The 102964-nt window shown below is 42.1% G+C and overlaps 2 protein-coding genes and 1 non-coding gene across 4 annotated transcripts; all 3 read right to left on the bottom strand.

Annotated features, from left to right (window-relative positions):
* Positions 1-11777: 11777 nt before the first annotated feature.
* On the bottom strand, positions 11778-53091 carry LOC137335865 (cytotoxic granule associated RNA binding protein TIA1-like). 2 transcript variants are annotated; one of them, XM_068001358.1, is made up of 13 exons: positions 52764-53091; positions 38799-38895; positions 37913-38008; positions 36170-36259; positions 35417-35471; positions 32834-32921; positions 25102-25177; positions 23596-23704; positions 21772-21867; positions 20540-20624; positions 17018-17141; positions 15983-16134; positions 11778-15180 (listed from the first exon to the last, which is right to left on the bottom strand). In XM_068001358.1, the coding sequence occupies exons 1-13, from the start codon at positions 52796-52798 to the stop codon at positions 15057-15059; spliced, it is 1227 nt and encodes a 408-aa protein (XP_067857459.1). In that variant the 5' UTR covers positions 52799-53091; the 3' UTR covers positions 11778-15056. The 2 variants fall into 2 exon arrangements, with proteins under 2 accessions (XP_067857459.1, XP_067857460.1); XM_068001359.1 differs by lacking the exon at positions 36170-36259 and having other exon boundaries at positions 52764-53088.
* A 1657-nt stretch (positions 53092-54748) lies between these two features.
* trnag-ccc (transfer RNA glycine (anticodon CCC)) lies at positions 54749-54819 on the bottom strand. The gene has a single exon. It is a non-coding gene; the product is annotated as a tRNA-Gly (tRNA).
* A 12982-nt stretch (positions 54820-67801) lies between these two features.
* Positions 67802-89481, bottom strand: LOC137336046 (low molecular weight neuronal intermediate filament-like). Its single transcript, XM_068001548.1, has 6 exons — positions 88792-89481; positions 85768-86085; positions 82208-82332; positions 81245-81428; positions 68883-69399; positions 67802-67908 (listed from the first exon to the last, which is right to left on the bottom strand). Exons 1-6 carry the CDS (start codon positions 89479-89481, stop codon positions 67802-67804), a joined length of 1941 nt encoding a protein of 646 aa, XP_067857649.1.
* Between the last annotated feature and the right edge of the window lie 13483 nt (positions 89482-102964).

Here is a 102964-nt window from a genome sequence, read left to right as displayed (position 1 = left end):
AGCAGCAGTGGGAGATTTGCTTCACTATTTCTTTCCATGGCGGGTCGTGTAAAATAAGACAGAAAATCACACTAAAATAACATTGCATTGCCTTTACCTCAAAAAAACTACTGACTTTACCTCACAAGCACTTTGAAAAAGGGGGGGATAGGCCTGAGGATGAGCCCCCATTTGAACTCTTAATTTTATTGTAATGGAATGGGAAGATGGCAGTCATTTGAAAGAACAAACAATGGGAGCTGTGGCATGTACAAGCCTTCATTATTGAACAGCCAGAATATCATCTAATTTTATAAAGAAAATAATCAGGTGAATGGCACTTGCTCAAGGTTGATTTAATTGAGGGAAATTTGCGCAGTTTGCCCCGCTCTATAATTCCACCCCACGGCTGAATCCAATGGCATGACCAAGTCGAGATGTCGAGAGCTTGAAAGGGCTGCAGCGGATGGCCTTCAGTATCTGAGGCACCCATACTGAAGACCTGAGCTTTTCACAAAGCCTGGCTGCTGTCCCTTCTTCGCCAGAGAATCATCGAGCACAGAAGGAGGCCATTCAGCTCATTGTGGTTGTGTCGCTCATTGAAAGAGCTATCCAATTAGGCCCACGCCCCTGCTCTTTCCCCGAAACCCTGCAAATTTTTCCTTTTTAAAGTATATATCCAGCCTAGTCCGCCTCATTCACCACGGCATTCCTCATAGACTGAGGAGATGGGTGTCTCTATCGTCCAGGATACAAATCCACCTGCTGTCCTCATCTCGTGCAGTCTGCGAGTGGATGCAGTTGCCCAGAGATTAGCCACAGCTATGCACAAGCTATTACTTGGAGCCATAGGTGAGAGTTGTGTAAGCAGAGAAGACCAAAGATTGGAGACCAACCGAGGGATATGGCATGTACAATATAGATCATATCAGTGAACATTTTTTTTTGAACTGAATTTTGTACAAAGAGTTTGCTACATGAGCGTAACTGAAATTGAGTATGTTACAACACGGAAATAGGTATTCAGCCAACCTCGTCTATGCTGGCATTTACTTTCCACATGAGTAAATAGTTCAGATTACATTTACCCACCCTGTTCCCCTATCCCTTCATCCATGTATCCAGTCTAATCTTGAAGGTTAACATAATTTCTGCCTTAATCACTAACGCTGGACATGAATTCCGCAACCTCACACATCTCTGTGTAAAGTTCCTTGTTCCAAATCTCTTACATTTAATCTTGTATCAATGACCCCTCATTCTAGATCCTCATCTACTGGAATGTGGAGATGCCGGTGATGGACTGGGTGGACAAATGTAAGGAATCTGACAACACCAGGTTATAGTCCAACAAATTTATTTTAAAATCACAAGCTTTCGGAGATTATCCCCTTCGTCAGGGGATGCACCTAATTACATTCACCTGACGAAGGGGATAATCTCCAAAAGCTTGTGATTTTAAAATAAATTTGTTGGACTATAACCTGGTGTTGTAAGATTCCTTACATCTACTGGAAGCAGTCTGCTTCTATCTACCCCTCCCATCCTTTCATAATTTAAAAAAAATTCTATACGTTGCCCGTAATCTGCATTGTTTGAACGAAAACATAGGAACAGGAGGAGGCCACTCAGCTCCTTGAGCCTGATCTATCATTCAATTGGACCATGGCTGATCTGCACCTCGGAGGCGGAGCCCGCTCGAGGGGCCGAATGGCCTACTTCTGCTCCTCTCTCTTACGGTCTATGGTCTACCTCAACTCCATTTACCCACCGTTGCTTGATATCCAACACCCTTACATAACAAAAATCTAGCCATCTCAGTCTTGAACATGTCAATTGCCTGCCTGCGCTGCCTGAAAGGATGGTGGAAGCAGATTCAATAGTAACTTTTAAAAGGGAATGGAGTAAATACTTGAAAAGGAAAAACTTGCAGGGTTATGGGGAAAAAGAGGTGAGTGAGACTAATTGGACAGCTCTTTCAAAGAGCCAGCAGAGGCACGATGGGCCGAATGGTCTCCTGTGCTGTAAGATTCCAGGATTCTGTAATTTCACAGAAGGTGTATTCACAGTTTTGTATGAAAACATGCTTCCTGATTTCACTACTAAATTGCATAGCTCTAATCTAATTAAGATTATGCCCTCTCTGGATTCCCCACTACAGGAAATAGTTTCTCTATCTACTCCATCAAATCCTGTTATCAATTTAAGTACCTCGATTAGATAACCCCTCAACCTTCTAAATTCAAGGTAATACAACCCAAGTTTATGCAACCTGTCCTCGTAATTTAATCCTTTTAAACTCTGGCACCATTCTGATAAATCTGCACTGTACCCTTCCATGGCCAGTATGTCTTTCCTGAGGTTTGGTGCCCAAAATTGAATGCAGTACTCCGGATGGGGTGAGTGCAAAAAATGGCCCAACTTTTCAAGTCTTTCTTTGTATATTATCTCTTCGTACCAGGCAGTGAATCTGCATTGTACCCTCTCTAAAGCCTTAATATCCTTCGTATTGTAAGGAATCTTACAACACCAGGTTATAGTCCAACAGTTTTATTTGAAAATCACAAGCTTTCGGAGGCTTTCTCCTTCGTCAGGTGAGCGAGTGTGGGATTCCATGGAAGGTTACCGCATTTATAGTCAGAGAACAATACCTGGTGATTACAGAAAATCTTTCCAACTGCCCGTTGTCAAGGCAATCAAAGTGTTCAGACAGAGTGATGTTACCTGCAGGACCACCGAATACACAAACGGCCAGAACAAAAGACAAACAGAGAGAGAGAGAAACATCCAAAAGGAAGAGAAAGACAGAGAATGACCCGTTGTGTTAAAAACAGATAACTTTTTTTCGCTGGTGGGGTTACGTGTATCGTGACATGAACCCAAGATCCCGGTTGAGGCCGTCCTCATGGGTGCGGAACTTGGCTATCAATTTCTGCTCGACGATTTTGCCTTGTCGTGTGTCTCGAAGGCCGCCTTGGAGAACATTTACCCGAAGATCGGTGGCTGAATGTCCTTGACTGCTAAAGTGTTCCCCGACTGGGAGGGAACCCTCCTGTCTGGCGATTGTTGCGCGGTGTCCGTTCATCCGTTGTCGCAGCGTCTGCATGGTCTCGCCAATGTACCATGCTCCGGGGCATCCTTTCCTGCAACGTATGAGGTAGACAACGTTGGCCGAGTCACAGGAGTATGAACCATGTACCTGGTGGGTGGTGTCCTCTCGTGTGATGGTGGTATCTGTGTCGATGATCTGGCATGTCTTGCAGAGGTTGCCGTGGCAGGGTTGTGTGGTGTGATATCCTTCGTATGGCATGGCATCCAATACTGCACAGAGTACTGTAAGTAAAGTTTCATATAGGCTCATCGTTTACCTCTTGGCTTTTGGGCTCAGCACATATGCACCTAACGCAGTTCATTCAAACATGCAATGTAAGTATTAAGGTTCACAGCCTGAGGGGCACCTCTCCTGAATGTTCTGAGCTAAAATAAAACTGTGCATTTACTTAAGTTTTATTACATCTCTCCAAAACATCCAAAAAATGCTTTACATACAATGCATTATTTTAAGCAGAAGGACTGTTGCTGGGGACAAACACAGCAGTCCTTTTATACACAGCAAGATCCCCTCAACAGCAGTGAGATGGATGATTAGTTAATCTGCTTTTGGTCAGGTTTAATTAAGGGAGGGAGGGGCACCAGGAAAACTCCTTTTCTTTTTCCTATTGTGTGATTAACATCCATCTCAACCAGCAACAGGCAAGCCGAGCCTCCGTTTAACATCTCAAAGGGCAACAGTTCCAACACTGCAAATACTCCCCTAGTACTGCACAGAACTGTTAGTCGAGATTACGTGCTCAAATGCTGGAGTGGGGTGTGAAGTTATAAATTCTGACACAGAGGCAAAACTGTGACCAACTGGGCCAAACGAACACAAAAGTGAAATCAGTCGGTTTCTCACACTCTCTGGTACACTGTCCTTTCTCCAAAAGGAATTCAAATGCAGAATCAATAACATACTGAACTAGGAATGCTGGAATATGCAACCTACCTACTGATTCCCAATACAATTTCTCTATCCTTTACCAGTGTCCGCAGCAAATTTAAGGGTCGTCAATTTGGCTCTAGCATTTGTTGTCAGTGAAAATATTACAAAAATTCCTAACAACTGTCACAATCTAACATGATGTGGAGATGCCGGAGATGGACTGGGGTTGACAATTGTAAACAATTTTACAACACCAAGTTATAGTCCAACAAATTTATTTTAAATTCCACAAGCTTTCGGAGGCTTCCTCCTTCGTCAGGTGATTTTCCACACCGTTCACCTGACGAAGGAGGAAGCCTCCGAAAGCTTGTGGAATTTAAAATAAATTTGTTGGACTATAACTTGGTGTTGTAAAATTGTTTACAACAATCTAACATGTTCAGGAGGTGGTTCTTCCCTTCACTTACATAACTCTTTCCCCCTCAGACTTGTAGGATCTAAGATCTCAAGCTCAAAAACCACTTCAGTTGTGCTAACTTTAAAAGAAAATGTTTCCAGGTTTCCCCCCTTTTTCTGACGATTACGGTACCGCGGGAAGCTGCAGTAACGTATCTTACCGATGGCTTTCAGACACAATGTATAAGCTGCCACATTCTTCAGAATGTGATTCAGTTGAGGATCACAATCAAGCCTAATACCGTCCTCCCCAGACATCCCACCCACCCACAGAGCTTTTGATGAGCAGTTAACGCAAGTGTGTGGTTCGGCTCAAAGCAAACGGGTTATCATGCAAGCAGGATTTGACCAAGGTTTCTTTTAAGTTTTTTTGCTGCTTATTTGCCCAAACTGTAAAAACTTCCAGGGCAAGGTAGGTACGCTGTTGAAGAATAATAATAGAGATTGTCTAAGGATATGAAAAGGGTTAAAATGGAGGAGCTAAAAATTTGCATCACCACTTCCTGGAAACATTCACCCGAAAAGACACAAGGAATCATAGGAGGTTCCACTTAATGACTGAGGTCAATAGAAAGGAGATACCAGGCAGGCTAAAAATCAAAAAGGGTTAAGTATTTAATAAAAGATGCCAAGTGAAAGTAGGAACAAAATGGGGGAACATAAGAACGTAACAAACAGGAGCAGGAGTAGGCCAATCGGCCCCTCGAGCCTGCTCCGCAGGGAGAGGGAGTGAGACCCCACTGGACTGGAAATAAGTCAACACAGTACCCATTTCTAAAAAGACAAAACAAATCCAGCTATACGACCCTGGTTAGACCGCACCTGGAGTACGGTGAGCACCGCACCTTCGGAAGGACATATTGGCCTTGGAGGGTGCGCAGCGTCGGTTTACTAGAATGATACCCGGACTTCAAGGGTTAAGTTACGAGGAGAGATTACACAAATTGGAGTTGTATTCTCTGGAGTTTAGAAGGTTAAGGGGTGATCTGATCGAAGTTTATAAGATATTAAGGGGAACAGATAGGGTCGATAGAGAGAAACTATTTCCGCTGGTTGGGGATTCTAGGAGTAGGGGGCACAGTCTAAAAATTAGAGCCAGACCTTTCAGGAGCGAGATTAGAAAACATTTCTACACACAAAGGGTGATAGAAGTTTGGAACTCTCTTCCGCAAACGGCAATTGATACTAGCTCAATTGCTAAATTTAAATCTGAGATAGATAGCTTTTTGGCAACCAAAGGTATTAAGGGATATGGGCCAAAGGCAGGTATATGGAGTTAGATCACAGATCAGCCATGATCTTATCAAATGGCGGAGCAGGCACAAGGGGCTGAATGGCCTACGCCTGTTCCTATGTTCTTATAAGTACAGATCCATTCATCTTGCATTGATAATTCACAAAAAAAGTTATCAAGTGTTTGCAACAAATTTGAAGATTACCTTTATAAGAATTATTCAGTAAGATACAGCCAACATAGTCCAAAAGGAGATACTGACCACGAGGAAATGACATCCAAAATATATGTCAGAAAGGTTTTGAGTACGTGTCTAGACGTCCAGAAACCCTTCAACAACTTGCATTTATATAGCGCCTTTAAAGTAGCAAAACACTTCACAAGACATTATCAGACAAAATTTGACATAGAGCCATCTCAGACAGAAGGAGATTTTAGGACAGGTGACCAAAAGCTTGGTCAATGAGGTAGGTTTTAAAGGACTGTCTTAAAGAAGGAGATATAGAGAGGCAGGGAGGTTTGGGGAGGAAATTCCAGAGTTTAGGGCCCAGGCAGCTGAAGGCATGGCCACCCATGGAGGGGCAAAGGAAATATGAAACCTCAAGAAGTTTCACTTGGAGGTGGATAAGAAGTTGGTTCAAAAAGGAAACCATGGGAACTGGTATGGCCTTCTGGACAGAGTAGTGCAGGCAAAATTCTCTGCACTCATTCCAGAGGCAGTTGGATGGTGCTGAGATGATGTGATTGTTTGGGGAGGTTAGGTTTCGATCAAAGAATGAACTAGATGAGATGAATGGGCTCATCTATACTTGTCTATGATTTATTAAGTTTACAGCAAAACAACCCAATACCAACCACAGGACTTTGCTAAAAGTTTGAATTAAAAATTAAACAATTGGAAGTGCATTTAAATTTACCTCTGTAAATTCCATATTGTTAACAAAGACACCTACTTCCAATAAGTTCCTTGCTCTCAATCACCCACTGTAAAATGCAACTTCGACCTGGTTATCCTACCAAGTCAGACACTTGAAACTAGAATTTGAGTTTATCATGTAGATCCACAAGATTTCACCTTCACTTCAGGCACATATACCCTTCATCTTCAGGGATCTGAACTTCAGCAAGCGTCAAAGTACCAAGAATGGCAAGAATTTGAGATAAATTTCCCATCTTAAACAATAAAAATTTCAAAAGTACTTAGAATCATAGAAAGGTTACAGCACAGAAGGAAGCTATTCGGCCCATCGAGTCTGAGCCGGCTCTATGCAAGAGCAATCCAGCTAGTCCCACTCCCCCACTCTGTCCCCATAGCCCTGCACATTTTTTCCTTTCAAGAACTTATCCAGTTCCCTTTTGAAGGTTATGATTGAATCTGCCTCCACCATCCCCTCGGGCAGTGCATTCCAGATCCTAACCACTCGCTGTGTAAAAAAGTTTTCTTCATGTCACCTTTGATTCTTTTGCCAATCACATTAAATCTATGTCCTCTGGTTCTTGACCCTTCTGCCAATGAGAACAGTTTCTCTCAATCTCATACTACAATCAAGGAGAGTCAACATGGTTTTATGAAGGGGAAATCATGTCTGACAAATTTATTAGAGTTCTTTGAGGAAGTAACGGGCAAGGTGGATAAAGGGGAACCAATGGATGCAATATATTTGGATTTCCAAAAGGCATTCGATAAGGTGCCACAGAAAAGATTACTGCACAAGATAAGAGCTCATGGTGTTGGGGGTAATATACTGGCATGGATAGAGGATTGGCTAACTAACAGAAAACAAAGAGTCGGGATAAAAGGGTCATTTTCAAAATGGCAATCTGTAACTAGTGGGGTGCCGCAGGGATCAGTGCTGGTGCCTCAACTATTTACAATATATATCAAGGACTTGGATGAAGGAACAGAGTGTCTTGTGACCAAATTTGCTGATGATACAAAGATAGGTGGAAAAGCAAGTTGCGATGAGGACACAAAGTGTCTGCAAAGGGATATTGACAGGTTAAGCGAATGGGCAGAAATTTGGCAGATGGAAAATAATGTGGGAAAATGTGAAGTCATCCACTTTGGGAGGAAAAATAAAAGAGCAAAATATTATTTGAATGGAGAAATACTACAAAATGCTGCGGTACAGAGGGATCTGGGTGTCCTCGTACATGAAACACAACAAGTCAACATACAGGTGCAGCAGGTAATCCGGAAGGCAAATGGAATATTGGCCTTTATTTCCAGGGGGATGGAGTATAAAAACAGGGAAGTTATGCTACAAATGTACAGGGTGCTGGTGAGACCACACCTGGAGTACTGCGTACAGTTCTGGTGCCCTTATTTAAGGAAGGACATACTTGCATTGGAGGCAGTTCAGAGAAGGTTCACTCGGTTGATTCCAGGTATGGAAGGGTTGTCTTTTGAGGAAAGATTGAGCAGGTTGGGTCTATACTCATTGGAGTTTAGATGAGAGGAGATCTTATTGAAACATACAAGATTCTGAGGGGACTCGCTAGGGTAGAGGCTGAGAGGATGAGACCCCCTCATGGGGGAATCTAAAACTAGGGGTCATAGTCTCAGAATAAGAAGTCACCGACTTAAGATGGAAATGAGGAGGTATTTCTTCTCCCAGAGGGTTGTGAATCTTTGGAATTCTTTACCCCAAAAAGCTGTGGAGGCCAAGTCATTGAATACATTCAAGGCTGAGTTAGACAAATTTTTGATCAGCAAGGGAGTCAAAGGATATGAGGAAAGGGCGGGAAAGTGGAGTTGAGGTAAAAATCAGATCAGCCATGATCTCATTAAATGGCGGAGCAGGCTCAAGGGGCCAAATGGCCTACTCCTATCTCTTATGGTCTTATCTACTCTGTCTGGACCCTTCATGATTTTGAATACCTCTATCAAATCTCATGATCTTCTCTGTTCCAAGGAGAACAATCCCAGCTTCTCCAGTCTATCTACATAATTTAAGTCCCCCATCCTTGGAATCATTCTAGTAAATCTCCTCTGCACCCTCTCTAAAGCCTTTGCATCCTTCCTAAAGTGCAGTGCCCAGAACTGGACACAATACTCCAGTTGTGGCTGAACCAGTGTTTTGTAAAGGTTCATGATTTCTTTGCTTTTGTACTCTATGCCTCTATTTATAAAGCCCAGGACCTGGTATTTTTTTAAACCACTTTCTCAACATGTCTTGCCACTTTCAATGATTTGTGCACACACAGTCCCAGATCACTCTATTCCTCTACCCCTTTTAGAATTGTGCCCTCTAGTTTATATTGCCTCCCCTCCTTTTTCCTACCAAAATGCGTCACCTCGCATTTTTCCGCGTTAAACTTCATCTGCCACGTGTCCGCCTATGCCACCAGCCTGTCTATGTCTTCTTGAAATTTATCACTATCCGTCTCACTGTTCACTACCCTTCCAAGTTTTGTGTCATCTGCAAATTTTGAAATTGTGCCCTGTACTCCCAAGTCATTAATATATATCAAGAAAAGCAGTGGTCCTAGCACTGACCCCTGGGGAACACCACTACACTACAGTGCGAAAAACCGTTCACCACTGTTTCCTGTCATTTAGCCAATTCTATATCTATGTTGCTATTGCCCTCTTTATGCCATGGGCCACAATCTTAATAGCAAGCCTACCATGTGGCACTTTATCAAACGCTTTTTGAAAATCTATATACACCACATCAACTGCATTACCCTCATCTACCCTCTCTGTTACCGCATCAAAAAACTCTTTCAAGTTGGTTAAACACGATTTCCCTTTAACAAATCCGTGCTGGCTTCCTCCAATCAATCCACACTTATCCAAGTGTGACTTTTGAACAAGGGTGTAATATTTGCAATTCTCTGGTCCTCCAGCACCACATCCATAGCTAAGGATGTCTGGAAGATTATGGCCAGCACCTCTGCACAATTTCCCCCCTTATTTCCCTCAGCATCCGAGGGTGCATCCCATCTGGGCCAGGTGACTTATCTATTTTAAGTACAGCCAGCCTTTCCAGTACCTCTTCTTTCTCAATTTTTAGTCCATCTAGTATCTTAACGATATCTTCCTTTACCGAGATTCTGGCAGCATCCTCTTCCTTAGTAAAGACCGACGCGAAGTACTCATTCAGTACCTCAGCTATGCCCACTGCATCCATGAGTAGATCTCCCTTGTGGTCCCTAATCGGCTCCACCCCTCCTCTTAACAGTGAATGGGTAGTAACATGCATGTAGAAGACTTTTGGATTCCCTTTTATGTTGGCTGCCACTCTATTCTCATACTCTCTTTTTGCCCCTCTTATTTCCTTTTTCACTTCCCCCCTGAACTTTCTATATTCTCCTTGGTTGGCACTTGTGTTATCAACCTGACATCTGTCATACACCCCTTTTTTCACTTCATCTTACTCTATCTCTTGTCATCCAGGGAGCTCTGGCTTTCGCTGCCCTACCTTTCTCCCTCGTGGGAATGTACCTTGTCTGTACCCGAATTATCTCCTCTTTAAAGGCCGCCCACTGTTCAATTATAGTTCTGCCTGCCAATCTTTGATTCTAATTTACCCGGGCCAGATCGGTTCTCAACCCACTGAAATTGGCCCTCCTCCAATTGAGTATTTTTACTTTGAGTGGTCCACGTCCTTTTCCGTACCTATTCTAAACTTAATGATACTATGATCGTTGCTCCCTAAATGCTCGCCCACTGACACTTGCTCCACTTGGCCCGTCTCATTCCATAGAACCAAGTCCAGCAACGTCTCCTTCCTCAGGCCGGAAACATACTGGTCGAGAAAGTTATTCTGAACACATTTCAAAAATTAATCCCCTTCTTTGCCCCTTTTATTGTTATCCCAGTCTATATTAGGATAGTTGAAATCCCCCATTATCACTACTCAATGGGTTTTGCACCTCTAATTTCCCTGCAAAATTGCTCCTCTATATCTTTCCGAGTAGCTGGTGGCCTATAGAATATACGCAATAGTGTAATGGCACCTCTATTGTTCCTTGCACACTAATTCTAAATAGATTCTGTCCTTGACTCCTCCAGGCCATCCTCTCTCTCCAGCACGACAATATTCTCCGTAATCAATACTACCAACCTCCACCACCAAACCCCCCCCCCCCCACCCCACCACCACCACCACACCTTCTTTCTTTCCCTATCTTTCCTGAACACCTTGTATCCAGGAATATTTAGCACCCAGTCCTGCCCTTTTTTGAGCCAGCTCTCTGTTATCGCCATGACATCATATTCCCATGTGGCTATTTGCACCTGCAGCTCACCAACCTTGTTTACAACGCTTCACGTGTTCACGTACATGCACCGCAAACCCGTCTTAGACTTTCTTGTACTCTCTCTTGGTCTGACCCCACCTAATACTTTCTTATTTCTTAGTTTAGGGCTATCCTTCTCTCCTGATCCTGTGTGGCCCTTGTTTCCACTTTCCAATGCTACATCCTGGTGCACATCCCCCTTACAAAAGATTGAAGTTATGAACCAAATGAATCAACTTTTCCGATTAATTACTGAGCCTTGTGAAACATTACTAGTTTATCTCTACCTATATATTGTAAATCAAGAAAATACCGTGGGCTAAGCAGTGAGCAATCTGCATTGCTCCCTCTCATCGTAAAAACTGCTGCACATCAATGTGTGCGTGAAGGTGAAAGTGGTGCATATGGTCTTTAAATGAGGAAGTGTGTTTACGTTATCACATAAAATGTTCAATACTGACCATCAACTACACTTTGCCACTGTGTTTTCTGGTTTCACATTGGAGTTGTATGCAACACTGTGGATTGAAACAGTAGGTAGCACATCATTGGATTGGGGACATTTTCTCTGTTAATGGCACTAGATGAATGCAAGCAGATGTTAAGAAGCTACAACAAAATCGTTGCCTTCAAAAGTATCCCAAACAAGCAATGTAAAAGACAGAATCTTGAGACAATTGAGTGAAATGCACCTCTCCCTTAACAAGGCTCAGTGTGAAATGAAAAAAAGTACATTTAAGCATTCATACAATTCTCATATCAAAGCAAGCAATGACCACTTTTGCCACATTCCTTAAGTACACTTTTTGGTAAGTTTAAAAAAGACAAAACTAAGCAGAAAGGTATCATACATAGCTGTGATTAAGTAGAATAAAGGAGTTCAGTATGATGGCCCAATGACCGTTTTATTTATTGACTGTTAATAACTGCTACAGTTATAATACCAACAAGGCCGTGCAGTTAACAAACCCGAATGCAAGTCAATTGGTCCTTCACAAACCTAGTTCATGTGATTTTTGCCTGGAATAGATTTCCCCTGAGGTGAAGTTTTTTTTTTAAAATGCTGATGCAGTTTAAACAGAAAATAGAAACTCTATCCCTTTTCTTTATGGCCTGTTTAGGCTGCATTTATTTCCCCTCTTCCCAACTTCTCCAGCTGAAAACCCACCCACCCACCCAAGTGTTGCTCACTCCACAGAAGCCTGTAACTACAGGTTAGTCTGCCACCCACTCCTATGACGACTTCAGGGAGACTGTTAGTTGGGAATATTCCACTCCCCCTCTCCCAGAATATAGCATTGAATCTGGGAAAAAGATCCACACAAAGGCAGTTTCATGCCACGACAAAGTATCATCTGCAACTTCTTATTGTACTCTCTCAACTGATGGGAGCATATGTACAAGCAGGAGACTTTTTGGGGGGAGCTGGAGCGAACACATGAAGTTGAAACAAATGCCACCCACCATTTTTGGAAAGACCTCTGTTCAATTTGTTTTTACTGCCTTACCATCCAATCAATTTTTACACAGATGGAGTCAAACTTAAAAGTTCCACATCAAAAAATTAACCAAATGAAAGCATAGCATTAATTGGAATTGACAGTTTCCAAGTGCCAGCCCTTGTAGGTTAACAAAAAGGGATACAGTCTCCAGTGATTTCTAGCTCAGGACTTAAAAACAAAATGATCCAGTAGTTCTGAAAGATTAATCTGCAGTGCATCAGTCCACTCCAAAAAAAAAACAATTTACTTGAACTCCTGGGACTGTGCCAACCATTTATGCATTTTGGTAACTAAATGCAGTATCTATTATGAAAGAAAACCTTGCCAAATAATCCAATGAAAAATATATTAACCCATTTTAAAATGGGTTAAATGTGCATATAGTGTATCTGGCAAGAATCTGCACACAAGTCATCTTAGAGTAAGTCACAGATGGCCCACATTCTATTTCGTTCAACCAGTACACAGGTGAGTTGTCAAGCTAACAGAATTTAAAAAAAGAAAAACATTTTCACATTTGATTTACTGCTGCAACCACAAGTATTGTACAGAAGAGGATCAGAATGACCAGATCCTGTGTGTACAGCACACTAACCATGCCTGCACCAACAGGCTTAATGACAAGTCAGTTGTCTCAATTTTGTCAATTAAAAATGTTCTAAATCAGTTGGATTGGCACAGCCCTAATTGACCCTTTGATCCAGAAGCCCAGGCAAACATGACAATCACATTAAGACGATATTGAAGAAAGCTTGTGAGGTTAGCAGTCTTCCCGATTTCCTGACTACGGAAAAGAATCTCAGCTGGAAGGACTTCCAAGATATTGTGTTGTCTGGGAGACAATTGGTGGGAAAACAGGAATTTTCCCCAATAATCCTGGGAAAGAGCATTTTAAAACCAATGTACAACTGATATGCAATAAAATACATTTACAGTACCCCTTATGCATATGCAGCCAATATTGCGAGCATAGATGATCATTTACACTAGAAAACTACTACATTCTGGACACCCTCTGAAGAGACACGTCAAGAGATCTTGTTTTTTAAAATTCTTTTTTTTGAGGTGCTCCAAATAGCGGCTTAGCCAAGAACAGACAAAACGTATCAACTGTGGCAGATGGGCTCGCTGCATGGTTCGGGCATCCCCTGCCCAGAGAACAGAACCATCTGGTTAAGAAGCCAGTGCTGCGACTGCCATATCACTGACAGTGTTTAAATTTTGTCCCCCCCTCTCTCCAAATTACCATTCGTGTCTGCAGGCTGTTACTTCGGTTTGAGATGCACAACGATCCCCAACAATAAACTGCAGCCTTCTTAAGACACTGCTGCGTCAACTTCCTGAAGTGTTTACGAGCCAACACTCAAGTCAGTAGTCAACTACGACAGTGAACTTGATTCCTACCATCAGCCTCTTGAAATCATCAAAAACACTCAAACAAAACACAAAGCCAAAAGTAGAGTTCGACCAAAAAAAAGAGTTGCCATGTGTTAATGGTGGAGGTTGCGTATATTTTAATAACCTTTACATGCAAATTGCATATTCTGGCAAAACAGATAATGTCCCCTTAAATCTGAGTGCATCAGGATTTGCTCTGCCCCCCACCCCCCCAAATAGATTTTGACACAAATAGTGCCAGTTTTATTTTGCCAGTAGTTACATTTATGTTTTATATAAAAAATGAAAATGTGTATTAATTTTAAAATGGAAACCCAACTTCAGATTTTGGGAGCAAGCAGATACCCTGAACGGCCTTACTATTAATAGTTATGCTTCACCTGCGCATCTGGAAATTTCAGTTTTTAAACTAGTTCCTGAGGATAATGCTCTGCAGTGCCTAGGACAACTCCACAGTTATTTGCACTGCTAAGATCAGGGAACTGCCCTCCCCAGAAGATGATGTGCTTCAGATGACACTGGGAGAGCAGCCACAATCCAAGTCAACGCTCAGAAGTGCTTTCTCTACAACATCACTAAGTGTTCACTTGGTTTCTTTAATGAAATGATTAAAATACTACTTCAAAATGACAAAAAGAACACAGAAATAAACATTTTACTATAGTATTTCACTGCTTTAAACTATGTGGTGTACATGCTGAGAGCTCAAGGGACTCTACATTTTTCCATGTTCTGAAGGAACAATGTTTTTTTGAACAACCTCCTACATTTACAAGTATGGCCTTGTACAATAGAAATGTGGAAACATAGGACTATTAAATTTTACAGTTTGAAATCAAATTTGTGGAATGCAAAACTAAACTGCCCAGTATCTGTATAGAAACACGGCATCTAATATTGTGCAATTCTTCTGCCTCATTTTATAAAAGTGGCAGCATTACTTAGAAATCCCTGCTTTTGGTTATTCTCTCCAATGGCCGTAGGAAATGAATTTTAATTTTTTCCCCCCGAAATATCTCAAAGAAAACTGGACACAAAAATTGGCAGACATCCAGCATCTTATACAGAAGCTTGGATGAGACGAATTTCCATGATTTCTAAAATGAATTGTTTTCCTTTTAAATTAAATACAATGCAGTTGACATCTTTCATTGATCTGGCTTTGAAAAAAAAAACATCTTTAAGTAAACAAAGGCTTGACGTGTCCGCTGTGGCAGGAAACCACTGGCTATAGGTAGGAAGAGAGAGTCCTTTCTGCTCACTGGGTTTGGTAGCCTGCCATGCCAAAACCTGCTTGGTTGGCTATCACACTGGGACTTTGACCTTGTGCAGGCTGAACTCCATAGTTAGCACCCATCCATGCGGCAGTGGACGGTGTCTGACTGCAAGAGAAAAACAAAGAGCAAAAAGAGCATTAGAGTGAGATGTAATACAAAATGAGTGGGTTTATGTATTGAATAAAAAAACCAGAAACAGGAGGGACAAGTCTTCCCCATCCCTCCCCCAAGACAGCTCAAAAGTGTGGATGTATATATATTGAAGTTTAAACCAAGAGCGCTCAATTTTTCAAAATGCTTATACCATCACCAGTTAATTGTAATGTAAGCTGTAGCAATCATTCAACCAGTTGTTTCAAGTGGACAAGTATGAAATCAAACAGGGCCTAGTTTTTTTCCAGAATGATCACTGTGCTTCCGTGCACATCTTATTAAAAAATGTTTCTCTTGCTGGTGCTGAGAGACATTGGTGCATTTTTGATGATGCAAAATTTAGGAGTGTGTTTGGGAGGGAGGCGTTAACTTGTATAATGAGAACACCAAACAGAATGGTAAATTCTTCACACTGGTCATTTAAGGCTCTGATTTGGTTTTGTTTCAAATCCTCGACTCTTTACATCATCTTTAGACTCTCCACATCAATGCATCAGTTGCCAGTGCCCCAGAGGCCACCACTGGAAGCATGAGAGCAGTCACAGCCAAAGCCAGGAACTCAGACACATACCCATCTCTGCAGTGGGGTAAATGCGACACTTGTACTCTGCCACCAACTCAGCATTAATTTTCCTCACAAAAAAAGCCAACTCCTAAAATCTACTCACTTTTAGTGCTGTTAATAGCAAGGGTTGATATAGCACCCTCCAATACATGTTAATAAATACAGAAAAAATAAAAAGTATCGCCTTACTCCATTCTGAATCCTTGTTGGTTCCAAGCTTGCCCATAAACTCCATATGGTGGCATTTGCCAGCCATTGGGCATATACTGGCCGAATTGTTGAGTATTTCCATACCACTGACCAAACTGACTCCAAGGCTGAGCATAGCCCATCTGATTTTGCTGAAAAACAAAAAAGGGAAGGGGGAGAAGTACGACGATGAACAAATTTAAGAAAAAATATTAAGAGCTTTACAAAACAGCTTATGTTTCTAATAAAATTCCTAGAGCATGCATTAGGCTACAGGACACTGTCAGATTTGCCCTGAGGCACCCTAGAACATGTTTTCCACAATTTCTACCCTGCCCCAATCTTAAATCATCAGGGTTAATTCCACAGTATACTATTCCCATTCAAGTTGCCTCTAACTGCACCCTACCAGACCGCTGAACCCAGGCTATGGGTAGCTCCATGGAAAGCGGTGCTCCATAGATCAGCGAATAAAAAAAAAACGATTTCAGTCCATGTGCTAAAACAAACACTATTACAGTAATTATGCTACTCAAATCTCGTGCATGATTAAAATAAACAAAGTAATGCTTCATCTTCCTTTCCCCATTTTCCCTACTTCAGTTCTATTTTCAACACTAAGTTTTACTTTCAGACTTATTTGCTCCCTGATCAGTTGAACACCAGCTCCAAATACAAAGTTGTCAGATGCTCAAGCCTCGAGGCATCGGACACTGATCTGACTGTATGACTGAAGCAACCAGTTCAATCTGTCAATGCTTTTTTGAATGAAGCACTGGCTGCTTGATAAGATAACTCAGAGCCCAGTGAAAGGGCGCTGCCCAAAACAAGTTCTTGTCAGTACCTTGAGTTAATAGAAAACATCACATTTTAAGAAAGCGTAACATTTAACTTGGTTGATTCTTGTCTCCCAAATTATAAACATATGCAAATAGAAACAGCATCATGAACTATTAGAGATGGTTACTCAATTTCTGCCAGATACTAATTTGCTCAAGACATTTGAAACAGTACAGAAATGTGATTTCAACTTACCTGTTGAAATTGGCCCATTCCGTCAGGTGTTTCTTTGCCCCAATAGCATTTCACAATGTGTCCTTCTATGGTGGTTCCATTGACTGAGACAATGGCATGTGCAGCACTTTCATGTGATGAAAAGCTAGAAGAACAAAAAAAAATTTCATATCGAGTAAGACTGACATTCCACCTTCCATGTTGCAACAATTACTGATTGTGTTTTACACCAAGGAGGCATGGTGTCAGTGACATGTCTCTAGAATACAGAGTATAAAACTACCAACAAGGGGCTGAAAGCAGATTTTGTATTTGCTTGACACATAACTGTCCAACACTGGGTGCCTGACCAGCTTTTACGATGCTTCAGAGAGATGTGATAGTGCACTTCACAAATATAAGTATTTCTTTTTAGCTTTCCCTCCTGCTTTTTGACAAATCATCCTGCTGCTAACCCTGAGTTAAATCATCACTCTCACTCATTCATTCCCGGTTCCATTTGGGTTTTCTCAAGAGCCAGCTTTAGGGCACCTAGAAAACCCACAGCTGTGGAGGGCCCCCGACGCAGAAAGGGTCCTCAAACTGCTGGTAAAAGCTGGATGGACATTCAGTGTTGGGCAGAGAAATGCCAAACAAACACTGTTATTTTTTAACCGTCAAACATGATAGAGACCAACTCCTCAAACTGCAAGTTACGTTGTTAAATCTGCTTCGATATCTGCACGTGCTGGTTATAAAGCAATGCCGACAATGAGTTGCTCAGACTGTGACACACAATATACTTAACTAAAACCTTGTCAGTGTAAAAAGCTCGGTTTAAAATTTATTATACTGGATCACTATGCGACGGTTACATATACGAGCTGTTTCGAGAATTGCTTGTTACTATTTATAGAATTTTATTTCTAAAATACTTCGACTAATGCATTAACTGTTAATGATGAGATTCCTATGTGGTATGCAAGGATGAGTGATTGTGTTTATCTGTTTTTGGTACGGGAGAGTCAGATTATTACTGTTTCTTATAATCACTAATACATTCAAGAAAAGATCTGAATGGTGAAGAGTGTTTCTGATCTAAACATGTTTCCACGTATGACATAAGCAAAACATGTATGTTTGGATGCAGTTATGCACAGTGAATATTCATTCTAAGGCATAAACTCTTTTTGTCACACTTGTATTTAATTTGCATGGAGGTAATTCACTGAAGTTGGGCTGGGGTTATAAATTAAACCCTCTGAACGCCATGAGACACCACAACCCCAGATGGCTAAAAATGGTCCCTTCTTCACACTCACACTGTGCAATTCACCATTTCCTGGAGGATCACACAATGAAATATGCAGAAAGTATTTTCCGGGAACTGAAAAGGAAATTGTGCAGCCAAAGCAATGACCGTCACTGGTGCAAAAATATAGAAAATTCAGCAACAGAAAACAAACCACTTACAGAAGGTGAATAGTTCTTGTACAATAGAGCTTGTACAAACAAACCAGCAATATGATTAGTAACCATTGCAACAATAGTCATACTTCCAAACTGCACTTTTTCTCCTTCCTGTAAATTTAGCCACTACAGCTGTAATATTAACATAATTTCATAATGGCCGTAACCCCTTTTCCATTGACCAATTTAACGGTCACAGGTAACTAAATCATCGCTGCATTACTTCATCACATCCTGCACCCCTAATGAGGTAAAATGTAGCGAAGGTTTTGCAATTATGTTATTGAAGTAAGCCTAGCTCTTCACAGCCAATGTCAAAAGCGTCCTTTCAGCACTGTCTGAAGCAAACTCATGATCCAGTGGTCTCAACATACTGGGTCCCATCCAGCATCTGTATCACATCCATTCTATAAAAAGGAATCTACATCAAACAGTCAACACATTCACAAAGTCTTGCAATTAACAGAGCAGTTCTCAGTGGAACAGGGAAGTCTGTTCCCATCACAGTGAGGTCCCAAAAAATAAATGTGTACCATTAGTAACACAGGGTCCATGCAGCTGAAGTGCTTTACGTGGTCATGAACTGCATAAATGCCACACCTGCGTACATCAATCGACACAAGAATTCCAACAGTGCATTGAAAAACAGAAGATCGGAGCTTTTGCATGTGAAAGTTTTATTTTATAGCTGTGAAGAAACCCCGAGCACTGTGCCATATGGGCATACGTGCAACACACGAGTGCGGAGGAGAATACAAAACTAAACTGGATTTGAATGTTCACTAATCATAGCTTATTAAAATGTTAATACTGCGAGAACGGTGCACCGAGATTTCAACATTTTTTTTTGGAAGTGATCAATCCACCAAAAACATTTTCCATTTTGTTAGCGAGACCATGGAGCAACCCTCTTATGACAGCTACTTCCTTCCAAGCTCAGTTTCATACAAGATTGAGGTCACATAAATAAAAAAAAAACATTAACAAAACATGCATTCAGTGCAGTGTCTAATGAATCAGTGAATATTTAAAGTGATTGGCAAAAGAACCAAAGACGAGAGGAGGACTAACACTTTATTTTTTTTAAACACAGCGAGCAGTTATGATCTGAAATACGCTGCCTGAAAAGGTGGTGGAAGCAGATTCAATCATGGCTTTCAAAAAGGAATTGGATAAATATTTGAAGGGAAAAAATTTGCAGGACTTCAGGGAAAGAGCACAGGAATGGGACTAACTGAATTGCTGTAACAAAGCTGGCATGGGCTTGATGGACTGAATGGCCTCCTTCTGTGCTGTAACCATTCTATGATTCTATGAACATATTTGGACAAGATGCAAATTTGTTTGACTGCATAACATTCCAGACCAATAAAAGCTTCCGCATTTGTTTTGAACATGGAAAAGAGGAGGGAGATGAGATTTGCTGGATTAGGGAGTCCCAGGCGGCCATTTTGTTTTTGTAAAAGCAATTTTTCTTTTTTCAAATAACAATTACATCAGTGTCCCATTTTAACTTTCATTAAAATTGTGTCTTTTCAAAGGCATTTCTATTCCTCAAATAGATCTGCAAAATAAATGTCACCCCAGAAGGTTGGAGTCAGTCCCCACTCTGTATTTCAGCACATAATTCAAGCTGACACTTGAATGCAGTACTGAGGGAGTGCCACATTGTCATAGGTGCCATCCTTCACCTTAGATGTTTCACACTCAGGCCCAGTTTGTCTGTTCAGGAGGACAATAAAGATGCCATGGCATTATTCAAATAAGACCAGGGAGTTCTGTGTCCTGGTCATTCTTCCCTCAACCAACATTAACTGGTCTCACTCAAAAATAAATCTCACTGTTTGTGGTTGCTTGCTATACTCATACTGACTGATATGGTTGCTGACACAGCAACAGTGACTCCACTTCAAAGTAATTCATTGCATATGAAGCACTCTGGGAGGGTGTGAGAGACATGGTAACATGCAATATGAAAGAAAATTTGTTATTTCTCTTTCTTACCAGCCATTCGATCTTAGTTATTTAGGAAAATTTCAAATCAACTTGGTGCTAACTATTCCAAATGCTAATTATTCAAAGCCTGAAACATACCGTACAAATGAATACCCTTTCTCAGGAAACACTCTGATCTCCATAATCTGTCCAAAGGGCGAAAAAGTCTGGCGCATAAGTTGCTCTAAGAGAAGAAAAACATTAATTTGAAATGTAATACTCAACCGAGATTTCTGCAATACATTAAGGGTTTAATGAAAGTAGTGTACATCAAATATACTTGCTATACTGACATGGACATAGGCCACCCCAATGTATATTGTAAAAGTTATGGTAGATACACAACAGTTTAAGTGTTTGCTGTTAAAACAGAACAGTAACATTATTTGGAACTTACTGTTGAATTTTGAAATTTTCACTCAAGCGGGAATTAAGGTTTACCGCTTTAGGGCGCAATGAAGGCAATTTTTTTTTAAGCAACCGATCATTTACATCAGTCATAGCAGAAAATTCAGATGAAGGATAGTGTAGTTTAAGGCAGATGATCTTCAAGATCTGGATAACAGTGGGTTAGAAAATAACCTTTCACCTCATGAGACTCCAGCTTGAATCACCAGCTCAGACTGATGGGATGCAAGTTTTCTATGTATGTTTTCTTTGAGAGTCCACCACTAAATGAGTTCGGGCAGTCCTCTATGGGCCATCTGGACATCAATTGATTTAGCAAAAGTCGGTGGAAGGTAACAATCACTGAAAAAGCAGTGGCTGATGACAGCATCCTTTTCTGTAGGGTTGCTATTTGAAAATTCAAACTTTATTCCAGGTGCTTCAATCAATTTCGTAAAACGTATTGTTACTGCTAGTAGAGGACAAGTATAAAGGTGATTAATAGCATTTCAAGGGAACGGGACCAATTAAGTGGGTGGATTGAGCAACAGGTGTATTTTAATGCTGATACATGTAAGGCAGTGCACAAAATAAATTTGCACGTGTACATATTGATGGGATGCACATTATATTGTGGAGCAATTTTCACTTTTGTTGGAGAATATAAATGACAACTTTTTTTTTGTTTTTAGGATGTAGACAATGCTAGCACGACTACAGTTATTGCCCATTTGTAGTTTTCTTAAGGTGGTGGTGATGGGCCTACTCATTGAACCACTGCAGTCCTTGTGGATGTGTGAAGTGCGAATCATTTGCCAACATGAAACATCTCATCAAGCAGTTTCCATGACACAGTTTTGCAGGTGATCTTTCTAAGTCACGCTACAGTTTCTCCCCACAACAGCTACACAGATAAAACTCAAATCTCAGATATTAAATATTACCTGTAAGTCCAACCGCTATGCCACCACAATAGACAGTACAGTTGCTGGGACTGGACTGATTGACAACTTCCTCATAGGACAGCTGTTTGGTATTTGCTGCAAAGGGAAAAATGCAAAGATCAAAATAAAGAGCTACAATCACAGATGGCTGAACGTTTCAAATTGATGTGTGTCTGTTTTTCTGACATTCACAAAATAAGCCTGCAAAGGAGGACACTTGGAATTTCACACATATTGCCATGATAATTTACTTAACCCAAGAAATGATGTGACCTATGATTCCCCAAAAAATATTGGTCACATTAAACAAAATTCATATCCAACATGGTTTGCTTCTTCCAAATCCAACATGTTGAAACTTTGGGATTGGATTATGCATCCTTCAGGGAGCACCTGAAAAGGTAGCATTGTAAGGATGGAGTTATGCTGCTGCTACTTTCACATCTTTGCTCAGCAATTTTAGCAGTATATAAGCACCAGCTTAATTCCAGAATCAGGTTCCAATCTGACTGAAGCTAAACAAAATTGGACCCTCTCAGCGACGCTGTCTCATACCACTTCAGCTTGAGACCACGTAGCATAGTTCCAGTGTAGTGTGAAGCCAGGTTTAAAACATGATACACCAGACTTATTACTAAATGTAAAAAAAAAGTTTCAGTTTGCCTCCCTCCCCGTAGGACCACACTCAATCACCAGCCAAAATGGTAGACCGTGACCTGTCTTCAGGTTTCTGCAGTACCATAACCAGTCATCGAGAAGCAACCTGATTCGACTTGGTTTCTGCTGTTAACCAAGCTGAGAAAGAGAATAGCGTGGAGAATTTTGAATGTGAACCACATTCTAATACCTGTCCTGTCATAAAGTATAAATAACACTTAAGTTGTCAATTTTCTCTCTGCACTTCGCGAAGGACTGACTCCTTACTGGGATACAGGTCCACAGGTGGCCTGTCTGGTATCTCATCCAAGTTGTGAGTATTTGTATGTGGGCCTTCAGGGTAAGTGTCAACTGCAAGGCTCACCACAACTGAGTCAGATCTCGTCCTCACCCACACATACTTCTAGCAGGGGTCATTGGATTGGAAACAGAAAGACTGGCCAATTTTCCCTTCCCTAACCTATGACCATTCAGGTCAAATTTTCTGCCACAAGCACCATCACAGATGAGATCAGCTAGCTTAGCACAAATAAGGGATTAAATCTCGAGGGCTCTTGGTCTAGATGGTTCAGTTACTTAATGGATAAGCTTGAAGGAAGGTCCACATTTATACAGTGCCTTATCAAATGTCTCAAACATCTTAAAGCTCTTCACATATAATGAATGCAATGACTGTTACTGGGCAAACGAGACAGCCATTTTGAGTACAGGATCCCGGAGACAGCAATGAGATAAATGACTTTAAATCCGATTTTTTGCTGGTGTTGTTTGAGGAAGGACATTCACCAAGCAGCAGGGAAATAATCTGCCTTTCATCAACTAGTGCCATGGGATTATTAAGAACCACCAGAATAAATAAGCAGGGCCTCAGTTTAATGTCACATCCGTAGGACAATACCTCTAACTATGCAGCACTGCACTAGAATGTCAATCTGGTTTAAGCACTCTAGTCCTGGAATGTGGTTTGAACCACAGCCTTCTGGATCAGATGAAAGAGTGCTACCAACTGAGCCAAGCTGCACCATCAGGGCAGTCCGACCATTTAATTTTTTTTTAAAAACACATCCTTGACTGTAAAACTCCTTTTAAACTTATACTTTCTAACCTTGTATGAAATACCACCATCTGCTGTTACTGTATCTGCAACATGGTGCTCACTGAACTTACGCTCTGATGTACTCTTTGGGGCAGGAGGCTTGCGGGTTGCCCAATTTGTTCTGATCTGCCTTCCTCCAAGCCACTGCCCGCCCATCTGTTGAATGGCATTTTCAGCATCCTAAGGTTTAAAGTAATAAAACGGAAACAAATCTTCAGTAACCAGATGAAATAACCGAAATGTTTACTAACAAACAATATAAATGATGTGGAGATGCCGGTGAAGGACTGGGGTGGACAAATGTAAGGAGTCTTACAACATCAGGTTACAGTCCAACAGCTTTATTTGAAATCACAAGCTTTCGGAGCTTTCCTCCTTCGTCAGGACGGCCTCAACCGGGATTTGGGTTCATGTCACGCTACATGTAACCCCACCAGCGAAAAAAAGTTATCTGTTTTTAATGCATCTGGTCATTGTCTCTCTCTGCCTTTCGGGTGTCTCTTTCTCTCTCTCTCTGTGTCTTTGTGTTCTGACCACTTGTGTATTCAGTAGTCTTGGATGTAATGTTTCTCTGTCTGAACACCATCCACTCCTTTGATTGCTTTGATTATATCTCTGCTGAGGTGTGATAACAGGCAGTTGGAAAGATTATCTGTAATCACCAGGCATTGTTCTCTGATTATATATGCTGTGCCTTTATAGAACCCTACACTCACCTGACGAAGGAGGAAAGCTCCGAAAGCTTGTGATTTCAAATAAAGCTGTTGGACTATAACCTGGTGTTGTAAGACTCCTTATGTTATACAATATAAAAAGGTAATGAGTTTTTAGCAATGGAAATCAGTAGACGGTCCCAGTAAAACTTCAACCACCTGACAAGGTCCTGCTTCTCTAATTCCTCCACTACATTTCCCTGCACTATGCACCAACCCCCAGCCAAGAGAATGGCCCACTTTGCTATCACAAGTCTCTTCCCATACAGGTCATCAGACCAAATCTAGTCTCCTTTCTTCCTGTACGGAAGGTGTTTTGCCACTGCTCTGCAGAGCCAGTAAGAACAAGGACCTTTATAGCAATTTACTGCAATAAAAGTCCCAATGTGATTCATAGGGGTGAAAAAATACATAATCGGACAGTGAACATTGGTGAGAGGGATACTGAAAGCAAGATCAAAGAGTTAGTTTTAAGGAGACGTTTGAAGGAAAGGAGAGAGGTGACAAGAGTTTAGGCCGAGCACGCCAGAGTTTTGGGCTAAAACTGCTGAAGGCTCTCCCATCGAAGGTCGATCCAGATGGGGTACTGAAGGAGGCCAGAGGTGGACTGTTGGAAGAAAGTTGTACAGATAGGGAGGGGCGAGGACCAATAATACACATATGCACATTCAAGATGCCATTGCAGGAAGAACGAACTAATTTTATGGTAGTTCGTATGCGTATGGGATTCAGACACACAGGTTTCTGTTGTTTCCGCAGAAAAACCGAACATTTGGAATTTGTGAAAGTGTTAACCAGCTGACAAAGTGAATGTTCTCATTTGCGTGTGGTAAATTTATCAAATATGGACACTCACTTACTTACCCACTTATTGTAGAAAGACACAAAGCCATACCCTTTGGATTTTCCAGTTGCCAAATCTTTGACCACTCTAGCATCACTGGAAACAAATAAATAAGACACGATGAATAAACACATTTCTTGCTGGAGTAAGCCTACCGTAGAGAATAAAAGACAGGAACCACACACACACTGCTTATTGTCAAGTCAACACGTCTCACCTTTGATAAAGGGACCACTTATTGCAAGAGCGCCATATTCTACAAAGCACCTTTCTCCCTCTCCACTACAAAATGTACTACGTCTTCATCTGCTAGTTTACTACATCTTGATCTGCTAATTCAGTTATAACAGCATTGTTAACTTTAATGTGGTAAACATGCAAACTGTAGCTGAGCTGGCTAATGTTCTTACAGAAGTTTTTTCTCTTTTTAAAAGCTATTCAAATAGTTTGTAAGTTCATTCATTTAAAAAAAAAGTTAAAACGTCTGCTAGGCATGGTCAAAGCAGCTATTCCTACTTGTATGAATCACCAGGCCAAATCAAAAAGAAAAAAAAACATTGTAGATTGCAAGATTAATTGAATGGCTTTCCTTAACCATGCACATTACTTAGTACTTGTTGCCAACAAGTTTTCTACCTATTCTTAAAAATACAGTATATGAAATAGAAAAAAAAACTAGAAAAATAAAAAATAGGAATTAAAAGGCATACATCGCCTGTTAACAATTCTTTTAGTTTCTCGGTAGGGTGAATTCGTTACCCCCTTTTTGGACTGTGGGCAGCTGTAAATTTTGAGAAATTGAGATTTTCAGAAACGGTTGCAATATTCAGAAAGTGAAAACACTAATAAGACACTGTACTTCCAAAAGTGTTAACAGAACTACGCAGACTAGCATAAATATACGAAAAGTGCATTATATACAGACAGGATCAGATCACTAAAGAATCGATCGAGAACTACTTTAAGCACAATAGAAAAAAAACAAAGTCAATTATATCTGTATACAAAGACAAAAGGAAATAAGAAATCTACAACTGAGTGAACGATTATCCACTGTGACAGTCCCTTGCAGTTAGCCATGGAAATCCTGTCCATTCTTCAGAGACATTCTGTAAAATAACCAGAGCCCTATTATTTGAAATTGATTCAGAACCCAACTATGGTGTATCTTCCTTCCCCCAATTATGTGGATTGTCTAGTATAAAATGTTTCTTAGGCAATTTGTTAACTCAAAAATAATTCTGAAAATATGCTTTTAAAAAAAGCTATTGCTAGGATGAATAAAGTGCTTTTTTTTTTACCTTCAGGTGTGAATGCTTTGGTAACATCTATGACATGCTTCTGTATAAAAATGCATTTGGAGTCCATGTTTAACGTGAGATTACCATGCAACCGCACGTGAAAATACCAACTCTGTGTGGATCAAGAGTAGAGGACACAAACTGTCTGTAAGGACGTGTGCTGTTTAACCTTGTACAAGTACTTTGTCTTCACTGCTCCAATCATTGGAAACCAGCTATTTGAAAGAGTCACCCTGAAGACAGCCAATACCTGGCTTGCTTTTGTTGGCCCACATAGATCGGATTTTAGTCAATATCCAAAGTAAAATTCTCAAGAGTACCTTCAGCACATACACTTTTTAAGAACATTGTGAAGCAGCTACCAAGTTGCATCAACATGTGCAATTCTGTAAGTTTTATTCACAAAATTCTTCAACTTGAGAAAAAAAATTATATAGATACAAAAAATATATTTTTTTTTTAAATCAATTCCCCAGGTTAGGTTTCCCATGCCCTGGCAAAAGAGGAGAGTGCCTGGTCGGCTCCCAGGTCTGCAAGACCCCTCAATACATCTCAAGAGGCACTTTTGCCAGTGAACCAGGGAGATTTCCATTCCAAATCAGAAAACATCTCACATCCGCTTGATATCCACCAACCATCTCGACAAGATTAGAAACTCGCCACCATGTTGGATATCATTGGCAGAAACCCACATATTCTGCTCTGCAGTGCCAAACCCACTCCAGTGCTCACAAATCTGATTTGAAACAGTAACTGAAGAAAACCACCCGAAGCTCTGAGCTGGCAGTCACAAATCAACATTTAAATAACCTCGTTTCACAACATAATGCCCCCTCCTTTTGTTATTATTGCAGAGATGCACAATAGGCAGAAGCTCAGTTTTCTGTTGAAAACAGGCTGTGCAAAACTCAAGACTGTATCCTAACCGGTTGCCCAGCACAAAAGCTTTATCCGTTAACGCCAAAAGCTGATGCTAAAAAGCCAAGAGGCTAAATCTAACCAACGTCAACTTTGCCAACAGGTTTTGTTGCTGCAAAAATATTTGCTGCTGGACCCCACATCCATGTAGGCCAACAAACAAAAAGAAAAAGCCATGACATCTGCTGTAATGCTGTTCACTATGTTAATATCATAATATCAATAAGAATCAATAACTTGTACCTTCTACATGGAACAGACAGGAAGCATTCTGCAAACACACTGATCATGGTGAAGGAAAAGGAGAGGAATGCATTAAAATTCCTAGAGCCCTTTGAGGATTGGAAGATTATTTCAACCATCAAATACACACACCCTTTGAGAGAACACCTTCAAAACATTCAGTATAAAGATACATAGATTATTTTTTCATTTTAGTGCAAAAATGCTTCTGCAGTCTTCCAAGGATAAAGCAGAATTAGTTTAATATTTAAAGTTAAGGTAAGTTTTGTGAGAAAGCTACAAGATTTCTTCCCCCCCCCCCCCCCCCCACCCACCCACCCAACAAATCTGCACAAGATGCTAATTTTTACAGCCCGACCAAGTTGCAACAGATTTCACTTCACCATTTAGATTGTTTGATATTCTGCTGCTTGGATATAGTGAACACAGAAGATCTCAAAGCTCTCCACTGATGCTGCTCTCTGCATCATGCAGATCCAATTCTACACACCACTCAGAAGGTGATATACCCCATGGAGATTTAAAAACTAAAATCAATTAAGTACCTGGACGAAATGCAACTCAACAGTGTACAAATGGCCCAGCCACAATCGTGGCCTTCGATGCAGTAACAAAACCTAAACCAAATAACAAAAACCTGAAACATGGCTTCAGTGGGCAATTGAATGCCATCCTTGAGGTAAATGAGCTTCAACAGACATGAATTATTAACAAGGATAGCATGCTATGAAGACCTGAATCCATTTAATACCAATTTTTAAAAAAAAATAGAACATTTGGACAGGATTTTCTTGTTAAGCTTGAAACTCCATTATAATGCATCTCTGCCAAAGCAGGAGAGACAGAACACTACAAAAAATAACGTAGATGCTATGTTGATCATGTACAGTCTTTAACCAAGAAAAAAGGGTCAGGCAGTTCAAAATCAGCATCAATTTTTAAAATGCTGACAACTGTACTGACCGTCTCACAAGGCGGCTCTAGTTTTCAAAGCTAAACATCAACAACACTGTTGTCAGTCACCATTTACCATAAACACGATCAGCGTTTGAGCTTTAACACAGGGGTGGGCCACAAATTCATGCCTGTGCCTGCACACAGGCCTGCCATTTTCCAGATTGGCACCAGCAAAGCACCAGGAAGGAGCTACCTACTCTCAGTCACAAATGATGCATGGTGCAGGAGAGATAGCCTTACCGATGCCACTCCCCTCCCAAAAGAAACCGGAAGACTAGAGGATGAGTCTATCGACATTCACTCTTGCACAACTTTGCACCCCACAGAAAATAAAAATTCATTTTGTATCCAGCTGGATGGTACTCATTCTCCGACTCCACCCTCCTTTTCTTCTTCCAAGTGCTACATTTCTTCCCTCAGCCAGAATGGTGGGATAGTCTCAGCTGCAAACTTTGCTGTCTACACATTCAATGCCGCACTCAGGAAACAGAGTACACATTCCTGAGGAGTGGTAATGCAGGTCCTTCCTGTCAGTTTTGCTCCCATCAAGATTGAGCCTTCTACCTGGTGGCATTGGACTGTCAAACCTCAATGTATGGGGATGGGAGACAGCAGTTATTTTAACTACAATTCATACTTTTGCCCACTGAACTATTCTGCTTCTAAAATTACGACGTTTCTCTGCACAAAAAATCTAGGGACAACTTGTTATGGCTACTTCCACAGCTGAAGTGCCCATTCTCAAAAAGAAAGTTGAGAAGCATTTGAAACTGAAAAAAATGTAGCAGCAATGCAATATCAGCGAATCTCACAAAGTGCCATTCTAGCCTGTCACCAACTGCACTTAAGGCAATGTTAAGTACATTACTAAAAAAAAATTTAAACAATGAAAAATTGCCCAAGAAACATGGAAATTATCGAGCCCTGATGAATACAGTCTATGCAAAATGCTGTTAAAACCTCAGTATCAATGAAAATGAACTGTATTGTACTTACCCGAACAGAAAACTTGAAAATAAAAGGCTTAGAAAAATACAGCAAAGTAACAGGTATAGAGTTACATTAAACAAGGAAAATAGCACTTCAAGGGGTACAAACAAATACAAGAAGAAACCCAAGGTAAAGAATTTGCTGACATGAATTAATGTTTCTGTTCAAAATCAGATTTTCCATGCAACGAGGGGCACTATAGTAGGTGGTGTTTCCGAGGCAATACTGTATCTTATACTGGACAGAGCACTCTCAAGCCAAGAGTGTTTCACATCAAATATTGACCCTAACTTAACATAAGAGCAGGAGAATTTATATCTTTTGAAATTGACTCGATTCCAATTTCTGAAAAGCAGCTAAGTTGCTACATCACACTGTTCATAACAGCTACCTGTGATTTTGCAAAATACAGTACACTCACACAGAAAACTATCTTTATTCATTTCAACACCTCATTAATGATCATCTAATAATTTGGCCACCTTGATTGGTCATAGCACGGCTAACCAACAGAATACAAAGAATGGCACATTGCCAACATGCAAAGGGATTATATTCAGGCTTGTCAAGAGCGAACTAACATCTTTCACAACCTCAGGATTTCCCAAAGCGTTTTATAGCCAATGAAGTACTTTTTGAAGTGCAGTCACTGTTGTAATGTAGAGAAATGCAGTAGCCAATTTGCACACAGCAAGGTCCCACAAACAGCAATGAGATAAATGATCAGATCATCTGTTTTAGTGATATTGGTTGATGGATAAATATTGGCCAGAACACCGGGACAACACCCCTGCTCTCCTTCAAAAAATCCCATGGGATCTTTTATGTCCACCTAAAAGGGTAGACGGGGCTGTGGTTAACTCTCATCCCAAAGACTGGTTAAATAGATCAGAATACAATTTAAAATGTGATTGCTAATTCCATATTGCAAGTTCTTTCTGCATGCTAGATCCAAAAGCAATTTACACTGTAAATTTCAGCCCACTGGGAATTACATGAAGACTACAACAACCCACTTTTTTTGGATCCTTAACATCCTTACGGTAAGAGCTCCTCTTCTGTGTTAGATTTAAACTCAGGTCCCAGATTTCCACTTTTGACATTCCAAAATATTCTAACTCAATGAACCATCTCATCTTCAGATGTAGAATTTTAAGTTACTCCTGGAGGAGTAAACCCACACATACCAGATGCCCCTGGCAACTGTATATTAACACAACCAAGTGTCCAACACAAATTCTTTGCCAAGTCTGAAGTGATAACACCTAGTTCAAACAACAGTATAATGTGTTGATTGCCAAGTTCCGAAGTTATATAAAAGTAGTACACACTGAGTGAAGAATCTAAGAGGGCAGGATTCTTACTTCACAAAAATATTCTAGGTTGAACTTTCCTTTTAGTACTGAAATGGTTAAAATATTACGCAAGTTATAGTTTAACTGGCAAAGAAAAATTTAAATTGTCTCAGGAATCTACTCAAACCACCTTCACCACCCCTCAAACAGCCCATTCATAGTCAATTGTTTTCAAGAAATTTGGTTTCTTCAAATTTCTATCCCATTGCTCTCCCTGTGGGTAATGTACTATTGTCCCAGTAAAACAGCAGACAGCTGGCTGCTGCAAAGCTTCTGCCAATGTTGTTTCTTCAGGCTTCTTGCTGGCGAGCACCTGGGGTGACTTTGCCTCCTTATGGAGAAGCAACTGGCCTGCAACATCTTTCTCCCCCGAAACAACAGAATGGCTCATGTCCACGATCAAAAGCTCACTGTGGGGGGGGGGGGGGGGGGGGGGGGGGGGGGGGAGGAGGGGAATGGAGAGCTGCTTGCCTATGCTTTCCGACTGGTGCTGGCTGCTGTAGTTTACTCAAGGTAAAAAAACGTTTGCAAAAATCAAGCAACTTCCAACTATCCATTAAAAAGGACATTGTAAAAAATAAATTGCTACAGATTACTGCAGAACTTAAACAAACAGAATTATAGGGGACTTCAATACAATTATGTTTAACTAATAAAACTTGAGTGAAGTTGCTCTTCAATAGATAACCATTAACAAAACTTTTTTTTAAAATCAAAAATTATGATTTAAGGCTTTTGAAGACACAGCTGGATTAACGTTGTGGCATAATGATCAGGATACTTCAAAAGGTTTAAAGTTATCAGTGTTTATTTTAGGAACAACTATTTAATCCAGAGCCAGCATTGAACAGCTGGTGACGACTGGATGAAGGAACAATAATTTAAACCATTGTTCTTTCACAAGAGACAGCACACTGTCCTCTCATTAACATACGGTATTTAAGAGGAATTTTAAGACAGCAGGACCTCAACTAGCGTGGATCACCTACATTTTCAGCCCAATTATTCTTATGTTGTAATGGAATTTTATAAAATATTCTGTGAACCTGAAAACCTATCAAAACTAACTGTGGTGCACGTAAACAGCAAGAGAGCTACAGAAACTATAATTTCCTAGAAACTATTTAAAGAAAGATCGCCTCCTTCCAAGAAGCAGAAAAAGATGCCATCTCCTTGTTAGAGTCCAAGAGAAAGTTCGATACACTTGTAAAAGGAACTTTAAACTCATTAATTCAAAACAACTACTCGAAGATAGCGTACCGCCTTCAAGTTTTCATAGAAACATGTATACTTTTGTTTTTGTGTCAGCAACTTTGCACCTATACCAATAGCATGTTAAGAAGTTGAAGGAAAAGCTTTCAAGAGCTCAAGCGGTTCCTTTCACTATTCTGTATTCCCACATGACAGAAGAATAGAATTTAGCTTAAAAAACAATTTTAGAGCAATATATATTTTGAAAATGCAGAACTCAAGGTTTTTTTTTTAAAAACAGTTCCCTTTAAGTGTCAGCCACTGTTTTCAGCCCCAGGGATTTATCGATTTTAGTTGTTGTTTTACCAACTTTAACTACAGAATGGTTTATTAATGAAGATTACACGTATGTTTTGAATTTAACTGCATAAATGTTCTTTAAAATGTACATACCAGCCATGTGATATTCTAATGAAGTACCTGTGCCTACTTAAGAGTGATGGTGTTTTTCAATTCACTGACATTTAACAGGAAGTTTTAAAGAAAACAAAACTCTGCCCTTTTCTGTCCTTTGCTTAAACCCTCAGTCTGTACTACTATGCACCAATCCACCTGAAACAACGGTACAATTACACCCAAACCGGATTTAAGAGGCTTCTGAACGGACAATGGTGGAGATGCCACTACACTGCAACTCAGACAGAAAACCTGAAATCAAGGATTAATGCATTAAACATTTAACTTTGTTTTAAAAAACAAGCCAAACAGCATAAAAATTCACACCAAGAAATACTTACGATATTCTTCCAAATGGTGCAAAAGCTGCTTTTATATCTTCTGTGGTGATTTCTGGACTCAAGTCGCCAACAAATACATGGAAATGATCTGTTGAAAATTTGAAACAATTTATTCCCAATTAAAAAAAAAACAGGGCAAGGCTAAAATTGTAAAACCTCAGGATAATTGCCCTGCAGATGATTTAACAGAATTTCAGTAGCAACAGAAATACACACTGACAAAAAACAGCACAGCAAAGTGCACTTGCATGCATAAATAGAGGCATACAGATGATAGAATATGTAAGTATTCAAACCTCTAAAGGTTCTTCCCTTGAAGGCCTGAACTGCAAAAATGATTTTTGTTAATTGCTGACAGTGGACCAATACCAGCTAAAAATTAATGATGCACAATGTGATTAGTCCATTTTGGGATCATTCTTGGCAAACACAACTTAAGAGGCAGATTTGAAAATAAATTAAATTCCTAATTAAGCTTTTGCACCAGATATTATATCATTGGTTCTGATTACGTGGTCAATGTAAATCGGAAGGAACATACTAATGGCCCTGTCTGCCAAAATTGTGAAAATGTACTTTTTTGATGCAGCTGGACACCACTGTAAGGAGGAAAGATGTTCCACACACTTGAAAATTACTTTGCAGACAGTAACAATCTACAAGGATACTTTTCAAAGAAGCTGCCTTCCTCCAAGTCTGGGATAGATGGGAGGATTCATGGCGATAAGGACCAGAGGATATAGATTTAAGGTGATTGGCAAAAGAACCAAAGGTGACATGAGGAAAAACTTTTTTTTTTAAAACACAGCAAGTGGTTAGGATCTGGAATGCACCGCCCAAGGGACAGATTCAAACGTGGCTTTCAAAAGGGAACTGGAATAGTACTTGAAAGGAAAACATTTGCAGGGCTATGGGGAAAGGGCAGTGGAGTGGGACTAGCTGGATTGCTCTTGCATAGAGCCAGTGTGGACTCGATGGGCCGAATGGCCTCCTTCCGTGCTGCAACCTTTCTATGATTCTAATGTACAGTACCTACAAGTCTATGGCTTGATTTCACAAAGTACACATACAAGGCAAGAATGTCACTGCAATGCACATATGAACTGCCAAATTGCACAGTTGCTAACTACAGATGGATACAATGGTCCTTACAAACACTTACTAAAATTATAATTTACAGATCTTGTCAAATTAAGGTTTTAGACCCAAGACTCATCAGCTCTAAATTAACCTTGCTTATTTTCACAAAGTGAAAATCTGTGTTTTCTTGGTGAATTGGGCATTTCCTGACTGGGAAAGGCCACCTTCTTGTGAACTACTAAGGGGTGGATTTGTTGAGATCCATAATGTAGTTGTGGGAGGAGGCACAGCACATCACATTAAGAAAAAATCCAATCCTTTTCAGAGAGACAGTTTAGATTTCAGATTTGTACACTAATGAAATGACACGCTCATGTAAAGAAAAGCTCAAACGGCATGAAATTACTTGATGTAACACAGACTTTGGCAAACATATACTATGCATCTCCACTGTTGTGTATTTCTAGCATTTTCTGTTTTTATTTCAGATTTCCAGAATCCAGAGTATTTTTGCTTTTGATATACTAAATGTTATTTATCTTGAAACTTGCAAAAATCTGTAATTCAGGTCAGAATTACTGAAGCTCCAGTATATCTCTCACTTGAGCTTCTATAACACTACACATAGCTAGCTAACAGAATATTATACACACAAATTGTATTGTGACCATTTCATGCCAATCAATGTTTTTTAAAAATTTGTTCATGGGATGTGGGCGTCGCTGGCAAGGCCAGCATTTATTACCCATCCTTAATTGCCCTCGAGAAGGTGGTGGTGAGCCGCCTTCTTGAACCGCTGCAGTCCGTGTGGTGAAGGTTCTCCCACAGTGCTGTTAGGTAAGGAGTTCCAGTATTTTGACCCAGAGATGATGAAGGAACGGCGATATATTTCCAAGTCAGGATGGTGTGTGACTTGGAGGGGGAATGTGCAGGTGGTGGTGTTCCCACGTGCCTGCTGCCCTTGTCCTAGGTGGTAGAGGTTGTGGGTTTGGGAGGTGCTGTCGAAGAAGCCTTGACGAGTTACTGCAGTGCGTCCTGTAGATGGTACACACTGCAGCCATGGTGCACTGGTGGTGAAGGGAGTGAATGTTTAGGGTGGTGGATGGGGTACCAATCAAGCGGGCTGCTTTGTCCTGGATGGTGTCGAGCTTCGAGTGTTGTTGGAGCTGCACTCATCCAGGCAAGTGGAGAGTATTCCATCACACTGCTAACTTGCACCTTGTAGATGGTGGAAAAGCTTTGGGGAGTCAGGAGGTGAGTCACTCGCCACAGAATACCCAGCCTCTGACCTTTTTAATACTGTCTTAAATTATAACGAGTATTCAACTTGCAGCTGCCTGGGCTTCTAAATCAGAACAACACAAAACTGTAAAAACGAATGGACAAATCACTGAAATAGTGATGGAAAGGCTGCACCCTCCAAATGCTTTGCAGAATGCTTGCTGCACTGACCATATGAAGTTGAGTTTCAAAAGGAGAGGGTGGTAGTCGTGCAATACTTACTACTTGTGTCTTTCTTCTGGCTACTTGGAGTTGTTGCCCAGTTCACTTTGACTTCCTGAAAATTATTTCATAGTGATTAGAATAAAATACATCAGCCAATTTTATTCAATACAGCATTATACACTCGCCAACAAAATTTTAGTCTGCACTCATGCTGTCCATATCTACTGTACTTAAGTTTTCTCACTCAAAGTGGTTAAATATTTATGGAGGGATTCTAAAATTGAGTTGCCACCCTCTTTCACATTTCATCTGTGAAATTTAGATTTCACTGAAACATGCCCACCTATAACTGGTGGATTTTATCCCCAATGTCTCTTTTGGAAATAATGTTTGGACAGTAATTTAGCAGAATATGTAGCTATCTGGAATGCATTGCAAAGCTAATGCAATTGGGGAGTTAAGATTAGTAAATCATAAACCAGAAGTGAAATAAAAAAATACAAAAAATGACAACCTATGTTTTGTTTTACAAAACTAGCAAGTTTTGTCAATAGGATTCAGATCTGTTATAATCTTTGTAAATAGGGGCTCATAGTGGCAATCACTGCAGCCAATTCTACTTGAACATTAATGGGAAGGCACCATTGTGTGACAGAAGATGGAGACACAGTAGAGGATATTGAGGATCTTGTACACAGAATACATGGGCAGCAATTCCATCAACAGGCTGATAAGGATGTGATAAACCACTAGCATACAAAAATTGTTTTTGTACATTGTACTTATCACAATTAGAAAGTTTTTCCTTACTGTTTTGTGGTGTGTAGCTGAATGCAATTGTGAGACTGAAGAAGCAGGATGTGGGACAAAGGACATTACAGCTAACTGTGACACCTCAACCTGAAGACATATAACATCATAGGACAGGTATTAAGGTATTTTCTGGTTTATTTATTACATAGGATGCATTATAAAGTGGCTTGTTAGATACTTTCACAATTTAGAGAAGTGCACAATACTTTTTATATTCACAGCTAGTTTTACTAGTTGCTGCAACTGCCAACAAGTCTCATCTTCCAAATCAAAGAAATGCAAGACCACAGTTCAGCATGACAAGTTAAATTTAGATTTGTACATTAAAACATCAATCTCACTAACTTTTTGCTAGTGATTAGAACACTAAACACATTTGTTGCTTCACTGGCATCAAAATGGAGCACTTCATACACCTTTTTGATTTGCATACAGATTTCATTGTGGGTTCTTGTGCAAGGCATCTCCTATTTCACATATAAAGTACAGGAATTGTACTACCATTGTTAATAGCACTGGATTTAGTCTATGTTGTGCAACAATACAGAGATTGGAGTCGGAGCATCGCAAAGCAACTAATGAAAGGTTTGTATTTTGGGCAGTATCATCACTTTCTTTTTCAGATATTATGATCCCATTTTGCATTTCCACTTTCGCCCCCAGATTTCCAGCATTTACACTTATCTTTTAACCACTGCAAAGTAACATTTTGCTTAAGGAAGCACCTTGTGACACCTTCAACAATCTGAACAGGTCGCTGAAGTTTTAAGTGATACATTTGACATTTAGTTTATTGAACAGATTGGCATAGTTGACAGTACTACATACAGCAAACCAAGTAAGGACCGGTCACAGGTGTTAAAGATGAAAAGCTGTTTATGAATAACGTTGGCCATATAACTATTTGAAATGCTAAAAATGAGGCCAGGCTAACTTCCAATCATGTTGTGACAAACTGTCCAGAAGTTTATTATCTTGTACTCAAGATCACCCACCAATGGCAGTGGTCACTGAATGACAGTCTTAATAATGGATTAATGATTCGGACTTGAATCTGCAACAAAATCAAGTTGCCCGTAGTTCTACAAGTAACTTCAGTTTTAATTTCAAATTTTACTCTTATTTTAACAGCGTCAATTTTAATTCATGGAAAATTTGTAGTCAAAAACGTGCTTTTGCTTTCTATATTTTCATTCAAGTCTTCCAGTCGTTTTTTTTTCAATGCACATGTTAAAGAATGTCAGAATTGTTACTTCACTTCTCACACACAAGATATGTTAATAAATTTGTGCTTGAATGACAAACTTCATTCATTATTTCAATTCCCAAAACTGGTTTCAAAAGTTTGGACCACTGTTTTAACCCTGATTAAAACTAGTTTTACTCTATTTTGAATTTTAATCCCAATTTTCATCCCTGTTGAACAAAATGCACTAATTTTCAATACAAACATCATGGACCCAGAAAGGCAATAGAGCAACATTTCTGCAGTGAATACATATTAACAGATGATTGAGGTGATGAGAGAAAGCGGTGATATAAAACTAGTCACTTAATGAAGAAACCTGACTGCAAAGATTGAAGTATGACACCACTTGTCAACTCATTTGTGACTGGAATACTAAAGAAGTGTCACCAGATAGTAATTTAAAAAACAGAAAAAAGGGGGGTGGGGGAGAAATTGCATGTACATATCCTGTTCCAATTACAACTCACCCGTTACACTAGATGATAGCTTACCTTACCCATAATTTTCCGCCCATTCATAGCTGCTAATGCTGCTGCTGCATGCCGGTGCTCATAGAACTCCACAAAGCAATATGGATCATTGCCAGTCTGTTAGAATAGGAAAACAGAACCAGATTGATTCTCTCAGGAGGGGGAACCAGAACAGAAAAGGTAAGAAAAATGCAACAGATCTCAAAAGCACTGTAATTTCAGAAGTTACAAAAGATCCATATTATTGGTCACATAAACTGAAAGCAACACACAACCACGGAGCCATGACAACTGAACGTCTAAAACTCTGACAGTTAGTTGAATTCATCTTTTCTCCACTGAATATGCTGATGTCTTGCAAGGTCATGATTGCACACACAAATAGCCATTATTCTTCTGCAAGCCTGGGCAACAAGTGTAGCTTTGACCACGAGGCACAACACAGCCGAGCTTGACTGTTTCTCACCCGACATCCACATTTCCTGCGGGGGTTGCTGGACAGGAGTGAGAACTTTGTCCAATTTCCCTCTCCCTAACTCATGAATGCTGAGACCTCTTTCCTATAGTAAAACTTAACTCATTGGAGTAACAATTGCTTTCTTAAAAAACCTTGACTTTTAAAAAAAAAATCAATATTGTGTGACAATACACATTCCGTTACTTGGCAATAAAAGTTAAGAAGTGATTCAGTTTTAATTTTGCATTGAAACTTAACAAGTGCTGAATATCAAACCAAATTTCTGGGAGTTTTTTTTTTAAAAAGTGAAAAATGACTTAAAAGAATCACTTCTTGTATCTCTTCTCATCAATAATATTTGGATTTTATCCTTCTGTGTCAAAGATGCATCCTTTCTATGAATAAATAGGACAGACGATTAAACGCCGTCTTGAAAAAAGGCCATCGTACCTCAACAATCATCTTACAGCTTTTGCATGGTCCGATCTGACTGAAAAGTTGAAGAATGAGGGCTTCCGTCACATCTCTGGAGAGATTCCCTACATATCTATGAAAACACAAATACAGAATAAGTAATCACACAAAAGTAATGAATTATCTACACACAGTAACAATTCAGAAAATCAAAAACTTTATCTGCAAATATTTCTTATTACGCCCCCTTGCACATCTTTCCCCATCCAAAAGCTAAGCCGGGTAAACTCGCCCTAGCTTAGATTCAAAATATATCCATGTGTTCCACACCAATACATTACCAAACAACCAAGTCAGTGTTACAAGATTGACATTTCTATTTTAAAAAATAACTTTTGACCGTTTCAAACCATTTTTCATTTAAAAACAAATTTCTTGGATCGAGACCATTGGAACCAGACAGGGAATGCCAATGATTTATGGAGACTTAGCTCTGTTTAAATATAATTAGTAAATAATGGACAGTGTTGGTTCAAGGAACAGTGTTTAATGTGAAAACCCAGAATTAAAATTCAACACCACTTCCAAAACAGATATTCTTTCTATAGTACAAACATGCTGACTTCTGAAGTTTCTTCGAACATCAGCATCCTCTCCTTAACATTTTGACAGACCAATATGATTAAGTAGGGATGTAAAGTTTAGTAGAAAGGAATAATTGGAATGCACTTAAAAATACAAAGAAACGAGAGGAGGAGGACTGGGAAAACTATAGCTTACAAAAGTTGAACGAATACAATCAAAGCAGCAAAAAATACTCATGTCAAATCGCAGAAATCAACTCAGGTAACAAATCGGGTTTCAATTAATTATGCAGTAGCCTAATGATAGAAGAAATATATAAAAGTTATAAACACAGAAACAGGCTATTCGGCCCAACCATTCCGTGTCAGTGTTTGCTCTCCAAACTAGTGAATAGTTCTAACAACATTTACTCACCTTATTCCCATATCCCTTCAACCCCTTTTTCTTCCTCCACCTGTCCAATCAAATCTTGAATGTTGACAGTTTCTGCTCAACCACTAACTCAGGAATGTAAGGAGTCGCACAACACCAGGTTATAGTCCAACAGCTTTACTTGAAGTCTGACTTCACCTGACGAAGGAGCAATGCTCCGAAAGCTTGTGATTTCAAATAAAGCTGTTGGACTATGACCTGGTGTTGTGCGACTCCTTACATTTGTCCACCCCAGTCCATCACCGGCATCTCCACATCATGACTAACTCAGGAAGTGAATTCTACATCCTTACAACTCTGTGTAAAGAGGTTTCTCCAGCCCACTTAAAAGTGATGGTGAGAAACAGAATTTGATAAAGAAATAGTGCTGTGTAAAAGTAACATTGCAACTGTCTTTAGAGGATGAGCGTTGACCTTTGTGAGGAATCAGATTTCCCAGAAAAGCTGAAGTAGCCAGTGCATAAATAATGCTTGACGTTTTTAATGAAAGGATTAGGTGTTGAAACAGACGAATCACAAGTTCAGGCAACTCGCATCCACAAGTTCTAAAGGTGCTTTAATTTATAAAACTTCAACCAATGGGAAATGTACTGCAGCTAGAACTATAAACCATCTGATTTTTCATGGATTTCACAAGCAGCTGCTAGATTTGCACACTCCAAACCTGTGGTGTAAATGGGGGACAGAGTTGCCGGAAGCCAGTGTAGGGCCGTTGTCTCCAAACCGGTCTGCAATATTGAAGCACTTTAAGAGGATGGGGGCATCAAAATTAGCACAGCTTTAATTTTTTAAAATTTACTATATATTAGGGAGAATCTCGATTACAATATGGAAAACAGAACTCCTATTTAAAAAAGTCTGGAGACATACCCGAAAACTATAGACCAGTCAAGTTTAATACAAGCAAAAAAAAACACCTTAGAGAGAGATCTAGAGGGGCATGGTTTGAGAGGTCACACATGGAAATGTACAAGTGAACAAAAGCTTGCAAGCTTGGATTCAAAAAGCAGAAATCATGCACCACTAATAAAGTAAATATATAAAAAAGTTAGTCTGAGACACAGACACATTTCTGAACAAAAAGAGAATTGCGGTACATGGTGAGAAGGTGGGTTTGAGTTCAACCAAAAGAGCCATATATCCTATTCCTAAAATATTTGGTTTTTAACCCATGATCTGTCCAGAATTAGAATGATATTTGGCACTGAAATCCATGCCTTGGAATTCTCTACCCCAGAGGGCTATGGATGCTCAGTCACTGAATATATTCAAGGCTGAGAGCAATAGATTTTTGGACTCTAAGGGAATCAAGGGATATGGAGATCAGGCAGGATAGTGGAGTTGAGGTCAAAGATCAGTCATGATCTCACTGAATGGCGGAGCAGGCTCGAGGGGCCTATGCCCTACTGCTGCTCCTATTTGTTATGTTCTTATGTTTACTGACCTTAAATCACCACTGAACAAACCAGAGGAATTTATAATACAGCATAAATGGGTCAACATATTAACAGCATAAACTTCTACCTACATATCTAATGCCCGCACATACTGGAAGAATTTAACTGAATAGCATAACATAGCAACATAAATTATGTGAATGAAAAAGACTTGACAAGAACCCACTGTCTAGACAGTACTGAACTCTATTAAGAGATTTTTTTATTTCATGTACAAAAATAGATGGTAGTCACTGTAGCTTTTTACTGTAAACAATGTCAACATAAATACAGGGTATAGTTGACCCTCTCATTGACTTTGAGATGTTAAATAGTGACAGTTTCAACTAAGTTCACATGAAAGTACACCCGCAGAAAACACATAAGAAACACGTATGAAGTCAATTTGGATGGAATTCCTCCAAAATTCTGAACATATCCTTATTGCATGCAGGCAATCTATACTGCATTGGGAAAATATTCAAACTTTGTATCCATCAGGATACAAAACAGCACTCTTCAAAAAGGGCAATAAAATAGCAATTTAAGAAAACCATCTATAATTTGCTAAGTACCAGCAAAGTGCAACAAATGTTGCCCAAATACTAACCTTTCACCCACTTCCGAAGGAAAAGTTGAAGACAGTATCCATAACCTCTTGAACCATTATTTCAAGATGTTTCAGATTTATGCAAGAAAAATTTTAAACATATAATCTAACTTTCCTCGAACAACAAACAGAACTAGTGCAATTATGACCACATCACCCCAGGGAGGTTATGGTATGCTTTTTTTTAGTTCCATGGTATGAATTTTTGAAGTGCTGCACCAGGCTACCCTGCCAATATTTCATTCAATTTAAAAATACATTTTAAGGGGGCCTCCTCCCACCCTACTTCATATAACCCCATCAGCATATCTTTCTCCCTCATGTACTTATCTAGCTTCCCCTTAAATGCATTTATGTTATTCACCTCAACTACTTAATGTGGCAGCAAGTTCCACATTCTAACCAATCTCTGGATAAAGAAGTTTCTACTGAATTCCTTACTGGATTTATTAGTGATTATCTTATATTTATGGCCCCTAGTTTTGGGCTCCCCCACAAGTGGAAACATCTTCTCTACTTCTACCTTATCAAACCCCTTCATAATTTTAAAGACCTCTATCAGGTCACCCCTCAACCTTCTCTTTTCTAGAGAAAAAAAAAAGTCCAGCCTGTTCATTCTTTCCTGATGGTTCTAACCTCCCAGTTCTGGTAATACTTGTAAATCTTTTTTGCACCTTCTGCAGTGCCTCCATATACTTCTTTGTAATATGTGCACAGTACTCTTAGCTCCACTGGAACAGTCCTGGATCTCAAGTAGCTTCCATTCCCTAGTATCATTCTGGAGAAGCTGCACTGTATGCTCTCTATCGCTTTAAAGTTTGGCAGTGGGGTGTCCACCACTATGCATAGTACTCTAACTGTTCTAACCAACATTTTGTACAAACGTATTACTTCTTTAATCTTGTACTCTCTTCCCTTATTATGAGCCTTGCTAATGTCACTCAAAAAGGCCACCAAGAAGTGTTTAAAATCAAACCAAGTCCACGTGCCTTTCAATTTCAACATCCATAATACTTTTAAAACCTCAGTTCAAAGAAATTAAATTCAATGTAGTGGTCTTGGGAGGGGGCAAAAAAAAAGGTTTTCTGGGCACGAATGCACATCCTACTAAAGCATGCTGGTAATCAATTTACTGCATCACCAGAACACCAATACAAACTGAACAGGTGAACACAAAAACTTACATAAAATGGTCAAAGAGTTTTTATTTGGCTTCAAATTTAAGATGTTTGCCATCCAATTACTTCAAAAAAAAACTGCCCGCACATGGTACAGAAAGATTTGTTAACAGGTGTAAACTGTACCTTTTGGGGCACTCAGTAATTTGTTCCCCTTCCAATTTCCTCCACTCTGCTCCTGAAGGTCCCAACTCTCACTGGAATATACTAACATACTAAAAGTTAGAGCTGCATCCTACAAATCAATAGTCTTGCTGTTTTCATCCAAGGTAAAGTAGACATAGTTAATGGTTCCATACCAAAATAGTGGGCTCACCAAACAAACAACTGCTACCCCAATTTATATATATATCTAAACTGAACAATGGAAACTTATAACCAAAAAGAAAGTTTCAGAAAAGTTAGCGGTAGTTATTTTGTTAAAAGCAACGATCTTGATGAGATTTCCTCTAAAGGGTCAATGTTTTGTGGAAGATACTCCATCTTGATATACATTTGAGGGTTTGAAGAAAAAGGTATTGGGTGTTATTCTGGGATTCTTGATTTTCAAGTTGATATTTTCAGATGGCTCTCATGGATTTAAATACTGCAACTATATTTCTCTGTTCTTGCTACCATAGATCAACCAAAGCTGGACAACAATAAAATAAACATAATGTAGTCTGAATAAGGTAGACAGGCACATGGGGTCTGCTTCAGAATCCAAAAGCTTTGTGAAAGCTACAGTAGGACTAAGTCATATATTCAGGCATACCAGGATTTGTAGAAGTACAGTTTATGTGGTTACACACGAAGACATATTTCTAAAACTTCCCCAGCCTAGTCCTTGGTTTTTGGGGGGGGGGGGGGGGGGAAAAGGAGGTGCAGGGGTAAAAAAAAGCCAAAACTATACTGAGGGTGAAAAATTAATTTTTAACCTAACTGCTGGGAAGGATGCAGTATTATGTACGTTTGCACAATTTCTGTGGGTTCTATTTAGAGTTGTACCTTGTATTTACCAAATAGAAAAACTTAACTACTTAAATTACTGTTAGGATAACTTCACTAGAGAACACAAACTACTTCGCTTCATCTTCAAGAAATGGAAAGGTTGAGTTTTGTTAAGTACCTATATGCAGTGCTAAGATAAATGTAACCAAATTAATATTTTTTCTGTTAATGTATGACAAGAGTGCAATGCCCCATATCAAATAATTTAAAGTCCCCACTTCCTTAAACAAAGCTCCCAAGGACTCCAGTTTTAACTTTTGCCTCTAATTCATGTTCAAATGTTGCCAAGATTGTCCCAAAGCTGTACTCACAAGTGAATCAGAGTGGTCCAAGGTGAAAAAAACGATATTACTCACTTTCCAGAAGCAACACAGCGCTGGCACCCTCTGGGGTACCAATGCCCAACCAGAATTAATATTCATGTCAAAAATTTGCCTTACAGTAAAAATTCACACTGGTCCATCACAGACATGTTAACACTTGTAGAAGAGGTTACCTGTGTTTTGCCTCCATGAATCAGTACCTTCATCCAGGTCTGCATTTTTATTTTTTAAAAAAGCTTTGAAATACTCTGCAACACAACCATTTATATATTCCAAAAATGTCAAGTTAAAAACATGATGCTAAGTTAAATTAAGTAAACCTACAAACCATCTCCATTTACTTGCTATCCAAATGCCATTTAAGGCAGTCACTGTACAATTCTTTATGATGTGATAAGGGGATTCCATTATTTTTTTTAAAAAGAGGGAAGAGATCAGAGAAATGTGTTGGAACACAGTGTCCAATGCCACGTGAAAAGTCCACTTCTTTAAAGTGCAGAGGGACAAAAAAAAGTACCATGTGAAAGAATGTAAACAGGGACATTTTCGAGTTAGCAAATCAATGTATAATAATTTTTCCACTGGAAAAGTGTTACTGATTCTTGCTACAATTTCTCCTTTGATAAATGTGGTCTTGTTCATGTTTCTTGGAGATCACATTAATAATGAATTATAGAAAAGATTATGCATGAATATCAAAAAGCCACACTCAAGTTTCACAGACTGCTTCAAAACTTCTCAAAAATTACCACTGTTTAACATAATAGGAAAGTAAAAAAAGACTACAACAATGCAGAATATGAATTGCTGTTGGTTGCAGATCCTACATGGTTCTTTTTTAGTTGCCTTACAACCAAGAGAGAATTTCTAGCAGCTTTGACAAAATTCAAGAACCTGGCCAAAAAAATGTCAGGAGTCTCAAATTATAACTAAGAATCAGAGTTAACTGAAAATCAGAAGCTGTTAGACTCTATGGATCAAAATATTTAGATTTCATATGATAAATGAGGCAAAATTGCCTCTTCACCATTCTATTCATGAAACACAGCAGTTAAAACAATTCTAAAACACTTGGCTCCTATTGCTTTGAGCAACAGTGAAAGACATTTAAAACTGTAGAAATTAAATTATGGTCAGTCTCGAGTAAAAACCATTGCACTCTTCAGCTCACTTAATTGCAGCATTACTGTCCAAGGACACATGCCATTGTTGAAACTCTAAACTACCACTTTTGCCACGTGTCAAAAGATCACTTACATTGGTATATAAGATGTGTCCCCATCTCAAAAACCTGAGCGCAAATATGACAGACATGCTGAGGTATGGTTCCATGGGAAGTGGCAGCTCTCCAGTACCTCACCCAAGTGATGATTCGTCACATGTAAAGCTTGAACAGAGTGTGCATGCAGGAATCTGATCCTGTTTGTAACCTGCCATGCACACCTGCACCTTCCATCTAGGTCACGAAACTCTGACTCATGCTTGTTCCCCTTTCCTCGAGGTTTATCATTGTGCTCCCAATGCTGAAATTAAGTGAGATCAACTACCTCTGCACAGCTGGGGATCGAATCAGAATTTTCTTGGTCTGGCAAGACTAAATAACACACCATTTGGTATATTTACTCAATGAACATTTGGGGAAAGCATATAGTAATTTTTTTAAAACACCATTACAAGTACAGGAGTCCCTTGAATAATCTCTAATGGGAGATGTGATCTGACTTTCACAGGAGATTAGCCATCATCATCATCATCTTGATTGTACAGTGTTATCACTGAACGAAGTACTTATTGATTCACGAGAACAAAACTAATCTTATGATTTATTTAGTCTTGAGCTCAAGCCAACAATATATTGTGACATTTTTCCTCCGATAAAATTGTTTTGCAGTGACCAGGAACTCATCATGTGAGGCAAGCAAGCATCCACATTTTATCACTACACAGCACACCATCAGGCTATTGCCAATTACAAATGTAAAGTAAATATCCAATTGACATTCAGTTGACGGAAGTAGTGAGAGCAAAGTTCAAGTGATTTCCAATAATCTAACCATCTGAAAGTCAGACCACTGCCTTGTTTACAACGCCACATCAGGCAACTTGTTGAAAAAAAATGCAGGTGATGACTTCAGTTCATCCTAACTTGTTTGGGCTGAAAAGTGGTAGCATCAGTCAAAATCCCATGCCACCAAAACAACTTCAAGCACTTATTGAAGTACTCGAGACATGACCATTTCAGCTTAACAATGTCAAGGATAAAGGCACCCCTCCAGACACCCAGTGCCAGTAAACGCCTCTTATGTATGACACAACGTTGAGAGAGTAGATCTCCTTCTACTCTGTCTGAAAAATGTGCATTACTCTCAAACCACAAAGAGCACTCGCTCCTGCACCAGTGTGACATTTTCATCACCCATTCTTATGGCCTTTAAGAAATTACCAGAGAGTTAATTTGTGTAAAACCAGAAAATACTGCAAGTATCAAGGGAAAGAACATATAAATTTCAGATGTGGACCCTTCATAGTTCGAACAAAGGACCACACCTGAAAAGTTAACTTGTTTATTCTCTCCACAAATGATAACGGACCTTCATTGTCACTGGGTCAAAATCCTGTAATTCTCTAACTAACGGCACCGTGGGAGCAACTTCACCACACCACCACCTCGAGGGCAACTAGGCATGAGCAACGAATGCTGGCCTTGCCCTCATCCGTGCTTTTGTTACCTCTAGACTTGACTATTCCAATGCTTTCCTGGCCGGCCTCCCACCTTCCACCCTCCAAAATCTTGAGCTCATGCAAACCTCTGCTGCCCGTAGCCTAACTTGCACCAAGTCCCATTCACCCATCATCCCGTGCTTGCTGACCTACATTGGCTCTCAGTCAGGGAACGCCTCAATTTTAAAATTCTCATTCTTGTTTTCAAATCCCTCTGTGGCCTCATTCCTCCCCATCTCTGTATCCTCATCCAACCCTACAAGATCTCTACGTTCCTCCAATTTTTAATCGCTCCACTTTTGGCGGCCGTGCATTCGACTGCATAGGCCCCAAGCGCTGGAATTCCCTCCCTAAATCACTCCGCCTCTCCTCCTTTAAGACGCTCCTTAAAACCTACCTCTTTGATCAAGCTTTTGATCACTGTTGTGTGTCGTGGGCCCACATGAATGAAGAATTAGGTTGAAATTAATCAAAACTCATTTCAGCAAGAATCTTCCAGCCAACACAGAAAATTTTAACTCCTCGGCCCCAATAGCAAAAGGACAGTGTGTTAAGCCAATGCCACACCCACTTACCCCCATTTCATTATATATATATATATCAATTTAATTTTGTCAATTTATTTTACTCAATTTTAGAGATAGTGTTATAGGTGTTGCTAATGCATGGACAAAGTACTTTACACTTAATCAACTGAGTAAGAAATGAAGCTTGAAAGGAACAATATGCTTTAGTAAAGAAAGCTTATTGTATCTTCTTCATAATTTTTTTCACCCAGAGGGTGGTGGGGGTCTGGAACTCACTGCCTGAAAGGGTGGTAGAGGCAGAAACCCTCAACTCATTTAAAAAGTACCTGGATGTGCACCTGAAGTGCCGTAACCTACAGGGCTACGGACCAAGTGCTGGAAAGTGGGATTAAGCTGGATAGCTCTCTCTCAGCCGGCACAGACACGATGGGCCAAATGGCCTCCTCCTGTGCAGTAACTTTCTATGATACGGGTATAGTTTTAAACTGTAAAGTGGCACTTTTTAAATAGTTGCACGGTAATAAACTCGACTTAACAGGGTTACACCACCGTTTCCACTGTCTCCCAATCACGTAGAGTAGCGTAGTAAGGTAACACCATTCACCCCCTCCACTGCTAAACTTCAAAGTACCTGAAAAAAGGGTGTCAGATTGCAGACAGGAACAGTCAATCTCAGTTCCCTTAGCACACCACAATGAAAATGACAATTCTGGTACAGGTACTAAGGGATTCCATTCCCCTATATTTTCTTCAACTTAAAATACTGTCAAATAAAAATGTAAACAGTTGCTGTTTGCAGCAGAGTTTCAACATTAGTGATTCCACTGTAAACTATGCCAAGTTAACACATGTTGATGCTTTCAGAATGCTACAATGTTACACTGCCTGCCATTTTTGATATGAGGTCTTTGTCCAAACTAAGATTACATTTTGTTTCATTTAATTTGCCCTTTAAACCACCAGAATTGGCACATATAATATTGTACATACATGGTCATGTTGACTACATGCTATGCAATACTAGTGGCAAAACTGTTCCAATTATAAAACCAACTGAATGTACTTATGATCTTTTCAGCGTACCAAGACGAGCGGCTTGAGAAATTGTACTTTATTCCACGGATTTACTTACGACACTTCTGTTCAAGACAATTAATATTTAACCTCAAAGTTATACTTTTTAGTGAAAAAGGTGCTACTAAATGCAAGTTTCAATAATCACAAGGGAACAAGACACTTAAAGCCGTATTTCAAATGGAAATCTCTCTTTCATGCCACCCACTTCTTGTTTGAAATTAATGCTATTTTTATTTTCTTATAAGAGGCTCTGGGGAAATTGCACTGTACAGAGAACCAGGATCTCTGTTCTCTGCTCTTCCAATTTACTTATGAGGCCACTGCTTCTAATCAAGTCTCACTGTAGGCTGGGGATCTGCAATTCTGATAAGGGGGGGGGGGCGGAGACAGGGAGGAAGGGCTTCTGCAACTTTAGTTTTAATTGGATACCCAACAATCAGGGCTCATGTGTCTAAAAATGTGGGTCCCCAATTTAGCCAAGCCTCTGGGGGTCAGTTCCTTTACATTAGAGTGCAAAAGCAATGGGAGTATCATACTTCTGCGGTGAAGACACACCTTCAATGTAAAAGTTCACTTTTTAAAAAAAATTTACAACTTTGAAAGCTGACAGTTCTATGTTCTTGAGCAACAGATTAAATTAAATCCCCATGACAAATCTGAACGATCAGTGAGAGAACCACTTCTTTACAAATAAAATTCTCCACATAATTGAAGTAAAGTTTTGAATTTGGAATAGTTTCACAAAGTTTGTCACAGAGTAAACCAATGCAGTGACATCCTAAACAACGTGTAATTGTTTATTCACTTAATTAATTTGGGTTTTTTGGACAAGGGACTTCATTACTGTATCACTTCAATTTCTGTTGGTCTGTTATAGTACCCCACAATGTACATTGTAGATGGTATCTATAAGAGGTTGAATAGTAGTTAACCAGTTCAGTCTTACCAATCACCCATGATGTAATTTCAATAGTTGGAGTAAAAAAAATTCCACTACTCTACCATGATTTCAGAACAGTAATTTTAGAAAATTGAAATAACCTGCAAAAAGGGATAAAACAAAAGCAAAGATGAAAAACACTGGCATTAACAAGCAGGCTAACCCCACACTATTAACTCTCAGCTGTCAAAATCACAGACTGCATTAGAGCTATGACAGAGAATCTGGGGCAAATAAACTAAAAAGAACTTGCAATTCTCCAGTGCCTTTCAGGACCTCAGGAAGTCCCAAAGCACTTTACAACCAATGAAGTACTTTTGAAGTGTAGTCACTGTTGTAATGTAGGCATATAATGTAACTATATTATTAAACAAGTACACATGAACAGTTTGGAATGGGCTGTGCAAGCTATCAGCTGGGGACAGAGTGCCCAAGATAAAAGTAATGAGTGTCGTAACAGATCCAGTTTGCAATCAGAAGTGCTTTATGGCTGAAGTAATGGAATACAGGTGCCAATGTGAAAGAACTACATGGAAGGCAAAAGCCAAACCAGTGGGGCTGTGTATGGAAAGAATTAAATGCAACAACTGGTAGACAGCGACAAGTGCTGGCAGAAGGGAAAGCATCCCAGTAAGGTTATCGAGCATTTATGGCCAACCCGGTTGTGACAACTGAGCAACTGTCCACATGATGCACAACTTTTTTTTAAAAAAAAAGTCTCAAGCATGCAATCTTCCTACAAAAGCTTTTCAAGTGTGACAGCTACAGTCAAAAAAGTGTTGTCACAAGGATTTTAGCAAATACTGAATAATGGCATGCATGCAAACTTTTCATACAAAATACACTTCAATGGTTGGAAATACTCAGCAATACAATTATAGATTTTGCTCACCTAAACTTGTGTATTATAGAATCATAGAAATTTATGGCACAGAAGGCAGCCATTTGGCCCATAGTGTCTGTGCTGGCTGAAAAAGAGCTATTCAGCCTAATCCCACTTTCCAGCACTTGGTCCGTAGCCTTGTAGGTTGCGGCACTTCAAGTGCATATCCAAGTACTTTTTGAACATGAGGGTTTTTGCCACTACCACACTTTCAGGCAGTGAGTTCCAGACCCCTACCACTCTAGCTAGGCCCCTCGTAATTTCATACACCTCAATTAAATCTCCCCTTTGTTCCAAAGAAAACAACCCCAGCCTATCCAATCTTTCCTCAGCTAAAATCTGGAAAACAATTTCAGTTAAAGACTAGGGTGAAGTTCTGGTGGTGGGAGCACTTTGCAGTGATTAATTAAGTGCATCACAGAACACTGAAGGGCCTTCACTGCAATTTTTGTGTACTGCTATGAATATGCTACATCTAAAAGACAATACAATAGCTGGCTCACAGTTTTGCCCTTTTGGCTATGATCATGCTATTTTCAACAGTTCAGCTCACTTCCCACAAAGGAATTGTAAGCTTAACAAGAGCCAAGAGAAATCACACTACTGAACTGAAACCATTCCTCATATATTCCAAGACCCCAAAGTGGCAAAATTCTCAAAACAAATCAGACCTACCCTCTGTTGGCTACCAGATACTTGCCAACAAGACTGATGTCACCAGGTCAGACACTCAAAATATTTAAATCTTGGGAAATTTCCACAATTTCAAGTTGTCATGTATAGAATATCACATAAGATCACCAATTAGGTACAGGTAAAAGTGCATTTTTGCCTTCTGTAGGGAGACTTGTGCACCGCATTCTGTATTTGTTACACAACCTGTAAAATAATTGTGTCTCCTATTCAGACGTTGCTGTATCTAAATGTTTGGATTACGAAAGGATAATTGTTATGCCCAGGACTACATTTTGTAATATACTAATTTCAGATTCTACCATTGGATCAAAGACAGCACATAATTATGTGACAAAAACCACACTGGCATCCAATACATGTATTAACACATGTGAATTTTGTTTATTTTTTATTTGGAAATGATTTGTTTTAATACCCAACTGTGGCCAGCCAATTGACATAGCAGAGACAGACAAACCACTAGATTCTCAACTAGATTCACAGTGAGCCATCATTTTAATCTCTCAATATTAAACAGGAAAGAGATCATACCTATTTCATTATGTACAACTATGTATGACTTCATATACTGTAGTTTTTCCAGACATGTCACCCTCAAAGAACAGAATTTAAGAGTATGTCAGATGATCAACAAAACACTGAGCAGGATAAGCACTTTTAAAAATCCCTCAAAATTAGCTATAGCTATCTTTCCACAATATCTAACCACAATAATTCTACCTTATTCCAAAAAATGATACAGAAAATGTTCAAATTGGCACATCACATTGACCATCCATTCACCAAGTCAATCTGCAAGCACATACAAAACCACTTAAAAACACTGAACACAAACTGCTGCTTTTTTTTCTCTTCAATGTGTTGTAACAAACTAAATTTTAATGCACTATGTTTTTTTTAAAATAAATGCGAATTAGTTTGATCCACTGGAACTCCACATCTGCAGGGGAGACAATGGGCACAGTCTTGTCTAAACTTAATGCCAAAGAATATGAAACAAGCAACACGGGTTTCTCTCACACACACACACACACACACACTTAGGGTGAGGTGGAAAGAAAATATCTCTGGACACTTGGACCTTTGAGTTAGGGTACAGAGATTGTTGAATCACTAAACAAGAGGATGCGACTTTAAGGATGTCAGTGGTAACACTCAAGGCTGAGCCAAGTTGAGTGTGTCTTTCGTTAAAAACAAATGACTCCTTCCACCTCAAGGGGAGGCTTTTCTTTTAGGGTATAATTTTTTATTTATTATTATTATTAATAATTATACACCTACGGCAACGAGAAAAATGCGGGCTTTCGGCCGCCGCCGCCGCCGCGCTGCTCTCTCCCGAGCACCGTCACGTCGCCAAAAACCGGCTGACTCGAGGCCTGAGGCCTTTTGAGGAGTTGGGAAGCAAAACAAAAATGAAAAGGCCCCGAGATATTAAAGGGTGAAGCAGAGACCCGGGCCTCGAACCTGGCCTAAAGAACTCCCCCCCCCCCCCCCCCCCGTCCCTCACCCACCCACCCACCAACCAACCAACCCACCCGACCAAGAGTACCAGAAAACCGGGAGGGTGGGCGAAGGCCTCGGCCTTTCCCAGCCGCGTACTCACAGGGTTCTCGGCTGCCCGTCGTCCTCCATCATCATGGTGAGAGCGTTGTGTGAAGCGCTCAGGACTCAATATGGAGGAGGGGGGGGTGGGGGGGGGGGGGGAGGAGGTTTTTTTTCCCCTAAAACGTTCTTCTTACAATTAAATCACACGCTCCTCACGGCGGTAGGGTGGGGGGGGGGGGAAAGGTTGTTTTTTTTTTCACTGAGGAGAGCGGCGGGGCCCCGAGCCGAGCAGCGGCGGCCGAACAAAGCCGGAGGGAGGGAGAGAGGAGAGGAGGAGGGGGGGAAATCACACAGAATAAACTCCACCGACACAGGGCGAGGAAATGGCGGCCCGGCCCACTGCGCGTGCGCCAGCCCTCCACACGGCGCAGCGCGCCACGGCCACCAGGCAGCAACTTTTAAACAACTTCCCACTTCACACTGATTGAACACAGTGACAGCGGAATTCAAACACATTGTTCCTTGTGTGGAATGAAAACTGAACGTGCTTTAGATTTCATTTTAGAAATATATATATACATATATATAAAGGAAGAAATATGCATATATTGGGGTAGTTTTCTTTCAAAGGGCCGGCACAGGCACGATGGGCCGAATGGGCGCCTCCTTCAGCTTTTCACTTCACACTGATTGAACACAGTGACAACGGAATTAAAATACATTATTCTTTATGCAATGAAAACTGAACGTGCTTTAGATTGCTTTAAATTTCATTTTAGAAATATATATATATAAAGGAAGAAATATGTATATATTGGGGTAGTTTTCTTTCAAAGGGCCGGCACAGGCACGATGGGCCGAATGGGCGCCTCCTTCAGCTTTTCACTTCACACTGATTGAACACAGTGACAGCGGAATTCAAACACATTATTCCTTATGTAATGAAAACTGAACGTGCTTTAGATTTCATTTTAGAAATATATACAGAAACAAGTAAATATAAAGGAAGAAATATGTCTATATTGGGATAGTTCTTTCAAAGGGCCGGCACAGGCACGATGGGCCGAATGGGCGCCTCCTTCAACTTTTTAAACAACTTTTCACTTCACACTGATTGAACAAAGTAACAACGGAATTCAAATAAATTATTCTTTATATAATGAAAACAGAACGTGCTTTAGATTTCATTTTAGAAATATATATATATATATAGAAACAAATAAATATAAAGGAAGAAATATGAAAATATTGGGATAGTTCTTTCATAGGCACGATGGGCCGAATGAGCGCCTCCTTCAACTTTCAAAACAACTTTTCACTTCACACTGATTGAACACAGTAACAACGGAATTAAAATACATTATTCTTTATGTAATGAAAACAGAACGTGCTTTAGATTGCTTTAAATTTCATTTTAGAAATATATATATAGAAACAAATAAATATAAAGAAAGAAATATGTATATATTGGGGTAGTTCTTTCAAAGGGCCGGCACAGGCACGATGGGCCGAATGGGCGCCTCCTTTGCTGTACCTACTGTGATGTATATATTTTATACATTTTAATATTTTCGGCACTTCATAATAATCCGTCGTCTATGGAATGCTTTTAGGATTTTTTTTTGAAAGACGGTATAAAATATCACAGTTCTTTTTTTAATCTAAATTATTTTTACAACCACCTGTTAACTTTCTTCCTCTTTCCACCACCCCCCCCCCCAATTTGGAGGGTTCTGTTTTGAAGATTGAAAGGCTTTTCAAATGTAAATTTACACAAATTTACTGAATGGGGTATCTGCCGGCATCTCTATTTACTGTGTAAAGTGTACTTTTACTTTAAAAAAAGCAATAAAATGCAATGATTTTATGATCAATAGAATTTTTTTGTAAAAACCGTAAACTCGGAGTAATTTGCAGAGGAGAAATAGTGAAAATACACTGGAAATAATTGCAATGCTTATAAAGGCCGCGAACTATAGCAATTTATAATAAAATGCGGCAATTATTTTGTGTAGTTGGATAATTGCAGTTTTATAAAATTACTGCGCCGCCCGGGAATCGAACCCGGGTCGCAAGAATGGGAATCTTGCATGATACCACTACACCAGCGGCGCGTACTATCAATAATAAATACGGATCCATAGGATGGCAAAAGGTGCCAAAGACTTCATTTTATTCTTTTTTTCAGTAAATTATTAACAGTATTTCGCGATCAGACGTGTGGAACCCGTCGCTTTGGTGGGCAAAGTTAAAAATATTTCTTCTTCTACTTTTCCCCATTCAGAAACGAGAAAATCTGAGGTCAATATAAAACGAGTAAAAAGCACGTCGCAAGTTCATCAGCATCTGTACAGAGAAAGGTTCGTGTCCCTGGTATAACCTCTGATCGGAACTAGCTGCTGGTGGATTGAATGACTTGCAAACTACTCAGCATAGTTTTAAATTAGGATGCCTTAAACTGGGGGACGGGTTCAAACTAGTAAAAGGTCATTTAAGGGCTGATAGAAAGAAATTCTTCTTCACACACAGAGTGACCAAAATGTAAACTGGACTTGGAGATAAAGCAGGAGAGGCAAAAACTCTGGAATCATATCAGGGGGACGGGGGACCTTAGGATCTTTCCAGGTGGATAAACTAAGATGGGCCGAATGGCTTTCATCGACTGTAGTCATCCTGTAATAGAAAACAGATTAATGTTTCGGGTAAAACCCTTCATGAGTGTCAGAACATGTTCAGAAGGGTTATACCTGGAATGTTAATCCGTCTCTCATCTTTACAGATGCTGATTAACTTTTTTTTATTTGGTCTCAGGATGTGGGCGATGCTGACAAGGTCACATTTATTGTCCATCCTTAGTTGTTCCTGAGAAGGTGGTGGTGGGTCTTCTCCTTGAATCCTTGCAGTTGTTGTGGTGATAGTGCTCCCACAGTGTGTTAGGGAGGGAATTCCAGGATTTTCACCCAGTGACAATGAAGGATCAATGATATATGTCCAAGTCAGGATGGTGTGTGACTTGGAGGGAAACTTGGAGATGATGGTGTTCCCATGACATTGTTATTCTTGTCCTTCTCAGTGGTAGAGGTCGCAGGGAAGGGAGGTGTTGTTGAAGTAACCTTTGTAGGTCACACATACTGCAATCACAATGTGCTGGTGGTGGAGGGGTGGATATTGGTTTTAGAGCTAGGTGCATTGATCAAGCAAACTACTCTGTCCTGGATGATGTTGAGCTTCTTAAGTGTTGTTGTGGTGCACCCATCCAGGCGAGTGGTAAGTATGTCAATACACTCTTGACTTGAGCCTTGTACGCGGTGGATAGACTTGAGGGGTCAGGAGGTGAGCCACACAGAGTACTCAATGTCTGCCCTGCTCCTGTAGCCATGGTGTTGATATTGCCGGTCCAATTCAGCTTCTGGTCAAAGATGACCACCAAAATATTGATGGTGGAGGAATTTGGCAATGGTGGTGCCAATGATGGTCAGGGGAGATGACTTGACATTCTCTTGTTTGAGATGGTCATGACTTGGCACTTGTGCATTGCGAATGTTACCTGCCACTTGTCATGTATTTCCACCATTTTCTGTTTTTGCTTCAAATTTCCAGCATTTGCAATTTTTTTTTCTTTTTAAGGAAACAGTTTATTAAATAAAATGACATTTCAGTGGGGTACTGGAAATACATAGAGAACAAAAGGATGTGCAAATAGCTAAGACAGTGAAGAGGTACGGGACAAACCATTCAAGGAAAAGGCTTTTCCATGCCGCTTAGCATATCTTACATAATTCTGTAAAATCCCCTCTTGTTCAGCTGTTTTCAAAGAGTTTCTCCAACCTTTCCTCACAACTCAATCCTCTAGGGAACAGACTTCTTTCCAATACTTCCGTACCTGTCTTTTAGTGACCAGAACTGAATGCAATATTCAATATGTGGCCTTTACAACAGCGACCACATCTCAAAAATGTACTTCAGTGGCTGTAAGTGCTTTGGGATGTCCTGAGGTTGTGAAAGGCACCATGTAAATGCAAGTCTTTCTTTCTTTACAGCCCTGTGCCTGGATTGTTTGAAGGAGAATGCTAAACTGGAATGCTGGCTGTTTGGGGAAGTTCTGACGCCCTGGCTTATGACACCATTGTGACAGCCATAAACACCAGGTGAACCAGGCAGTTACAGCGAGGCTCAGGCAGCCACCAGTATATTTATTGAGTATATTATAGGCATCTTGAAGCAGCTTTGACTGTTTGGACAGATCAGGGGGTGTATTCCAGTACAATCCCACCAGGGGCTCCAAGATTATCATTGTCTGCTGCATGTTCCACAACTTTGCCATCTAAAGATGAATAACTATGAAGCAGATAGAGATGCCAACCCATAGCTGGTAGCAGAGTAGGCCCTTGACACTAACCCTGAAGATGTCCTTGCTAAAATGCCTTTGTAGACAAAAAGAGTCCTCCCTATCTCTGTAAACCTCCTCCAGCCCAACAACCCTCCAAGCTCTCTGCGCTCCTCCAATTCTGGCCTCTTGCACATTCCTGATTTCTTTTGGCCACCATTGGCGGCCGTGCCTTCAGTTGTCCAGGCCCGAAGCTCTGGAATTCCCTCCCTAAACCTCTCAGCTTCTCAACCTCTCTCTCCTCCTTTAAGACGCTCCTTAAAACTTACCCCTTTGACCAAGCTTTTGGTCACCTGTCCTAATGCCTCCTTATGTGGCTCATTGCCAAATTTTGTTTGATAATGTTCCTGTGAATCGCCTTGGGACTTTGAGGAGAGATGACTGACATTGTTTAAAATGTATTTACTGTTCAGATACAACTTTCTTGTTCTGTTACTGATCAATTATTAGATGTCTTCGACTGGCTATTAATGGTGCGGAGAGGATTGTGCTGCACTGTTGACAAATACGCCTTTACAGTTCATAGAATTACATAGAATGTACGGCACAGAAACTGGCCATTGGCCCCAACTTGTCTGTGGAGGTGTTCAGGCTGCACAGGAGCCCCCATCCTCCCTACTTCATCTGACCCTATCAGCATATCCTTCTATTTCTTTCTCCCTCATGTGCTAATCTAGCCTCCCCTCAAGGTGTGTGTTGGAAATATCAGAACAGTCATGAAACTGAGCAAGAATAGTTGATGCTGATTGATGGAGACAGGTATAATGTCATCCAAATTTGGTCAACAGAGTAACCCGGATGATGATGCAAACAAAAATTAAACGCTAGTGGTTCATATTGTCATGGACACAGGATATTACTGCAGCCTGATATTAACTCTGCCAGCATTTCTTTCTTTATATCTCTGCAATTGCTTTATGGTGGGACTGAGAGCGCCGCTCACTTGCAAATTGCCGTTCAGAATTGTGCCACTCGACAAAACGTTATCACTGAGTTGTTTTTTTTGGCATATTATTCACATTACTGCTGCAGCATTGTGCTGCATCAAACGGCACCGTATCTCATTACAAAACCCCAGCCACCAGGCGGCACCTTCGGCCTTTACACCTGGATCGATGTTGCTGGGTCTCCGCACCGTGCACCTTCCGCAGACTGGGGCTCCGCAGTCGGAGCTGCCACCCAAACCTGGACAGCTCTTAGACTTTGAAATACATGGATTTTAAAATCCGCAACCTTTGCCCTGGTTTTTTTTTTTCGCATTTTACCAAAGCTTAACAGTTTCATGTAAAAGTAAAAATAGCTTGTAAGTTAGAATTTTTTCTGTTTCCTTCTTTACTAGTTTTATTTTAATTCCCTTGCTACTTTGCGTAGTGCCTTCACCATTTCAGGAATTTTTCAATTATGATTTTTAACAAAAATATGCATATTAAAGGACTGGATTGCATAAATTATATGAAGAATTTATTTTATGGTTACATGCCATTTTTAAATAAATATATTTTTTGTAGTTGATATTGCATTTTTGATTTTTTTTTATGCATATTCCTCTTTTATATTCCAATTTTCTATCAGTATTTATGGGATTGACTTAGGACGTGTTGTAATTTGCACAGCATTTTCTGAACTGAGGACCCATTCACTGTCCTGGGCCTTTTCTCATTACTCCAGTATGCTGCTGTTTCCTCGATGCCTCAGTGGATGTGCTTGGGTCTGGGTACTGCTGACCTAGGCGGAACTGAAAGGTCGTTTGTTTTCTTGTGTGCGGCTCAGGCAGCGTTGATCTATGCCCTCTGCGGCACTTCACCAATGATGGGCACTAAACTGCTTCAGGAGTGTGAAAGCAGCAATTTCAGTCGAAAGTCAGGGCTGGCCAGATTCCTGATGTTAAAGCTCGCTATTGACGCATACTGGTGGGGCCTGACACGGAAGAATGTTAGCATCAATAAACCTGAAGAATAGGGAGATTGACGTTCCGAGAATGATAAATGGAAAACACACCCCAGTATGGAAAATTGACGATTTAAGATTTTTTGACAGAACCACAGGGGTCTGTTCCCACGATGGAGCTGCACCAGGCGGAGGTGTGGGTTGATGACTGGGCTATAACCCGACATGGCCCATTTTGTGACCTGCCCTCCCATCCTGTGAAGCTTAAAGTGGGGAATTACTCTACATGTTCCTCACGAATCTCCTTCCTATTCAACATTGGCTTCTGAAAAGAGAAAAAGACAAGTTAACATTTTGGGTCCTGATGAAAGGCACCATGCAAAATGTTGACTTATCTTCTCTGTTCAACTGCTCCTGGGCCTGCTGTGAATTTCCAAAATGTTCTGCTTATATTTTGGATTTCCAGTGTTCATAGTTCCTCCTTTTTATCTCATCCCTTTCTCACCTCTCTCCAGCTAACACTATTGCTCTTTAACTTCCCTTGTGCCGAGTACCCCCTCTTCTCCAAGCTCCATTATACCTGAAACTATCACGCTGCAGTCTGTGCCATGCTGAAAGTGACCACATTTTCAGATGAAGGGAATTACCTTGGCAATAGGAGGCAACAAGGAGGGTCGATGAGGCTAGTGCATTTGACGTAGTCTATGTGGATTTTAGCAAGGCTTTTGACAAGGTCCCACATGGCAGACAGGTGGAAAAAATAAAAGCTCATGGGATCCAAGGGAAAGTGGCAAATTGGATCCAAAATTGGCTCAGTGGTAGGAAGCAAAGGGTAATTGTCGACGGGTGTTTTTGTGACTGGAAGGCTGTTTCCAGTGGGGTTCCACAGGGCTCAGTACTAGGTCCCTTGCCTTTTGTGGTCCATATTAATGATTTAGACTTAAATGTAGGGGGCATGATTAAGAAGTTTGCAGATGATACAAAAACTGGCCGTGTGGTTGATAGTGAGGAGGAAAGCTGTAGACCACAGGAAGATATCAATGGTCTGGTCAGGTGGGCAGAAAAGTGGCAAATGGAATTCAATCCAGAGAAGTGTGAGGTAATGCATTTGGGGAGGGCAAACAAGGCAAGGGAATATACAATAAATGGGAGGATACTGAGAGGTGTAGAGGAAGTGAGGGACCTTGGAGTGCATGTCCACAGATCCCTGAAGATAGGAGGACAGGTAGATAAGGTGGTTAAGGAGGCATACGGGATACTTTCCTTTATTAGCCGAGGCGCAGGGAGGTTATGCCGGAACTGTATCAAACACTAGTTAGGCCACAGCTTGAGTACTGCATACAGCTCTGATCACCACATTACAGGAAAGATATGATTGCACTAGAGAGGGTACAGAGGAGATTTACAAGGATGTTGTCAGGACTGGAGAATTTTAGCTATGAGGAAAGATTGGATGGGCTGGGGTTGTTTTCTTTGGAACAGAGGAGGCTGAGGGGCGATTTAATTGAGGTGTATAAAATTATGTGAGGCCTAGATAGAGTGGACAGAAAGGACCTATTTTCCTTGGCAGAGAGGTCAATAACCAGGGGGCATAGATTTAAAGTGATTGGTAGAAGGATTAGAGGGGAGCTGAGGAAAAACTTTTTCACCCAGAGGGTGGTGGGGGTCAGAAACCCTCATCGCATTTAAAAAGTACTTGGATGTGCACTTGAGGTGCTGTAACCACAGGGCTACGGACCAAGTGCTGGAAAGTGGGATTAGGCTGGGTGGCTCTTTCTCGACCAGCACAGACTCGATGGGCCGAATGGCCTCTTTATGTGCCGTAAATTTTTCTATGTTTCTACGTTTCTAATAGGCAAAACCTGACATGAACACACAGATGTGCAAAGGGAGGGAGTGGACTGTCCAAATGCAGAGTGGAGAGTCGTATCAGCTGGTGTTGGGGGGAAGGGACCATTCTCTGCCACACACAGGGTCAAGTCCTGCATAGTGTGAAGAGGATGTATGAGAAAGTAAATCAATCATTAAAAATAGTCGAGGATAGAAGAGAACGACAGGACCAAATGTTTGCCGCTGCAGATGTGTATAATTACCTTCCTGCACAGCTTTCCTTTCCACTGTGACCAAATTGCTGCAACTTTTAATTGAATACAGGCTGTGTGAGAACACTGAGTCTCAGCGTCTGGCGCTGCATTCTGTGCAAATTAGATTCCGTGCACCTGCAGTAAAAATAAATTGGAGCCTGTATGAATATTTTCCACTTTCTTCCCATATCCATAATTTCTGCTGCATCTGGATGTTCAGGGTCTGGCTCAGCCTCTGCTATTCCCATGAGATACTTTTCCAGCTGTCAAATCACTTCTTAGATCCTTTTGTCTGAACAGAACAAATCCAATTTCCACCTAATTATGTTTCATTATAAAATATATAATATACTTTATTCATTTCTCTCTCCCCCACCCCCTCCCACCTTTCTCGTCCTTGCCCGAAGGTACTGACCCACGCTGGGATACAGTGACAGAGGCAGTGGCCGCCTTCTGGTTCCCTCACCCAACGGGCCATTCTGCCCATGTGAGCCCAGCCACTGAGTGTCTGGGGGCTATTTAACCATGGGTGGCATTCACATTTTTTTTTAACTTGGAGAATTTCCCCTGGATTTATAGTGTTGAAGTCAATGGTCGAGAAAAGTGGGAAAATAGAAAATAGTCTGTGTAATTGTACTTTGTGAGGACTCCTCTCCCATCCTACACTTTAAGGTGAGACAGCATTGAGGATTTGCTGTTTGGTTATTAGGTTGATGCAGTCCTGTGTAAACACTATGCCCAGCATAAACGTGTGACATATCTCTGACCCCTTCGATGACAATGTCTCAGGACATTTCTGGGACCAATGTTGGTGCATCAGGGCTGCTTGTTGCTGTCGATGGAAAGTCTCCTGCTCCTTCACCAGTACATAAGGACACTTCATGGCCACCAGCCTGGTATACCCACAGAGACCATGGCTTATAGAGGAGCCACAGGCCTGAGAAGAAGCACTGGGACTACAAGAGCAGGATGGCATATACACAAATGCATGCACACATACATGTGGATGCACACACTCGCAAATACACACACACACACACACACACAGAGTAAAATCATCTCATCCATTCACTCAGGAGCACCTATTTCCATTATATTGCACTTAAATAAATCTTTTGCAGATATACCATAGAATCATAGAAGTTTACAACATGGAAACAGGCCCTTCGGCCCAACATGTCCATGTCGCCCAGTTTATACCACTAAGCTTGTCCCAATTGCCTGCACTTGGCCCATGTTAAAGGCACAGAGGACACTCAAATCTGCACAGTGATGCATACAGTGAAATAAATGTTTCCACATCGTTCTGTAAACATTGGGTGACATCAACACATGCTTATTTTGGTGAGATAATGCTGATAACAGTGTCCAAGCAGATGGGAGAGTTACCATTGCAGCCAATAAAAGTCACGCAGCACACTGTCACCATTTTGGCTATCTTCTCAGAGGCATAAATGAAGCAGTCTTCAAAATGCAGAGCACACCAATGCCTGATCAGTCACACCGAGAATGGCTGTGGCCCTCTTTGTACAGCAGATCAAGTTATGCAGAGATGTCATGAGCCAGGATTGTAACACATAATCCATATAGCCCAAGTATCGGCCATGATTCTGTGGGTAGCACTCTTACCTCTGAGTCGGAAAGTCATGGGTTCAACTCCCACTCCAGAGATTTGAGCACATAATCTGGGTTGATACTTCTGTGCTGTTGGAGGTGCCGTCTTTCAAATGAGATATTAAGCTGAGGCCATGACTACCCTCTCAGGTAGATGTAAAAGATCCCATGGCACTATTTGAAGAAGAGCAGGAGAGTTATCCTAACCTATGTTTATCCCTCAATAAAAACCACCAAAAAACCACTTTGCTGTGTGAAAATTGGCTGCTGTGTTTCCCTACTTTACAACAGTGACTACACTTCAAAAATTGCTTCATTCCAGGTGAAGGACTTTGGTACATCCTAAGGTGATGAAAAGCAGTATACAAATTCTATCCTAATATTTCACAGCAGGCTGCTATAAAGTCTTCTCTTCCCCTGGAAGTGTATAATACCTATTTTTTTCTTTTTACTGCTTATTAGTGTCAAGCTGCTGCACCGAGAAAATATATTGCATTCAATAAACCAGCTCAGGGAAATTGGTAATTGCATGCTGTGTAAATTGGCTCTGCCGGTTGTCATGACACCAAGAGTTCGGAACACAAGTCTTCCTCTGTGTTTCATCAGAAAGGACAAGCGATCGATGCAACGAATATCACTTCACTCAGCAGATTATTTTTGTCTGGTTTTCCACCCTCTCCTGAAGGAGCTAACTCTCGCTGAGTGTCGATGCTCGAGCACCAGTATCGACCCAGTACTTTGCCCAAGCAGCTGCTCTTCCTGTGTGAGCCAGGACAGTGAGTATCAGTAGGCTGTTCAATCACGGAATACGATACAGCTCGGGGTTGCCAACTCTGCTTGAAAACATTCCAGGAGCTTTCATCACATGATCTCCTGCCTCCAACAGTCCCGCCTCCCCCCACACACTGCCGCCTGACAGGCCCATCCTCACGGAGCACCGCTTTCCCACGGCCAATTGGAAAGCGATCAAACTCTGTTGCCCAATTGGATGATGTTTGGCTCTCTTTTTATCCCCATCTCTGATATTCTTCTCCTGGGTTGCTTCAATCTTCAATTCCTGGAGACTCCAGGACAATCCTGGAGGGTTGGCAACCCAAGATACAGCCGCGCTCTCTCACATTAAGCATATGTACAAACTTTTGAGCAAAAGTCGCCAGGATTCCCGATCCTGCAAAACCTTGATGGGACCACTCGTCCACATTCCATCCCCGGAGTAGGAGGAGGTTGGATCGTGGAGCAGTGCTGAAGTGCAGAGCCGAGAGTGGTGCTCATTCTCTATACCCATAAGGAAGAGCAAAGATAAAAGGTTATCCTTTCATAATTTCAAAGAACGCTCACTACCTCTCACATGTTATTAGAATTGGCTTCAGATAATGAAGAGGCTGAGCTTCGCTGGCAAGGTTTTCAATGTAATCTGAATCCTTCCATTGGATTACTGTCTAGAAGCTGGTTGTGAGGTATTGATTATTCTCTGTATAACACATTGACTAAAATCCATTAACCTCTGTGAAACACAGGTACAGCCACCTTCCAACCTTTTCCCCTTTCACCCCTCTGCTCTTGCTGGGGTACAGTTACAAAGGGGCGTCCAGCCCTCCGGTAATTGACCCAAGCACCAATTCTCCGTGCGTGGACCCAGACAGCAAGTATTGGCAGACTATTACACTACGAGTGGCATCACACCTGAACCCAAACCTGCCTTCGTCCGACATCAACTAATATTGCTCTGCAACCGGGGACCATTGGATAGTGACTAGGAGGGGGAGCACTGGCTGGTCGATTCCCTTCACTACAGCAGGGACTCTGAGGCCATTTGGGAGCTGACTCAGCACAGACTAGGGATCAAAGCTGGGGCCTTCCTGTTCTGTATCACCGATAATACTCTCGCACAGTGCCTTTCTCCCACACCAGGGAGCAGCTTCTATTAAGTGAACCAACCAAGTCAGGCATAAACAATTTGCATCGGCCAGGTCTGCCAGATAGTCGCGAGATATTTAATGTATTTTACCAGTCTGTCTTCTACACAGCAGTCTGTGAAGATGGTGCATCTGCAATGCAGGCGTCTATATTTAGCAACAAGCAGATTAGGAGCAGGAAGGCTGCAGCATTGGGGCAGAGATGGACACACGCACTTGCCTCATAAAACACACATACATGCTCACACACACTTGCATTTATATAGCACCTTTAACATAGTAAAACGTCCCAAGGCGCTTCACAGGAGCGATTATCAGACAAAATTTGACACCGAGCCACTTAAGGGATATTAGGACAGGTGACCAAAAGCTTGGTCAAAGAAGTAGGTTTTAAGGAGCATCTTAACGGAAGGGAGAGGGGTAGAGAGGTGGAGAGGTTTAGGGAGGGAATTCCAGAGCTTAGGACCTAGACAGCTGAAGGCACGGCCACCAACGGTGGAGCGATTAAAATCGGGAATGCGCAAAGGACAAGAATTGGAGGAGTGCAGAGATCTCGGAGAGTTGTAGGGCTGGAGGAGGTTAGAGAGATAGGGAGGGGCGAAGCCATGGAGGGATTTGAAAACAAGGATGAGAATTTTAAAATCAAGGCATTCCCAGACCGGGAGTCAATGTAGGTCAGTGAGCGCAGGGGTGATGGGTGAACGGGACTTGGTGCGAGTTAGGATACGGACAACATTTTTGGATGAGCTCAAGTTTATGGAGGGTGGAAGATGGGAGGCCGGCCAGAAGAGTATTGGAATAGTCCAGTCTGGAGATAACAAAGGCATGGATGAGGGTTTCAGCAGCAGATGGGCTGGGGCAGGGGCAGGGGCAGAGATGCATACATGCTCACACATACATTTACCTCGTAACACACATACACATGCTCACACACGCACTTACCTCATAACACACACATACATGCTCACACGCACTTACCTCAACACACACATACATGCTCACACACACACTTACCTCATAACACACACATACATGCTCACACGCACTTACCTCGTAACACACATACACATCCTCACACACACACTTACCTCGTAACACACACATACACATGCTCACACACGCACTTACCTCATAACACACACATACATGCTCACACACGCACTTACCTCATAACACACACATACATGCTCACACACGCACTTACCTCATAACACACACATACATGCTCACACACGCACTTACCTTATAACACACACATACATGCTCACACACGCACTTACCTCGTAACACACACATACATGCTCACACGCACTTACCTCGTAACACACACACACATACACACACGCACTCACAAGCAGTTCTTCACCATTACTTTCTGATTGTGGCTCCAAATCGATAAGACATCTCAGGAGTCAATGTAATATCTCCATATATTTAACCCTTTGATACGACCGGGTAGATGTTAACCAGGCCGGTGCCTCAAAATCACGGCCGGCTCTGCCGTGGGTTCGGTTGATCATCCAATCAGTCACCTATAAGTCAAAAGCAACCCGGGGTGTCTTTCTCTGTAAGAGAGTGTATGTGAAATACTCCGCCCATACTGGATGGCACGGTGTGATGTCCAGGAAGCTCAAATCCTAAATTTACCCAAATTTGGCAGAATTTTTGGGTTAATTGACCAATTGTTGCTCTATTGACCGTTTTGTGACTGGGTTAGGTTCATCCTGCTGGTACAGCTCTCTCCCGCCCTACACATCAGCATTATTCGTAGTCAGTGTTAGTTTCTTCTCACGCGATGAGAGGCAAGCAAAAAAAAACTAGCAAGGTGCATGTTTATAGCACTCTGCTTTTTTTATATAACTGGTTGGTCCAGTCTCTGGCAGGCCAGGCTGACCTGGGCTAGTGGGGAGAACCCCACTCCAGGTACCTTCAGGGCACGAGCCAATTCCCGGTGTCCTGGAGAGAATAATTCCTGTTGGTGAACTGGCGTTCATTCAGACTGGTTTTGCATGCCAGCTGATTGGTCCCTGAGAAACATCACAAGGCTTTTCACCTACAATGGATTACTATGATGTGCATTGATTGTTCAGCAGTTGTTATGTGGACAAATCCCACAGGCATCTAGTACACAGCAAAATCCCCAAAGCAGCTGTGTGGTTAAATGACTAGTCAATCTATTGTTGGTGGTGTTGGTTGGGCGAAGAATGTTGGCCAGGATACCAAGAGATCTCCTTTCCCTTCTTTCAATAGTGGTAGGATTTCTAATCACCACTACAGTCCACTCATGGCCTGACTGACACAAGTGTAGCTGACAACACTGGCATCAGGTCATTTATGCTGCAGGATTGCTTCCTGCCACGCTGGCTGTTAAAGGAATCCCACTGAGCTAGAAGGCGTTACTCATGCACCCGATTAGTGGGGTAATCAAAGCCTCTGTCAAACAAGCTCAATGATAGGCACTCCTACCATGTCCAAATAAAGATCCTCTTGCTGATCTGCAAAGCCAATCCGTTAATTGTTGACTCTGCTTGAAACAAATTGGTGTTGAGATGAGCCTTTTATTGTTACTGGCCCCAAACTAGAGAGCTACCTATTCCTGGCTCTTTCTAGAAATTCCCCTGCCTCAGTATCCTTACCTGTCTCTTTAATTGAGTTGACACATCCCTTTCCTGACTTGTATCAGAGAGCTGTCAGTGCTGAAGGCCTTTGCCCTATCACCATTGCTTTGTATCAAGCATGGCTGCACTCATAGACTAATACACATCTCTGAAACACAGCAGGGCCTTGGGACTTTTATTCCAGCTAATGTATCTGCCTGTAGTATCTTGCATTACTGGGCTTTCTGCCAGTCAACTCCCAATACTTGAAAGTTTCTTAACATATGCACAGAGATGCCAAAGGGCCCAATAGACCCGAAGATCTGACCACAGGGAAGAGTGAGAATTGAGAGCAGCCTCACCAGAATATGACCACGTCATTAAAAAAAAGTCAACAACCCCACAAAGCACCAGCACAAAACCCGACCAGAATACTCAACGGGACAATAAACGGTTGGAAAACCTGCAGAACGTATCTCATTTTTCATTAATTGGGCCTAACCAAGTGGAAAATCTACCCTATTTGGTATAAGCTGATAGTTCATTCACATCTGGTACATGCAGCTCACGTGGATCTTTATACCATGGTCCTGGGCTACACTTCAAATCAATCACTCTGAGATGGCCTCTATAAAGGCTTCCAAATATAGCATGTCTGCTGCTGTTTTATGTTCCTTGAGGGATGTCCACAGCCAGTCTTGGATCACGATGAGCACAGCTGTCGAGTCACAATGACAAATTTACTTGTGCAAGAAACTGCATGTGGAGAAAAAACCAGGAGAGTCTGTTTCAAGGTCAACAGGCATGAAGGGTGCTTGAGAGAAGCTGAAATAATTGCTTGTTTAAAATAAAATAGCTGATCACACCCGCCTTTGTGTCGGTGCTGATTATTTGCCTTGTGCTATGAGAGAAGCACAGCGTCAATTGTTATTAAATGCTCATTTATTGTTCATTGGAATCATCATAAACACACAGCAAGATGAATTAATGAAAGCTATAAATTACCATTGGCTTTGTATGCAGCTCAGCAATTGCCCACTCTTATCCGCACTGCTGGTTAATTTCAGTTTCACCAAGTCGCAACTAGATATTGGCTCAAAAGGCAAAGGAATGTTAAAAGTTCCACAAGCAGGACTCCAGAGATTAGAGCTTACCCCCGGGAACGTGGAGAATTACAGAGTGAGGGACCCCGAACCCACCACTCCCCCAACTTTTTGCACATGTCTTCACAACTGATAATGGAGAACCATTGGATGTGGCCTTAGGGCATGTGCTAATAAAAAAAGAGCTTGCAATTCTATAGCACCTTTCACATCCTCAAGATGTCCCAAAGTGCCTCCTTCAGAAATGTCGTCACTGTTGTAAAGTCACAAACACCATTAAACACAGCATTACAGCACATGCTCTTACCATTGGACAAGGCCTTATGATATGTACTAATGGACATGGAGAGTACATGTCATTACCATTGTACATGGACAGCATGTGTTATTACCGTTGTACATAGCCTATTGTATGTGCTATTACCGTTGTACATAGCCTATTGGTATGTGCTATTACCGTTGTACATAGCCTATTGGTATGTGCTATTACCGTTGTACATAGCCTATCGGTATGTGCTATTACTATTGTACACAGCCTAACGGTATGTGCTGTTACCATTGTACACGGCCTAACGGTATGTGCTGTTACCATTGTACACGGCCGTACGGTATGTGCTGTTACCATTGTACACGGCCGTACGGTATGTGCTGTTACCATTGTACACGGCCGTACGGTATGTGCTGTTACCATTGTACACGGCCGTACGGTATGTGCTGTTACCATTGTACACGGCCGTACGGTATGTGCTGTTACCATTGTACACGGCCGTACGGTATGTGCTGTTACCATTGTACACGGCCGTACGGTATGTGCTGTTACCATTGTACACGGCCGTACGGTATGTGCTGTTACCATTGTACACGGCCGTACGGTATGTGCTGTTACCATTGTACACGGCCGTACGGTATGTGCTGTTACCATTGTACACGGCCGTACGGTATGTGCTGTTACCATTGTACACGGCCGTACGGTATGTGCTGTTACCATTGTACACGGCCGTACGGTATGTGCTGTTACCATTGTACACGGCCGTACGGTATGTGCTGTTACCATTGTACACGGCCGTACGGTATGTGCTGTTACAATGCTCTTGGTCCAGGAATGGCTAGTAGTGTGTACATTTTGAAAAAAAGAGGTGGAGATCCCCTTTAAGTCTGGTAGTGAACATATCTTCTCAACTCCCCAGAGGTCTGGTAGGCAAAGGCACCACCCAATTGATGTTTGAGGCAAAGACATTATAAGGTCCCAGTTCAATTCTTAGTTTGTGCTGCGTTCGTTAATCTCAGCTGGGAGAGAAGGAAGGCTGCTACAATTATGCCTTCTTGGGCCAGGGTTCCTGCCCCTGATCGCTATTCACTGACCCACACTGCAAAGTTTGCATCTGTAAATGTCAAGTGAAAGCAGGATCAGGAACGGCTATAATGCCAAAGCTCACTGTCTCAGGGCATGCAGGTAGAATGGACATTTCAGAGAGGTCCAGGTCGGCTGACATTGTTTGTGGAACCATAACTCCGTCCCGAGGGGAGAAGACCGGAGGAAAAAAATCATTTTGGCAGACTGTTTCCACGTAGCTGTGTGACAATTCTCAATGAGACAACTTCCTAGAAATTGACATCTTTGGAGTCTTTGCACCCTGTGTTAGAGACTGCTATTGAAGTCTAGCACTGTGTGCTTGTATCTGAGAATGGATTTTATTCAAAGTCTAACCACATCACAGGCAAAACAAAACAAAGAAATGTGCCTGGAACTCAGTGCAGTCAAGTTGATATAAAATCAGATGAAAAACAATGAGTTATCTCGAACATGCATTAAAATGTTCTAACATTTTTGTATCAGAATAAATTTAACAGAATTTATTTTACTTAGTGAACATACTAATGGATCTCCCATGGGGCTTCTCATGAGAAATCGAAGGATTGCTTGATTCATAATGAGGGGAATATTATACTGTGTAATACACAATGTATCATTATATAACGAGGGGAATATTATACCATGTAATACACAGTGTATTATTATATAATGAGGGGAATATTATACTGTGTAATACACAATGTATTATTATATAATGAGGGGAATATTATACTGTGTAATACACAATGTATTATTATATAACGAGGGGAATATTATACTGTGTAATACACAATGTATTATTATATAACGAGGGGAATATTATACTGTGTAATACACAATGTATTGTTATATAACGAGGGGAATATTATACTGTGTAATACACAATGTATTATTATATAACGAGGGGAATATTATACTGTGTAATACACAATGTATTATTATATAATGAGGGGAATATTATACTGTGTAATACACAATGTATTATTATATAACGAGGGGAATATTATACTGTGTAATACACAATGTATTGTTATATAACGAGGGGAATATTATACTGTGTAATACACAATGTATTATTATATAACGAGGGGAATATTATACTGTGTAATACACAATGTATTATTATATAATGAGGGGAATATTATACTGTGTAATACACAATGTATTATTATATAACGAGGGGAATATTATACTGTGTAATACACAATGTATTGTTATATAAGGAGGGGAATATTATACTGTGTAATACACAATGTATTGTTATATAACGAGGGGAATATTATACTGTGTAATACACAATGTATTGTTATATAACGAGGGGAATATTATACTGTGTAATACACATTGTATTGTTATATAACGAGCGGGTGTTAACACCCAATGTATGTGGGGATGAGCCAGGGAGCCCTGAAGGGAGGAGGAGGAGGAGGCCTGAGGATGTGTGTTTGTTGCAGGGTTTTACAGCGGTCTCGGTCAAACAGGACTTATCTATTCTGACTGATAATTTCATCAAACTTCTTAATTTGATGCAGCAGAAGGGGTGACATCACAGTTAATCTGTTAAACAGCACACTGCTGATTGCTGCAGACTTGCAATCCACTCTAGACGAACCTTTTTGTATTCCAAAAGGGCGTTCTGTTCCATAAATAGTTCCCGCACCAGTTCGCCGGCAGGCTCTTTATAATGACAGGAACAGCAATGCTGAGACATCTGAAGGAGTGGGGTGAATCTGAGGTTAACGTCACTGTAAATCTTTTTTAAAAAATCATATGGAACAGGGTATCTCAATGTGATTTCTTACAAGGTTAAGAGGTACAATTGCATTGATGGGTGCACCAGATTTTTTTAAGAACTGTGAAACCTGAGTGAGGGACCAAGGCATGCAGTGCAGGAGGCCAGCAATGTGACCAGGTAGTAACAATTAGTCTATAGATTGTAGGAGGAAGGGAAGACTGAGGGAGGGTGAGGAGTTCCACACATCCTGGGAAAAAATGAGTTTGTGTACGAGATGTGGTGATGAGTAATGAGTAAAGCACAATTATTCAAATACACAGTCACGTATGCAAAACTCTGATCTAAACAAATCGTAATGAAATGCCATTTTATTTTTCTCAGTAATTACTGGCACAGCATTACCTCCAGGTAAACACATGTTTGATCCAGCTACAGTTCTGATCCAGGCATAAAACATGCCATGCACCAAACTCATTCTCATTCATCCAGTGATAGAATATTTCAGGTAAATCCATAAAATTCTAATTGGAAGTGACATTTTATCTGTGAAACGTTCAAACGTTAGGATTGTACTCTCTCTGCCATGTTTTCCTTCACTTTTCAGCAAGTTCAAAACAGTCACGGATACAAAAAGTTGACTTGTCCCAACTTGTCCCTCTCGTACTCTCCCATCGAACAATGTCTCAGCCCTGACTACCATGGCTGGCAGAATATTCCAAACATTTATTACACTTTGGGTGAAGGAGTTCTTTCTAATATCATAGCATCACACAGTACGGAAGGAGGCCATTCAGCCCATCGTGCCTGTGCCAGCCCTCTGAAAGAGCTATCCAATTAGTCCCACTCCCCTGCTCTTTCTCCATAGCCCTGCAAATTTTTCCTTTTCAAGTATTTATCCGATTCCCTTTTGAAAGTTATGATTGAATCTGCTTCCACCACCCTTTCAGGCAGAGCATTCCAGGTCATAATAATTCATTGCAAAATAAAATATTCTCCTCTTTGGTTCTTTTCCAATTATCTTAAATCTGTGACCTCTGATTACCGACCGTGTTCTGTTCTAAATTTACTTTTAACTTATTTAAATTTATGCGACTTAACCCTTCTCGCCATGTGCCTTTGGACGAGGGAGGGTTCCAACTTCTGATCGTGCCTGTGCCGGCTCTGAAAGAGCTACCAGTTAGTCCCACCCCCCTGCTCTTTCCCCATAGCCCTGCACATTTTTCCTTTTTAATTATATATCCAATTCCCTTTTGAAAGTCACTGTTGAATCTGCTTCTACCACCCTTTCAGGCAGCGCATTCCAGATCCATTGATTCCTGAAGGTGCATGAGTGCGGATATCAGCTAAAGACAAGATCAGACGCAGCTATGATACCCCTTTGCCAATACTCATAAGAACATAAGAAATAGGAGCAGGAGTCGGCCAATCGGCCCCTCGAGCCTGCTCCGCCATTCAATAAGATCATGGCTGATCTGATCCTAACCTCAAATCTAAATTCATGTCCAATTTCCTGCCCGCTCCCCATAATCCCTAATTCCCTTTACTTCTCGGAAACTGTCTATTTCTGTTTTAAATTTATTTAATGATGTAGCTTCCACAGCTTCCTGGGGCAGCAAATTCCACAGACCCACCACCCTCTGAGTGAAGAAGTTTCTCCTCATCTCAGTTTTGAAAGAGCAGCCCCTTATTCTAAGATTGTGCCCTCTAGTTCTAGTTTCACCCATCCTTGGGAACATCCTTACCGCATCCACCCGATCAAGCCCCTTCACAATCTTATATGTTTCAATAAGATCGCCTCTCATTCTTCTGAACTCCAATGAGTAGAGTCCCAATCTACTCAACCTCTCCTCATATGTCCACCCCCTCATCCCCGGGATTAACCGAGTGAACCTTCTTTGTACTGCCTCGAGAGCAAGTATGTCTTTTCTTAAGTATCATTTATGCTCACACATGAAGAGTAGCAGTTAGTCAAACTGACATTAGTCCAGAAAACCAATGCCGGATTTTTCCAAATCGAAAGTCTACTCTGCTTATACCAGACCAGCCGTTAACCTGGGTGCCTTTGGTCCATCCACAGTCAGCTGCTGGTTTTCCTTTTACTCAATTTTTCTACCATGCCTGTAGAAAGAACTTGCAGTTTTATGGCACTTCTCACAACCTCAGGAAGTCCCAAAGCACTTTATAGCCATTGAAGTACTTTTGAAATGTAGTCACTGTTGTAATGTAGGAAATATAGCAGCCAATTTGCACACAGCAAGATCCCACACACACAATAATGACCAGTTGATCTGTTTCTAGTCATGTTGGTGGAGAAATAAATATTGGCCATGGAGAACTCTGTTGCTGTTCTCTGAAACAGTGCTGTGGGATGTTTTACATCCATCTGATGGGATGGCAAACAGGGCCTCAGTTTTTAAAATTTGTTCATGGGATGTGGGCGTCGCTGGCGAGGCCGGCATTTATTGCCCATCCCTAATTGCCCTCGAGAAGGTGGTGGTGAGCCGCCTTCTTGAACCGCTGCAGTCCGTGTGGCGTTAGGTCGGGGGTTCCAGGATTTTGATCCAGCGATCCACCTCCCCTGATAGTGCAGCATTCTCTCAGCATTGCATTTAGAACCAGATTTTATATTCAAGTCTCTGGAGTGAGATTTGAACCTATAACCTTCTAGATTAAGAGGCAAGAGTGATACGCACTGAGCCACAGCGATACCGGTAAGGGAATTTCCAAGACTATTGAATAATTAAAATCACAAAACTTTAGTCAGCAATGTTATCGTACGAAAAATAAATATGTTCTTTTCAAATTCCTCAACATTATTTTAACAGAGGCGTTAAACAGGCCATTGTAAAATGATGGAGAGTGGAACTTGATATGTGCATTCAGCCTTCATATAAAAGCATCATTATCACAAAAGCACGGAAGTTATGCTCTACCTTTATAAATCACTGGTTAAGTCCCAGCTGGAGTATTGTGTCCAATTCTGGGCACCACACTTTAGGAAGGACGTCAAGGCCTTGGAGAGGATGCAGAGGAGATTTACCAAAACGGTACCCGGAACGAGGGACTTCAGTTACATGGAGAGACTGGAGAAGCTGGGATTGTTCTCCTTAGAACAGAGAAGATTAAGGGGAGATTTAATAGAGGTGTTCAAAATTATGACTGGTTTTCATAGGAGAAACTTTGGATACAAAACTGGCTTAGTGGCAGAAGGCAGAGGGTGATGGTCGAAGGTTGTTTTTGTGACTGGAAGCCTGTGGCCAGTGGGGTACCACAGGGATCTGTGCTGGGGCCCTTGCTGTTTGTGGTCTACATTAACGACTTGGATATGAATGTAAAAGGTATGATCAGTAAGTTCGCTGATGATACAAAAATTGGTAGGGTGGTAAATAGCGAGGAGGATAGCCTCAGTCTGCAGGACGATATAGATGGGTTGGTCAGATGGGCGGAACAGTGGCAAATGGAATTTAACCCGGAAAAGTGCGAGGTGATGCACTTTGGAGGGACTAACAAGGCAAGGGAATACACAATGAATGGGAGGACCCTAGGCAAGACAGAGGGTCAGAGGGATCTTGGTGTGCAAGTTCACAGATCCCTGAAGGCGGCGGAACAGGTAGATAAGGTGGTAAAGAAGGCATATGGGATACTTGCCTTTATTAGCCGAGGCATAGAATATAAGAGCAAGGAGGTTATGATGGAGCTGTATAAAACACTGGTTAGGCCACAGCTGGAGTACTGTGTGCAGTTCTGGTCGCCACACTACAGGAAGGATGTGATCGCTTTGGAGAGGGTGCAGAGGAGATTCACCAGGATGTTACCAGGGCTGGAGCGCTTCAGCTATGATGAGAGACTGGGAAGATTGGGTTTGTTTTCCTTGGAGCAGAGGAGGCTGAGGGGGGACATGATTGAGGTGTACAAAATTATGAGGGGCACAGATAGGATGGATACTAAGGAGCTTTTTCCCTTCGTTGAGGGTTCTATAACAAGGGGACATAGATTCAAGGTAAAAGGCGGGAGGTTTAGAGGGGATTTGAGAAAGAACTTTTTCACCCAGAGGGTGGTTGGAGTCTGGAACTCACTGCCTGAAAGGGTTGTGGAGGCAGGAACCCTCACAACATTCAAGAAGCATTTGGATGAGCACTTGAAATGCCATAGCATACAAGGCTATGGACCAAATGCTGGAATATGGGATTAGAGTAGACAGGGCTTGATGGCCGGCGCGGACACGATGGGCCGAAGGGCCTCTATCCGTGCTGTATAACTCTATGACTCTATGACTCTAAACTGCTTCCACTGGCAGGAGGGTCGGTAACCAGAGGACACAGATTTAAGATAATTGGCAAAAGAACCAGGGGGGAGATGAGGAGAATTTTTTTACGCAGCGAGTTGTTATGATCTGGAATTCACTGCCTGAAAGGGCGGTGGAAGCCGATTCAATAATAACTTTCAAAAGATGATTAGATAAACACTTGAAGGGGGAATTTTTTCAGGGCTATGGGGAAAGAGCAGGGGAGTGGGATAGCTCTTTCAAAGAGCCAGCACAGGCACAATTGGCTGAATGGCCTCCTTCTGTGTGTGTGATTCATTTATTCTGTAAATTTCCAGCCCTTGCTTGAATAATGTGTTGAAATTATTTTATTACAGTCCCTGATTCCTTCCAAACGTTGCCAGGACAAGCGCTTTGCAATCAGGACTGCAGGTCTCTGCTGGTTCAGCTCTGTAACTGGTCAGTCTGAGGCTCCACTGACGTGATTGTATGGTCTCACCCATAGATTACCCCTCATGCTCCTCGATGCTGCGAACCGCCAATTTTAAAGCATCGAACTGAAGAGTGATGTCAGTGAATATTATTAAAAAAATGCATCCTTGGGATGTGGGCATCGCTGGCAAGACCAGCATTTAAAGCCCACCCCGAGTTGACCTCTGAGGGTGGTGGTGGGCCTTCTTCCTGAACCTCTGCAGTGTAGCGGTTCGATACAACTGAGCTACTTGTTAGGCTGCTTCAGAGGGCAGTTAACAGTCAACCAGATTGGTGTGGGGACTGGAGTCACGTATAGATCAGACCAGGTAAGGACGGCAGGTTTCCTTCCGTAAAGTACATTAGTGAACCAGTTGGGTTTTTATGACAAACCAGCAGCTTCTTGGTCACTTTAACTGGGACCAGCTTTTTATTTCCAGAATTCTTTTTAAAGAATTCAATTTCTCAAACTGCCCTTGGTGTGATTTGAACTCACGTTCTCTGGATCACTGGTCCAGTAGCATAACTACCTCGATTATACTGCCTGCCCGAAGAAATATTTTACACTTTTATAAGCCCAACACTTGTATTAATCAGGCCCAGGTCAGGGATAGTGGATTGGAAACCGGATAAAATATAAACAGTGGAGGGTCGAGATTCAATTTGCAACAACAGAATCTGAATTGGATGATCAGGAGAATGTCTGAATTCAGTAGCATGGTCAATGCTGCAATGCTGCAATAATGTACTTTACAGAAGGAAACCTGCCATCCTTACCCAGTCTGATCTATACGTGACTCCAGTCCCCATACCAGTATGTTAGCATAATATAACTGGAGTGGGAGATCTGTGGAAATCGATTATGTGGAAAGTACAGCACAGGAACAGGCCATTCGGCCCAACTGGTCTATGCCAGTGTTCATGCTCCACACGAGCCTCCTCTCACCCATCTTCATCTCACCCTATCAGCATATCCTTCTATTCCTTTCTCCCTCATGTGTTTATCCAGCTTCCTAGTAAATGTATCTATACTATTCACCTCAACTACTCCTTGTGGGAGTGAGTTCCACATTCTCACCACTCTCTGGGTAAAGAAGTTTCTCCTGAATTCCCTATTGAATTTATTCGTGACTCTCTTGTATTTACAACCTCTAGTTCTGGTCTCCCGCACAAGTGGAAACATCTTCTCTACCTCTACCCGATCAAACCCTTTCCTAATTTTCGAGATATAACCTCTCAGTTCTGGTATTATCCTTGTAAATCTTGTTCGCACCATCACCAGTACAGCTATATTCTTTTTGTAATGTGGAGACCAGAATTAATAATGAATAATGCCATTGGACTTGTCAATTGATCCGATTATAATACTGTCTAATGTCATAATGTTGGAAAATCACCCCTCTCACTGACAGGAGCCCAGCCCCACATGATAATATTTGTAATGGAAGATTGGAACCCTGATTGTAAAACTCCACTGGGAGAGTTGTAAAAAGGAAGATGCCAGGAGTGTTGGAACAATGTTTTAGGGTTCAGTGACTCGCGAGCTTTGCTCTTGTACTTTATCAATCCAAAACCCTTTAGGAACATCGGAACAGGAGTAGGCCATTCAGCCCCTCGTGCCTGCTCCACCATTTGATAAGATCATGGCTGATCTGTGATCTAACTCCATATACCTGCCTTTGGCCCATATCCCTTAATACCTTTGGTTGCCAAAAACCTCTCTATCTCAGATTTAAATTTAGCAATTGAGCTAGTATCAATTGCCGTTTGCGGAAGAGAGTTCCAAACTTCTACCACCCTTTGTGTGTCGAAATGTTTTCTAATCTCACTCCTGAAAGATCTGGCTCTAATTTAATTTTTAGACATTTTAGAATTTAATTTTTCTAATGCACTTCCACACGTGATGCATTTTTAGGTGTCAGATGCATTGTTTGATTCGACTGCGCTTACTTTCAGGCGCTGTCAATGACATGTCCCAGAGCAATGGCTCGTTAGCTGGAGCTCTGTGTCTCTCAATACCCGAATTATACAGTGGAAGTGGTTGTGTAAAATGAAGTGCACCAAATTCAACTTTTGTTCTACAGGGTGCATTTGGAGGCAGCGGGAATGCAGAAGCACAAAACTGGTGCTTTATGTTTTTCGAATCTAGGGAATGCAGGCTAGCGATGCGAAAATCACACTGTAAAATTCAAGGCTCGTCTCGTCCTTGTCTAGACATAACGGAGACCCCGACAGCAAGCCCCACCGCTGGCCGTTTAGGTGTGGAGCTGTTCCCTACTTCCCGAGACAAACACATCAGCTGGCTCATATCTTCAGTCTGTATCACAATATAAATAGATATTAAAATCGAAACACATCGAGCTACCTTAGCATGAAACACACAACACCAGAGAACAAACCTTTGTGGATTGCTTTATTTGGCATCAGAAGATGGAATGTTTTTTTATTGCGATAGGATGAAACCATACAGTGATTTGAATGATTTTGTGTAGTTGGACTTTCCAATGTGCTAAACACTTGCAGGGTCAGATTGATTCCTGTTTACATGAAAATGTAATGATTATGATATCACTATAAGCACGCCGCAATTCCATGGAGCTGGATTTTATACTTGTTTTAAGGCATGTATTCCTCTGCAATAAATTCCACTGCTGTTCCTCACAAACAAGCTTTAAGTAGCATCATGCATCACAGTCTCAAGATTATTACAAGTTAATAACTGAGTTCCTCACTTCATTTTACAGCTCAGTGACGCCTTGGAATTTTACAGTTTTAGAAAGACATTATCCATCCCCCTTTTTCCACTGACCTTTTTTTTGGGTTGGGTTGGAAATCTTATTTCACCGTCACATCTACTTAATTTTATATTTCCCAGCATGGTGGAGATAAAAAAAGTAAAATCCCAAGTGCCAGAAATCTGAAACCACAGCAAAAAAAAATGCTGGTCATCTGAAAGAGAAATAACCAGCCAGCATTTTAAGCATGATTCCTGGTTAGAACTGGCACTGTAAAGAGAGACCTTGAGCAGCACGGACCAAAATGAAGGAGGGAAGGGAGAACAAGCCAGGGTCAAGAGTACAGGCAGACTACAGCTTCTGTACAGGCCGTTCATTTGTAACCTGGGATTTTGACCATAAATTAAGTATTTATATGCAACAGGGAAGTAAGGAATATGGCAAAAATATTTAACAATTGGTTTGACTGGTATAAGCCACATGCAATAACGCAACAACTGGATTGCATTGGTGCGTAGCAGACGGGTCGAATGATCTCACTATCTGGGGGCAGGAAATAACCACTCCCAATAAGCCTTCTATTTTCCTCTGATTTTTCTTTCTTTGTGCCTCCCTATATTTTGCAATTCTTCTGAAAAAAATATTTTTGAATGTATTTTTGTGCTCATCAAGGTGAAAGATGTCAATGCTGGGGAACAGAACATTTGTTTCATTTCAGTGACAACATCAAGTACTCTTTGTTCAGGTGTAGCACAGTCAGATGCAGAATTAGGCTCTCTCCACCATGCTCCAACAATATACCTCAGCGCAGTGCACCGGTGAGATTCCTCCATCTACACAGCAGCCATTCTGCGGTCTCCCTGAAGGAAATGACCATAAGAAAGCCACAGTGTGATGTGCCTTTGCCCACTAGGAAGTGAGCTGAGACCTACAGCCAGCAGACAAGCTGACGTTCATCCTATCAACATCCAGGGGCAGCAGGTAATCCGGAAGGCAAACGGAATATCGCCCTTTATTTCTAGGGGGATGGAGTATAAAAGCAGGGAAGTCATGCTACAACTGTACAGGGTGCCGGTGAGACCACACCTGGAGCACTGCATACAGTTCTGGTGCCCTTATTTGAGGCAGGACATACTTGCATTGGAGGCAGTTCAGAGAAGGTTCACTAGGTTGATTCTGGGTATGGAAGGGTTGTCTTATGAGGAAAGATTGAACAGGTTGGGTCTATGCTCATTGGAGTTTAGAAGAATGAGAGGAGATCTTATTGAAACATACAAGATTCTGAGGGGACTCGATAGGGTAGATGCTGAGAGGATGTTACCCCCTCATGGGGGAATCTAAAACTAGGGGGCATAGTCTCAGAATAAGGGGTCACCCATTTAAGACAGAAATGAGGAGGAATTTCTTCTCCCAGAGGGTCGTGAATCTTTGGAATTCTTTACCCCAAAAAGCTGTGGATGCTGAGTCATTGAATACATTCAAGGCTGAGTTAGACAACTTTTTGATCAGCGAGGGAGTCAAAGGATATGGGGAAAAGGCGGGAAAGTGGAGTTGAGGTAAAAATCAGATCAGCCATGATCTCATTAAATGGCGGAGCAGGCTCGAGTGGCCGAATGGCCTACTCCTGCTCCTATCTCTTATGGCCTATATGTTTTGGGCTGGATTTGAATCTAGGCCACACTGATGACAATGTCTGATTACACTTCTGTGAAGTGCCTTGGGATGTTTCCCTACATTAAAAGGTGCTGTGTAAAGGCAAGTTGTTGTTGTATTTGTACTAATCAAAAGGTCAACAAAGAGAGAGAACTCCCTCAAATGTAGAACAGCCTTTGGTTCTCTTTTCTGTGATTGGCAAACAGTCACATAAAATCACGTTATAAATACTGTCTGCAATAAAGAAATAAATAAATATCCAGGATACCGATAAATAGTTTCGTACTTATTAAAAATAACCTTCAAATATATTATAGTTAGCTGTAATTAATCAATCACAATCATTTTATATTCAATTGCTCAGGGACATCACTGAAGGTAACAAATTATAAATATATAATTATTTAAAACAAGAATACATCAGGTTAGTTTGTTAACCTGAGCAATTGAATATAAAATGATTGTGATTGATTAATTACAGCTAACTATAATATATTTGAAGATGTTGGACATATCTGGAATCTTCTGGGAGTGTTATGTTGTAATAATCCTGACTGTCTCCTGTAAGCAGTGTGAAGACTGTAAAATACCCTAAACTTTAGCTAGAAACTGTTTTCTATGTTTTTTCTTCGGGGGCGAGGGGATTGGGAATGGGAAGGAACAGCAGGTTGGATGATAAACAAAATTAATTCTTGCTCTGCATTTTTTCTGGTTTCTCCTCCTCCTCCCAAGACTTCACATCCCTTTTGGAGGCGACTGTTTTCTCCATGCCTTCCCCTCCTGTGGTTTTCCTGAAGCTGGTGGCAGAAAAGGTCTTTATCCCAGATGAGATGGTGGAGGGGTAGCAGTAGGTGGGGTTCAGGAACGCTGGGGTACTGCCACTTATTGTGTTCAGCCGAGTCTCCTCACTCTCCAGTAGTTTCCTTTTTAAAAAAAAAAATAACATTTAAAATTCAAAACTTTATATTTGAATAAAATACACTCCAATTTTTGTGTGGGGTTTCTGCTGTTTTTTGGGGATAAAATATGTTTTAACGCTTACTCAGTACTGGCACGATAGGTCGAATGGCCTCCTTCTGTGCTGTCTGATTCTATTTGTAATTCACACAGAGACCCAACAGCTCAGTGGAGAAGGGAGGATTTTCTTTGGGAGGGTGGTTATGAGGGGGGTTTCGATATATGAGTTTGCCAAACCAAACAAAACTACTTGAAAAAGTCTATTTTCCAAATATGAATTTCACAATAAGATTCAAATAAAAATATTATTACTTCCAATAATCTAACAATTTAAATGAAGCAAATGAAAAGAAAAAAAGTCTCATTCGACAAAAAGTCTAAAACACAAAGTCCACTGCCAGTCGATCAATAACTTTGCTACTATTTATTGCAACATCCCGGCGAACATTTAGAAACACAAACCTAACTAATCAGTTGCAGAACTGACCAGCTCTGGAAGCACATCTGTTGTTTCTGTGTTTCTATCAAAAGATCTAAGGCACATTTGTTCAAAAGAAGGAGTGCTCAGATTTCATAAAACCATTTGAGGGGTATGTGAACATCCCCCCGCTTCAGCTCAATCTGTTAACTAATAACGAGTTCCATCTGGTAAATGCTTGATGTTACACATAAGCACAACGCAAGAGTCAGCCGGCTTGGATGGTAAGTACATTGAGACATTATTACATTCAAAGCAAAGGTTTACCTGTAGGCAGCTATTTCGATGTCCAGTGCCATCTTGGCATTGAGCAAGTCTTGGTACTCTCTCAGGTGGCAAGACATTTCATTCTTTGTTGTTCTCAAAGCATTCTCAAACTGGTTGATGGTCTCCTGTTGAATTTAAAGGTGGGACAGTCAGGGCTACAGTTTAACAGTTTTAGTTTTCCATATGTGCTGAATGATGTGAATCGGTAAAACTTGAATGGAAAAGAATTGCACAGAACACCCAGCACTTCACTGAGCACACACCATTGATGCAGAGGATGGGGCTCAAGGAGAACAGGTGCCATTTCAATTCAAAATGGAAAGATTGGATAGCGTCTGAATCTTAACCAAGGCCAATGGGTAAAGAAAGGCCCTGCATTTATCATGTCTCTTCAGAATGTCTCAAGCACTTCACGTGCAGCAAATTGTGTGATGAGATGAGTGACTATCAGTCTATTGTGATCATTGAGAGGAATGTGTTGGCCAGGACAATGCCAAGCTCTTTGCCATGGGATCTTTAATATCTACCTCAACAGGCAGTCGGGGACTCGATTTAATGCCTCATCCAACAGATGACAACAACAGTACAGCAGTGAAATATCAGTCTCGATGATGTAATCAAGGCCTGGACTGAGACTTAAACCCACAACTCTCGAACCCAGAGTGGAGAGTGCTACCAACCGAGCCAAGCTGACACTGAACAATGCTCGATTTCAATTTAAACTCCATTTACAGTGGGAAATGGAGATTATATTTGTTTTAAAATGAGTGAGTGATCTCCAACCTTCCACTCCACCCCAGTGATGACCACACCCAGCTCAGGAGTAAATGCCAATTCGAACACACAGGCGTATGAGTAAAAACTGCGATCAGATGCCCAACCTCAATGCATTGGTACCCATTTCAGCCAAATTCCCTTTGGATTTGTAATGTAGGAGACATAAAAACTATTAGTTGCAAGAGAAAAAAAAGTGAAATGTGTACATGTGCACGCACATTGCATACACACATCTACCGTGTACAATGCAGGGGCAGATGTTTTGCTTGGGTGTCCCCAGATGTGTTAAAGGCATATGTGGAACTTGGTTTTGAAGAGAACTGAGAAATTGCACTGCAAGTTCTGTTGCCTGGAATGGAGCTCCTGAAGTGTGGAGACATTTGATTCACCACACAGTGGTTTACAGATTTTCTTAATAAAACCCCACTGCTTCGATTGAATTGAGTGGGAAACACACATTGTGCTTAATGGCGTACTCCAATTAGAATCTGGGGCCGATCCAACAGGAAGAATAATCATGAGCATCATCCCATGTTGAACTACATGAAGTGATTTGATTTACAAGTAAATGTGGTGAATGGAGCTTCAATAGAACGTGAACAAACTAAGGAAATTCAACATTTATCAACATAGAATCGGGTAGGTGTGATGCCCTCCAAGATCGAATAGCGTGACTGCACTCGCTGCTGGGCTCACGCATGAAGAACTGCTAGTTGAGCAAGGTTACAGAAGGTTGCAAGCACTTGTGGAGCCTTACCCGAGCAAGAGAGAAAAACCGGGAATACAACTTAAACATTTCACAAGATCCTTTCTCCCCCCAAGAGGACAATTGTATCATCAGGGCCGATTGATGTATTCTGGAATAGTGCGCAGGGTTTGCGTTTCTCTAACTGAAGACACCTACAAAGGTGCAGTTCATAGTATCATAGTAGGTACAGCACAGGAGGAGGCCATTCAGCCCATCGTGCCTGTGCCAGCTCTTTGAAAGAGCAATCCAATTTGTCCCACTCCCCTGCTCTTTCTCCATAGTAAATTTTTTCCCTTCAAGTATTTATCCAATTCCCTTTTTAAAGTTAAGATTGAACCTCCTTCCACCGCCCCTTCAGGCAGCGCATTCCAGATCATAACTACTTGCTGTGTAAAGAAAATGCTTCCTCATTGTCACCTCTGTCTCTTTTGCCAATCACATTAAATCTGTGTCCTCTGGTTACCGACCCATCTGCCACTGGAAACAGTTTCTCCTTATTTACTCTGTCAAAACCATTCATGATTTTGAACACCTTGATCAAATCTCCCCTGAACCTTCTCTGTTCCAAGGCGAACACCCCCAGCTTCTCCAGTTGCTCCACATAACTGAAGTCCCTCATCCCTGGTACCATTCTAGGAAATCTCTTCTGCACCCTCTCCAAGGCCTTGACATCCTTCCTAAAGTGTGGTGCCCAGAATTAAACACAATACTTCAGGTGCGGCCTGACCAGTGTTTAGCATAACTCCCTTGCTTTTGTACTCTAGGCCTCTATAATTAAAGCCTAGGATCCTGTATACTTTTTATTAGCTTTCTCAACCTGTCCTGCCACCTTCAAAGATTTGTGCGCATACACCCCCAGGTCTCTCTGTTCCTGCATCTCCTTTAAAATTGTACCATTTAGTTTATATTGCCTCTCCTCATTCTTCCTACCAAAGTGCATCACTTCACACTTCTCTGCGTTAAATTTCATCTGCCATGTGTCTGCCCGTTTCACCAGTCTGTCTCTGTCTTCCTGAAGTCTGTTACTATCCTCCACATTTCTGAGCATTTATATAAAGAGTCTTTAACACAGAAAAACGTCCCAAGGCAGGAGCATAATCAGATAAAAACTGACTCCCATCCAAAGAAGTAGACATTAGGGCAAAGTTTGGTCATAGAGGTGGGTTTTAAGGAGGAGGGAGAGGTGGAGAGACTGAGGGATTTAGGGAGGGAATTCCAGAGTGAGGGGCTTAGGCGGCTGAAGTGAAGGAGGATGCACAAGAGGGTACAGTCCCAGGAACATACAGTTTTGGTGTCCATACTTAAGAAAAGACATACTTGCTCTCGAGGCAGTACAAAGAAGGTTCACTCGGTTAATCCCGGGGATGAGGGGGCGGACGTATGAGGAGAGGTTGAGTAGATTGGGACTCTACTCATTGGAGTTCAGAAGAATGAGAGGCGATCTTATTGAAACATATAAGATTGTGAAGGGGCTTGATCGGGTGGATGCGGTAAGGATGTTCCCAAGGATGGGTGAAACGAGAACTAGGGGGCATAATCTTAGAATAAGGGGCTGCTCTTTCAAAATTGAGATGAGGAGAAACTTCTTCACTCAGAGGGTAGTAGGTCTGTGGAATTTGCTGCCCCAGGAAGCTGTGGAAGCTACATCATTAAATAAATTTAAAACAGAAATCGACAGTGTCCTAGAAGTAAAGGGAATTAGGGGTTACGGGGAGCGGGCAGGAAATTGGACATGAATTTAGATTTGAGGTTAGGATCAGATCAGCCATGATCTTATTGAATGGCGGAGCAGGCTCGAGGGGCCGATTGGCCTACCCCTGCTCCTATTTCTTATGTTCTTATGTTAACACAGGGTGGGGAAAGGAGCGATCGGGTTGGAAGAGGTTACAAGAGATGGGGGCATGAGGCGGTGAATTGAGTTAAATAGTAGGAAGAGAATTTTACATCTGAGGAGTTGAAGGAAGGGGAACCCGTGTAGGTCAGTGAGGGTAGGGGTGATGGGTGAGAGGGACTCGCTTCAGTAATCGGTGACTACCTGCAGGTTGTTGATCTCTGCATTGTGTCTCTCCTCCATGTCCTGCAGTTGTTTCCCCAGAGAGTCGTTGGTGCTTTTGATGGTTTCGATTTCAATGTTCTGAGCCTGCAGCTGGTGCCGATACTCCAAAACCTCCTCCCTGGCCGCTCGGGCCGCCTCATTACTGCGCGCTGCCTTCTCCGTGAAGTTGTTAAATTTGGATTTGTACCACTCTTCCGCAGTCTGCTGGTTCTTAGAGGCTATGATGTCGTACTGGGACCTAATCTCCTTTAGAGCCGCTGTCAGATCTGGCTTGCTCACATCTATCTCCACAGACACCTTGACGAAACAATTGGAGGAAAAATAAAGTAAACTTGAAGCATGAACCCACCAGGTCAATTTAGCAATGGTAAAGGGTCTGTTGGAAACATTTATTGCCTGGACTGTAGAATTTTGCTTGGAAAATGGAAAAAAACATGTCCCTGCTCTCCCCACAGTCTAATTGGTAACCATAATAATAGTAACAGTATTTTTACAGCACTAATTACAGACTCAAAGTACTTTAATGAATTACTTTGACTGTTAGGTTGACAGGCGAGCCAGTCATTCTGTACCAGCAAGGTCACACAAACAGCAATGAGATGAATCAATCATTTAGAAGAATGAGAGGTGATCTCATTGAAACTTATAAGATTCTGAGGGGGTTTGCCAGGGTCGATGCTGAGAGATTGTTTCTCCTGACTGGAGAGTCTAGAACTAGGGGTCATAGTCTCAGGATAAGGGGTCAGACATTTAGGACTGAGATGAGGAGGAATTTCTTCACTCAAAGGGTTGTGAATCTTTGGAATTCTCTACCCCAGAGGGCTGTGGATACTGAGTCATGGAATATATTCAAGGCTGAGATCAATAAATTTTCGAATCTAAGGGAATCAAGGAATATGGGGATCGGGCGGGAAAGTGGAGTTGAGGTTGAGGATCAGCCATGATCTTATTGAATGGCGGAGCAGGCTCGAGGGGCCGTATGGCCTACTCCTGCTCCTATTTCTTATGTTCCATCTGGTTTGTTTTTGTTATTGATGGAGAGAAGAATGTTGGCCAGGACACCAAGAGAAATATTTGCTCTTGAATCGGGCATGGGATTTTTATGCTCAACCTTTTCCACCAGAAGAGGCAGGGTCTTGATTTCATATCACATCTGAAGAACATTACAAGGTGGAGGCATTGCATGGTGTGGCCCTAAGCCCATAAGGATTAGACGGTCCCAGGTTTGACTCAGGGTCTGTGCTGATTTAGCTGGCCTCGGCCGAGACAGTTGGCTCCTGATTGTACTTTAATGACTCCCATTGGAAGCTGTGGGTGTGGGGAGATTGGGTCAAGACAGGAATGGCCTTGACTGTGGTGACCCACCATAGTCGAATAGCCCACTAGCACTCATACATGAGAATGGTCCCTTGGGTGAAACCTATGCAGGCTGGGAAACTCGACTCCAGGAAGGTCTAACACCTTCAGGAGAGGAGGAGAATTATAAAACAAAATGCATACAGTGCGAAGGCGCCCAGGAGCATTGCTGGCTGCCCCATTCAATCTGACCTGGTTGCAGTGGGGATGACCCATGGTAAATTGATGTCCTTTCATTTGACAGATCGGGTGATGAAGAACGGGTGGTGGAATCAATTCGAGAAGTGCCCCTTTGTTTCCAGCCCAGTCGGGTGGGACGATAATCTCCACACTGGGCCCTGTGAGTAAAATTAATTTCGGGAGCGCCAGTGCCCCGGTGGATATGAGCGAGAATTCGGCACTGAATTGGCCAGTCTCACTCAGGCAGGCGAGCGTGGCTGCCCCAGGAAGCAGGGGTGCCGCACTAGCGGAACGGGGGCTGTGCGTTTAGGGCAGGTGCATTGCCGGAATGCGAATACTTGATGGTGATATTGAGTGTAAGATGTCACCCACGCCCAGTTAGTCACTGATATCCCTCACCCCTGAGGAGAGAAAAACTCAGCATCAATGATAACTTAGAATGAATTCTCTGCCATTAAACCTGCAGGATCTGTAGCAAGTAGATGGGAGAGGGCGGGACACAGAGAGGTTGTGGGACCTTTGCGATTCACTCCACCAGGACCAGAAAACAACCGGGCGATGTTTGATGTTGTGTTTGAGATGGTGGCATCTTTCACCCCGTTTGCAAGCTGTTCCTGCTGCGTGTGCACAGATTATCATAGAATGCAGCACATTCGGCCCATCGTGCCTGTGCTGGCACTTTGAAAGAGCTGTCCGATGAGTCCCACTCCCCCCTGCCCTTTTCCCACAGCCCTGCAAATTTTTCCTTTTCAAGTATTTATCCAATTCCCTTTTGAAAGTTACGATTGAATCTGCTTCCACCGCCCTTTCAGACAGTGCGTTCCAGATCATATTTCGCAAACTAGTTACTGGTTAATTCTGAACGTGTCCTGATTTGTTACTTGTTAAAACAGTAATTCATTTAAGGTGACAGCATTTTGTTGAGCAGACTTTTTATATAAAATTTCGCCTAGTATAAAATATAAAACGGCGAGTGAACCAGCCTGAAATGTAAAAGTGAACCCATGAAAAATGATTTCATGCAATTCACAGTTAACGTTCTTAATATCAACGTTTTACTGAATTGCATCAAAATTGGAGAAAGATACAAGTTGTTAACGAAAAATAAAGCGGATCTCTCCCCTTATTGAGCACGATTGTGTTCGGCTGGACACTTTTTGATAGTGAAAAATATTGAAAATAAAAAAAAAATGCATATTTGATTTTAGAAACAGCAGCCTCTCCATCACTGGCCCGCCAGTGGTCCAGCGCTCCTGTGTTTTATTTTTAAATGACAGGATCTTCATAAATCAATGAATTGGTGCAGAAGCGGAGACTGCAGTGTCGCTGCATCCTATCAGGGCAATGGAGGAGGGATACAATCGCATTGTGGAACGAAATCAACATTTCTAACTAACTTTGGACACATCAACATTTTTAACTGCAGCTTTTTAAAAAAAATTAAGACTGGATGAATGTGTAAAGTACCTGGGACGCTTGCAGCACCGCTTGCAATTCCGCCAAGTCCTCTTCATGGATCTTCCTCATGAAGGAGATCTCATCCAGGAGGGACTCGATCTTCTTCTCCTGTTCCAGCCTGGCCAGGGTGGCGTCGTCCACCTCCTGCCTGTAAGTCTTGAGGGCGGACTCAGCCTCCTCTCTCTGCCGGAGCTCCTCCTCGTACTTGTCCTTGAGCTTGTGCAGGCAATGGGCGAGGTGCTCGCAGTCCAGCTGGACCTGGCTCTTCTCGTGGTTCAGCTCCTCCACCCTGGTCCTCAGGTCTCGGATCTCCTGCTCGTACACCTGGTTGAGGCGGGATGGCTCGGTCTGTTTCTGCCTGAGGAGGACCACCTCGGCCTCCAGGACCTTGTTCTGCTGCTCCAGGTGATGGACCTTCTCGATGTAAGTGATGAAACGGTCGTTGAGCCCCTGGAGCTGTTCCTTCTCGTTGGTCCTGATGATTTTGAACTCATTGTTGACGGCGGTGCACTGGGACAGGTCGAAGCGGTCCGGGGGAGAGGGGTAGCGGCTTGTCCTCTTGGAGGAGGAGGAGGAGGAAGGGGCGATGTTCTTGGACAGGGAGACCCTGATCCCGGAGCTCCTGGACGGGCTGCCGGAGCTCAACCGACCCAAAACCTTGCGGTACGAACCGGGGTAATAGTCGGTGGCGTAGCTCATCCTGGAGGCAGTGGGCTTCGACTCCTTCTGCAAAGCGCCGCCGCCTCCTTTTGTACCCAACACGTAAAGAGCCCGAGTCAATCTGCAGACCTGATCCCGCCCATTGCCCTCCCTCTCCCGGCAGCTCTTTACACAAGAACCGCACAAACTCACACCCCCTCCCTCCGCCTTCCCATTGAAACAAGCCGTGTCCGCATCAGCAAATCTGCCCAAGGATTGGAAATGGTCAATAAATGATGACACAGTGAGAAAGGAGAGAGGCTTTGAGCAAGTGACGGGACTGCATTTATAAACGAGCGCCTCCACTCCAAATATACTTTCACAAATATTAATTTTCATCTTTAACTCTAAAAAACACCACCAGCTCGTGTTGGTGCAGAATTAAAAGCTCCATCCTCCCCTCCCCCCCTCCCAAGGACAATAATTAAATCAAACGGGACAGTGTGAAAATCGTGCCTGCTTTTTTTTTTAAGGATTTATCATATTCCATTCAAGCCCAGATATTACTGTCGGGATATTAACGGGTATTTCAGTATTAAATTAATGCCTCAGTTAAATCTTCCTTCACTCCAATATCACCCTCAGCAAAGCCTGGGATTTAAAATCTTTGCTTTCTTTCCCCGCATTAAAAAAAAGGGGAAGGAGGCTGAATGTTTGCTTATTTTTAATGAAAAATTGAAAATTTTTTTCTCACTTTACGGAGACTTTTAAATTTGAAACTAAACATCGATTTATAGTTTGTGTGGAATTCTGGTTGAATCTCTCTCCCGTCCTGTACAGAATTGCGTGAAATATTGAAATAAGGATGAAAGCAGTAGAATTGAGGGGGTTCGGGTCAGTTGAGGAGTGGACACACCCTCCAGCCCATTTGATCTCCTCATTCGGATCACCAATCTCAGCCTCTCCCCATTGCAGCATCTCACTGCTCGTTAAACACACCACCAACTGCAGTGTGGAATCCAGCCTGACAGCTGACATTGCCCGGCTGGGATCTCAGTTATATGGGGAGACTGGAGAAGCTGGGATTGTTCTCCTTAGAACAGGGAAGGTCAAGGGGAGATTTGATAGATGTGTTCAAAATCATGAGGGTTTTTGAGAGAGTAAATAGGGAGAAACTGTTTCCAGTGGCAGGAGGGTCAGTAACCAGAGGACACAGATTTAAGGCAATTGGCAAAAGATCCAGAGGGGGAGAGGGATGAGGAGAATTTTTTTCACGCAGCGAGTTGTTCTGATCTGGAATGCGCTGCCTGAAAGGGCGGTGGAAGCAGATTCAATAATAACTTTCAAAAGGGAATTGGATAAATACTTGAAAAGGAAAAATTTGCAGGGCTGTGGGGAAAGAGCGGGGGAGTGGGACGAATTGGAGAGCTCTTTCAAAGAGCAGGCACTGGCACGATGGGCCGAATGGTCTCCTCCTGTGCTGTACGATTCTATGATTCTATGAATAACAGGTCACAGGGAAATTAAAACAGGAAAGAGAGAGAAATATGCAACAATTCATCCCAAGCTGGACAAACCCTAACCCTGTCAGTAAGCATCCAGATTAATTTAACTGCTGTAAATACCTCCATCGTATACATTTAATGAAACTAGCCCTCCGATTGATCAGCAAACACCTACACCTCTCAGGACGCTGCTGCATTCTCACAATAAAACTGAAACTCAAAGCATTGCTGCACACATTCATGACTCTCTTTTCCAATGGGAATAATGGATGATAGTTCTGGCCCTGGGCTGCCTGGGGAGGAGAGCCATTATCCCTGTGCTTTAACTAGCTTCCTGACTCTTATTCCAACAATAAATCAATAACCTGGAGATACTTTGCACGGGGCGGTTTAGGGAAATCGCTGGAACACTCCACATGGGGATGTGCTCTGATCGGGTCCTAATAAATACCAGGGCAGCCCTACATATACCAGGGACGCTTAGCAATATGAACAACTGCTGCAGCTTAAAGTCAAGACAAGCTCCCTCAGTTCCATTAAATTGATGTCTCAGTAAATATTGATGGCTGTTTAATTAAAATCAATATCGGACAAACAGAGGTTGTTTTTTTTGATCTGGCTGCAGCCAGTTGGGGATATGCTGAGAGTGAGAAAGACTGAGACGGATTCAAAACTTATTTAAAGACACACGCCAATCTCCCATGGCGTTGCTTGGGAGTCTGGATCCTGGGGCAGAGTTGTGACATTGGCCTGCTCAGATGGAGACGGGCCTGTCCCTTTAAGGCCACTGCTCAGGCACATCCTGAGATCAATTAGAGGTCAAATTAAGATTTTTCTGTAAATCCCGAGTTCCTGCCCTTGGAGCGTGGCCAAGTTATCAATGTGTAAAATACCAGCAGGAACTGACTGGCTTCTTTTTACTTTTTTAAAAAAAATACTTTTTTTAAAGATTATTTTGCATCTGCGACAAAGTATGATAGGTCTGAGATGTGAGAGATGTGGGCTCGAGGAAAGACTTTTATATCCATAAATGAGATCTGTTTGTTTTTAAGAGTGAAATATATTAAAAAAATCATTTTAGCCAATAATAAGTCAGTCTCACTCCAAATGATGAAGATCTAATTGGAAATTGCAGAGATTATTTTGAAAGATTTCACAATAAACTGGCCGAACCTCTGATTTATTTAGATGCAGCATTACCTCCTTGTTTTTGTACTCTGTGCCTCTATTGATAAAGCCCAGGATCCCACATGCTTTTTTAACAGCATTATCAACTTGTCCTGCCACCTTCAAAGATTTGTGTACGTGCACCCCCAGGTCGCTCTGTTCCTGCACCCCCTTTAAAATTGTACCATTTAGTTTGTATTACCTCTCTGCATTAAATTTCGTCTGCCATGTGTCTGCCCATTTCACCAGTCTGCCTTTGTCCTCCTGAAGTCTGTTACTATCCTCCTCACTGTTTACTACATTTCTGAGTTTCTTGTCATCTGCAAACTTTGAAATTATACCCTGTATACCCATGTCCAGGTCATTAATATATATCAAAAAGAGCAGTGGTCCTAATACCGACCCCTGGGGGACACCACTGTAAACTTCCCTCCAGCCTGATAAACAGATGTTCACCAGAAAATTATGACATTTTGAGTTGTCCACTTCATCCCAGCGATTCTGATGAAGGGACTTGCCGAGAATGTCCAAACCTGGTCTTTCTCTTTACCTGACCTGCTGTAGATTCCGAACCCTTCAAAGGAACATAGGAACAGGAGTAGGCCATTCAGCCCCTTGTGCCTGCTCCACCATTTGATAAGATCATGGCTGATTTAGATTCCTGGGACATTGGGACCGGTTCTGGGGAAGGTGGGACCTGTACAAGCGGGACGGGTTACACCCGAGCAGGACCGGGACCAATGTCCTCGCGGGGGTGTTTGCTAGTGCTGTTGGGGAAGGTTTAAACTAGAGTGGCAGGGGGATGGGAACCTGAGCGGGGAGTCAGAAGGGAATAAAGTTGAGAGCAGCAAGAGAGGGGAAGACCCAGGGGAAATCTACAATACAAATAGTACAAACAATTGTTCAAGAACAAGTGAAAGGGAAAAGCGTCGAGCAGCGGAAAGAAAGTGTACTTTAGGCACGACAGATAAAATAAAAACTAGAAGGCGCAAGGCGATTAACCCAGCATCAAAGCTGAGGCAGGGGGTTGGGAACCTGACCAGGGAGACAGAGGAAAGCGTGTCAGGAAGGGACAGAAGGTATGGAGTAAAAGGTAAAGTTTTAAAAAAGGAAAAAGCAGGAACTAAGTGTCACAAAACAGATTTGAAAGTTCTTTATCTGAATGCACGTAGCATTCGTAACAAAATGGACGAGTTAACGGCACAAATAACTATGCATGGGTATGATCTTGTGGCCATTACAGAAACCTGGCTTCAGGGTGACAATGACTGGGAATTAAATATGCCAGGGTATTTAACAATCAGGAAGGACAGGCAGGAAGGAAGGGGAGGTGGGTTTTTTAAAATTTTTTTTATTCGTTCACGGGATTTGGGCGTCGCTGGCGAGGCCAGCATTTATTGCCCATCCCTAATTGCCCTTGAGAAGGTGGTGGTGAGCCGCCTTCTTGAACCGCTGCAGTCCGTGTGGTGACGGTTCTCCCACAGTGCTGTTAGGAAGGGAGTTCCAGGATTTTGACCCAGCGACAATGAAGGAACGGCGATATATTTCCAAGTCGGGATGGTGTGTGACTTGGAGGGGAACGTGCAGGTGGTGTTGTTCCCATGCGCCTGCTGCCCTTGTCCTTCTAGGTGGTAGAGGTCGCGGGTTTGGGAGGTGCTGTCGAAGAAGCCTTGGCGAGTTGCTGCAGTGCATCATGTGGATGGTGCACACTGCAGCCACAGTGCGCCGGTGGTGAAGGGAGTGAATGTTTAGGGTGGTGGATGGGGTGCCAATCAAGCGGGCTGCTTTATCTTGGATGGTGTCGAGCTTCTTGAGTGTTGTTGGAGCTGCACTCATCCAGGCAAGTGGAGAGTATTCCATCATACTCCTGACTTGTGCCTTGTAGATGGTGGAAAGGCTTTGGGGAGTCAGGAGGTGAGTCACTCGCCGCAGAATACCCAGCCTCTGACCTGCTCTCGTAGCCACAGTATTTATATGGCTGGTCCAGTTAAGTTTCTGGTCAATGGTGACCCCCAGGATGTTGATGGTGGGGGATTCGGCGATGGTAATGCCGTTGAATGTCAAGGGGAGGTGGTTAGACTCTCTCTTGTTGGAGATGGTCATTGCCTGGCACTTATCTGGCGTGAATGTTACTTGCCACTTATCAGCCCAAGCCTGGATGTTGTCCAGGTCTTGCTGCATGCGGGCTCGGACTGCTTCATTATCTGAGGGGTTGCGAATGGAACTGAACACTGTGCAGTCATCAGCAAACATCCCCATTTCTGACCTTATGATGGAGGGAAGGTCATTGATGAAGCAGCTGAAGATGGTTGGGCCTAGGACACTGCCCTGAGGAACTCCTGCAGCAATTACCTGGGGCTGAGATGCTTGGCCTCCAACAACCACTACCATCTTCCTTTGTGCTAGGTATGACTCTAGCCACTGGAGAGTTTTCCCCCTGATTCCCATTGACTTCAATTTTACTAGGGCTCCTTGGTGCCACACTCGGTCAAATGCTGCTTTGATGTCAAGGGCAGTCACTCTCACCTCACCTCTGGAATTCAGCTCTTTTGTCCATGTTTGGACCAAGGCTGTAATGAGGTCTGGAGCCGAGTGGTCCTGGCGGAACCCAAACTGAGCATCGGTGAGCAGGTTATTGGTGAGTAAGTGCCGCTTGATAGCACTGTCGACGACACCTTCCATCACTTTGCTGATGATTGAGAGTAGACTGATGGGGCGGTAATTGGCCGGATTGGATTTGTCCTGCTTTTTGTGGACAGGACATACCTGGGCAATTTTCCACATTGTCGGGTGGATGCCAGTGTTGTAGCTGTACTGGAACAGCTTGGCTAGAGGCGCAGCTAGTTCTGGAGCACAAGTCTTCAGCACTACAGCTGGGATGTTGTCGGGGCCCATAGCCTTTGCTGTATCCAGTGCACTCAGCCGTTTCTTGATATCACGTGGAGTGAATCGAATTGGCCGAAGACTGGCTTCCGTGATGGTGGGGATATCGGGAGGATGCTGAGATGGATTCTCCACTCGGCACTTCTGGCTGAAGATGGTTGCAAATGCTTCAGCCTTGTCTTTTGCACTCACGTGCTGGACTCCGCCATCATTGAGAATGGGGATGTTTGCAGAGCCTCCTCCTCCCGTTAGTTGTTTAATTGTCCACCACCATTCACGACTGGATGTGGCAGGACTGCAGAGCTTTGATCTGATCCGTTGGTTGTGGAATCGCTTAGCTCTGTCTATAGCATGTTGCTTCCGCTGTTTTGCATGCATGTAGTCCTGAGTTGTAGCTTCACCAGGTTGGCACCTCATTTTTAGGTACGCCTGGTGCTGCTCCTGGCATGCTCTTCTACACTCCTCATTGAACCAGGGTTGATCCCCTGGCTTGTTGGTAATGGTAGAGTGAGGAATATGCCGGGCCATGAGGTTACAGATTGTGCTGGAATACAATTCTGCTGCTGCTGATGGCCCACAGCGCCTCATGGATGCCCAGTTTTGAGCTGCTAGATCTGTTCTGAATCTATCCCATTTAGCACGGTGGTAGTGCCACACAACACGTTGGATGGTGTCCTCAGTGCGAAGACGGGATTTCATCTCCACGAGGACTGCGTGGTGGTCACTCCTACCAATATTGTCATGGACAGATGCATTTGCGACAGGCAGATTGGTGAGGACGAGGTCAAGTTTTTCCCTCGTGTTGGTTCGCTCACCACCTGCCGCAGGCCCAGTCTGGCAGCTGTGTCCTTCAGGACTCGGCCAGTAGTGGTGCTACCGAGCCACTCTTGGTGATGGATATTGAAGTCCCCCACCCAGAGTACATTTTGTGCCCTTGCTACCCTCAGTGCTTCCTCCAAGTGGTGTTCAACATGGAGGAGGACTGATTCATCAGCTGAGGGAGGACGGTAGGTGGTAATCAGCAGGAGGTTTCCTTGCCCATGTTTGACCTGATGCCATGAGATTTCATGGGGTCCAGAGTCAATGTTGAGGACTCCCAGGGCCACTCCCTCCTGACTGTATATCACTGTACCGCCACCTCTGGTGGGTCTGTCCTGCCGGTGGGACAGGACATACCCAGGGATGGTGATGGAAGAGTCTGGGACGTTGGCTGAAAGGTATGATTCTGTGGGTATGGCTATGTCAGGCTGTTGCTTGACTCGTCTGTGGGACAGCTCTCCCAATTTTGGCACAAGTCCCCAGATGTTAGTAAGGAGGACTTTGCAGGGTCGACTGGGCTTGGTGTTTTTTTGCCGTTGTCGTGTCCGGTGCCTAGTGGTCCGATGCCGGGTGGTCCGTCCGGTTTTATTCTTATTATGACTTTTCGTTGCGAGATTTTACAACTGAGTGGCTTGCGAGGCCATTTCAGAATCAACCACATTGCTGTGGGTCTGGAGTCACATATAGGCCAGACCGGGTAAGGGCGGCAGGCTTCCTTCCCTAAAGGACATTAGTGAACCAGATGGGTTTTACGACAATCCGGTAGTTTCATGGCCATCATTACTGATACGAGTATTTTAATTCCAGATTTTTATTTAATTAATTGAATTTAAATTCGCCAGCTGCCGTAGCGGGATTTGAACTCATGACTCTGGATTTTAGTCCAGGCCTCTGGATTACTAGCCCAGTAACATAACCACTATGCTACCGGACCCGAGGGTGGCTCTGTTAATAAAGGAAGGAATCACTGTAATACAGAGAAACGATATTGGGACAAAGGATCAGGATAATGAAACAGTTTGGGTAGAGATAAGGAATAATAAGGGGAAAAAACATTAGCGGGTGTAGTATATAGGCCTCCTAATAGTTGCAACTCTGCTGGAAGAAGTATTAATCAGGAAATAGTCGGGGCATGTAATAAGGGAACAGCTATAATTATCGGGGATTTTAACTATCATATTAACTGGACAAATCAAATTGGGCAGGGCAGCCTTGAGGAAGAGTTTATTGAGTGTATTAGGGATGGATTTCTTGAGCAGTATGTAACTGAACCTACAAGGGGGAAAGCAACCTTGCACCTGGTCCTGTGTAATGAGCCAGGATTAATAATGTCCCAGTTAAGGATCCCCTTGGAATGAGTGACCATAACATGGTTACATTCCATATCCAATTAGAGGGTGAGAAGGTTGGTTCTCAAACAAGCGTACTGAGCTTGAATAAAGAAGACTATGATGGTATGAGAGCGGAATTGATTAAAGTGGACTGGGAAAATAGATTAAAGGGTAAGACGGTACATGAGCAGTGGTGTTCATTTAGGGAGTTATTTTACAACTTTCAAAACAAATATATTCCACTGAGGAAAAAAGGGTGTAAAAGAAATGACAGCCATCCATGGCTAAGTAAAGAAATTAAGGATAGTATCCGACTAAAAACAAGGACATATAAGGTAGCCAAACTTAGTGGGAGGATAGAAGATTGGGAAGTCTTCAAAAGACAGCAAAAAGTAACTAAAGGATTGATTAAGAAAGGGAAGCTAGATTATGAAAATAAATTCGCAAAAAATATAAAAACAGATAGCAAGAGTTTCTACAGTTATATAAAAAGAAAAAGGGTGGCTAAGGCAAACATAGGTCCCTTAGAGGATGAGACCGGGAAATTAATGGTGGGAAACATGGAGATGGCAAAAATGCTGAACAAATATTTTGTTTCAGTCTTTACGGTAGAGGACACTAAGAATATCCCAACACTGGACAAACAGGGGGCTCTAGGGGGGGAGGAGCTAAATACGATTAAAATCACTAAGGAATTGGTACTCAGTAAATTAATGGGACTCAAGGCGGATAAATCCCCTGGACCTGATGGCTTACATCCTAGGGTCTTGAGGGAAGTGGCAGTAGGGATTGTGGATGCTTTGGTAATAATTTTCCAAAATTCTCTGGACTCGGCAAAGGTCCCGGCAGATTGGAAAACTGCTAATGTAACGCCCTTATTTAAAAAGGGTAGTAGGCAGAAGGCTGGAAATTATAGACCAGTTAGCCGAACATCTGTGGTGGGTAAAATTTTGGAGTCTATTATTAAGGAGACAGTAGCGGAACATTTGGAGAAACATAATTTAATAGGACAAAGTCAGCATGGCTTTACGAAGGGGAAGTCATGTCTGACAAATTTGCTTGAGTTCTTTGAGGACATAACGTACAGGGTGGATAAAGGGGAACCAGTGGACGTGGTGTATTTAGACTTCCAGAAGGCATTTGACAAGGTGCCACATAAAAGATTATTGCTCAAGATAAAGAATCACTGGATTGGGGGTAATATTCTGGCATGGGTGGAGGATTGGTTATCTAACAGGAAGCAGAGAGTTGGGATAAATGGTTCATTCTCGGACTGGCAACCAGTAGCCAGTGGTGTTCCACAGGGGTCGGTGCTGGGTCCCCTGCTCTTTACAATCTATATTAACGATTTGGAGGAGGGGACCGAGTGTAACATATCAAAGTTTGCAGATGATACAAAGATGGGAGGGAAAGTAGAGAGCGAGGAGGACATAAAAAACCTACAAGGGGATACAGACAGGCTGGGTGAATGGGCGGAGATTTGGCAGATGCAATACAATATTGGAAAATGTGAGGTTATGCACTTTGGCAGGAAAAATCAGAGAGCAAGTTATTATCTTAATGGCGAGAAACTGGAAAGTACTGCAGTACAAAGGGATCTGGGGGTCCTAGTGCAAGAAAATCAAAAGTTTAGTATGCAGGTGCAGCAGGTGATCAAGAAGGCCAACGGAATGTTGGCTTTTATTGCTAGGGGGATAGAATATAAAAACAGGGAGGTATTGCTGCAGTTATATAGGGTATTGGTGAGACCGCACCTGGAATACTGCATACAGTTTTGGTGTCCACACTTAAGAAAAGACATACTTGCTCTCGAGGCAGTACAAAGAAGGTTCACTCGGTTAATCCCGGGGATGAGGGGGCGGACATATGAGGAGAGGTTGAGTAGATTGGGACTCTACTCATTGGAGTTTAGAAGAATGAGAGGCGATCTTATTGAAACATATAAGATTGTGAAGGGGCTTGATCGGGTGGATGCGGTAAGGATGTTCCCAAGGATGGATGAAACTAGAACTAGGGGGCATAATCTTAGAATAAGGGGCTGCTCTTTCAAAACTGAGATGAGGAGAAACTTCTTCACTCAGAGGGTGGTAGGTCTGTGGAATTTGCTGCCCCAGGAAGCTGTGGAAGCTACATCATTAAATAAATTTAAAACAGAAATAGACAGTTTCCTAGAAGTAAAGGGAATTAGGGGTTACGGGGAGCGGGCAGGAAATTGGACATGAATTTAGATTTGAGGTTAGGATCAGATCAGCCATGATCTTATTGAATGGCGGAGCAGGCTCGAGGGGCCGATTGGCCTACTCCTGCTCCTATTTCTTATGTTCTTATGTTCTGATCTGTGATCTAACTCCATGTACCTGCCTTTGGCCCATATCCCTTAATACCTTTGGTTGCCAAAAAGCTATCTTTCTCAGATTTAAATTTGGCAATTGAGTTAGTATCAATTGCCATTTGCGGAAGAGAGTTCCAAACTTCTACCACCCTTTGTGTGTAGAAATGTTTTCTAATCTCGCTCCTGAAAGGTCTGGCTCTAATTTTTAGACTGTGCCCCCTACTCCTAGAATCCCCAACCAGCGGAAATAGTTTCTCTCTATCCACCCTATCCGTTCCCCTTAATATCTTATAAACTTCGATCAGATCACCCCTTCACCTTCGAAACTCCAGAGAATACAACCCTAATTTGTGAAATCTCTCCTCGTAACAACTCTTAAAGTCCGGGTATCATTCCAATAAACCTACGCTGCACTCCCTCCAAGGCCAATATGTCCTTCCGAAGGTGCGGTGCGCTGCTCACAGTACTCCAGGTGCGGTCTAACCAGGGTTTTTGCTCACAGTACTCCAGGTGCGGTCTAACCAGGGTTTTTGCTCACCGTACTCCAGGTGCGGTCTAACCTGTTTGTAATTCAGATAAATAACGAAAGCCAAGTCTGATTTTCCACAACGATTGACGTAGGAACACCCGAGCAATGACAGACAGGAACAGACCCTCTGGTCCATCCAGCCTGTCCCACACAACTGTGATCCCTTGTGTCTCACAATATCCACACACCCCACCCAACCCGATAGCCGCACAATCTCCTGGGAGAGGTGAACAGCCAGGTAAAAACACAGGCCAATTGGGGAAAAAATCTGGGAGATTCCTCTCCGCCTCCACCCCGCCCACTACCTGAGGCAATCATCATTTTTAAAAACAGATTTTTCTTTGGAATTCGTTGTTTGGTGAAATGACCTGTTCTCAATTCCCACTGAAGGTTAAGAAAGAGATTCAGTGGAATGAGCAGGGCAGGTGTGTGACTCGAACAGGCCTCCGGAGACTGGACAGAGACTGATGGCCAGGGCAATGATTTATGGCTGACACGCATTCTGTCTGGATCGAAGCCTCATTAAACTGATGAGGAAAGCAGGCTCTCCTATTGATCTGATTTACAAAGGGGTCGAGCCAGATATTGAATTGGAAGCTCTGAGGTTTAGGACAAATGCTTTCCAGTAACTGACCCCCACAAGGGACGTGCCACATAATAAGAAATGTCCAAAGTGTGGAAGGGCTAAGGGGGCCACAAGAGCAGCCACACAACTGTGAGTTCGAACGATTCCCATCCCAGGAATAGCAATCATTTCCTGAATTGTTGTGTATTTATTCTCGGGATGTGGCTGATGCGAGCAAGGCTGCGTTTATTGCTCATCCCTAATTGTCCTAAGGGTATTGACAATTAACTGTCTTTTGGACAAGAGGGCCCCGTCTGCCCTCTCAGGTGGCTGTAAAAGATCCCACGGCCACTATTGAAAAAAGAGCAGGGGAGTTCTCCCCGTGTCCTGGAGCCAATATTTATCCCTCAACCAACATCACTAAAAACAGATTATTTGGTCATTATCTCGCTGCTGCTTCCTTGCTGTGTGAGAATTGGCTGCCACGTTTCCTACATTACAACAGTGTCTCCACTTCAAAAGTACTTCATTGGCTGTAAAGCGCTTTGGGACGTCCAGAGATTGTGAAAGGTGCTATATAAATGCAAATTCTTTCTTTCCTTAACCATGTGATGTGGGACCGGAGTCATGGGTAGACCAGGTCAGGTAAGGATGGCAGATTCCCTTCTCACAACCCAATGGGGTTAGGAACATAGTACAGGAGTAGGCCATTCAGCCCCTTGTGCCTGCTCCGCAAGGTTAGAGGTGACAATGCTACCACTGAGCCCCTCCTGCCCTCAGGCAGCACTGAGTGCTACACATGAATACTGACGTGTGTGCAGCTCTGGGCAAGAAGAAATCACTCGCCCCACTGGTAGATTCATTTGTAGCTGGGATTGTCCAAGTGGGAAGTTTTTCAATCTCACTTGTGTCTTTGGGGCAGTGGAGGAAGAGGCACTGGGGTTGCTGAGGTGGATTATTCGAAGGCAAAATCAGACAGGAAATGAACCCTGGGCCTGTCTTTTGCTCTCCAGTGGCCCATAATAGAGCAGCACTGGCAGAGGCCAGGCAAGCCAATCATCTCAACCCCAGGACATTGCTGCAGGAGTTCCTCAAGGCCGTGTCCTCGGCCCAACCATCTTCAGCTGCTTCATCAATGACCTTCCCTCCATCATAAGGTCAGAAATGGGGATGTTCGCTGATGATTGCACAGTGTTCAGTTCCATTCGCAACCCCTCAGATAATGAAGCAGTCCGAGCCCGCATGCAGCAAGACCTGGACAACATCCAGGCTTGGGCTGATAAGTGGCAAGTAACATTCGCGCCAGATAAGTGCCAGGCAATGACTATCTCCAACAAGAGAGAGTCGAACCACCTCCCCTTGACATTCAACGGCATTACCATCGCCGAATCCCCCACCATCAACATCCTGGGGGTCACCATTGACCAGAAACTTAACTGGACCAGCCACATAAATACTGTGGCTACAAGAGCAGGTCAGAGGCTGGGTATTCTGTGGCGAGTGACTCACCTCCTGACTCCCCAAAGCCTTTCCACCATCTACAAGGCACAAGTCAGGAGTGTGATGGAATACTCTCCACTTGCCTGGATGAGTGCAGCTCCAACAACACTCAAGAAGCTCGACACCATCCAGGACAAAGCAGCCCGCTTGATTGGCACCCCATCCATCACCCTAAACATTCACTCCCTTCACCACCGCCGCACTGTGGCTGCAGTGTGTACCATCCACAGGATGCACTGCAGCAACTCGCCAAGGCTTCTTCGACAGCACCTCCCAAACCCGCGACCTCTACCACCTCGAAGGACAAGGGCAGCAGGTTCTCCACAAACAGAATGTTCAGCTCATTTATTAGCCAATGCTGCCATCTAGTGACCATTACTATATATTTCAGACAAGATTAAAAGGCGGAGAAAGAAAATCAGATTGGAAATAATTTCAACAAGAACTATCGCAAAAACAGGATCAAAACACACAAAAGTGAGAATTTTCCAGAATTGTTTGCTGTTATTTGTCAATCTGTTGAAATCTTACCATTGGCAATAAAATTAGATGTAATTTTCAGTCTCACTGCAGAGACACATCCAGAACAGAAAAGGGGAGCAATTCTCTCTGAGACTCAAGCCTCGAGCTAAAAATGTGTCGTTTGCACACAGACCAGCCAATCCCCTTCCCATGGCCCCTTCTTGCCCAGCGTCCCAGGAACTCGAACGCAGACTCGTGTTTCTGAGACCCCCCGCTGCCCACCCTCCGCAACAGTGTAAAAAACCAAAGTGTTGTGAGAATGAGCATCACTTCGAATCTCTCCCCTCGATTCCTGCGGGGGTGTAAACGGGAAGTTAGACCAGAAATTACACCCATTCGGGGCGAAAGGGACTAACTAACCCTCAACACCAGTGGGGAGCAGGGACTAAT

The sequence above is a fragment of the Heptranchias perlo genome, chromosome 20, assembly GCF_035084215.1.
Source record: "Heptranchias perlo isolate sHepPer1 chromosome 20, sHepPer1.hap1, whole genome shotgun sequence".
NCBI lineage: Eukaryota > Metazoa > Chordata > Chondrichthyes > Hexanchiformes > Hexanchidae > Heptranchias > Heptranchias perlo.
Note: the sequence above shows the minus strand (reverse complement) of the source record. Positions and strands in the feature narration are given on the sequence as shown.

Excerpts from the sequence above, each read along its gene's own strand:
- LOC137335865 (XM_068001358.1), bottom strand. The coding sequence starts at position 52,798 with ATGATGATGGAGGACGACGGGCAGCCGAGAACCCT. Across the intron at positions 36,260-37,912 it reads GGCGGAAAATTATGGGTAAG|GTTGAGGTGTCACAGTTAGC; the intron begins GTAAGCTATCAT and ends ATATGTCTTCAG. Across the intron at positions 32,922-35,416 it reads CCAGAAGAAAGACACAAGTA|ATCATTTCCATGTATTTGTT; the intron begins GTAAGTATTGCA and ends AATTTTCAACAG.
- LOC137336046 (XM_068001548.1), bottom strand. The coding sequence starts at position 89,481 with ATGAGCTACGCCACCGACTATTACCCCGGTTCGTACCGCAAGGTTTTG. Across the intron at positions 81,429-82,207 it reads ATCGAAATAGCTGCCTACAG|GAAACTACTGGAGAGTGAGG; the intron begins GTAAACCTTTGC and ends TTTTTTAAAAAG. Across the intron at positions 69,400-81,244 it reads CAGTCGCCTCCAAAAGGGAT|CCATTCCTGGACCAAGAGCA; the intron begins GTGAAGTCTTGG and ends ACACACTACTAG.